Raw genomic sequence first — 118,314 nt, forward strand, 5'->3', positions numbered from 1 at the left:
ATATAATTTATATATAATATATTATACATATTATATATAATATGTATCTTATATTATATTATATATTATTATATATATATTCTTTTTTCCTATGTGTTATTGTCTTTCATCCTTGTGTTAAAAATCTCCTTAAGACTAAAGTAAGTTTTATATCAGAGAACAGACGAGACTATCTACAATCAAAAGACACAGATATCTATTTTAATATTGCCCAGAACCTAGCTCATGATAGACACTCTTGAATAACTAAGAGTGAGCATAGTAATCAACGAACCACATTAGTGCTTGGACCTATGTAAAACCTGCTTTGCTATTCATTTGTTCTTCTGCAGTTGCATATTTTCCCTGAAACACATATAAAAGGTATTAAATTATACTGGTCCTAGTAATTCCTGGAAAATGTCCTTGTCTTTGTTTGCAGCTGCCAACAAAGTTACCAAAGCCAGATTTTCTTACCAACAATTTCAGTCATTCCTGACAACTGGTTGAAAACCCAGGACCTTTTTCAAAAGATCAAAAGATGTGGCGATTTAAGAATTGCCATGCTAATGGAAGCTCAGTCGGGGTCAACAGTGACATATCCCACTTAGCTTTCTCAGACTGGATGAAACAAGATTTTACAGCTTTTTATTAACGCCTGCCTTTCCAGCCTTGTATTTGTCTATCAACAGATAATTGAACTTCCAACGATTGGAGACAAACTATCTTTTCTTCTTTCCAAATGAGAATTTGTAGGGGTTTTCTGGTCCCATTTGCCACCAAGTGCACATCAGAAGATGAATATCCTAGCAGGAGGTCAATGATAGCTGAAGAAGAGAGAGACCCACGGCCCGCCCAATGACAGAGCCAGCAGAAGGGCCTTCCCCAATTCGAGTTGCCATGGCAAACCGTCTAATGAAAAATGCTTCAATCTGAATTCATCACTAGAGGGTGATTAGAATGTAAATAATGGTGAGATATGTAGGCAATAGCATTTTTCTATTAAAAGAAACGCGATGAAAAGCACATCCTAGTTGGATAGTCACTTGCTCTATGTGTGGCTTCTGTTTGTCACACATGAAAGCCCTGAAGCTTTTTACGAAACCTACTGTTTTCCATTGGATCTTTCTGTAAACTTCCATTATATTGCATAAAAAATGGAGCAACAATTAAGACTATTTAAAATTTAAATGTATCTTGGGCAAGTAGGGTGAAGTCTGTCATTTTTCTTGCTATAGGGTATGTGTAGTGTGTGGGTTAGCATCTGTTCTCAGTAATTCCTCTAGTTCGGCTACAACACATTTGGAGACTACAGAGATATACAAGGCATTATTTGAACCACAGTTTTATTTATCTATTTATTGAAGCTAAAATTCAAGATGTAAATTCCTAACTAAAAGTGGGAATTTAACATTTTTCATTCCCATCTATAAAATGCCCCCAACATTGAAAACCAGATGATTCCTTGCTGTAACATAACTTACGTTATACAACTTTTGCATCTTGGACTACCCAGAGCCCCTACCACAGGGACCTGTATCTCCCACATTAGGAAAAGTGATACTCCAGTGTTTGGGAATTAGGTAAGCAGAACAGATAGAGGGATCAGCACATTTAATATTCCAAAGAGAAAAAGATTGGGATTTTTTCAGCACTCATTTACGTCTTTGTGCATGTGTTCACTCAGTCTGTATTGACCGAGAACCTTCTGTCAATGCCATCTCTACACAGACTAGAACTGGGTATGTCAATGAAGCCTTATGTGCATGGCACAAAGACAGGAGGTTACTTTCTTGAAGTCTGTCACCATTGTCTTTGTCCCAGATCTCACAACAGACAATAAGTCTCATTATGTAACTCTGCCTAAGCACCACAGTTAACACTCAAAATAACTTCAGTTCCATGATCTAATTATCCCAAGATTGTAGCAGTGAGTCACTGCTACCTATTAGGTCACATTTGTGAGAATTACAAAATGACACCTTGTGAGTAAATAAATTACAAAAGCAACCCCTTTCTTGGGATTTTAGCCCCCACCTGCACCCTCTACTAGGCTTCTTTGAGTGTGTGCTGTCTGCGCATCACAAGGAGATGTTCCTCCTCCCGGTGTCATCCACTAGTCCAGACCTGGCCCCACCTCACCCAGTGGGAGCCAATTCTGCATATCCTGTATCTCTGCAGACAGATGCTATGTTGAAGCATGCTACCCCCAGACAGGCTGAGCTAATCCCTAACTACTTATGGCTGCCACACTCCCTTCCTCTTTGATCCAGAAATTTTCTGAAAGGTATCCTGGTTGAGCCTTAATACTTTCCTCAGTGGATTTTTCCTCCTTGTTCAGAGATGCTCTATACTCCAAGATGCCTTGGGGTCTAATAATGCAAGTGACCTTAATTCTCTACACAGCTTTCAGGATGTCTACCTCACCCCCAATCCTATATGTCTCCTAACTCCATTGGTAGAAGGTAGAGCACACCATCTCCACAACTGACAGAAGGCCTGATGCAAAACATTCTCACAGAAATTCTCCTATCAGAACATCATGTTTATTATGCTAAAAGCTTGGGTTTGAGAAACTTGGGGAAAGATGGTGGTTTGATCTCCTCTCTGCCTTAACACTCTGGAGCAGAAACACCAGTAAAGCTGGGAGAGTCTGGAGGTGCATTGAGGCCATGGTTTCTCCCATCATCTCTGAAAGAGAAGGCAGTATGGATGATCTTCTTGTCAGTATCCAGGGAGACCTTGGCTAGGAAGGACTGTCATTGACCTCACACTCAGGGAGACGTGGCAATGTTCCAGTTTATTCACTGTGGGCTCACCAGCTTGACACTGTTCGATCACAAGGTGTCATTTTGTAATTCTCACAAAGTTAGAAGGTTAAAAATACATAAACTTAGGGGCACCTGGGTGGCTCAGTCGTTTAAGTGTCTGCTTTCAGCTGGAACATTATCTCAGATCCTGGGATCAAGCTCTGCCTTGGGTTCTCTGCTCAGCAGCAAGTCTGCTTCTCCCTCTCCCTCTGTGATCTCTCTCACTTTCTCTCTCTCTTTTTTCTCTCTTTCTCAAATAAAATCTTAAAATAATACACACACACACACACACACACACACACCACACACACTTGTATTTAAAAGGACTCAGTAGCCTGGAAGAGAAAGAGAAACAGGGAGGAATGCCAGGTCATGGAATGTCTGGCCTTCCAATGGGGGGATCCCATTGGGGGAGAACCAAGGGAATACCTGAAGGATACATTTTAACACATGACTAATAAGAACACCCAAGAAGATTTAAGTAGAATACCTAAATCGTGTTCTGGAAGTTGAAGAAAGAAAGAAAAAACTTTGGTGCTATGGACAGAATTGCTTACCTTTCCCCCACCCTCAATTCGTATGTTGAAGCCCTAAACCCTGAGTTATGGTATTTGGAGATGAGGTCTTTAGGAGATAATTGAGTTAAGATAATGTTGTGAGGATGGGGCCCAGGCTATAGGATTAGTGCCCTTATAATACACACCAGAGAGCTTGTTCTTTCTCTCTCTGCCCCATCTGTGTGTGTGTGTGTGTGTGTGTGTGTGTGTGTGTGTGTGTCTACCACATGAAGACACAGAGAAGACAGACATCTACAAGCCAGGAAGAGAGCTCTCACCAGAAACTAACAATGCTGACACCCTGATCTTGGACTTTAAGCATCCTGAAAAGTGAGAAAACAAATTCCTATTGCTTAAGCTACCTAGTCTATGGTATTTAGTTGTGGCAGCCTGGAATGACTAAGATATATGATATCTTTATTTAAATATCCTATGTATGAACTGAAAAAGAAGATGATCACGGCTGAGAACCAATTTAATGGTTCAAAAGATTAAGAGCTCATAGCCCAAAGCAAAAACACAATTGTATGGAAATCTCAAGGGGAAAGAAAAGAGGTTTAGAAGAGCAATCAGGCCAACAATTCCCTCAGCAATAAGGGCAGGGTTTTTTTTTGTTTTTTGTTTTTTTATATACCTGCAAGGATTCAGGATATATATATACTGTCAATGTTCCCTAGCTGAAGAAAATAGAAAGATTTAAGCAAATGCCAACTGACTGAGATCAGACACCCCAAAAGAAGAAAAGATGAGGGGGAGAGAACACAATGATCCTTTCAATCTATTGCTACACTAAATGGATAGAAGGGTGTCAGGGAATCTAGAATATGAATGTTATAAAAGAAACTTGAAATAGAAGACATACACTTAATGGAACATTTTAAAAATTATAATAAGATTATAATATACATCTTTCAGAATTTGACAGATAAAAAACAGAAAACATCATACATCACATCAACAAGAGAAAGGATAAAAACCATATGATCATTTCAATAGATGCAGGAAAAGCATTTAACAAAGTACAACATTCATTCATGATTAAAAACCCTTAACAAAGGAGGTTTAAAGGAAACATACCTCAAAACAATAAAGGTCATATGTGAAAAACCCATAGTGAATATCATACTCAATGGTAAAAAACTGAGTTTTTCCCCTAAGATCAGGAACACAACAAGGTTGTCCACTCCCACCATTTTTATTCAAAACAGTACTGGAAGTCCTAGCCATAAAAATCAGATTGACAAAGAAAAAATAAATAAATAAAGAGCATACAAACTGGTAAGGAAGTTAAAACCTTCACTTTCTGCACATGACATGATACTATCTACGGAAAGTCTTAAAGACTCCACCAAAAAGCTATTAGAACTGATAAACAGATTCAGTAAGGTTGCAGATACAAACTCAATATACAGAAACCCATTGCATTTCTATACACTGTTAATGAAGTAGCAGAAAGAGAAATTAAGAAAATAATCCCATTTATAACTGCACCAAAAATAATATAATAGTTATGAATAAACTTAAACTTAACCGAGGAGGTGAAAAACCTATACTCTGAAAACTATTAAACATTTATGAAAGAAATTGAAGATGACACAAACAAATGGAAGATATTCCATGTTCAGGAATTGGAAGAACAAATACTGTTAAAAATGTCCATACTACCCAAAGCAATCTACAGATTTAATGCACTCCCTATCAAAATACCAACAACATTTGGGGCACCTGGGTGGCTCAGTGGGTTAAAGCCTCTGCCTTGGGCTCAGGTCATGATCTCAGGGTCCTGGGATCGAGCCCCGTATCAGGCTCTCTGCTTCCCCCTCTCTCTCTGCCTGCCTCTCTGCCTACTTGTGATCTCTGTCTGTCAAATAAATAAATAAAGTATTAAAATATATATATATTTTTAAAGTACCAACAGGGGGTGCCTGGGGGGCTCAGTGGGTTAAAGTCTTTGCCTTCAGCTCAGGTCATGATCCCAGGGTCCTGGGATCAAGCCCCGTATCAGGCTCTCTGCTCAGCAGGGAGCCTGCTTCCTCCTCTCTCTCTGCCTGCCTTTCTGCCTACTTGTGATCTCTGTCTGTCAAAGAGCCTGCTTCCTCCTCTCTCTCTGCCTGCCTTTCTGCCTACTTGTGATCTCTGTCTGTCAAATAAATAAATAAAACCTTTATAAAATATATACCAACAGCATTCTTCACAGAGCTAGAACAAATAATCTAAAATTTGTATGGAACCACAGAAGACCCTGAATAGCCAATGTGATCTTGAAAAAGAAGAAAACCAGAGATACCACAACCATAGGTTTCAAGAAATACTACAAACCTGTAGTAATCAGAACAGTATGATACTGGCACAAAAATAGACACACAGACCAAAGAAACAGGATAGAAAGCCCAGCAACAAACCCACAGTTATATGGTCAATTAATCTTTGAAAAAGAGACAAGACTATACAATGAGATAAAGCGAATAGTGCTGGAAAAACTGGACAGCCACATACAAAATAAAGGAAGAAAGAATCCAGGCCACTTTTTACACCATGTGCAAAAATAAATTCAAAATGGATTAAGGACTTAAATGAAAGATTTAAACCCATAAAAATCCTAGAAGAGAGCTCAGGCAATAATTTCTCTGACATCAGCCATAGCAACATTTTTCTAGATATGTCTCCTGAGGCAAGGGAAATAAAAGCAAAAGTAAGCTATTGGAACTACATCAAAATAAAAATCTCCTTTAAGAGCAAACGAAACAATCAACAAAACTAAAAGGCAACCTACTAAATGGGAGAACATATTTGCAAATGACATATCCAATACAGTGTTAGTATCCAAAATATATATAGAACTTGTACAACTCAACGTACAAAAAGCAATCCAATTTAAAAATGGGCAGAAGATATAAACAGGCCTTTTTCCAAAAACATACAGATAGCCAACAGACACATGAAAAGATGCTCAACATCATTAATCATCAGGAAATGCAAATCAAAACCACAGTGAGTTATTACCTGATACCTGACGGAATGACTAAAATAAAAAACACAGGAAGTGTTGATGAGAAAGTACAGAAAAAGGAGCCCTCGTGTCCTATTGTTGGGAATGCAAACTGGTACAGCCACTGTGGAAAGCAGTATGGAAGTTCCTCAAAAAATTGAAAATAAAATTACCATATAATCCAATAATTCCACTACTGGGTATTTACCAAAGAAAACAAAAATACTAATTCAAAAAGATGTATGCACCTCTATGTTTATTGCAGCATTATTTATAATAGCCAAATTATGGAAGCAGCCCACTTGTCCATCAATAGATAAATGGATTAAAAAAATAGTGTGTGTGTATATGTGTCTATATATATGTGCATGTGTATGTATATACATACATATATGTATATATACATACACACACACAATGGACTATTAGCCATTATAAAGTAATGAAATCTTGCCATTTGCAGTGATGTGGATGGAACTAGAGGGTATTATGCTAAGTGAAATAAGTCAGACAGAAAAACAAATACCACATGATTTCACTCATATTAGGAATTTAAGAAACAAGACCAACAAAGAGAAAAGAGATGAACCAAAAAGCAGACTCTTCACTATAAAGAACAAACTGATGATTATCTGAAGGGATATGGGTGGGGGATGGGTGAAATAGGTGAACAGGATTAAGAATATGCTTATTAAGATAAGCACTGAGTAATGTACAGAATTGTTGGATCATGATATTGTATACCCAAAACTAATATAACACTGTCTTTAACTACTGGAATCAAAATAATAATAATAATATCACCTTAGCTCTTACTATTTAAAAGGGTACATTTTGTTCTTTCTAAATATTTCTAAATATTTCTTTCTAAATATTTATATCAAGTAGATACTATGTACCAGCAGTTTCCTAAGAACTTACATATATTAACTCATTTAATCTTCACAGCAGCCCATTTTACAGGTAAGAAAACTTAGGCATAGAGAGTTAAATTAACTTATCCAAGGTCACGAAGCTAGTAAGTGGCAAAACCAAACTTTGAACCAAAATAGCTAGGGTTCAGTTCATGAACTTAATCACTACATTAGACTTCCCCTAAGTTTTTCAGTTTAAGGAAACAATAAAATTTGCCAAAAATAAAGGTAGAAAATTGATTTTAAAAGATAAAAGCTGAAAACAATTGAATAGAAGAGATAAAAATCATGGAAAGAATGATAAAAACCAACACTTGTTATTTGAAAAGATTCCTAAAACAAAAAATCCTGCAAAAACATCCCCCCAAAAAAGAGAAAGCTAATATATAATTCATGCAAATGAATAAATAGATTTTACTATAGGTATGAAGTATATTAAGTTTCAAAAATACTAGATGCACTTTATAATAATACATTTGAATATCTAAAATCAAATTAGTATTACAAAAAGCAATCTAAGAAGTAGAACACCTCAAGAGACCAATACCAAGAGATGAGATTGGAATATTAACAAGCTGGTGTTTAAAAAGGCCCTTGGTCCGTTTGGTGTTATTGCTGCCTCCAAACTTTTGGATAAGAGAAGTTTCTTATTTCCTAGACTTTTCTAGGCCTTAGAAAAAAAGTGGAAGACATATTTAGTATGACCTTAATATGAATTACAGAAAACAACGCAAATGTGTTCCCTTTTTATAAAGTAAACAAAAATTTAAGCCTTACATTTGTGTATGGGTTGTTCAAGGATAAAAGGAGTTGTGAAAGGTTAAAAACCAGGTTGCTGGTGTTACTTATTTCAAGAGATTGAAATTGGGAGGGATGGCAATTTAAAAATGGGCTTTGAGTCAAACAAAGCCAAGTTTGGGTCCCAACTCTCCCATCTCCTCCTTTTGTGACCTTGGGATTCTTAGGATACCTCTGTCTTCATATGGGGTTGTGATAACAGTGCATTTAAAACGTCTGGTGGTAGAGAAACGCGGACTCTGGGAACTAGGATTCCCTTTTCCTCCCAAAGCGCTTTTTGTAGTAATGAGAAATGAGTGTGTGTATGTCCCTCCGGTTGACGTCTCTCAATGTCAGCTGTGTCCTAAAATTCCTATTCTGCATGTTTCATAGGCTTTCTGAATTCTCCTACGTGGTATCATTAACTCACAAATTTCCAAACTGTGTCATTAAAAAAGTCAGTTGCAAAGGCCTGGGGGAGGCTTTTCAACAAAGTCTAAATACAACTTAGGAAGGAGGGTTATCTTCAAACAGAATATGCCTGTTGCCAGTTTTGCAAAAATTCAAGAATCCTTCCCCCACAAAGGTGCAAAGAGAAAATATCTAGTTAACTGCCACTTCCCACTGGTCTTAGAGATGTGGGCACAAGCCGTGACCACCACAATCACTGGCTCACTGCTATCGGAGAGACCCAGGGTAGGAATGGGAACACTAAAAGCGGTCCTGCTGTATCTGGAGGTGAGAGTTGTTACTGGGCGTGGCCTGTCTCCTAGCAACGATTATACAAAATTAGCCCAGAGACTTGACCTCTCTGATGTCTCAGTCAGTTGTGCTCCTCTCCAGGCTGACAGGAAATTACTCAGTAACTCACCCTTTACCAAAGAGTAGCAGGACTCAGCCTAAACCTTCCCAGCCCGAAGATGAAAATGTTGTTATGGAAAGGTGCACACACTTCGTTCTGTTCAGCCCTTCTGTCTCTTGTGGAAAAGAATTCATCTACCTACACAAGGCCAGCCTGATTGTTCTGTCTCACCTTTTGCTTTTCTGTGTGATCACAAATTGCTTGAGGGGTGACACATCCTAGTCACATCCAGGTACAGCAGGTAAAGGGAGCTGCTCGGTAAGTACTGAACTCGTCCTTTGTCCTTTGAAAAGATGTGTCCTCCTGTTGTGTAGAGGGATCTTCCCGCTCTTACCATGGATTATCATGGTTAGTGTCTTTTATAATTAAACCCATCCCTTCCTTTAGATGAATTTTTTTGTTCTGGAAGAATAAACCCCCTGATCATGTTGGCCAAAGGGGCTATAAACTAGAACACGTACAACGACAGATCAATGACCACTTGGAGAGTAAATGCACTGTGCAAACCTAAGTGCTCATGGTGTGTGTTTGTGTTCAGTGCGACCAACACATTTATTGAGGTTTTACAAGATTCCTGATATATTAACCATAGAGAAAACTGTCCTTCTGCCATAACATCCCCAGAACTGTTTAAACTCAAGCCAGTGAGAAAAACATATTTCTGGTTCTAACAGTGGGTGTGAAATTGTGAAATTCACACACAAAAAAAGACAGGTGTCTTTTGAGGACCAGTATGGTGCGATTGGGACCAACATCTAGCTGTTGGGGGGCTGCCAGAGGGAAGAGAAAGAAAAGCTTTGGTTGTGGCTCTCATCCTCAGGGAAGGGGGAGATTGGGAATGATGATTCCTACCCTCTTGTTGTGTACATGACTGCAGACTTCAAGCAACTCTGTTTCTAACCTAATAACATGGTCGTGAGCTCTATTTAGATATAATTCATCACCTGTAAAAAAAGACTGAATGTTGTGCCCCTCCCCCTGCAAAAAAATCACATGTTGAAATTCTGCCCTCGAGGGGTCAGATTGTTTTAGGAGGTGGGGGCCTTCTGGAGGTGATTAGGTCATGAGGGCAGAGCCCCCATGATGGGATTAGTGTCCTTTTTAAAAGGGATCTCGGAGAGTTCTCTCATTCCTTCCAACATGTGAGGCTACAAAGAAAAGAAAAGTGTCCAGGAAGCAGACATCGAATATGCCAGTGGCTTCATCATGGACTTCTTATCCTGCAGAACTGTGAGAGATAAATGTTTGTTCTTTATAAGGTGCTGTCTGTGGGTTTCTGTTATAGCATCCCCGACAGACTAAGACACCTGCCAAAGATGAGGCTTACATGCCATCCAGATACCAAAGGCTAACATCAAGCCTTTACAAACTGGACTTCCACAGTTCTCACTGAGAAACAAACAAACACAAAGCACAGTTTAATTTTTGGTAGGACACAAAAGCCCGGCTGAGTCCATATTTCTCGCATACAATATATCGGAGCCGAGAAGGGTAAAGGAACTAGAGAGAGTAGGGGACAAGCTAAAGCCATATGTTTTAGGGGAAGTGCCTCTAGAAAGTGTTTTGTTCTGGAAATATGGCCCATATCTCCAAGTGCCAAATTAACTGAGGGGATTAGAGCTATAATTCAAGGTTTCCAATTACTTGCACTAGAAAGAAATATCCTGCTGATTGTACAAAAAGGTTTTCTGCGACTTGAGTAATGTGGGTAATTGCCTCAATTCTCGATTACATTTTGACTCTATCAACGCCATCTAGTCAGCAATGTGTGAACTAACTAAAGCTGTAAGTATGTTGGCAAGGTAAAGGTTGTCTTCTTCCCACATGAGTCAACTCCACATTCTTCACAATTAGCTCATCTCCTGCCGCCGAGCACCCTGCAGTACTGGAGAACTGCCAGCAGCTGTCATGGATGCACCAGTGGCTTGTGGTTCTCACTGCAGTGCATGACCCACAGGCCCCCTAACTTTGGAGACATGCCATTCACCCCAGCACTGGCTTTCTGGGGCAGGGTCTTCACCAGCACTGCTCTCTGGGCAGGGGTTTAGATGATACAATTCTGCAGATACTCATCTTTTACTTGAGGGCATATCGTCTTGTTAAACGAGGAAGCCAGACGACCTTTGGGGTTCCCTAGGTCTCCAGGGCAGAGAAACACATGACAGCTTGGCCTGGCCTTCCGACAGCTGCCATCCAACAGCAAGAACAGCCTGAACGCCTGGCAACCCCTGGTACCAGTGGGTGCAGATCTCGTTGCCCCCGACCACCCCCCTCAACCCAGTGAAAGGTGTGGTGACCTCTCCAGCTCGAGACCACCAGCAAAGGCAGCAAAGAGGTAAACACCCAGTGAGGGGGCAAAGGGTACAGCACTGAGGTTCAGCTCCACCGAGAAAAATGAAAAACGACGTTTCAGTGACCTTGGTCCAACCCTCTGTCCCTGTCTTGGAGAAATTCCAAGCTTTTCGCCTTCAGAGCAACCTCTGGCAGAAGGCTAGTATGCGTGGATGCTTCAGAAATTCATGAAAGTCTTTCTCTCCTTGTGGCCCCAGGGCCCCTGGAGAAGGGTGGGAGCCAGGGGCGGCACCAGGATGATGGGTGGGGGGGTCCAGGTGGGGGAGTGAAAGGGAAAAGCGGAACAGCAGTGTGAGCACCTACATTAAATTGTGGGGCCCCAAAAGGCTGAAGGCTAAATTATAAGAAGGAGCTAGCCGGCAAAGGAAGGAGGAAGAGGGGTCCTGGAAGACGGCACAGCTTGAACAAAGGCCCGGAGGTAGGAAAGAGATTGTGTATTTGGGAACTGAAAGGAAGGAACAGTGGAAGGAGACAGAAGCTAGAGGTAAATAGAGGCCAGATCATAGCAGGACTTTCCGTCATGGGACCAGTTTTAGATTTTGAAAATAGTAGCTTTACAGTGAAAAAACCTAACGGGACGCCTGGGTGGCTCAGTAGGTTAATGCCTCTGCCTTTGGCTCAGGTCATGATCCCAGGGTCCTGGGATCGAGCCCTGCATCGGGCTCTCTGCTCAAGCAGGGAGCCTGCTTCCCCCTTTCTCTCTGTCTGCCTCTCTGCCTACTTGTGATCTCTGTCTGTCAAATAAATATATAAACTCTTAAAAAAACAAACAAATAAACCTGACAGACATCACGTTAACCAACTCAACCAAACTTAACAGGTGTAATGGCGTGTGATAATCACCATCATATGCCTCCTGATAGGAACCCCTGGGAAGGACGCATCATCATTTCTCTGGTATTCTTGCCTATTACGGCATCATCAGAATTAATCATGAAAAAATAATCAGACAAGCTCAAAGTGAGCATTTTACAAAACAAGTGGCCCACAATTTTCAAAAACATTAAGGTCTTGAAAGACAAAACTTGAGGAACTCTTCCAGATGAAAGACTTGAAGAGAAAAGACAACCAAACGTGTGGTCTGGTCCCAAAACATGACATTATTGGGACAGTCGGGGGACATTCAACCAAGGTCTGCATATTGGAGAAGACTATTGCATCACTATTAATTTCCTGAATTTGATGGCTGGACTGCAGTTTTGTAAAATGTTATCATTTGGGGAAGCCAGGTGGAAAACCTACAGGAATTACCTGTACTGCTTAAGTTTCAGATTTCATAGGTATAATAATGGCAAGCCCTTAATGGGTTTTGACAAATGGACTGTCTTGCTCTAGTTTAGGTCTTTACATGTCACTCTGACCGCTATGTGGGTAATGGTTCGAAGCAGGACCCGCGGGAGGACATCCCGGTGGCAGGAGACTAGAGCGAATGGCTTCATTTCTCTGGGACGATCTTCCCGGCTGTCCGATGAGAAGACGGAACTGTCTGTATTTACCAAGGCAGGTTCATGACTTCCCTGCACTGTAATCACCTGGGGAACCTCAAATATCCGGGTCCCTGGGTCCCACCCCCTCCTGCCAGTCTGTAAGATGTCCCAGTCAGCTCGGGCTGCCACAATCCAACGCCAGAGACTGGAAGGCTTAAATAACACTCTGTCTCATGGTTCGGAAGCTGGTAGGTCCCAGTGAAGGTGCCAGCCCGTTAGGTTCCTGGTGAGAGCCTTCTTCCTGGCTCGCAGATCGCTGCCTTCTCGCTGTGTCCTCAGGAGAGGGAAAGAAAGGGAGGCGGGGGCAGGAGTAAATATCTCAGATCAGTGCGTGAGCCTTTTACCCGGTGCACGTGTCTCCCATTACAGTGGGTTTCAGGGACCATGCCTTCATGTCTTGCTTCTAAGACATAGTCCCTTCCTTGATTTTCTTTGTCCCCCAGCACCAGCAAAGAGCCTGCTCCCGCACTCACAAATGCTTGAATGGATGATTGCAGAGCTGTGACTGCGTGTGACAGCGAGGGGAGAAACGCGGGGAGGGTTCAGGTGGAAACGAGAAAGCCACCCAGACAGACGTCCTTGGGCAGTCAGGGCTCACTGGGACCTCTGAGATGGGGCTTCTTGTATACTGGATGATACAGCAGATGCCTCCTGTGCCCACCTCACCTTGAACTCCAGCTGCAGGTGTAGACAGAAGCCCCAAAGAGCTTTCACTCAGTCTATTGTCTGCCCGAGGACCTTACCTTCACCCCGCACCTCTCAGAGACCTGGCAAGGAGCCTCCCCTGCACCGTCCACTTCTATGCAGAGCTTGGGAGTTCCGGGAGCAGTTACTATACTCAGGGCAACCCAGAGTGATAGACACAGGACAGATGCTCCTCCAAGGTCTTGAACGGACAGTTCTGCTCCAGCAGCTCTGAAGGGCTGAGGACACTGGTCCCGTTGCCTCCAGCAGTGACCAGCCAAGCATCCCTCCCTTCTACTGGCTTCTCTGCCTTGCTTCTTTCACCCTCCCTGGCCCTCACTTCTAGCCTTTGACTTTGAAAAATGAGGACGATTAAGGAGACAGAGAGAAGAGAGCAGAAAGTCGAGTGGAGGCAAAAAGGAAGGGAGGTTAGAAAGCCAAAAGGAGGAGAGAGATCACTGTTTGGGGCGGTTACATGCACGACGTGTGTGATTCAGGGAAGGAGCTTGGAACTGGAACGAGTGGACAGATCCTGGATGAATGAATGCCGGTCCCGGACCCACACTGGTTATCAAATGCTGTAAATGTGGCAGGAGTTGCTGGGAACAGGGACGGTACTAAACAGCCGGAGCACATACACGGAGCAGCACCAGCCCCAGTCACCCACCCACGCGGCCGACTCCTGTTTAATCATGTGAATCAGGGGACGCCTGGGGGCTCAGTCGGTTAAGCGTCTGCCTTGAGCTTGGGTCATGATCCCAGGGTCCTCGAACTGAGTCCCACACCCAGCTCCCTGTTCAGCAGGAAGCCTGCTTCTCCCGCTGCCTGCTGCTCCCCCTGCTTGTGCTCTCTCTCTGACAAACAAATAAATAAAATCTTAAAAAGAAATAACTGAAGCGGCATTGCCAGAGCCATCCATCGCAAAGCCCTGTGTCTCTAGCTTTCCAATCAGCTTCAATGGCCTGATGAGTCCTCAATAAGAGAACCACTGTGCCACCTTCATGATGCATGTGCCAAGGACGTAAATATGTAAGCAGTTCCGTATTAACATTAATTAGCAGCAGTAGCCTGGAAATGTTTTGCATAACCCCGGGAAGCACTAATGGAATTGTGTATCTTTTCCTCCAGTATGAGCAGTCGAGAATCATGCATAATGGAAAAGCAGAGAGTGCAGCTGGCGGCGGCAGGCCAGATCACAGGAGATGATTTCCACTTGTTTTTACGATCGTGAAGAACTACCTTCCAGTCAAGCCCTGAAAGCAAATACCATCCTACAGCCCCGGGGGCGTGGAGGCTGGCAGAGTCATCCTACATAACAGTAAATAACAATCCCGCTTAGAGGCCCCGACGCTGGGCCCTTTATTGATGTTTGATCTACGAGCAGAGTGTCTCGGGGAGTGCGTGCCGCGGTGACAGAAAGCAGGTGCCACCTGACGTGTAGGAGGCTGGAGGAGACGCACGAGTTGAGCCCCTCTCCACCGGGGCAGGCGGCTGGTCCGTCTAGGAAGCAGCGCCCGGACGGTGTTGCCTTCTAGTCTTGAAATTGTTCCATAGTCTCTGCTGTCCCCCTGCTCCCGGAGCCTCCGCCGTGGGTTAGAAGGCAGAAGCAAACCAAGGAAAACCCCAGAAGGCTCCTTACTTTCGCCCTCTCTCCCTCGCCCTCTATCTCTCAACCACTGTGGGTTTGGGGAGGTTTTGTTTTTAACAGCTTTATTGACATATAATTCACATACCATAACTCACCCACTTAAAGTGTATAATTCAATAGATTTGGTATATTACATTATTCGTTTTTTTTTAAGCTTTTATTCATTCATCAGAAAGACAGCATGAGCACAAGCCGGGGGGAATGGCAAGCAGAGGCAGAAGGAGAATGAGACTCCCCACTGAACAGGGGGCCCAATGCAGAGCAGTCCCAGGGCCCTGGGATCATGACCTTGACCGAAGGCAAACACTTAACCATCGGAGCCACCAGGCGTCCCACATTATTCTTTTTTTTTAAGTTGTGAAATATGTATAACATAAAACCTTTCATTTAAACCATTTGGGGTAAGATCATTTTTATTATTATAAAATATATATAACATAAAATTTGCTGCTTTAACAATGTTTAAGAATATTTTATTTATGCATTTGACAGAGATAGCAAGAGAGCACAAGCAGGAGGAGTGGCAGGCAGAGGGAGACAGAGAAGCAGACTCCCGGCTGAACAGGGAGCCTGATGTAGGGCTCCATCCCAGGACCCTGGGATCGTGACCGGAGCCGAAGGCAGAGGCTTAATGGACTGAGCCACCGAGGCACCCCAGTTTTAACCATTTTTAAGTGCGCAGTTCTGGACCATTAAGTATTTCGCACTGTGCCACCATCACCAATATCCATCTCCAAAACTCTTCATCTCCCCAAATATAAACTCTCCGTTCATGAAGCGATAATAATAATAATAATTCCCCATCCTTCCCGTCTCCTCTCACCACCCGCCCTCCACCCCTACCATCTCCAGATGAGCGCTAACCAATTTTCTGTCCCTCTGAATTTGCCTGTTCTAGATATTTCATGTCAGTGGAATCATAAAACGTTTATCATTTAGTGTTTGGCTTACTTGACTCAGCGTAATATCCTCAAGGTTCATCCGTGTTGCGATGTGTGTTCAAACTTAATTCCTTTTTATGGCTGATGAATATACCATGGTATGTATGCACGAATTTTGTCTGTCCATTCATTTACTGGTGTGTACTTCAGTTGCTCTTGCCTATTTGCCGCTTGTGAATAACGCTGCAGTAAACACCGGCCCCCAAGTATCTATTTGAATTTCTTATCAGTTCTTTGGTATACATACCTAAAAGTGGGATTGCTAGCTCATATGTTCAGTTAGCTTTTTGAGGACCCGCCGAACTGTTTACCACAGCTGCACCCACTTGCAGCCCCATCAGCAATGTGGAAGGGTTCCAATACACTTCTTATTTTCTATTTGGAGTTGTTGTTTTTGTTTTTGTTTTTTTTTAGATTTTTTTAAATTATTTATTTGACAGATCACAAGTAGGCAGAGAGGCAGTCAGAGAAAGAGAGGAGGAAGCAGACTTCCCACTGAGCAGAGAGTCCGATGCGGGGCTCGATCCCAGGACCCTGAGATCATGACCTGAGCTGAAGGCAGAGACTTTAACTCACTGAGCCACCTAGGTGCCCCTGGAGTTGTTTTTTAGTTATAGCCACTGTAGTAGGTGTGAAATGGTGTCTCATGGTTTTGACTTGCAATGTGCTGTTGACTAGTAATATTCAGCATCATTTCATGCGCTCATTGGTTATTTGTAGATCTTCTTTGGAAGATGGAGAAGTGTAGTAGTTTGCTAGAACTGCCATAACAGTACCACAGACTAGGTGGCTTAAGCAAGAGAAATTTATTTTCTCGCAGTTCTGAAAGCTGGAAGTCTAAGTTCAAAGTGTTGGCAAATTTGCTTTCCTCTGAGGTCTCTCTGCATAGTTTGTAGAGGGCTGTCCTCTCGCCATGCCTTCATGGGGTCTTTTTTCTGTGCCTACCTGTGTCCTAATCTCTCTTTGTAAGGACACCGGTCCTACTGTATTACTGGCCACCCCAGTAACCTTATTTACTCTTAATTACTTTTTTAAAGACCTTATCTAAATATTGTCACATTTTGAGTTACTAGGGTTAGCAGGTCAACATATTCATTTGGAGGGAGGGGACACAATTCAACCCATAACAAATGTCTATTTAAATCCTTTGTCCATTTTTTTTTTCGATTGGGTGGTAACCACTGTGAGTTTTTATGTTGACTGTGTGGTCTTATCTTTTATAGAGGCAAAGGTAGGGATAGAATAGGAGAGAGTGAGGTTATTACTAGGTTTTAAACCTTGAGATGTTTCATTTGATTGGATGTTAGCACACTCAACACCGTCCCAAAGAGCATTTTCCCACTTTTCCGTATGGAGTTCCAACCATACTATCTCTCACTAGAATAATGCAATAATATCCATCAGCAGCAAGCAAGAAATCACCATATTATGCCTGAATCATAGCAAATCAGTTTTCAAATGCCTGCTGACCTGTAACTTACTTAAAGGCAAGTAAGTTACTTGCGTGACTTGTGTGACATGTGATAAACACAATAACCTATGCCATAGCTCTTACTGTCCCCACTACACAGATGAGGAAACAGAGGCTCAGAGGGATGGAGGGGCTTGCCCAAGATTACACAGGAAGTAGCGGAGGGAAAGTACAGACCTGGATCTAGCCAACTCCTTCCATCCACTGCAATTCCTTTCTCCATAAAGGCAGAAATGGAGTATGAGGGCACAGTAAGCAAACAGTATTGAATCCACTGAGATTTCTGAGTGAGCCGAGCTCATCTCCAAGGGATGAATGCTTACCATTGTCTGTCTTCACAATAGCTTTTTTTTTTCCTTTCCATACTTCCTAACTTCTTATTTTAAGTCTTGCTAAAATCAAGGGAGATTGCATCTCTTAGGCTCTGCCTACCAAAAGCTTTAACAAAAGAATGGGTTCTGAATGAAACTGTGCAATGTATTAAACTGTCTCCTGTCTCCAGTGGTGAGTAACAGAGCTATGTAATCAGGTCAGTCTCTGCGCTGCACTTCAGTTTTACACATTCACTGATGAGAATCGTCATGGTATTGTTACAATGAGCTACAATTATTCTTTGAAGTAAGGTTTTCTAATGTCAACATAAAGGAATAATATTTTAATTTCTCATGTACAAATCAATTAAGCAGATATTATAATAACAGACAGGAACTCAAGTGCAGTCAATATGCTACAGTCATGGTAATTGTAATAGAGACAGAGGATTTTTTTTTATATAAAAAATAATGGGAGCACCTGGGTGTCTCAGTTGGTTAAGTGTCTGCCTTTGGCTCAGTTCGTGATCCCAGGGTCCTGGGCTAGAGTCTTGCGTTGGGCTCCCTATTCAGTGGGGAGTCTGCTTCTCCCTCTGCCCCTCCCCCCTCTCATGCTCTCTCTCTTTCTCTCTCTCTGAAATAAATAAATAAAATCTAAAAAATAAAAATTAAAAAATAACGAAATGAGGAAAAAGGTTACAGATGACAGTTTCAATACCCCAAAATACTGAAAACAGTCAAAAATTATTATACTTTTTTCTTAAGATTTTATTTATTTATTTGATACAGAGAGAGCATGAGCAGGGCTAGCAGCAGAGGGAGAAGGACAAGCAGACTCTCCACTGAGCAGGGAGCCCAACATGGGACTCGATCCCAGGACCCTGAGACCTGAGCTGAAGGCAGACGCTTAACTGACTGAGCCACCCGGGTACCCCGATTATTATTCTTTTTTTTTTTAAAAATCATCAATCTAAGACAATGATAACAACAAGCACAAATTATCCATACAGATTTTTAGCCCTCTCCTGGTGAGATGAATTTTTCTTTTTTCTTTTTTTTTCTTTTCCTTTTTCTTTCTTTTTTTTTTCTTTTTTTTCTTTCTTTTTTTTTTTTTTTTTTTTCTTTGTTTTTTTTTTTTAGTTTTTGTTTTGTTTTTTTTTCTTTTTCTTTTTCCCCAAATATCCAGGTAGGCCTGGACTCGTCTTGTTAATGGACAAAGAAGGTTTTGTAGACAAGTCATGGCCCAACTCTATGGCACTCTCAACCAGCTGCTTCACAAGGAGAAGGTGCCTTACTTACCCTTAATTGCTCCCATGCTAGTAACCTGGGTCATGGTGAATCCAGTCATCGCTCTCTTAACGCATTTGATAAGGTTTAATGGGCAGTTTTTCTCCAGTGGCACCATTGAGCAGCAGTCACCAAACTTGTTGGGTAAAGAAGAATTCATTTTTCTAAGGGATTTTGCAAATATTACATGTTCTTCCCTTGCTGACTTATTTCCCCTTTGAGGAAGGGCCTACAGAACCTCCTGGTGACTTGTTGAATAATTAGAACTTGGGGGGCGCCTGGGTGGTGCGGTCCGTTAAGCCTCAGGTTTAATCTCAGAGTCTTGAGACCAAGCCCTGTGTGGGGCTCTGGTCTCAGCCAGGAGCCTGCTTGAGATCCTCTCTCCCACTCCCTCTGCCCCTCCTGCTCATGCTCTCTCTCTCTCTCTCTCTAGAACAATAAATAAATAAATCTTTTAAAAAAATAGTAAGAATTAGAATTTGTTCATTCCAGATTTTTTTCCACAAGGGGAACAAGTAAAATCACATGTGTAGAATGTGTGGGTGACGTCCTTGGTTTGTAAAGGAGCATTTCACCAAGGAAGTCCCATAACAACTTTTCATATTTGTATGTGTTTCCCTTTTGTGTTCAGTTTTACTTTATGTTCTCCACATGCTAATGGCTCAGTAGGGCTTAGGCTATCAGCATGGGGTGAGGTATGTTAGGAAGACACATTACAATTGGGTGGCAGAATGACCTCTGTAAGGGCCTACGTAGCCAGAGCGACTCCATCTCGGTTAAACAGCCATTTTGTTATTTGTGCAGTAAAACTTAAACTGACCCTGCCCCCCCCACCCCAGAGGAACTTACTTAAAAGCAAGTCCAGAAAACCAGTAAAATATGGTTGGCCAGTTCCTAATAATAGAGCCTGGAATACAAGTATGAGTCAGGCCAGGTGGAACATCCAATCAGTAAAAAGCACACATACTATCTCCCTAACCACCAAAAAATGTAAACCCCGCCTTTTGGGCGCCAAACTTGGACGCCAATTCTGACCAGAGTGATAGGCTAGTTCGAACAGCTACTATAGGGTAAATTGTAATTCAATTGGCCACCCGCATGTGACCTAACATGACTGTGCAACTTTCTCTGTGTGTTAGAATCTCACTGGCTCGTTGCTCTCTCTGTAAGAGACGGCCCCGACCAGTCTGTTTGATTCTTGATACTGGCGCAAAATAAAGCTTTGCTTGACCTTTGCTTTGTATCAGTCTTGTTCCTTTGATAACAGACCCCATCACCTCTTAATAGCATGTTCTCAACTTTCAATGACGATGGTCATATAACTCAGGACCATTTTATAGTCTAAATCACACATGTTGTATCAAAATCATGTGGCCCATAGTTTTTGTAGTTCTCCTGATGAGGGACTTTGTGGGTTTTGTAACCAGTGGGATCGGATTAACTTTTCCGATCAGGTTGCACAGTTGCTCCCAATGCTAGATTCAAAGTCTGGCTGCATATGTGGGCTTCCAAGAACAGGGATTCCTACATAATGTTCGGGGTTGGGCAGCCAAGCTGTTCCTCTTTCTCTTACTCATTTTCTGACTCTATTTCCCCCTTGATCTCATTCAACCAGTGGTCTATCCAAAAAACTTATAAAAATATACGTACAAAAATTTATTGCCATTTTTAAAATTTATCTTTTAAAGGATGATTTTCACACAGTTTGCCAGTGATCAAGTATACGATAGTCTTCCTTGTAAATTTTAGTCAGTTGATTCTCAGAGAATACTTCTCTAGATCTTCTGCCAAACTTTTGTGTCTACATCAACCGTGGTGGCAACTGATAAGCAAATGTAATTTTGACAAGAATATTAGTTGATGCTCCTATTTACATTAACAAGGAAGGTGACACAGTGAAGACATTCAGACTTTCACTTGGTCATCATTGACATTATTGACTTCCTTGTTGAATCAGATCCTTTTCTAGTGCAGGAAGACTATTTCCTCAAAATTTTGTGCTGTTCACCATGTAATGGCTACAGATGTGACAATCTTAAAATTTAATCTGCATTATTACTATTTTCTCCATCCCTTTTTATGTCTAGACAGTCATTAAACCAATAAATCAAACCTGAACTTGTAGCAATTGTCAACTCCCGTGTTATAAATATTCCCACCATTGCAGACTTCGAGCTACCAAAGTGACATTGAATGTGAACTTGGGGAGAGAGGCACAGTAGCACACCATTATATAGTATTCATATCATACAAATACAGTAGATGCTAAAACCTCAAAAAGTTAGACAGTAAACAGGAAGTGATGAGTTTGGTTTTTTTACTATAACTGATTTAATTATAATGTATACAGTTTAATTTTTAATAATGGCTGTGTTTAACAACTGGTTCTCAAAATGTCTGGATTTAGGCGTAAGTTCTTACAGGCTGGTAGGAGCCAGCTTTAGCACGCAACTGCACCAACCCACAAAAGATTACATTACACGGCCAATGTTAGCAGGGAATGCTTTAAACTACAGGTAATAGTATCTGGTTAAGAAAGGCTAGATTTAGCTCCAGGGGGTCAAGGATCTTTGTTCATCAAGATTTGTTAAAGTGCCTCAAACAGCTCCAAACACATTAGACACGCTTGGTAAACTTTGCTGAGTTGCATTTGTTGAAATAACAGAGGAATTTAGTTAGCACACACAGTGAGAAGTCTCGATGCAGGTGTTTCCAAAGCTGATCTGTCCAGGGCACGGGATCAACCACTCTGTGAGGTTCTAGCCTTCTCCTTATGGCTGGCAAGGTGGCTGCCACAGCCCAGCTCAGACCCTCACGGCGTGACATCAGGAGGAGGAAACAGTGATAACCATGCTATAAGCGACATGTCCTCAAGTGCTTTCTGGTTTTCTCAAGCAGGTCCAACACCATCAGTTGCAAGGAGGCTGAGATAGCAGAAGCCCCCTTTTTGGACCCTGTGATGGGAAATATGTGAAGAAAAGGAAAAATAATTTCCTTGGTTTCCTACTAGGCCAATTCAATGCTAGGAATCAAGTAGTACAAATTATTTATTTTGGTTCACGTGTCATCTGAATGTAATCATTGCTCTGTAATTTTCTATTTTTATTGAGCTCCCTGAAGTATTGTTTTAAAATAAAATGTGAGGGGCGCCTGGGTGGCTCAGTGGGTTAAGCCTCTGCCTTCGGCTCAGGTCATGATCTCAGGGTCCTGAGAGTGAGCCCCACACTGGGCTCTCTGCTCAACAGGGAGTCTGCTTCCCCCTCTCTCTCTGCCTGCTGCTCTGCCTGCTTGTGATCTCTCTCTGTCTCTGTCAAATAAATAAATAAAATCTTTTTTAAAAAATAAAATAAAATATGTAGGGGCACCTAGGTGGCTCCGTCGGTTAAGTGTCTGCCTTCGGGTCCCAGGGGCCTGGAATCGAGCCCCACAACGGGGCTCCCTGCTCACTGGGGAGTCTAGTTCTCCCTCTGCCCCTCCCCCCCACTCAAGCTTTCTCTCTCTTTCTCTCTCTCTCTCTCTGGCTCTGCACTCTCTCTCAAATAAATAAATATAATCTTTAAAAAGGAAATGTGTAATAAATCAGGAAGAATCATTACACATTTTATTTACTTTTTAAAAAATTATAATTCACCTTTTGAAGGAAATCTAGAAGAGATAATTGCTGATGTACAATTTGACTAAAGAAGGTCTGTGGGGCACCTGGGCGGCTCAGTGGATTAAGCCTCTGCCTTCGGCTCAGGTCATGGTGTCAGGGTCCTGGGATGGAGCCCTGCATCTGGCTCTCTGCTCAGCAGGGAGCCTGCTCCCCACCCCCCCCACGCCCCCACCCCCACGCCCACCTCTCTGCCTCCTGGTGATCTCTCTTTCTCTCTTTGTGTCAAATAAATAAATAAAATCTTAAATAAATAAAATTAAAAAATAAAGAAGGTCTGTATCAGATTATCACAAATCAGTTTTCTGACATAATAACATAACTACAAAGAAAAAAAATCCCTTGTAAAAACGCTCTAGCCCATAAAACATTCAAATAAAATAACATACAATAACAAATACAGTGACATTCTACAGAGAATTTGAGCAGTTTTTAGAAGTATATTCTCCTGGATTTGGGTCCACATTAGTATTACTAACAAAGAGAACAATTGGAAAGTATTCCCACTCAAAATCTGTATTCAAGCAGCCCTCAAATATTTTGAGGCGTCGCCTTCCATCCAGCGCTCAGGGAGCCCAAGGGAAGAAATGCAGCTTCCTTGGGGTTCCCAAGGCTGGCGGCACAGATTCTGGTCACTGAAGAAGGTTCTTTCCCATCTGTCATGGTCCAGACACATCTGTGTCAGAAAGAATCCCTGAGTTCAGGAAAAGGCAGCAAATAAATGTCAGAATTAATACTGTCCGGGGTTTACTCTTTTCAGACTCAGAAAACAATCATGGGACTTAGAACTACAACAGACTCTAGAGGTTATCTTCTTCGCTTACATTCGAAACTGTGTTCTCCTTGCTGAGGTCATTCTAGAAAATGGTTTTATACAGAAGAAAAAAGGTGTTTTGCTCTACACTTCTCTTGTGTGCTGTAAATCTGAAAACAAAACAACCATAAGACCTACCTTCTCCAAACATGATATAACCATGAGAAGCCCCCCGCTTTAATTTTGAAATGGAGCACATATCTTTTTATTTTTTTTACATGATGGTAAAAGACATATAAGAAGCACCCTGGTTTCGATCAGATTATATGTTTTCTTAGGGACCTTTCTGGGGTTGCTGGTAGCTTTGTCTTTTTTCCAATGTCCTGAAGACATTTCTAATATTTCTAGTATCTGCAAGATGCTTACCATTTTTACTTGGGTGGCCTGTTTGTTTGGGGCGGGTTTCCAGAGGAAGCTTGTCACTTACATCCTAGGCAGATCCTCTGCTACTCAAACCACCCCCTCATTATGCTGTGAAAGACCTGACAGCAGGGTTCTTGCGGAAGGGAGGGGATATATTCTACATGTGGAAGGCACATGAATTGTTGGGACCAAAAGGTGTCCTCAGCCAGATTGCGTTTTCCAAACATTGCCACCACAACAGGTCCTGACCCACGTGCTCTTCTCGCAGTGTGACCGTGGTGAGAGGGTCTCTCCCTCCTTCCCGTGAGTCTGGGCGGGACATTGACTGCTTTGCCAGTATAGTGAGTAGAACTGACTCTTTGTGACTTCCAAGGCTTAATAATGCCACACACACCTGCCTTGGGAAGCTGGTGCTCAGAACACAGCCAGGATGCTGTCAGGAAGCCCAGACTAGCCCATGTGGACAGATGCTGTGGAAGGCCACATATAGATGATTCTAGCCCCTGGCCTTGGGTTACGCTATAGCTTCCAGTCTTCCCAGCTGAGGATCTAGACATCATGGAGAAAAGACAAGCCAGCCCCATTTCTCTGTCCAAACTCCTGATTCACAGACTCTGTGAACATAATGGAAGGGTTATTTTATACTCCTGAATTCTGTGGCAGGTTATGAGATAATAGTAATAGAAATGAGTAGGAATAGGAGCTATGTGTTTTATTTGCTGGATTTTTCTTTGCCCGTTCCAGGAACTCTTTTGTGCTTCCTTTCCTTAAGAGTAGACTTTTCTGGAAACTTATCGCTCTCCTGAAGAGTACATCCCAAAGATGGAGAGGCGGAAAATGAGTGTGTGAGAGAGGGTGGGAGGAAAGAAAGAAAACTCTGGGTCAATCAGGAACTCTAAAGAATCTCTTAAAATTACAAAGTAGGCAAGAGTAGATTAAAGAGAAAAAAACTGCAGCCCGGGATAAAGGTGGGGGGATTTTGCTAAAACCCTCAGAGGCACACCAGACCAACTGGGAGGGAATCCAGGAGGAGGCAGCCGCGGAGAGCCACCAAGGCGAGAACAGGAGGGCAGCCCCCGAGCATCCCCCTCCTCCCCAGGCATGGCAGCAGGCAGCCATGGTGCACATTCTCACTTTCCATAAAGCAGTGGGCCCAGGACCTCCAGGAGCAAGAGACAGAGGGCAGGGTCCTGGTATGCCTTAGGGACCAGCTGTGAGAGAGCCTGTCTTGACACATGCCAGAAGCTACTGCCACGCTCACTGAAAACAGTGCAGTTCCTACTCCCCCTCAACCAGTCTGCATAAATTGTTACAACAGATCTGTAACAGGGAATCTTAACATAAAGATACCTAAGCAAGAATCAAATATTTGGGGAGAGCCAACACCATAACATAGAGGGGAGTGGGAAAATGAACAGAAAAAGAAAAACATATGACTGAAGAAACAGATTGAATAGTGCAATCATAGAAGTTTTTTTTTTTTCTGAAGACTTGTAACTATACCAAAGGCTTAAAGAAACAGCACAATCAAAAGAATAGATAGAACTAATAAAAGCTGTTGAGCATTAAAATCATACTTGTTGATATTGAAAACTTAATATGATGCCTTGAGAAGCAAAATGGGCACAGCTGAGGAGCAAATCAATTGGAAAATGAAGTCATAGAATTTGCTCAAAAGACACAAAATTAAGAGACTTCGTAGAATAAATCTAATCCCAGCATCCATTACAAAAAGGAATTACAAAAGAGCCTCGAGGAAATGAAAACAAAATGTAAAGAAATAATTGATTAGAAATTTACAGAACTGAAGTAAAACACAAGGCCTCTAGGAGAACTCATTACCCAGTAAGATCATTTTTTTAAAAAAATCATTCAGACACTATTGATACTAGAGAACAGTCGTGTCCTCCTAGCTTAGCTCTTGGGATCAAGAACCAAGACCACCTGTTTCAACATGACTTATTTGTTCCAGGAAATCCTTGCCCAGAAAGATAAGGCTGTAAATCAATAAATACTTGCTGTTTACCTCCGGAAACTCCTGAAAACCAATTTGTCTGGGCAAAGGGTGTGTACATCTGGGCAAACAGTTTTCCTCTCAGAACAATAGTGTTTACACCTGAGCAAACAGCTCATTTATCAACAACAGTTTATACATCAATATTTGCTTTGAGCTCCGCTGTGTCCACCAAACCTAAACTATTCGTTAGGAATTTTGCCCAATCCTAATTCCAATCAGTTCCCTGCCCCGGCTCCAGAACCCTATAAATATCTTCCCCCTGACTTTCCCCTTCCGAGACACTGCTAAGAACCTCTCACGGTGATGGTCTCCCTTCCTACAGTAGGTTTAATAAACTCAGCTTGGCTTTATCAAAAACTTACTTTCAATAGACTTTTTGGGGAGTGGGCTATTGAAAACCCATGGAGAAACTTCACTGAAATACAAATAACACCCTAAAACCTTCTAGAGAGAGGTAGAATCTGATTATCTACAAAGGAAGAAGAATCTGGTTGATGTCAGCCTTCATAGCTACAGCCATGAATACATACGGACACTGAAGCTATTATCTTTAGTATCTAAAGGAGAACAACTTTGGGCCTAAAAATCTATACCAAGACAAACTATCCTTTAAAACATATGTCAGCAAAGTATGGTCAATGGCCAGCCACCTGTTTTTATAAGTGAAAGTTTCTTGGGTCACAGAGTGCCCATTCACTTAACCTGTTGCCTTTATATACAGAGTCCGTGGCTGCTTGCACTCCAATGGCAGAGTTGAGTGGCTGTAACCAAGACCATGTGGCCTGCAAGCCTAAAACACTTATTATTTGTAACATTTAAAGAACTTTCCTAAGTGTTCATCATCATTAGCCATTAGGGAGATTCAAATCAAAACCACACTGAGATATCACCTTACACAAGTCAGAATGGCTAAAATTAACAAGACAGTAAACAACGTGTGTTGGAGAGGATGTGGAGAAAGGGGAACCCCCTCTTACACCATTGGTGGGAATGCAAGTTGGTGCAGCCACTTTAGAAAACAGTCTGGAGATTCCTTAAGAAATTAAATCTAAAGCTTCCCTATGACCTGCAATTGCATTATTGGGTATTTACCCAACGATACAGATGGAGGGAAAAGAAGGGCCATCTGTACCCCAATGTTCACAGCAGCAATGGCCACAATTGCCAAACTGTGGAAAGAGTCAAGATGCCCTTCAATGGACGAATGGATAAAGAAAATGTGGTCCATATATACAATGGAGTATTCTGCCTCCCTCAGAAAGGATGAATAACCAACTTTTGTATCAACATGGACGGGACTGGAAGAGATTATGCTGAGTGAAATAAGTCAAGCAGAGTCAATTGTCATATAGTTTCACTTACTTGTGGAGCATAAGGAATAACATGGGGGACATTGGGAGAAGGAGAGGAGAAGTCAGTTGGGGGAAATTGGAGGGGGAGATGAACCTTGAGAGACTGTGGACTCTGAGAAACAAACTGAGGTTTTTGGAGGGGAGGGGGGTAGGAGGTTGGGTGAGCCTGGTGGTGGGTATTACAGAGGGCACATATTGCATGGAGCACGGGGTGTGGTGCATAAACAATGAGTCTTGGAACACTGAAATAATATTAATTAATTAATTAATTAATTAAAATAAAAAAATTTTCTGGGGGCACCTGGCTGGCTCAGTCAGTAAAACATGTGACTCTTGTTCTCAAGGTCCTGAGTTCAAGTCCCACGCTAGGCGTAGAGCTTACATAAAAAAAAAAAAAGTTTCCTGACATCTGCTTTAACCTAAAGACACCTACAGACATAAGTTTTTCTAAAGTTTACTATTCAGTCACCCTTCCTGAAATGTCACAATGAAAATGATGAGGATAGGGAGAGAGGAGTTTCAGGATGAGGAGGGGAGATTTATCAAGGAACAAGTTACAATCATGGTGGTAAAATTAATTGTTACATTAAAATAAGTATTAAATGTTTAAGTTTCAAGGACGACATCCCATGCAGCGTGGCCTTTGAAGGAGACAAGTGAGATTGTGAGTAGGTAGGGGAACTCAAAAGGCAATAAAATTTACCTTTTTGTTGGGAGTGTGGAGAAGAGAAGATAAAACTAATTCCAGGCAAAGTTTATTATTTCTGTGCTATTTCTAGATAATTATGCATTCTAGCCAATGTTCAGCATTTCAGGGGAAGCATTCCAAGTTTACATATAAGATGTGTACATTTCCAAACCTACAGAAGGGAAAAGCAGAAAACAAACAATACCAGTTAATCCAGTTAAAGCAACTTGAAAGTGTAATTAAGACAATGCAAATAAGACAGCAGGCATAAATCCAAACATGTCTATGAATTTCAGGTACTTTTAGTTCAACCTCGTGTTCATCACATGCTTCCTTCATGACTGGCATTATTATAGGCACTGGAGACAACAATGAACAGAAGCTCACATTCCAATTGGTATGGAACATAATCTCACATAGGGGTGCTATTTAAGAGCCAAATAAAGCAAAGGAAAAGGCTGGCGAGTGATGTAACTTGGTCACCTTGGAGGCTACTGAGTCAGTCCAAACAGTATGTGATGGGGGCTCAGATGAGGGTGGTTTTGTGGAAGTAATGCCAGTGATAACATCTTGGGGAGATTTTAAAGAAAAAAATGACAGGATTTGCAGACGGAGTCTCTGAGAGGTAGGGGTCAGGTTACACAGGATACATTGGCGCATTACCAGGGACACTGAGTTCTGTGTTAAAACATCCAGACAAGCACACCATCAGCCATATTACTTGTAATATTTGAAATTGCTAGCCATCCCTGGGTCGCAGGGTTCTTGTCTCACCGACTCTAATGATGAATCTCACGGACAATAAGGTGAAGTGAAAGGAACGTCTATCAAGGGACGGTGAGAACAAAAAGGAAAGTTCTCTAGAGTGAGAGTGGTCCTGAGAATGGGTCGCCGTTGAGGACCTCTGTGGCCAGTCTTTTATAGAAAACTGACCAGGGAACTTGGGAAATATCTCATCTATAACATTGAAGAAAAGAAGGTGGATTTGTCAATATCATGAAAATATCTCATCTCTACTTAGAACAAAGGAGGTGGATTTGTTGCGCTCCCTTCTCGCTGGCTCAGAGCTCCTCTATAACATCTCTCCACATCTGGGATTTCTGTGAGCCTGGATCCGTAGTCCCCAGCGCAAGCCTAGTCACATCGCCCCTTTCTGTCTTTCCCTACCTTGCCTCATCTTCCCTTACTCACATGGACAATGCAGACTTCCATATGCCTGTAAACTCTTGAACATGGCATCTCACATCCCACAGATGGCTCAGACCTGCAAAGGAAGAAATACTCCTCCAGGATAAGGCAAGAGTTCTCAGAAGCTGTTCTAAGGACCGCCGCTGTTGGGCACTCCAGAGCGATTTCCTGTTCTAATTAATAGATGAGCTCTTAAGAGGTCACAACCTGCTTTCTGTGCAGGTGGGACTGATGAAAAGCTACCCGGTTGCTTGGGGAACACAGTGATTTATTTATTCAACCTTTGAGATGGAAGAAGTGGCCTCCGCAGCTGCCTTGCGGTCACTGGGAAGCAGGAAAGACTCTTCTGGTGCTGTATGCGAAGCGAGGCATTTGGTCCATCGTAGCCACCAGCAGTCCTTAAGGTCCTTCCACTGGCTTTCCATCAAGCAGCCACTTGTAATTACAAAGAGACCTTCGAGTCTTAAATATTTCAAAGTGACATCACTTCAAAGAAATAGTGGAAGTGATTTTAGGCTTTATCTTTCTGTTGTTGCAACTTTCTAATAGATAAAAACAATATAAATCGTGATTCTTCTGTTTTTCTGAAGAGCTTTTGCAGCAGTTTTCCCATGGGATATAGAAGAGACATCTCTTATCCTCCACAATGCTGTAGCAAGGAAAGTGGCTGATGGCTGGAAAAACCCTTTCCTTCTCAACCTGATGTCTTGTTTTTCCAACCAGTTTCCTGGGAAAGTGTTAACAGATTGCAAGAGAATTAAACATAGGACAGTTAGGCTTGAGAATGAAGAACAACCAAAATGTAACTGATTCTTGCGCCATCGGGTACAAATGCTATTTCCATGAGCTTGATTAACCTGTCACCTACCCGGATCAAGTCAGCTGAGTTAAAAAGTCCCTAAGGCAGAGAATTCTGCCTTACTGGGTTATGGTCCTCTCCTGCTCTTTTTTGGTATCTCTGTCTTCTGGTACTGGGACCACGGATGTCCCTTCCCAAAGATTCAGTCTGACACCACAGAATTACCCAAGCCACCTCCACCATCAAGCTGGACTGGATCCATCACTCTGTGCTATGGACGGAAGTTGTTCCCCGCAAAGTTCTTGCGTTGAAGCCTAAATCCCCTGCTGACAGTATTTGGAGGGGGGTCCCTCAGGAGGTCATTAGGTCTTGAGGATGGGCCCAGTGTTGGGATGAACACCAACAAGGAGAGGAAGCGACCCAAGCTTGCTCTCTCTGCCACATGAGAACGCAGCAGCAAGAGCCATCTGCAAACCAAAAGAGGATTTTCGCTGGAACCCAACCATGCTAGCACGCTGATCTCAAACGGCCACACTCCAGAGCTGTGAGAAATAAATTCCTGTTGCTTAAATCCCCCGCCCCCACCTGTGGTATTTTTTGTTATTGTAGCCAGAATGTTCTAAAAAGCCCAGTCCCTTCTTACTCTGTATTCATCTTCTATTGCTCCTGTAACCAATTACTGCAAACTTAGCGGCTTAAAACAATACAAAAACGCATATTCGCTCTTGGAATTCTGGGTGGGCTCAGCTGTTTCTGCTGGGGTCTCGTAGGCAAAAATCAAGATGCTGGCCTGCCCGGGCTCTCTCGCATCGGGAGGCCCTGGGGGAAATCTGCTTCCAAGCTCCTTGAGGTTGTTGGCAGAATTCACAGCCTTGCAGCTAGAGGACCAAAGTCTGTTTCTGGAAACGTGTCTGAACTCCCGAAGGCCACCTGCATTCCTCCTGATTCTCCCTCTATCTTCAACCCGGCAATGACCCATGGAATTCTGCTCGCACTTGGAGCACCCTCTGACTTCTTCCGCCCTTTCTCTTTGGACTCCAATCAGAGAACGAGTTCTGCTTGAAGGACTCATGACCACGTAGGTCCCCTCTCCTTCCCCCACTTGATCCAGGATAGTCCCCCTATCTTCATGTCAGCTGGGTACTCATTAGAAATCTGTAAAATCTTTTCTGCCATGTCATGTAACATGTTCACAGGTTCAGGAATTAGGGTGTGGACATCTTTGGGGGACTGCTCTGTCTACCAGCCCCCGCCCCCCACGTTTCCTTTCCTGTCAAGCAGATGCAGAATCTGCTGTGCTGAGAGCAAGTCCTCAACACACAGGAAAACCTCTGGGTGCTGCACCAGCCTTGCAACCGACCTACCACCTTGATTCCTTAATCGGACCCATTGTCCTGCCAGGAACTCAGGTCTCCTTGGCTCATGAGCAACCATTTGAGAAACTGGTCCTCTTCCCTCCCCAGGAGCTCGCCCACAGGCTGGTGTTGTGCTACAGTTGTGCAGTATTTCAGGAACTGCCTGACACCTCCAAATATCTTTTATCCAACATGCTCTGCCCCAGGATCCAGTACCAGGTCCGATAATTGCCAGAATCCGCCTGCATTCTCTTCCCACCGCGGCCACCAAAAAGATTCTCCTCGCTATAGCTGGCGGCAGGAGAGCAGGAACAATAACAGGTTGCAAAGTCATGGATTGCCTGTATAAACCATAAATCAGGACCAGTTCACTTTTCTGTTGGAAAGCCAGTCAATATTTTTAATGAAACTACATTTTGTAATCTCTAGAAGTAGGTGATGGATTCCTCCTAAATCTTGCTTGTTTTGAAAAATTTCTCCCCTAAAAGAAATACATCCCAGCTCTCTTTTCTCTAAACCCAGGTAATACAAACACACCAAGAATTGATATAAAAAAGATTTGATATTTCCTAACTTCCTTATTTCTACTCTGCTTTCAACTCCTACTCAGTGTATTTCCCTAAGGGAGTCTAACTTCTTACCCGGTTCACAGAGAAAATCCTGACACAAAGAACAGCCCCAAAATCTGTACTAAGGGAAAGAAAGGAAGGACAAAAGGTCTGCATGGAAATGTAAGAAAACGTCCTCCCGGACAGCAGCCAGTGGTAACTGGCTAGATAACTGACCTACCTCTCCTACTCAGTCTTCCATCCTCCTAAGTCTTAAGTGTTTCCATATACACAGTCCATCCTGTGACCTTGAACACACGCCCTGTGATAGAAGTTGTAAGTATTTATTCCGTGGTCCTTGTATTGGTGTTAATTTCATGTAAGTATCCATCACTCACAGTCCAGAAACTCAGGTGCAAGAACCCTCCCATCTCTTTATTTACATAAATCAATCTGATTTCTGATTCAATTCCAATAAAGCAAGTCCTTGGTAGAAAATGTAACCTCGATCACTTTCAGAGTTTCTTGATGGTTCCTTGGAGAGTCCTCAAGGTTATGGAGGTGTGTCACAGTTCTGTGATCGGTCCTCTGGACAAAGGTGATCAGGTTCTCACTTCTCTTGGCATGGCCCAGCATGTGGGAGCCCAACTGCCTAAACAAGCTAAGGGTTGCCCCTCCCATTTCTCCCATGAGCCCAAGTACTTCTGGGAAGCCATAACCAAGACACCTTCCTCCAAGACTCTCAGATTTCCCTTACTTTTAATCTAAATTCTTTCTAATCGTGGCAGAGAGAGGCTCAGATGGAGAAGGGAAAGCTCCATCATACCTTTCATCCCTCTTCTCCACATCATCAGATCTCCAAGTGGAACAGTCTTAGTGGGGGTTCCTTACCAGGGACCCACGGTCTTATTTCTTCAAAGGTTTGGGTTTAGAAACAAATCGGTCAGCCCCAACCCTTCTCTGAACAAGGAACATCAGCGTCCACTCTCTGTTGGAATAAGGAGAATAATGGGAGAAAATTGGGCTGAAATACAAATATCTCAAAATGCTACTTACCTAATAATAATGAAATACACAGCCTTTCTCACTCAAAACAGTTGATGCTCATGTTTTTTTTTTCTTTAAATATTTTACTTATTTATTTGACAGACAGAGATCACAAGTAGGCAGAGAGGCAGGCAAAGAGAGAGGGAGAAGCAGGCTCCCTGCCAAGCAAAGAGCCTGAATGCAGGGCTTGATCCCAGGACCCTGGGATCATGACCTGAGCTGAAGGCAGAGGCGTTAACCCACTGAGCCACCCAGGCACCCTGATGTTCATGTTTGAAAGAGAATGCCTAAAAGTCTAGAGGAGCCCCTGCCAGGTTCAGTGATTCAAGTTTTTCTTCGAGTCCTAAGCTAGGAGGGGAGATCTAAGCCATAGCCGCCAAAACTGCTCTTTCCCCTTGAAGGTCAAACAGCATCTCTCCTTTTGTCAAAAGCACTATGTACAAAAATTTAAAAGAGAAATTATTTAGGAAAGCAACATCTGTGGGTGTTTTTCAGCTAGTAGCTGCAAGTTTGCATTCCCAACCTTCCCTGACAGAACCGATTCCTCTTTCTTTTATTCCCACGCAGTGTGAAATTTGTAGGTATTTTTAGCGCTTACTTTATTCTGCCTTCTCTATGTGGCAATACATGAAGACCACCCAAGTAAGAACAGGAAAAAGCTAGGTTTTTTTTTTTTTAAGAACTTATTTTATTTATTTGAGTGAGAGAGAGAGAGCACATGAGCAAGGACAAAAGGAATGGAAACAGACTGCCCTTCTAAGCAGGGAGCCTGACAGGTTGCTGGATCCCAAGACCCTGAGATATGACCTGAGCTGAAGGCAGATGCTTAACCAACTGAGCCACCAGAGCGCCCTAGGAAAAGGCCATTTACTTAGAGCTGGCTGTGACAAGGGAGTCAGCCACCACCACTCGCATTCACAGAGATGGCAAGAAGGCAGCAGATTGGAAGCATTTTATAATGGAAGAAGGGAAGGCTCTAGGGGTGCCCTGATTGGAAGCTGGAGGCCTAGGGAAGCTAGAGTTAGGTCAGCACGAGCAGGGAATCCTGAGCAATTGGTTTAGGGAGCCTGTTTGGCTTATTCTGATTGCTACTAAGGTGGAAGCAGAGACAAAAAAAAATTAAGGAACTGTCAGATATTAATTAAATCCTAGCCACTTGGGGCCAATCATTACAGGGTTATTCTTTGGCTTCCTGGACTGTTTGCCAAAAATAGTGGTCTGACCACCTACAGGCCTAACTTACAGACAGTAGTCTGCCTTTCTGAGCTGGTTATTGTAGATAGAGGGCTGGTTTCCTGAGCGGGTTGCCGCAGATCTGAGGTCAGAATTTTATTTTTACAGATTAATATTTTACCAGAGGTCTGGCCATTGCCATTTTCTATCCAGTCTCTCATCTATTCGAGTTGGCTCTTTATGTTCATGATTTTAAGCTCTTGGAGAACAGAGATCAAATCTTTGTGTTTGTGTTTCCAAGGGCCAGAGTCTAAGACAATTACTTTGAAAATTAAATTGAATCAATTTCACATATATGTCTTTGGACGTAAATTGACTATATTTCATTTTCCCTATTACTGTCATGGGGTTTAATCTTCTTTCCCTTTCTCACAAAATTCTAAGTGTGCAGTACTGTGCCATCCTCCATTTGAAGCAAGACATTTGAAGCAAGCTCCCTCTGCTAACCACTCTCCAGACTCTACTTGTGGCCAATTTGACCTCAATTACACAACTGCCCTCTCCCCAGCTTTGTATATCTCCCCTTGCCTAGATTCTGTGGAAATTAAGGTGACAGGTCACCAATGAAATGCAGAATACCATTTGACTGGGTTCATGAATCAGTGCCTTATTGTTATGAAACAGAACTGCACCTATCTTTCCCAGGTTGGCTCAAACACAAGATGCATTTGTATTGAACCAAGGTTTCCTTGTATAGTTTCCTTCCAGAGCATGTTTTCATCGAACTATACATTTTCACAGCTTTGTTTTGATGGCCTGTGTGGGACTAACATAACCCACTCTAAGTAAAACAAGATAGGTAGTTTCAGGGATCTAAGAGATGGTTTCCTGATTTTAAAAAATGGTTCTTTTTTTCTTTTTTCCACGTAGATATTCATGCCCCAAACCTGGATGTAATCCTAACCTCTCGCCCCTCTGCCATTGCCCACATCCAGGCATCGTAATGCCACTATTACCTAAATATTTCAAACACCTCTCTCCTCTTTCTTCGCATTGCCACCACTTTGGTGCGGTGGGCACCCCTCACTCCCATCCTGGACAGCTACGAGGCCATCTTGCCTGGTGTCCTGGCTCCAGTCAACCCCCCACACTGGCCAAGAGGACTTTTCCATGCTGAACATCTAGACCCATCGCTACTCTACTTATATCCTCTTGGGGTTCCTCACTACCTGGCAAATAAGCCAAAATTGTGACCATGGTTTTGGTGGTCTAACAGCCTTCTAACCACTTCTTGGTCTCCACTCTGCCCCTCTAGAATCACCAAGCTTCATCACATGGGATTAGGGGCCAGGATCCAACAGGATGCAGATTCTCTTGCTCACTCACTTTTGCACATAACTTCATTCTACTTCATGATTCAGATTAGCGGCTAGACCTTCCTTCCCCAAGACTGAGTTCTATTTGGTTTTTGTTTCTAATGCTTTAGCAAAGTACCCGAAGGCAGAACAGGGAGTCACCACCTACTTCTTTGATAACATAAACAGATGCACAATTCACATCACACTCATGTCATCTCTTAAACCAGGAACTCATTGCACAACTTCCCTCTAGGTCTCCTAAATTCCTGCTTCCCACCCAGTCACACCTCGGAAAGTGCAGCTGTCAGGGGTTTCCCTCCAAGCAATGGTGTGGGGATCTTTGTTTGGTAACTGGTTCTCCCACAGGGCAAAGCCCTGATTTGTTGCATTTGCCAATTTCTGCAATGTAAACTCTCCCACGCGGGACCAGCTACATAATTTATGGGGCCCGCTGCACAACATGTAGGGTTGATTGTTAAAAATTATTCAGAATGTGGGTGCTTGGGTGGCTGAGTGGGTTAAAGCCTCTGCCTTCGGCTCAGGTCATTATCTAGGGGTCCTGGTATGGAGCCCCGCATCGGGCTCTCTGCTCAGCAGGGAGTCTGCTTCCTCCTCCCTCTCTCTGTCTCTCTCTCTCTTTGCCTGCCTCTCTGCCTATTTGTGATCTCTGTCTGTCAAATAAATAAATTAAATATTTTTTAAAAAAATTATTCAGAATATCAAGACAGCCATAAGAAAGTATTAAACCAAATATGAGTTCTTGTGCAAAGACAAAGACTTCACACACCTAAGGAGCATTTGCTTTGGCCAGTGAACTCCAAGTTGGGAATTTGCACCATTAGCTAGTGCACAGGCAAGCCACTTGCAGGATACCACTGCCTCCAGTCAGTACCCAGAGTACTCAGCATCACACAGAAGGCCTTCCCTTTTCACCTTGAGAGCCCCATCTTCCAGTCCCTGTCTTACCTTCCCCTACAGTGAGAATGACCCATTTGCATTCCTCCAAATACAGCACGTTTTTCATGCTATGCTTTTTTGTTCATGCTATTTCTTCTGACTGCGGTTCCTTCTTCCCGCTTCTCCTTCCCAAAGTCTTCACTAAATGGCTCTGGTCCACCCTTCAATGCTCTGAGCACTCAGACAGGAACTTTCTCCTGTGAACACTTCGTCTGAAATCCCATTGGCCCAGAGATTCTTCTCGAATTGAAGGGAGGGTAAAGAATGGAGAACAAGAGGTCAGCCTGTTAACACATTTCTCTCCTTGCAAAAGGAACAGTAAGAATCAGAATCCCTTTGTTTCTATTTCAAAGACTGAGTATATTTTGATGTAAAACGTGTTGAACCAAAGGTAACTTTAAAGAGGTCCTTTTCTCCCCTGTTAATAGCTTTCCCAGGTGAGAGAATTCAAACTGCCTAATTGCTGTCCCTGTAGCTTTGGTCTGAACACAAATAACTAGGTCTCTCCTCTCTGACTCTCTTCTCTCTCTGTCTCTAATTGAGAGAAAATACACATACATAAAATCCGCCCCTGTGAAATGTACAATTCAGTCACATGAGGATATACACGATGTTGTGCGGTAACACCTTTATCTAGTTCCAAGACATTTGCATTACGTGAAAGGAAACTCCATGCCTATCCCCTTTCCTGCTCCCCCTCGTCCCAGGCAACCACAGATCTGTGTCCTGTCTCTGGATTTATCCCTTCTGGATATTTCTGATAAATGGAACCATGCAATAGATGCTCCTTCATGTCTGGCTTCTTTCACTTGGCATAATGTTTTCAAGATTCATCCACTCATCTATGTAGCGTGTGTCGGAAATTCATTATTTTTTACAGTTGTATAATATTCTCTTGTATGGATAGAACATATTGTGCCCATTCATTCATCAGGTGATGGACTTCTGAGTTGTGCCCACCCCGTGGCTATTGTGAATGACGCGGCAACACGTTTCTATGCAGACACCTTTTCATTTCTCTTGTCTCTCTAGTGTCTACCTAGGAGTGGAACTGCTGGATCAAAATTCTATATTTAACTTTTTTGAGGAGTCCTCTCGCTTTCTAAAGTGCCAGCTACGAGGAGCTTTCAACCCATTTAAAACAGGTGGGGATGGAGACCTGGCGTGGGCTTTCTGTGACCCCCCGCAGTGTCCCCTCCTCTCTGCTGCATGCTAAGACCTCCATGTACCACACCACACTGCGCTGAAGTGATCCATTCCCGATTTCAGTACTCCTGACCAGCCTGCAAGTCTTCGTACAGCAGGAGTCGGTGTTGGGTTTCTTTGGGTTAATGTGTGCCTCCCACACTGTAGGTGTTCAAAAATGTTGCTGAGTCTAAATCAACTCATGAACGATTAAATTAATTCAGGTAGCATCGTTCAGTGTTTCGGTCCTTGTTTGCTAATACAACATTTCTCCTCAGGATCCCCCACAGAGAGCCGCTGAGAGGGCACGGCACCGTCATTCAACATGAGGGACATGTAAATTTGGAAAGCAATAAACCCCAGATACAGCAGTAACAAGGACGACATCCCTGCTCCCGGACGGTGCATTGAACTCATGTTTAAATTAAAAGTGAAGCGCCTTTACGTATTCCTCAGTTCTCAGTCTGTGGGCTCATTTTCTTACGCAAAATACAATCTTCAGTAACATTGACAGGACAGCTCCGTGTTGTGTCTGCGAGAAAAATGAGGTCAGTGATACACTGGTTATGTCTGTGTCGTTCGGAACGTTTGGCCTGCGAGTCCGCCCACTCTGCTTCTGCAGGAGAAGGAGTAGGTCGGGGCATCACGAAGCAGGACCAGTTCATTTTTTAAGTGCGCAGTAAACTCAGCCGTACAGTGAAATGGAACAGTTTCGCAGCCCGGTTCTCCCAGCCAGTGCTTGGCGGCGTGACGTGTTGTCTACATGCAACGCACGCCGTTCAGGAAGCTGTGCGGGAGGGCAACAGGAGCTCTGAGAAGCTCCCCGCCACTGCACCGAGGAGGCCTCCCTCTCCCCGCTGTAAGCGCTGCCGGGATGTGGAAACGCTGAGGCCGAGAAGGATCCAGCAGCAATGAAGCCACCGCGGTCGAAGTTATGCAAGATGACCAGTAGGCAAGGACGGTCTGCTCCTGAGAGATGAATCGTGAGGCATGTAAGGAGAAGAAATACTCATTCTGGGCTAAAACGGGTGATTGCAGGGTGGCGGGCCCTATGCGGAGATCAAGTTCACGGTTGCCTGGTTACCTTCTAAACCCTCCCTTCTTTCTGTGTCTGTGCTCCCCTCGCCCCATTGCGGAGACTCAGGACCAGGCATCAGCTTGGGACCTTCTCTTCTCGTCCTCAGTGTTAGCTTCCTCACGGCGCCCACATAGCCCCCAGAGTCCCCCTCACGCGTGTGTCCCAGCCTCCCCTGCCCGCAGCCACATCCTACAAACATGGTAAGCCCGCGGTAACTGGGTTATTGAAATAGCCTTCCAGCATCCAGATTCCCTGCACTCTGGCTTATTGATTAATCCCCCTCACACAGAGGCTAATTCATATTGAGAAAGTGCTAAGGACAGCCCACTCCCTCCAGAATAAGGCACGGATGGCTGGCTGGGTGTCCCAAACCTCCGCAACTTGGCCGCGACTTACCTTTCCTCACGGCAGTTGAAGTGAGCTATTTCCGATCCCCGCACACCTTCTCACTCTCTTCAGTGGGGTTCCCCAGAGTCCCCGACACGAGGATTAGAGTACAGCTGACTTCCGGAGGAAGCTAGACACAGGAGGGGAAGATGCCTCCCTCCAAAAGATGGGGCGTAATTTCCCACGGAGGGGAGCTATGGGAGCGGAAGCCTGATCGAGCAGAGGAAGTCTGCAGCTTTCTAGTAAGCCCCAGGAGCCAAGTTTACTGACCTTTCTACTCCTGCACCAGCAAGTCCTTGACTAGGGACTGGGTGGGCCGGGGCAGGGAAGGTGAGGTATAAACTCTAGACGTTTCTCGATCTCTGTGCAAGGAGGCAAAAGTGGTCCAGGTGGCCCGGGGAAGCCCTCAAAGGGTCAAGGGTGCAGACTTTTTGACCCAGGGGCCCAGGCGGGTGGGGTTGGAAGATGAAGGGAGGTAAAGGGACCTGGCAGATTCGGATGGAGTAGCAACAGCATCTTCCACACCTGCGGGGTCCTACTCCTGTACTAGGAGGGAGCTTTTCATGCCCACTTCCCCAAAGCCTGGCCAGTTTCACAGCCTAGCTCCAGAATGTCAACATATCTTCCCTAACCAACACACAGTCACACTCACACACACACTCACACTTACACACACCAAACGTCTATGAACAGATGAATGAATTTAAAAAAAAGTGATATAGCCATACAGTGGAATATTATTCAACCTTAAAAAGGAACAAAATTGGGTGCCTGGGTGGCTCAGTTGGTTAAGTGTCTGCTTTTGGCTCAGGTCATGATCCGAAGTCCTGGGATCAAGTCCTGCGTCAGGCTCCCTGCTCAGCAGGGAGTCTGCTTCTCGCTCTGCATGCTGCTCTCTCTCTCTCTCTCTCTCTCTCTGTCTCTTTCTCTTTCTGACAAATAAATAAATAAAATCTTCTTTAAAAAGGGGGGAGGACAAAATTCCAGTACATGTTTCCACATGAAACTTCAGAATGTCATGCTAAGGTACTAAAAGTCAGACACAGAAGGGAAACCATACAATTCCACTTGTATGAGGTAGATGGAACAGGAAATCCATAGAAGCAGAAGGTAAAATCCCAGTTGCCAGGGGCTGGGGTGGAGGACAGGTTGTTGTTTAGTGGGTAGAGTTTCAGACAGGGATGATGAAAAGGTTCTGAAGATCACAATAATTTTTTTTTTAAGTGCAACAGGAACTTTTAAAAAATGCTCCTAATGAATATAGGTGAGGGCTCTAAGAATTTTACCACATCCATATATGACATCTCAAAAAAATCCAAGTTTCAACCCATTCTTCGTTCTGAAGGTGGATGCTCTCATAGACCAGAACCCCGTCAGGAGTCCCTCAGGCTCCTCCAACAGTGCCCCCCTGGTAAGAGTTCAATGAATATGTGTGGAATGACTTTTCTCAATTCGAAGGAAGGCCCAGAACCCAGTCTGGGATCGGGATAGAGACCTTGATTGCTACATGTAATTCAGTCACATAAATTTTTTAGTCTTGCCCGGGGAGTTGGAGGAAAAAATTTGGAGTGGATGTTAGAACAGAGGAGAAGCTTGGGAAGTAATTTAAAGGAGAGAGACAGAGCGAGAGAGGCGGCCAAGCAACATGGAGGAAAGCCAACCTTCATGAAAAAGTTGGCAAGTGAGCTATTCTCTGTGCTGAGTTTAGGCAAAGAACTTCAAGATGGAGATAATTAACACTGGGATATGGAACCAGGGATGAGCGCGGGACCGGAAACTCCAAGGTTCTCCTTGAAGTTTGTAGGTACCGTGCTTCATACTCTATTATACATGAAAAGTGTGCATACACGTACTATGTACACACACATAAATACATACGTGCCTTTGTTTTTAGATGTTTGTGTGCACAAAAATACACACACCAGGATATACCTATTCAAACATGGGTACATAGATTGATAATGCTGTATGTGTAGATAAATGTATAAAATCTCACTGGTTTTAGAAAGGATGTCTAGAATAATTATGCTCTGATTTTACTATGAAGAGCCACATGATAACATAAAATTCTCATGCTGAACACACACTTGTGGCACTTTCACATTAGCTACAATAATTTATAATCACAACTCTTTGTTAAATGCTTCAGTAATGGTCCATCCATATTGGTCACAACATCAGTACGATAGCACGGGCTATGCACAGTTTATCCACATCAGCTTGTGCACGCTCTCTCTCTCTCTCTCTGCGACCTCTAATCGAATAGCATGTCGGTATATTAAAAAAAAAATTAGCGAACAATTGTTGGTTTTGTAAAGTCAGTTATCACCAACTGACAGTGACACAGGCACCGCAGAGTTCAGTGTTCCTTAGAATGACTTGGGCAGTCTTCCTAGGTACCACCCCTCAGCCGTTCATATTTATAATACTCTGGACGGTGAGGGTAAAGACAGGAAGAAGGAAATAGAGCCACGTTAAGGATCGTATACTGCTGCCAGAACCAACCAGTCTTGGCAAGCTCAGCTATTATGGACTGAATTATGTCTCTCCCAAACTCATCAATTGAAGCTCTGACCCCCCCGTACCTCAGAATGTGACTATCTTTCATTCTTTAAATAGGGTCTTGAAAGAGGAGATAAAGCTAAAATGAAACCCTCAGGGTGGGCTTTAATCCAATCATGCTGGTGTCCTTATAAGACAAAGAAATCTGGACACAAAAGGAGACACCAGGGGTGCACACAGAGAAAAGATCGCAGGAGGAAGCAGCGAGAAGGTGGCCATCTGCAAGCCAGTGAGAGAGGTCTCAGAAGAAACCAAATTAACTGACACATCAGTCTCAGACTTTAAGCTTCCAGAATTGTGAGAAAATACATATCTGTTGTCCAGGCCACATGGTCTGTGGTATTTTGTTATGACAGCCCGAGCAAACTAATAAACCAGCCCTTCTTACCTGTCTCAGAGCTGGCTCACCGCCTGTAGGAGTTGGTTTGAAATGTGTCACCACAATATGGTTCTCTTCATTTTCCCACCTGGGATGCCAGAAATCAGGGCAGTGAAGGCCATTAATGTCCCTGTATGTGGGAAGAAGACACTGGAAAATTACTCATCAACAATTGAGTAATACACTTGTGTCCCTTAAGGTCTGACCACAAGCCCTCACTCTCGTGTGATTGAGTGAAGAGAGCGGGCTCCAGAGGCACCAACTTCTCAATACCAGAAGCTGGCTCAGCTTGATACGATGTGTTCCTCAGCATTTCCGTGAACCAGTGTTTTGGTTGATCTGATTGAAATCACTCAAGTCTCAGGCACCAATGACATGCTGTCCAATTGCAAAACCCACTTGTCAGCAAAGGCAGGACCCACTGGAGAAAAGAGAAAATGGGTGAGACGGAGTTGATGGGTTTATTAAAAGTTTTATTGCTGAAGTTAAGAGCTGTAATCCTTTCCTACTTATTTAGAAGTCTACTGCTGTACTTCATCAAAATCTGACACCATTCTGGCAGGTATTATGAAAGTGGTTGAATAATACTTGCTTAATTAGATTAATTGCCGGCTATAATTATCTGGAGAACTTCTTCATCCTTATCGCCTTGCTTTTTTCTCAGCTCTTTCCTCCCATGGTGTTTACCAGTGGGTGCTTTGTTCAAGATGGCAGGACACTGAGAGAGTAGGAGAGAGAACGGAATTGCTGAGACCTTTGTCTCTCGAAAGACATTCCCTCCTTTAGTCACCTCTGGGCCTCTAGGATCCACCTCCAGGGGAGGGAGCATCACCGCTGGGAGACGTAGGGTTTAGTTTACAGCTGGAAATGAAGAGGAGGTTGATCTGCGTGGAGGTGCATAAGAATGGAGGGTACAGATGGAGAAAGGGGACAAGAGATTTTGAATTGTGTCCTCTGCCAGAAAATAGGTCGGAGTTATTATACTCCCATACCTGTGAATATGACCATTTTTGGATGTAAGGTCTCTGAAGAATTACTCAAGTTAAGAGGCCATATGAATCCAACATGATTGGTGTCCTCATAAGAAGAGGAACATTTGGATACAGACACAGGGGGAAGACAGCCATCTGAGGACAGAGGCGGAGACTGGATGGACGCTGCCACAAGCCAAGGAACACCTGGAGCCCCCGGAGGCTGGAGGAGGCAAGGAAGGGAGGCATCCTCCCCTAGAGCCTTCAGAGGGAAAATGATCTTGCCAACACATTGATTTCAGACTTCTGGTCTCCATCACTATTGTTTGTGGTACTCTCTTACAGAAGCCCTAGGAAACGGGTACAGGGAGACAGTGTAAGGAGCTAAAGGAACCATCTTTAAAGCTCATACCTCTATTGTTCCTGAGACATTGGGAGTGCTCAATAAACATGTTTAAATTAGTAGACTAGAATGAGAGTCACTGCCATGTACATGAGATGCACAGAACGAAAATGGGAGAAGAAAGAATGTGTGAACCAATGTCATATAATCTTTGTTTTCTTCCTTATTGGTTAGCTCGGTACTTTACAGAGAACAGGTGCTTAATGAATATGTTGATTAACTAATTCATTTCCATCATCATCTAACACTTGTTGATGGACTCTGGGTATGCAATTCTTGTTTTTTGGAATTGGAACAATGATTGCTCTGAAAAAGCAACTGGGCATCCCATCATTTGCAGTTTTACCTCCTCTTGGTGTGCAGAGGAATGAGGGTGAGGAGGACGAGGGGGCTTGACAAGAGGAAGAAGAAGAGAAGGAAAGAGAAGAGGATGGGATGAAAAAGGGAAGGAAGAGCAGTTGCTCAGCTTTGAATGTGTGGGAAGCAGTGAGTTTCACTAATCCCTAATTCATCTGCAGAGAAAATTTCACTCCCTCAATCCTCCTTTGGGAGAGAACTGACATTACATGAAAGAATTTAAGTGCCTGCCTCTGTAAGTTCTGGCTCACTGAAGCTCCTGGACCAGCAGGCTTAAAGGATCCAGAGTGGGGGAAAATAATTTCAATGAGACCAGAAGCATAATGGAAGAGAAGTGATGGTGGGACTGGCAGGAAGACTAGAGATCGGGAGGAGCCTGCCCAAAAGGGCAGTATTGGAGTGAGATGAGAGATAGAGCCCAGGGATGGGCAGCTGCCTCAGTGATGCCTCTCTGTTACACAGTCTATCCTAAATCTGGACTCACCTGTAGGCTTCTTTCACCCCACATGATGTGAGCTGGGTTTGAATGTCATCTGGGAGCTCGAATGACATCTGCTAAGCCAAATCTGTAAAGTTCATTAGGATATAGTTTCCATTTCCATAGTATCCCAGGAAGCTGGAGCTGCAAACATCTAGAGACCCAACCAGACTGGAATGTCCAAGACAACTCACTCACAGGGCCGGCAGTGGGTGCAGGCAGTTGGCAGGCAGCTTGGGTGAGCATGTTGTACAGAGCTTCTCACAACATGGCAGCCAGGTTTGCAGGACAAGCTTTTGAAGAGAGAGGAAGCAGAGGCTTCCAGTCCTCAAAGTGACCCTGGTTAACTTCCACAGCATTATTTTGGTTAAGTGGTCACCAGGATGGCCCAGATTCAAAGGGACGGGAAATAAACTCCATCTTCTAGAGGGGAGAATGACCAAGAACTGGCCGCCATCTTTAATGAAGTATAGACACCTAATAGAGCTTTTAAAAATGGGAGTATCTTCTGTGCCCATTAAAATTACTTGCTTTGCTTCAGTATAATCTTATCTCCAATCTCTGTGGAGAATGTGTATTGTTTATAAATGCTCTGTGTAAGTGGATTTTGGGTGTTTTGGAAAATCCAAACAAATATTGACTTTTACCTTCCAGAAAGCTTCCTTATACGTTCCATCTCAGTGCCAAGAATTCAAAGTTCAGTTGCCCACCCCCTAGGCCCAGGCAGAAGAAAATCTGAGTTTCGCAGATCAAGCTCAGCACCATCTCTCTGGGGCTGCCACCATGCCTGATAGATGCCCAGTTGGTATCCAATGGCTTCTCAGTTTCCAACACAGTTGTGTTCTACACCTGGACCTTGAGGTAGGTAATATCATCTTTAGTTCAACCACATGCTCAGCCATTTTTTTCCCAGCATGACACTCTGCTAGAACAGATTTAGGAAGACCACAAATAGTTAAGCCTTGTGTTGAGCCTAATTGACCAACCCAGATACATCCCCACCCAAATAGATAGATTACGTAAGTAGGTAGGTAGGTAGGTAGGTAGGTGAATGGATAGATAAATGAGTTCCCATTTGAGTCCTAGGTGATTTTTCCAATCAACTGACTTTAGCTGTGTCAGAGCCATCTTGATTCATCAGAAAAAGCCTCAAGAACATGGACTTTCAGCAGTGAAAGGATAGCAGATGAACCTCACTCCCTTTACTCCCAAATCTACCCACCTGCTAATTCAGTAACTGTCTCCAGCAGCCAGGGTTCTCCAGTACAAGGTCTAACCAAAAAGTCTCCTGGTAAATGACCAGAGGAATGGATCCCTACTCAAATTACATTTGTATGACTGAGGGCCCCTTGAGGTAACTCCTTTCTCCAGCCTCCCAAAAATCTACTCTAAAGACACTTGTTACAGAGGCTAACCCAGATAAGTGCTGGTTGCTCCTCTGTTACAAAATCCTAAATCCTTCCTAACCAGATATCCTATTAAAAAGCTTTCATTTAAACAAACAAACAAAGAAACAAACAACAACAAAAAAAGAGGGCAGGGAAGAAGCTTATATACTTAAAACTTCCTCCTCTTTTCTTAATGTGTGTCAAGACCTACTTTCCTGAGTCACCCGTAATAATTCCAGGGGCACGTTAGATACCCAAACATCTCGTGACAATGACTTCTCCCCAAATGGTAACCAAGTGACCGGAGACCTGCACTGTTATTATTATTAAAGCCTTTTGTATGATTATATTCAAGCATCCCTATGTGGTCTAGACCTTACTCTTTTATTAGACATGTACTTAGTATCTTTCCTTTGTATCATATCAGTACACATAGAGCCGGCCTCAGCAGGATGTCTCTGGCTGAAACGCATGAGACATCAGTGGAGAGACGAGGAAAGTGACTGCTGCTGTTAAGAAAAAGTGTTTAAAACTTGGAAATAAGGACAAAAATAAAGGAAAGGGAAAAAAAAGTAGATGTCATGTCCCTTTACTCTCTTACTAGATATATTAGGTTGAATACACAACACACACACACACACACACAGTGAATTCGTGTCCTTCCCAGAACCTCAGAATGTGACCTTATTTGGAAATAGGGATAGTGCAGATGTAATGAGTTAAGATGAGGTCATACCAGAGGAGGGTGCACCCTAAATCCCATATGTCTGGTGTCCTTCAAAGAGAAGAAAGGGAGAAACAGACACACAGGGAAGAAATGCCCTATGATGGCAGAGGCAGAGATTGGAGTGTCGTGTCTACAGGCTAAGGAACCCCGAGGATTGCCAGCAACCAGAAGAAGAGAGAACCAGAAGAAGAGAGAAGAATAGGACAGATACTCCCTCACGGCCACCAGAAGGAACAAGCACGGGAGATACCCTGATCTCAGATGTCTGTCCTCTTGAACAGTGACAGGATACATTTCTGGTGTCTTGAGCACCCCAGTTTGTGTTCATTTGTTACAGCAGCTCTGGGAAGTTAATACACTGGGACAGTGTTTAACAGATTCATCCAAGTATTATTAAATTCTTAGGAGATTGTTGCTTTATTTGCTTTTTCAACTTCTTATTAGATAAATCGCCATCTCTATGTATTTATTGTGTACCTGTAAACCTTGTCTAGTAGAGAGTCAAATAACTTCCACCTAGTAAAAAGGATAATCCTAAAGGTTATGATGCTATTGCCCTGTAGACATTAGTCATTTTTATCTTACACTTAGCAAACTTGTATCAGAATGTCTTTCCTGGTGAAGGTAATTCCTACCTGTAATTCTTACTGGACTGGTTTTACTGCTTCTCTAGTTCTCTCATTAGAAAGCTGAGTGACATCTTTAACATTTTTTTCATTTCTTTCATTCATTCTTTTGAAAATTAGACCTTAACAGCACCAGAATCATCCACTCGAAATATCCTTTTGAGGTCATCTGATTCAGTGTCCCTTTAAATGCTGGAAAGAATTCTTTCCTCTGAACATTTGCCTTACGTCTGTTCAGCCTATGCTTGGAGATGTTACTTCACAGGGAACTCGTGGTTGTTGTTCAGGTAATCTGTTGTTCAGGTAATCTCGTGGTTGTTGTTCAGGTAATTCTGGATATTTATTCTTTGAAAGTGATTTCTCAAACTGAGATACATTCTCTTTCCAAATCTTACCCATTGGTTTTAAGAGCAAGACTTATTCAATCCAAAGAAAGGGGAGCCTAGGGGAAAGATTCTAGTATTTTGGAAGAGAAAAGCAAAAATTTGAAGAAACAGTAACCACTGTTTCTTCAGGAAGCAATCTTGTGAAATGATTTTAAAAAATGGGATCTGGCACCATGTTGCCCAATGCAAATCCCAGCTCTGCTCCTGGCTTTCTGCATGACCTTGAACAAGCTACCTAACATCTCTAAGATCGACTCCCGCATCTATAAAATGGGGGAAATTAGCACACTCCAAGGGTTATCAGGTTCATAGAAAATCATCTGTGAACACATGTATCATATGTATGTGTCTGACACATACTAAGTTATCAGTAAAGATTAACCATTATTGTTGTTAATTATCCCATGACTGTAATATTTATTTTAAATAGAGATTTAACATAAGACAGCTGGACAGAAGGAGACAGGGAGAAGGAAAAGAGAATAGGTTGCTGAGCAAAGGAATATTAAAGATCAGGCAAAGGAAGATTGAAAAGAAGAAAGGAGGAGCACCCGGATGCCTCAGCTGGTTAAGCACCTGCCTTCAGCTCAGGTCATAATCCCAGGGTCCTGGGATGGAGCCCCGCATGGGCCTTGCCGCTCAGCAGGAGTCTGCTTCTCCCTCTCCCTCTGAACTTCCTCCCTGCTCGTATTCTCACTCTCAAAAGAAGAAATTTTAAAAATCTTAGAGAAAAAGAAGGTGGAGAAGGAGGAAGAGGGGGAGAGGAGGAAGAAAGGCCAAAGAGAGAAAAATGCAAGTTTTGAGAAGGAGTTAGTATAATTCTTGATGTGCCCCCCAGGCCATGTAGGGGTGAAAGAGAGAACAGGTTAAATCCTGACTCTTTCCTGGCCAGGCCACCTGGCCCTGAGTCCTGGCTCTACCCTTACAGCTGTTACTTAGCTTCTCTGTGCCTCAGTGTCCACGTCTATAAAACGGGACAATAATAGGTCTACTTTTTAAGGTGCTGCCTGGACCAAATGAATTAATACACGTAACATGCCCAGGACGGTCCTGCACAGAGTAAACCCTTTTTTATTCCCTGCTCTGACATCAGACTGTTTTCTCCAGTTACTTTAGGGCTTAAAAATGGAGATTCAAATATAACTACCTTGGCTAAATAAGCTTGTTTGCTTAAAGTATTTTTACACGCCTAGTGTAGAAAATCCACATTAAAAATGAAAATGTATGGAAATACTATGTGAAATATAATGCTTTGAGATTAAGCAAATAAAACCATTTAGCATTTCTCTCCTAAGCATTCTTAGTGTTTATACCAAAAAATATCTACACTTGGCAAATATTGATTGGCCTACAGAAGTTCTTAACCAACTCTCAAAGAGTTTGGGAATTTTAAAAACAGATGATCATGGGCCTCTTGAAAAGACGAAAATTTAGAAATAATGAAAGAGAGCAAGTAGTCAATTTAAGAATAGGGCAGACAGCCAACTTGTTGAACTTGGGTAAGCAGGTGAAAATATGTTTCCCCCAAATTAGACAACATATGAGTGGGAGATTTGTATTATTTAGCATCACTAAATATTCTTTAGCTTAAGAGGAAAAAGGTATCTATTCCAATCTATACCCTGCATTCGATTTTCTTCTTAGCTCCTCAGAGACCATGGTTCATATAATTTTTTTCTTCCTTTATCTTCAATCTCTCCCTCTCTTCTGGTTCTTCTTAATATAAAAACCAATTAAAATCTTTCATGTATTAATAGTAAAATTCTCCCTTGACACTCTATCCCCTTCCAGATGCCATCTGGTAAACACATCCTAATGGCTACCTCTCCAACATCCATTGCTCCCAACAGAAACTCCAAATTGCCAACCCACTAAATGTCCCCCATACCCTGTGATTTAGCGAAAGAAGACTGCATTATAGTTAAGCCCTGATCAGACGACGCTGGTTCTCTTCCCATGATGGTAGATGACCTAAGGATGTCCATGTGGCCAAGATCTCAGGTTGGGAGTTTCTAGGAAAGATCTCCATCCTCCTAGGAGTCAGACATCAAAAGAGAAGGTTCCTTCCTGCTTGTAGATCTTTCCATTCCAAATAAGATTCCAGGAACTGAGAGAACCATTTTATACCATGAGGGGAACTGAAATGAGTACCCAGCAAGGATGGCAGAGCAAGGAAATGGAAAGAACCTGGCTCCTTGATGTGTGAGCCAACCCTGGAGCAAACAACCTCTGCCTACCTTGACAGTGGCAAGAGTGTAAGTGTACAGGGACTCTGGTTCCCTGCTTGCTTGCCACCCACTCCACTTAGAAGTGCCACCAAGGAACCCAGATACACTCAATAGTAGTGCCAGCCCTCAAGGTGTCCCCGTCAGAAGCAAAAGTGTGGCACTGGGCAGGGCTCCACACCACCTGTCTTCAAACAATTATGTAGTTTCCCTCCAAAAGGCTCAAATGGTTCATCTCCTTTGAACAACTTTTTTTTCAAAAAGATTTTATTTATTTGAGACAGAGAGAGAGAGAGAGAGAGAATACAAGCGGTGGGGGAGGGGAGAGGAAGAGGGAGAAGCTGACTGACTCCCCGCTGAGCAGGGAGCCTGACTTGAACCTTGATCCCAGGACCCCAAGATCATGACCTGAGCTGCAGGCAGATGCTTAACCAACTGAGCCACCCAGGCACCCCTCCCTCCAACTTTTGACACCTGCTACTAAGAAGAGAGAAAGAGAAAACATATGGGGCGGGGGGAAATGGGAAGACAATGCTTACCATCTTCTCAGTTTTAGTTCTTTCCAGCCCTAGATACCAACCTTGTTAGGGGTTTCCAGGGTTCTTTAAATCCCCAGCTACATCCCTCAGTTGTGCACCCAGTCTTGGCTCCACTAAGAAACGCTCTGGCTAAATTTACAATGATATGGATGGAACTAGAAGGTATTATGCTTAGTGAAGTAAGTCAGAGAAAGACAAGTACCAAATGATTTCACTCATATGTGGAATTTAAGAAACAAAACAGATGAACATAGGGAAAGGGAAGGAAAAATAAAATAAGATGAAAATTGAGAGGGAGGCAAACCATAAGAGACGCTGAACTCTAGGAACCAAACCGAGGGTCGCTGGGGGAGGGGCCGTGGGGAGAAAGGTAACTGGTGATGGGCATTAAGAAAGGCATGTGATATAATGAGCACTGGGTGTTATATACAACTGATGAATCACTGAATTTTTCCTCTGAAACTAATAGAAAGAAAGCAAGCAAGCAAGCAAGAAAGGCAGGCATGCACTGGCTTTTAAAAAAGAAAATAAAAAAAGCAATGCACTGGCTATTTGACTCGGGACCTCTGTGCTCCTTTTTCCTCATAGGAAATCCTCATAGAATTAGGATAATGATAATCACTCGTTAGAGCTTTTGTGAGAACTTTTTAAAATAACTGTTTAGCACAGTGCCTGGCACACACTAAGCACTCAACCAACCTGTTTTCTGCGTGTGATGGTGACCCTGACCAAAGGATGGGGGTCAGTGTATGAACACACAGCAGTGAGGTATTCTCTGCATCTCGTACTTTTTAAAAAAAATATATTTATTTTAGAAAGAGTGAGAGAGACTGTGAGTGAGGGGAGGGTCAGAGGAAGTGGGAGAGAGAGAATCCTTGAGCAGACTCCCCAGTGGGTGTGGAGGCCAGTGAGGAGGAGTGTGATCCCAGGACCCTGAGATCCTGATCTGAGATGAAATCAAGAGTTGGCTGGTTGGCTGCTTGACTGACTCAACCGCCCAGACACCCCTGCACCTCATACTTCTTAATAAACTGTAAGACTGGGGTGCAGGTGGCTCAGTCGGTTAAACATCTGCTTTTGGCTCAGGTCATGATCCCAGGGACCCAGGATCAAGCCCCAGATCAGGCTCCTTGCTCAGCAGGGAACCTGTCTCTCCCTCCCCCTCTGCTGCTCCCCCTATTTGTGCTCTCTTGTTCTGTCAGGTATATAAATAAAATCTTCAAAAAAATAATAAACCATAAGACTGTGAAAGGTGGAATCAGCACCATGTTCACCTTAATATTCACAGAGCCTGCCCTTCCTTGGCATGTAGTAAGATGGTATTTTGATCACAGCTGGCTCAGCAATTTATGGAATAGAATTCCGCTGGATTAAGCCAGGAGATTCCAATTCTAGTTCCAGCATCACCAATATCAAGCATGACTTTCAGAAATCTTGTTTGTTTGTTTGTTTGTTTGTTTTTAAGATTTTTATTTATTTGGCAGAGAGAGACACAGCGAGAGAGGGAACACAAGCAGGAGGAGTAGGAGAGGGAGAAGCAGGCTTCCCGCTGAGCAGGGAGCTGAATGCGGGGCTCGATCCAAGGACCCTGGGATCACGACCCGAGCCGAAGGCAGCTGCCTAACTGACTGCCTAACTAACAGAAATGTACTTCTTTTTGGAGAGACATTGTTGACCACCTGCTCTGTGGGAGGCACAGCAGCTATAAGGGTATAGTTCTTAAAATGCCCATAGCCCTTACCTTCACGGAATTCACAGTCTAATGTTGGAGATAGACTTCATACAATGATCACATGGTTAGTTAGTTACACTTCTGATAAGAACAATGAGAGCATGTACAAAAGGACCCAAGGGTATCTGGGGAGATAATTCAGGGAAGGCTCTTCTGAGAAATTGACACTTGAGCAGGGAACTGAAAGATGAATTAATGTTAGCCAAGGGTCACGAGGAGAGCAGGGGAAAAGGCTGCTGGGTATGTGAACAGCCCAAGATGGAAAGTAGCATAGCACACTCTAGGACTATAAAAGGCCAAGGTGGCTGAGTTCAAGAAACACAGGTGACAGGCGCATGATACCATTTAGGAGCAGTAGGCAAAGGGGCCTGCCTGGTCATGCAGCATCATGAAAGCTTGTATCTGTATCCAACCAAAACTTGTAACTCAACCATTATTTCCCTAAAGGATTATGTCTCAATCTACTCTTTTCCCAATAAACTGATTGTCACTAAATCTGATCTGCAATCTGCTAAACTATTTTTACCCTCTATAAATAAACCCATTAAACTAAAATCTCCTAGCTTTAGCACTAAGCACAACACATTTTCAAGTTTAATCTGTATTAGTTAATTAATTAAGAAAGTCTAGAGACAATCAACGAGACAACAAATTGAGCCCTGATTCATAGCATTGGCCAATTTCTATGGTGTAAATACCCTAGCAATGACCAATCTGCCAATGTGACATCACTGCATGTGGGTTACAGCTGTGTGTCAGCACAGCAGCATGACATTTTTATATGTGGCAGTGGAAATGGAAAGAAGTGGGCAGAATTGATCGACATTGAGCAAGTACAATCTTGGTGATTTGTTAGATGCCGAGGGTTAGGAAAATACTGGGCAGGTGGCAGCAGCATCACTATTACAGGGAGCCCTGAGGAGGCGAAAGCAGTGTAAGCATGTATTCTATTCCCTTCCATCCCAGGTGCCAGTGACACAATCAGGCGGAAGCCGCAGAAAAGGGTTTGAAGCTTAAATAAATAAGGACTGGTGTTGTAAATCTGAGATATATTGATTGAAACGCTGGCAGTGGATTAAATCATAAAGGGGAAAATTGTAGCACGAAAGGGCTGAGACCTTAAAAATATGTCCTTTGGAAGTCATCGAGCAGCCGATGAGCACAGTAAGGCGACTGGGGTATAACAGGAGAGTAGCACATGACTACCACCAAAAGAAGTGTGTCTGAGGAAGAATTTTGCTGAGAGATCGGGTAAAATGAGAAAGGAGAGCACCCTTTGGATTTGGATTGGATTATGGGTGACCATAGGAAAGGCAATTTCAGCGCAATGTGGAAACCAAGAAGTGACTGGGAATTGAAGTACCAGAGAAGGGAGGGGGCCGTGGGGACCGGCGGCTCTTTTAACTTCAGTTATGGGGAGTAGGAGAGGGGATCCAGTGGCCGCTGGAAGGGTGGGGTGAGGGGCAGAGGAACTCTTGGGGCTGATTAAAGGCTGATGATTGGGATCCCGTCAAGAGGGAGGGACTGATCTCAGAGTGGACTCTGTGATACTGGGGGTGGTGGGGATGGAGGGTGGAATCAGGGCTTTAGGGGAGTTTGAGTGTTTCGGAGGCGGAAAGTGGAAAAGGATTTCTCTCTTTTTGTAGAGGCAGCAAAGTCATCTCCGGACACGGGCATTACTGGCGGCTGCAGAGACAATCCGACTGGGAGTGAAAGTTTCGGACAAAGTGACTACCGGTGTGATGGCCGCCTGAATGTCGCCTGGCCCGGTGTAGGGCGCCGGCGGGGTTCGTGCGTCCGCAGGGGAAGGAAGACCCGAGCCGAGGAAGAGGACCGGTTGGTAACAGGCGGCAGGGCCGCGGCTGGAGGGACGCAGCTTCCGCTCCGTTCCGAGAGGCACCGAGGGGACTGGAGACAACTCCTCCCAGACAGGAAGAAGTCAGGCAGGCGGCCTGGATCAGGCACCCAGATCCAGCACAACCCCTCCCGGGGCGGAAGAGTCGGGAAGGTTCTCCTCCCGCTCCCGCTCCCGCTCCCGCGGCGACGCGCAGCCCCTCCGCGGAGCGCCGCCGACCGCGCGAGGAGCGCAAGGCAGAGCCCGGGGCAGGGTCCAGCGCCCGCCGACCGCAGGAGGCCGGCCGCCTGGCCCGCAGCCCGCCCTCCGCCCCGGGGGCCACGCTGGGGCCGCCCCTTCCCGCCGGGCCTGGCCCGGCCTCCGCGCCCAGAAGTCGCTTCCTGCACTCCCGCCGCCGCCGTCTGTCCCTGCGCTTCTCTCGCCGCCGACTAGCGCCCTCTGGCCCGACGTCACCGGCGCGTCCGCCAATGAGCTGAAGAGGAACGGGCTGCGGCGCGAAAGTGACCGCAGGAGCAGCCAATGGCCGCGAGGAGAGGGCGGGCGCAGGCGGGAGAGAGATCGGGGGCGCCCGCGCGCGTGGGGAGCTGCGGGCGGTGCGGGCGGCGCGCGGCGCAGGAGGGAGGGGGCGCGGCGGGGGGGGCGGGGGCGCGGCGCGGGCGGCCCCTCCCCCTGCCCAGCTCCGGGCGGGCGCCGAGAGCGGCCGGAGTTTCCGCGCCCGGGAGGGAGATGCGGCCGCCGCTCGGGCTCCTTGCAGGTAACGCGCGGGGCGGCCCCTGCAGGGCCGAGCGGCAGAGCGTGCGGCGAGGCGAGCGGAGTTGAGCGCGGAGCGGTCGCGGGGGTCCCCGCTCTTGCCGCGCCCCGAGCCCCGCGGGCCGGCTGGGGCCCGGCGGCGGTGCTGCCGGGAGTTGGCTCCAGGACCTGGGCTGCGGCCGGGGCCGGGGTCACGGGGGACACGAGCCTCGAGCGCCGTGCGCCCCGGTGTAAGCTGCACGCGGGACAATGGGCGCGGCGTGGAGGGTGCGCGCTCCGCCCGCCCGGACCCCAGACCCCTGCGCCCCTTGCGCCCCTTCCGCCCCGGGCGGTGGTCACCGCCGCCACCCCTGTCTGCCCCCACTGCGCGGGCGCTCCGTCGCCCCGGGGCGCACCAGGCGCCTGCGGCGCGTCCCCGGAGCGGCCACCTGGCCGCGGGGCCCCGCGCCTGGCCGCCAGCTGGCCGCGGCGCCGGCGATGGCTGGGCACAGCCGGGCCTCTTGGCCGCCTGCCCTGGGTTAAAGGCGGGTCCCCTGCAGCGCCGCCAGCGCCAGCTCCTCCGCGCTGCCTGCCGAGCGCGGCGGCGGGAGAGCCGCGTGCCACCGGCCGGGGTGCCCGGGGCCGCCGAGCTGTCACTTCCCCGCGCGGGTCTGGAGTTTAGGGAAGCCGAGCAGGTGGCGCAGCCGCCGCCTCACCTCCTGCGAACTCCGCGGGGCTTCTGGTCTTGTTGATGTTTTGACTGTGGGCTGTGTGTGTGTGTGTGTGTGTGTGTGTTTGTGTTTCTTTTTCTTTCTTTCTTTCCTTTTTTTAAACCACACACAAAAGAAGGGAGGAGTTAGGGAAAAAAAACAATCAAGCCAGCGCGCTGTGAATCATCACTGTTATCTCTGGAAGAGAAGATGGATGGGAGAATTCCTTGAGGAACGATTACAGTAACGACTGACTGGATCCCCTCCCTGTCCCCTCTCCCCGTAGTCCTGACCATGCCTGGCACACCCCCAGATGGACGTGGGGTGAAGTGATGCCGGCTGACTTCGATGGGAAAATGGCTACACGCTAGCAAGCTGGAAACTTTCTGGGACAGTGTAACTGGGAATGTCGAACCACACGCAGTCATTCTTGCTGTAAACCGGCGTGGCTCTCTCCTGGTAGTGAATTAAAAAGAAATACTTCGAGTAGCCTTTTTTCCCCCAGATCTGCCTGGCAGAGGAGGGCGGTGGAGAGGACAGGCTCGCATACCTTGAGGGCCCCAAGAGAGAAGGGGCCAGTTCAAGCACCCAAGATGCTGGGTCAGAAATGATGAGTGTACTTTACTCAGATTTCCAGAAGCACTGTCTCATCTCAGCCTGGCAGAGGGCAGCTTGCATTTGGAGGGATTGTTACTGATGAGGTAGAAAGGTGGGCCAGAGGCCAGCAGGCACTTCCACGCGTGTGGAGGAATAGTCTGTAGGAGGTCGCTGGTGCTCATGTTTCTGGGTGAACCTTTTAGCTTTAGTCGTACCTTTCTTGCCTGCAATCCAAGGCGGCTGTGTCACCTGTCACTGGGTCCCCAGGGTTCATAGCTCTGTTTGACTTTTGTTTTGGGAGTAGGGTCCTCGTTTGAGGTCTTTTTAACCATTGATGATGGTTTGATTTGTTTTAACCCTGACAGTAGAGGCTTCATATTAGAAGTTTTGCAAAACTGAGAATAAAGAGCCTTTTGCTTTGTTCCAAATTCAATTACTTCGAGGGCCAGTTAGTTCTGAACGGTCCAAAATGAGCACAGGACTCAGGGGTCAGAGCGACGGCTCTATGCCTGGTCAGACCCACTGTGGACGGAGCCTGGGGTCTCAGTGAGGCTCCCTTCTTTTCACTTCCTATGGTGAATTTACCATCAAGCCATGCGCCAGAGCCAGGGCTCCCTGGCAGTACTCCTGGAGGACAGGAAGGGGACAGTGCAGTCCAGGACCCGTCAAGAGAAAAAGAGAATGTGTGCCTTCCTCTTTCATGGCCTGCTCACCAAAGAGGTGGAGGGGCGGTCCATCTGTCTCCACTACTTCATTTTAGCAGAGCTTCTCTTGAGCACCAAACCCGGCTAGAAGCATCCCAGAACGAGGCCAGTTCACATTGGAGGAAGTGAGGTTGGGAGCACGGTCCCTGTTTTACACTGGATATACACCAGCCAAGTACACAGTGCTCTGGGCCCAACCAAAGAAGGGCACCCTTTTCTCAGTGATACCAGGACACCGGATGGGCTACTGCTGGCCTGGGTTGGGAACCCCATCCGCAGGAATAAAGAATTGATGGCCCCATCGGCATTCCCCAGATGAGAGATCAGGACCAGGCACTGGAAACCGGTTTCTCCAAAATAGTAACAATAATGGGAACTAAATGTTTTCATACATTCTGTCCTGTAATCCTTATGACAACCTCCCGAAGTATGCGGTGGTACCCTGTTGTGCCGATGAGGAACCGATCCTCAAGTTATCAAAGGTAGCAAGTCCAAGTCTGCCTGCCTTCAGAGCCCATGCTCTTAACCCCTGGGTGACATCCTGAGAGCTTTGCATAGGTTCTTAGCACTTTGGAGCTTTTATTGCATTTGCTAATCCACAGTATTTTCTGAACTATCCCAGTGTATACATTAGTCATCATAGCTTCAATGAAAAGGGCATTTTTTAGTATTTTACGGTACAGCAAAGTGGGGAGAACCTCGGTGACTTGAGAGAGAAGCTACATTAGGAGCGAGGAGGCCAGGAGAAAAGATTAAGGTAGAGGGTGAGGAATGGGGCAGACTTAAGGTTCCCTGATGTCCCTGCAATAAAAAGGGAGATCATTCTGCAATTGACTCAGCCATCCTGGTGATGCTCCAGGAGTCTGGGCCCAGCGCACCAGGGCACTGCCGATGTTCGGGTCCGCAGTCTGCTTTCCGTACATCTTGGCTGTCACTGGAGTACCAAAATGATTCACCTGTATTACAAATACTCCGAAATGAAAAGTGGGCCAGGACAGTGCATTTAAGAGCACAGGTTCTCTCTTGTTTCGGTATTCTTTTGTGAATAATATTCAACTATGTGGGCCTAAGACAGGTAACATCAAGACCAGCTCTGTGACCTTTCATCGGCTCCCAGCTCTTGTGCATTTAAAAGTGATGTGTTTTAGGGCACCTGGGTGGCTCAGGCAGTTAAGCGTCCAACTCATGACACAGCTCTAGGTCCTGATCTCAGGGTTATGAGTTCAAGCCCTGCCATTGGAGCTCGATAGACCCTTACTTAAAACAACAACAAGAACTGATGTATTTTCCTCTACATTAATTTTCCAAATCTAAGCACACTTTTATTTTCTCTGTGTTAAGTCGTGGTATCTTTCTAAACGGCATGGTCTTTGTGATTTTTCTTTTTTCACATTTTTGTTTGTGTTGCTTTGCTTTTTTAATAGCAGTTCCTTTAGCTGAAATGTAGACACCCTGGTAGGGGCCTGCATGGTGACCTGTGTTGAATTCGCCACTGTCACTTGGGTATCACCAGTGGTCTGTCCTTCTAGTGGAAGAGAGAAAGGCAGCAGATAGTCGCTGGACTGTTTCCCCCCAGCATTTGCTGAGAGTGTGGGTTACGTTAGGTAGGAGAAGCTCGAGAGACCCGCAGTGAGAGAGATGCAGAGCCTTACCGGGTTGTAACCTGGACCTCTTTCTGGCACCGGGAAAGGGCAATGTTGTCAGAGGATGATGTGTCCCATCGACTGTTGGATCTTTCTCCACATTCGCTCAGACGAAAGCCTATAGAAAAGATGCCTGTGACCTCGGGTGGCCTGTTTGGCTGACTTCTTATTGATTCCATCATCTGGGTATTCCCTTGGAGGCCTGGAAACAAATACATCTAATCTGCCTTCCCAGCCAAGGGCTCTGGGATTCTCTTCCATGTTAGCATGAAAGGACTGGGGAGCCAGGTCCCTTCCTAGTGCAGACAATAAGCCAAAATACTAAAGGGGATTTTAAGAAATGGTTCTGTGCCTGTGCTTTTTCCCTTTTTAAAGAAAGTGCTTATAATCATAGCTACCTCCCCTGAGCATTCATTAAAGCCAAGCAGCAGTTCTAAGCACTTTAGATGGGTATTTTGTTTAATGGCCACCACGTAAGGGAGAACAGTTTTCCCCATTGTAGAGGTTAGGAAACTGAGGCCAGAGAGGTTAAGTAATTTTTCCAAAGTAACACAGGATTGGAACCTGAGCAGTCTGAGCCAAACAGAATACTGGTAAATACAAACAAAGCACCTGCTGAGGGTGTAGGGGGATAGGGACAGATCAAATGTGACTTGCAGGGTAGTTTGAAATTCAGGCAAGTTCCAAGGCAGGAAGCTCTCAGGCAGCTCTCACCACTGGGAAGTTCTTATGCTTTGCTGAGTGGCACAGGAAGTGGACTCCAAAAGTCTAAGGACAGGTGACAAGCACAAGACCATAGAACTAATAAATGGCAAGACGGAGAGACAGCCCTTTCTGACTTAAACATTTTGTCTGTTTGGGAAAAAAGTTAAAACATAAGAGTGTGTTCTTAACTTGACTCTCTCATCAACATTGAAGGTCATAGCCTTACCTGGACTAGCTTCCCCCCTTCTCCTTTAAGACTCAGTTCAGCGCTTTCTGGACTAAGGTATTGTCCTTAAGTGTTCTCTCCTTCCTGTCTGTATGTGAACCTCTCACCTGGCCTTCAATCCTGGGCCTGCCTCGTCATCTGTGTTAAAACTCCTCTCTCTGAATTTTCACCTGACATCAATGTCTGTAACTTGAGAGACTGTAAGCTCTTTCAGAATAGCACCATGTTTGGGACACCTGGGTGGCTCAGTGGGTTAAGCCTCCGCCTTCAGCTCAGGTCATGATTTCAGGGTCCTGGGATCGAGTCCCACATCGGGTTCTGTGCTCAGTGAGGAGCCTGCTTCCCCTCTCTCTCTGCCCGTCTCTCTGCCTACTTGTGATTTCTCTCTCTCTGTCAAATAAATAAAAATCTTTAAAAAAAAAAAAAGAATAGGAGCATGTTTATACCCTAACACATGCACGTGCACGCACACACACACAAACACACAATGCACTAAGACCCAACAAGGAGTATTTATTGATTTCTCTTGATTGGAAGAAGCAACATGGCAACTTTTTTTTTTTTAAACTGGTTCAAGGACTATAAAAACAATTTGCCTTATGGGGTTGATATATACAGGATTCCCCCAAATCAGTGTTTTTTTCCTCAAGATAATCCAATATCAGAAACCCAAGGGCTTCTAGTCTCATAAATTGCAGATGGGCCCAGGAGAGTTTACATGTGTCCCAGGTGACTCTACTGCCCACAGAAAACCACAACTTGAAGTTTCCAACGATTGCATCCTATAAACTCGCAGCATCGATGGCCATGTAGTTCTTAGTCACTTAAGGGGCATGTGTCCACTGTGCGAACATTCCTAACAGTGTGTTTATGAGTATTTGTGTCTTGTCATTTTTCTTGTAGATTTCTAACCAGCATAATGCTGGAGGGAGAGGCTGGCAGCCGGCAGCTTGCACAATGGCCGAGCTGGACGCGGATTTGGACCACATCCTTCCATCTTCGGTTCTTCCGCCTTTCTGGGCTAAGTTAGTGGTGGGATTTGTTTCCGTCGTGTGTTTCGCGCGTAGCTACGATGGAGATTTTGTCTTTGATGATTCAGAAGCTATTGTTAACAATAAGGTTTGTATCATAACTCCTTTTGGGGAAACTTACGTTAATTAACCATTTGCCTGTTTCTCATTAATAATCAAAGTTTGCGTTGAGTAATTCTGTGTTAAACTTTGCTTCCGTGTTGGCCGGGGCCCCAGTAGAGTTCTAGATTTCTCACCTGCCTGGTCACATCTCCCCAATTTAGGGTCTCTTTTATTGTAGGAAGCAGGGTCTCCAACCTCTGTCGGACCTCAAGCTGTACCTTCCCCACGTGCCCTGTCCAGGGCCCCGGTCTACACGTGTATCAGAGCGACCATTTCTCTCAGATTACAAGGCAAGGAAGGGTGTTGCAAGGCATTGCAGACTAAGTGTTTGAGGTTTTATGACAGATTTGCAGAATTCTAGGCCACAGCTGTTCTCCCCGCCCCGCTAACCCCAATATGCATTGGCTGCCGTGATGGGCAAGTCTGCTCACCTGCAATGAGGTGTGTCCTTAGCAGCAGGCAGCGAGTTGGCGCCTTCTTTGTCCTTCGCAGGCAGCCGCTGGAGGAGGAGTGTGCCGTCCGCGGAAGCTGCGGTTCCTGCTCATTTCTCACTGGGAGACTCAGATTTGCTGACTTTGCAAAAACCCAGCTAGTTTTGCTCACCAGTGGGTGCTGTATCAGTGCAGGAAAAATGATCCGGTCTTTCACTAGCTAGAGATAGGGAAGATGAAGTAGGTTGGGGGGAAAAGAAGAAAAAGATTCAAGGGAACTCAAAGAAAATCAGACTGAGAAACTTGGACGTAGGGAGAGCCCAGAGGAGAAAGAATGCAGACAGGACACCGATTAGAGTCTCTCTGACAGCGCAGTCACTCAGCCGATGCTTTCTGTGTGAGCTTTAAGCAGGGAAGAGAACCTGGAGGGATATACTGATCTCTTTCTCTCGGGTGGATGCAACTGTCCCAGCTCTTCGCAACACTGTGGTTGAATGCTCTTAAAATTGCTCTTAAAAAAGAATCCAGGGATGCCTGGGAGGCCCAGTCAGTTAGGCGGCTGCCCCTGGCTCAGGTCATGACCCCAGCCTCCTGGGATCGAGTCCCGCACCGGGCTCCTCGTTCAGGGGGAGCCTGCTTCTCCCCCTGCCTGCTCTGCCTGCTGCTCCTCTCCCGCTCCCCCTGCTTGCGTTCGTCTCTCAGCTGTGTCTCTCGGTCAAATAAATAAAGATTTTTTTTAAAAAATCCATCAAGTCATGGATGCTTCCAAATGAGAAAAAGAAAGTCATTTTCATATTGAAAATGTTGAGAACAATTCTCTGTGGCCAACACGTGTTCTGTGGGGCGAGGGCAGGATAGGACTGGGGGCGACTCGGGCAGGTTTTGTGTTTGTAACATACCGTCTCTACTTGATTTTCTCTCTTGATGACACGGACTACAGCGTCCTTGATGTTTGCTTTTAATCCAGGATCTTCCCTGGTCATTTCCCTCCGGTTCACCCCGAAGTCACCGCAGCGTTCCCTTTGTTTTGAAACTGTGCTTAAAGGCAAGAGTAGCGACGTCTGTAGCTCTCAGCGACCATGTCACATCGGTGGCTTCGTCGGTCCTTGGCCTTTTCTAACAAGAATATGAGAATATGACTGAATTTTAACGCCCATTCTTCATTTCGTTGAGAGTTTCTTGACTTCTACTTTGACAAAGTGGGGGCTGTCCAGTGTCCCCTGAGGCCATATGTCAAAGAGCCCTGACGGACAAGGAGGGGCAAGGCGCGGGCTCGGTTGCGCGGGGACGCCGGGGCTGCGGTCATCATTCTTCTTCCTGCCTGGGCTAAGGCGGACGAAGCCGTTCCGTGGCTCCGCGGCACATCGTCCTGGCCGTGTTCTCTACAGCATCACGCTGCGCCCCTTTGTTAGCTCGCGAGCCCTCCTTTCTCCCTCTCCTCTCTAACCAGAGGCTCCGCTCTGCTCGTTGGCACGGTGCCCGCAGTCATGGGAAACAGGCTGTTCCGGGTTGTCGTGGTGTTAAACCGCTTTCCAGATGCTTCCTTGTAGTGTGGCGTCGCCCCGTTTTCCTCGAGATGAGGGTTTTCTTTGAGACAGTGGCGCGAGCAGGAATTTCAGGCACACGTCTTTTCCGTAAATCATTGGAGGAAAACCTGACCTTTCTTTCCCTAAGTGCCTGCTGTGTGGAGGCTCCACCTAATCAAATATTTAGAGCTTTGCTGGTGTTCGTTTTCTGCTCGAATAGAGGGAAAGAGCCTCCGCCCAGCTCCTTCACAAGGGAGCGGGTCCTTCTGGACCGTGCAAAAGAAGGTGGGCTTCCAGCTTCGGAACCGAGCCCACCGAGTGAGCGGGCAGTTCCAAGATCGTCGTGAAATACCCAACCGACCCTCGGAAGAGGGGACAGTATGCTCAAGGGCTCTGAAGCTGACACACAAGGGAGGGAAAATTCACCCTCAGAGTAGGTATCAGGTGACCAGCTTTGCCTCTGTCACCCAACCGCAAGCCTGGCCCTTGGAGTCAGTAGGCGCTGAGGTCGCGAATCTTTCCCGAGCTCCCCCACGGGCTGCAGACACCGGCTGCTCTTTCAGGCCGGCCAGGTTGGATGTATTTCTTTTTTTTTTTTTAAGATTTTATTTATTTATTTGACAGAGAGAGATCACAAGCAGGCAGAGAGGCAGGAAGGGAAGCAGGCTCCCCACTGAGCAGAGAGAGCCCGATGCAGGGCTCGATCCCAGGACCCTGAGATCATGACCTGAGCCGACAGCAGAGGCTTTAACCCACTGAGCCACCCGGGCGCCCCCGGTTGGATGTATTTCTGCCTGAGGTTTTCCCCACCTTGGGTGTCAGAAGCTGCAGGGACTGTCCGGGCTGGATGCGGACCCCGCTGTGGGACTCGGGGGCTAGTCCTGCAAAGAGGGGTGGGCAGGCTCTGCAGGGCGTCCAGCGGTGTGATTTGTGGGTGTGCTTCTGGCCACAGCACCCCAAACCCGGGAGCCCCCTGGGAGTCTGGGAGTCTCGCCCTCTTCTTTAAAGCATTCCTTTTTTTTTTTTTTTTTTTTTGCTTATGTTAATCAGAGTTGATTCTGGTTCATGCAACGGAGAGCCTTGATGGAAACGCTGTACTTAGCATGTCATAATTGCTAGTCCCTAAAATATTCCTGTTTAATTATGCTTTTAAAGAGAATATTAACCTTCACTTTTGTTGCTTACTCTATAGTGCGTGTCTGCCCCTTCTTGTTAGACACAGTTTAAGCAATTTCATTTTACATCTATTGTTTTGGAGATTTTATTTATTTATTTATTTGAGAGAAAGGGAGAGAGCATGAGTCGGGGGAGGAGCAGAGGGAGAAGAACAGCAGACTCCACGCTGAGCCCGGAGCCAGACGCGGGGCTCGATCTCACAACCCTGAGATCAGGACCTGAGCCGAAATCAAGAGTTGGACTCTTAGCTGACTGAGCCACCCAGGCACCCCTAGTTTTACATTTAAATGCTTCTTTAAAAGATGCATTTTTAAACATCTATAGTATAGGACCAAATTAAATTACCTTAATAGTAAGGTAGCTGTCGTTTTTTAATATTTAGTGATTTTTATCTTGAAAAATTACATGGAAGTTGTTTTATCTTTAACTTTCCTGTTTGGCTCATGATCAAAAATAATGTATGCTCGTCCACTCATGTTTTCACTGGGCTAATTTAGAGAAATTATCATATGAATATGAAAGGACTATGCACATTCAACATAGATTAAGCACCTCTGTATACTCCCCACCTACGGGATGTGGCCCGGGCCTCCTTGACCGTCAGTCCGGTGGGGCAGTGTGCCAGGCACTGTAAGGCCAGGGGCGAGATGCCTAGAGACCTCTGGAAGGGGAACAGTGTCAGCTGAGGAAGGTCACAGCTGGTTAAGATATGAAGGATTAAGGTTAAGATGTGAAGGTTAGGGTGGGAGGAACTGGGCTGTGAAGAGCTGAGGGGTAACTGGTGGACACCTGCGCGTGCCCAGCCTTTGGGATGGGCCGCAGCAGGTGCTGAGCACCCTGGGCTGGGGCACCCACATCCAGGGAGGGCGGCAGCTACCGTAGTGCTTGAAGCAGGATAGGGCAGGTGACCCAGTTTGCGTCTGGGAGGGATCAGCCTGGGAAGTGTGTCCCAGGGCGCAGTGGACCCGCGGGGAGGCCTGGCGGTGTGGTAGGTGAGAGATCATGGCGGTTGGGGCCAGGACGGGTGGGGGAGATGGAGCTCCCGGGAAGAGCTCACGGTGAGGGCTTAGACACGGGCTGGGGGAGGGGCCGGGACGCCTTCGTTGAGGACGCCTTCTGCTGCGTTCCCGCAGGACCTCCGGGCCGAGACGCCCCTCGGGGACCTGTGGCATCATGACTTCTGGGGCAGCAGGCTGAGCAGCAACACCAGCCACAAGTCCTACCGTCCCCTGACCGTCCTGACTTTCAGGTGAGGCGTGACCGCGCGGGCGGGGCGGGCCGCTGGGCCGGGCTCCGTGGGCTGAGCCTCCGGGTGGCGGGAGGAGCGCCAGTGGATCCTGGGGGACAACATGGTCTCACTCCTACGGGCTCCGAGAAGAACGTGCTAATCCCAGCTGTTAGGAATAGGTCCCGGGAAGGTGGAGAGAATGCGGGTGAGGACACCTGACTCCAGGGCTGGCTTTGGCCAGTGCGGATCCTGGGAGTGGAAGGATACGGAGGAGACGGGCGAAGGCCCCTGTGCGAGGATGGCGAGCCACCTCGGGCAGCGTTCCGTATTTTGCACATTCCGTGGAGGTGGGGCCTTTGCTGGGCAACACTGGAGAAACAACGTGAGTCAAGGCAGCTCGTGGCGTCTATTGCCATTGTGGGGGTTTTCCACTACGAAATAATAAGGTAAAAACCTTCCTACTGTTTCCGACTGTTACCAAGTCAGTGTGCGGAAACAAAATCAAGCTAAAAACGCTCTCACCCCCCTCCCCATTTGCGGGGAGGTAGATGTATTCAGCTCACCAAACCTCCCATTCCGAGCTGTTTCTCGGGAGCAGGAGGCACGTGGGAACGGGCCTCTGGGAAGCAGAGAAATGATCAATGGAGCTGCTGGCCGGTGGGCAGCAGGCAGGAGTAAGAGTCCCCGAGCACGGGCATGTGTTTTGTTGGGTGGGAGGCTGATGGAGGAAGGATCAAGGAGCGCCTGTGTTTTTGGACAAGCAGGTTTCGGGACTATCTTAAACCCGGGTCCCTGGGGGGAGCCAGGAGGAATGTGTGCTATGTGACCTCGTCTTGGCCTGCCGTCTTGCCTTTTAGCGCTTAAAAAATCCGTCCAGCTTTCCTTTTGCTTTTCCTCTCCATGTCTCCTGCTCCTCTGAGATGCTCTCGGCCTCCACTTTTCCCCCTGCAGTTAATTATGCTCTCACCTTTTCTTCAACCTTCTTCACTTGATAGGCATTTTTTATCTTGCTTTCAACAAACTTCCTCTTCTCCCTGGAATACTGTTACTCACCAGCCTTCTTCTTCAGGTGGTTTGTGTTTTCTCTGGCATGCTTCCACACATCTGGTGTGAACCCCCTTCACTTACAGGATCAACTACTATCTGTCTGGAGGCTTCCACCCCATGAGTTTCCACGTGACCAACATCCTCCTGCACGGGGGCATCTCCGTCCTCATGCTGGATGTCTTCTCTGTGCTGCTCGGCGGCCTGCAGTACACCAGTAGAGGCCGGCGGTTGAACCTGGCCCCCAGGTCGTCCCTGCTGGCCGCTCTGCTCTTCGCCACGCATCCGGTGCACACGGAGTGTGTAAGTAGTGTCCGTCCGTCTGGGGTATCTGTCCTTGGGTGAGGACGAGGAGCCTGTCACATGTTGGCTCATTCCCGCAAACAAGCTTCCTTTGAAGAGTCTCATTGCAGTAGAAAGGATACGAGGCTACACCCTGCCCCACACTTGAAACGATTATTTGCGGACCCAACAGGTCTCTCTCAAGAAAAATGCCGAGTCCCAAAGGGGTGGGAGGGGGGGCGTTGAGGACTTCATCATCACCATATGACGTGAACTCTGGTGATGCTTCCCGTCTCCCCTGTATGACCATCCTGGAAAGCGTAAATGGTGACTATTGCCCGGTTTGGGGTCTAAAGGCCAAAGCAAGGTCTTCAGCAGAGTGTCGGACTTAATTTCCCTACCTTCGCATGAGTTGTCTAGGAATAGAACTGACAATCTCACACCGAGGAGAGGCCCGCACACTTTGAGTTGCGCTGGGAAGGTGTGGGTCCCACCCCGCGCTGGGTGGTGGTCAGGAGCTCTCCCAACTTGCTTCCTCTCTTCTTTGCCGCCTGCATTCCTCTCTTCCCCTTGGAAGATTTGGCCCAAGAAGCCCAGGTTGCCCAGCAGATGGGGCACAGGGTCTAACCTGCTGTCCTGCGGGCTACGTCTTTATTCCACGGAGCTGCCGCTAAATGTATTTGGTGCATATTGTACTGGATCGCACTAAATCTGTGGGCATTTCAAATGAAAGTCTGCATGTTTGCTAAGTAAAAGATTCAATTTTAGCCATTCATTCTGTGAACATGAGGTACCCAGAATAAAATACTACATATTTCTTATTTCTTCTTTGCAACAGATTTCTGGATTTCATGTGTATTTAAATCCCCCCCCCATTTAACCAAATGTATTGAGCATCTTGATGTGAATTTCAAAATATTGAACAGAATTCCTGCCTTTAGCGTCTGCTTTTATTAAACTCTGTTTTTCGGTATTAAGGGGATTGTGCAGAGTTGTTATCACAACCTTCTCCGAGCATCTTCTCACTTGAAACCTTTTAAAAAAAAATTCTCATGTTTTACTTTCGCAAATTCAGAGGACTGACAATCTGGAAACTGCTGTAAAAGATTGATTGTAGACTATTTATATATGACTGTGACCAAATTAGAATTTGTTTCCACGTGAGTCCTCTTTATGGCTTAAGTATTTGTTGGGACCCAGAAATAGTGCACACGATCAGAAAAAAGGAATTTCTGGCAAAAGTACTGATTTACAGTTTTGGTCCTCATCTGATTTAGTGTGATCTTAAAGCAAAATGAAATAGTTGGATTATTAACCAAAGAAATGTTTCTAAAATTCTGATTTATTTTTCTAAGTCAGTTTTGTTGTTTTGGATTTTTTTTTAATTTAAATTTTATTTAATTATTTATTTATTTATTTATTTTTAGTGTTCCAAAATTCATTGTTTATGCTCTACACCCAGTGCTCCATGCAATACCTGCCCTCCATAATACCTACCATCAGGGTCACCCAACCCCCCACCCCCCCTCCCTTCCAAACGGTTCAGCTTGTTTCTCAGAGTCTACAGTCTCTCATGGTTCGTCTCCCCCTCCAATTTTCCCCAACTCCCTTCTCTCCATCTCCCCATGTCCTCTGTGTTATTCCTTATGCTCCACAAGTAAGTGAAACCATATGATAATTGACTCTCTCTGCTTGACTTATTTCACTCAGCATAATCTCCTCCAGTCCCGTCCATGTTGATACAAAAATTGGGCATTCATCCTTTCTGATGGATTTAAATGTCGAGAAGTTAGTTTCTAGAAAAGTTTGAAATGCCAGCAAGTATAACTAGATGTGTGCACACACACCCATGCCCCAGTTAATGCAGTCTGGGAACATATGAACCCTAAAATTCTACATTTGAAATATTTAAAAAGAAGCCAAGGAAATTCTCACTGTAGGAGAGAAGGGGAAACTTGAGAGAAATCTCTTCATGTCATGTACCCTTCTATTCCATCAGTCATTGAAACTCAAATTGTAAGAAAAAATTATGGGTGATTAAAAATCAGCATTCTTTTTTTTTTTGAGATTTTAATTATTTGAGAGAGAGCGAGCGCACGAGCAGGGGGAGAGGGAGAAGCAGACTCCCCTCTGAGTGGGGAGCCCAACACAGGGCTCAGTCCTAGGACCCTGAAACCATGACCTGAGCAAGGTCAGAGCTTAACTGATTGAGCCACCCAAGTACCCCCAAGTTAGCATTCTTAAAACAAATAATTTGCATGTTCACCATTCATTGTTCTGGCAAAGAGGGAGTGTTCAGTTTCCTCCTAGCTCACCCCCCTGTAATGCCCCATTCTCCACGTAACCCAGCTTTAGAAATAAGCAAAAAGCAGGACCCACGGAGTTAGGTGGAAGGAGCGAGCCCTCTGAAGGCCCCCCAGCCCCGCGGAGGGGGAGGAGCCCTGGGCGGCGGACTCTGGACCAGGGCTCCCCATGCCGCCCCCACACTGAACGGTGATCTAAGATGGGGACTGGGGTTGGATGGTTATTGTGCTTCTCTTTACGTTTATTAACGGAGAGCCGTGGCAGCGGGGGCCTGTCCAGGTTTTAGTAATATAAATTTCTTTGTATTAAATTCATGTGTCTTGTGTCTTTACACCTTCTTGATATTAGCATTGAGAATGTTTTCGTCCACTGCATATAAGAACCTGAATTTCCCAGTCTTCTAGGGTGTCTAGCCCCCCACCCTGCCCATTATTAAGGGGGTCCCGGGATTTGGGACTTGCCACTTTAAAACTGGGACAGTCCCAGGCAAACCGTGGTGCGTTGGTCAGTCTTCCCAACTCCCGGTCCCCAGTGGGTGATGAAATATTTATAATTAGTGTTTTTTGCTTTTCAACTGACATGAATGTCTCTCATTTTCAAGTATACCACCCCAAATCACTCTGGGGTATTTGTAGGCCTATAAGCCTAGGCATTAGGGGAGCAAGGAGAGCTAAGGGAGGGGTTGCCTGGCCCTTTGTCTGCGGCCATCAGGATGGAGACCCCAAGGACACCAATGCCACCGTAGGTTTTCCTTCTCCTCAGAGTATTGGTAGGGATTTCAGGTTGCCTGGATTTGGTATCAAAGAGGGAAATGCAGGCCTCCTTAGGGGTTCCGTCTGTGCACAAACCCAGAGTTCACACTGAAGGCATCAGCTGGGGAAGCACCCCCCCTTTCCCTCTCATTCCTTCTTGACACCCGGATGCAGTTTGTTCCTAGGCGGAACACCACTACCTGCTCTATGGCTTTGAGGGAATTGCGGCGATTTCTCTAGAACACCCGAATATGAGCATTAACGGTTACCTCTGTAGGGGCGGAAACATTTTCCCTTCTTCCCTCCTAGGTTCTTTGTCTGGCCTCGTAATTAAATTGACATAAGACAGGTTAACAGGAGAAAAAATTAATTTCTGGAGCCCCATAAAAATTGAGATTCAAAGAAGTGTCCAAAGCCAGGCACGTTTTCTAATGTGCAAAGAATTGTCAGGACAAGGGTTTGGGCTTGGGGTAGTGAATTAGTGAAGTAACAAGGGTTGTTTATATGGCTTTCTCAGGCCCTAAACTCCCTGCTTCTGGGGATGAGGCTACCTTCTACCCTTCTGATGGAGAGAGGCTGCTTGTCGTGGGAGAGATTTGTTTCCTGCTTTCAGGGGGACAAAGGATGGTCAGATCATCCTTCTGAGAAACTGACTGTTTTCTCAAGTACTTCTAATTCAAAATAATCAATATGCAAAGTGGCATATCTGAGGATGGCAGAGTCTGCTCCCTTTCATTTGTAAAAAAAAAAAAAAAAAATAGCCTACAAAGGCTACTGTAAAGACCTCTGCCTAGAAATACATACTAGGCAAATATCAGAAAAGAAAATAAAGTCTCTGTGTAGTCTTGCCCATTCCCCAAACAAGTGGACTCAGTACTTCCTTGGACAGCCCTTAAAAATGTTTTTTGGTTTTTTTTTCCGTGAAGTCACTTTTTAATCATGATGTCGAAAATTCTTTGTAAGGGCTAAAAACTCTTTTTGCTTTAAAACATTTGCCATACTTCTAAAAATTTGTTTCTCTTTATGTCCAATAATGTCGCATACATTGCATAAGGACTTGGAAGTATTTTCACCAATTAGCCAAAGAACATTTGTTTAGAAATAAGCTTATTCTGGCGGCACCTGGGTGACTCAGCCGAGTGTCTGACTCTTGGTTTCGGCTCCGGTTGTGATCTCAGGGTCCCTGCGATCGAGCCCAACATCGGGCTCTGCGCTCAGTGTGGAGTCTGCTTGAGATTCTCTCTCCCTCCCCCTTTGATCCACACCCCTGCCACACACCACACCTGCACACACATGCATGCTCTCTCTCCCTCTAAAATAAATAAATATAAATCTTTTTAAAAAAAATAAGTTTATCATGTTTGACATTCATTTTAGTACCGGTCTTTAAATATATTCTAGCTGCCTAGGTAACAGGTGGTTTAGGCTGGTGGTTTTGGCCCCATCCCTGATATTTACCCAAACACTTCCCTCCCCTCACTCATTTCAGTAAACCTTGTTCTCTGACCCCTCACCACCCCCCCCCTGCTTCTCCTGAGCCCCTGGCTTGAGGGACCCCTTTGGATGAGCTTCTCTGCCTGGGTTCGGATTACTCTGTGTTCTGCGAGGGTTTGAGATTCAAGGTCATCCTCGGGCCCTGTAGCTAGGCTCAGATGCAAGATGTCCTAGCTGGGGAGCCCAGGGGACCAGCCGTTCCCTGTGTCACTCACCGCAGTGCTCCGGAGCCCATACCCGCGTCTGGCCCTGAGCTCCTGTGCTGTTCCTTTCTGCTCCCAGTGCTCGAGGAAGCGCGGTCAGGATTCCCGCAGGGAACTCACAGTGAGCCCATGCCTGCTGCGTGCCAGGGGCCCCTCCTGAGTGCCAGGCGCTGCTCACTTTACCTGCAGCCCCGTTTTCCCGGGTGCCTGACTGAGTGAGCCGTGGGCCACAGTGTTCAGGGACTCTCATCGCGTGTTCATTGCACTCACGGAGTCATGGTACGTTTACCCCTCCGGCATACTGGCATGCTTAGTTCAGATCTGTGGAACCTTTGTCTGTCCCTAGCTTCCTTCTTCGGAGGTTTTTTCCCCGTGGGTGGCATTCACAGGCTGGATTCATCAGCTCCTTCAATCTTAACAGTCATGGGACACCTTGCATGGTCACACGCACTGCTGTCAGAAATGAGCGATCAGAATGAATAATCACCTCCAGCGTTTTACAGCTAGCCAGGGTAGCGGGAAATCGTCGCTCAAAGGCATTCTCTTTAGCCACTGCTTGTCCACAACAGTTGGGAATCGAATATAAATATAGAAATTTTCATGTGAACTGTATTATTCTGTTACCTCCATTATAGCTTAGTCTTTATTCTGTCCCACATTTCATGTCCTTTAAGAAAAGATCAACTTGGGGCACCTGGGTGGCTCAGAGGGTTAAGCCTCTGCTTTCAGCTCAGGTCATGATCTCGGGGTCCTGGGATCGATCCCCGCATCGGGCTCTCTGCTCAGCAGGGAGCCCAACTTCCCACCCTACCTCTGCTGCCTCTGCCTACTTGTGATCTCTCTCTCTCTCTGTTAAAAAAATAAAAAAATCTTAAAAAAAAAAAAAAAAAGATAAACTTACCAGCCATTGGAGTAATACCTACAGAATCCCAGGAACACAGGACGTTGCACGTGTCACATCCAAGTGCTGGTTAGCAGAGTGTGCCACGTAAGCCAGACCCACACTCCTGAATGGGATTCTCAGTCTTTCTCTGCCAGGAGATGTTTGGAGAACAGTTACCAGATGTGACGTGAGACACAGATTTTACATTGCTTTGTTATCACTAAGGTAAAGAAGTTATCACTAAGGTAAAGAAGAATTAAAGTAAAAAAGTTATCACTAAGGTAAAAAAGGAAAGGGCAGACGTGGCAGAAAGAAATGGGAGACACTTTATTCTATCTTCATCTTCCTTCTCAGTCATGTGTGAAGCGTTCTGCTTTCCAGGTTAAGCCCCCCACAAATCGGTTTTGGTCTTGAAAGGAGCAACAGTGACAGGGGTGGCTCTGCATGGTTGAACCTGTACCTTTTTCTCTTTGCCTGGTGACTTTTCACATTTCTTTCCCAGCTTTCCTGCATGTTTCCGGTCAAATTTTCTTTGCTCAATATTCTGCCCTTCAAGCTTCTAGCATTTTCTGTTGAAATCCACTTGGGGGACATCAGCACCAGTGTCTGGGCTCTAGGGTGCAGGGTGCTGTGGTGGGGCTCCTGCTCCCAGAACAGGCAGCAGTACAGTCATGTTCATCCCACTCTCTCGGAAGCAGCTAACCCAAATCTCAGTCCAAAGAGGAAAAAGAAAAACCAATTGGAAGATAAGACCACAGGACTGTTGCACAGTTATTTTAATAGATGGCAGAAGCTAGTATGGTTTTTGCCTTTCGTTTCTAAGAAATTTGTTATGTTTCCTAAGTTTAGGATTTTTTAAATTTTTTTTTTCATGAAAATCTTTTTTTCTTCTCTTTCTTTCAAGGTTGCTGGTGTTGTCGGCCGTGCAGACCTCCTGGGGGCCCTGTTCTTTCTGTTATCTTTCCTGGGCTACTGTAAAGCGTTTAGAGAAAGTAAGCATGATGTTTACCTTCTTAATTTTGAGATGGGAAATTATCTATGTATATAATTTTATCATTTTAAGAGAATGTTGGCCAAAAGGTTTCTCTTCAGATACGTGTTTACTCTGTTGCGTTTTTGATAATACAAAGTTCATACATTAGCATTCACACGGGAGCCTTCTAGGGTGGTGAGACCAGGAGTTTTTGCGGTTTCCTAAAGCAGCTGTGATCAATTTTTGTCATTATATTTGCAGGGGGAGAAACACTTTTGTTTACTATTCTTTATTAAAACCTCTCCGTGAGGGAAATAGAAAAAAGTCTAAAATGAACGAATAGCGATGGGTATGGACCTGGATTATGAAATTCTTGATTTTGTCATTGGTGCGGTATTAATCCGTACAAAGAAAGTCCTCGTTGCTGGAGTTGCAACGGCTCATTGAGTGTGTGTGTCGGGGCGTGGGGTGTGGAGGAATGGCCCAGAGCGACCCAGCAGGTGCGTTGAGGGAGATGCAGCAGAATCCCCGTGGGACTCTGCTCGGTGCATGGATTCCAGTCAGCCCCAACTCAAGTCAGACCTTCCAGTCGCTTTATCGTAGACACCAGATGCGAGGAATTCAGCGTACGTACCTGTCATGCCTGCGAGCTCCTGCAGAAGTTCTACATTCAGTTTCTGTTATCTGAGGAATCAGAAGCGAATGGACTGCAGAGCTGTCCTCATACTTCGCAGTCAGTGATTTCCGTCTGGGGGAGAGGCAAGTGGGGTGACTTCTTCTGGAATGTTGGAGTGGAGCCTTTTAAACAGGAGTGCCTGGACCTTGGCCTGCTTGAGGCTTTTCTAGAGTTTCTCAAAGCTCAGGTGTGCTCTAGGCTGCCAGGCCTTTCATAGGATTGTCATATACTAATATATGTACTTCGGTTTTTTCCATAAATAATCTCTTATTGATACTGAAGAGCAGACCGCTCATTCCGAATTCTCTGCTGGGGTCGATGAAGCGGAAATCTCAGGGTTAGTAAACAGAGGGACCCAGGGTCCAAGTCCAACCCGCTACCCCTTCACATGTGGCCTGCAAGCTAAGAATGAGTTGTTTTTTCCAAATACGCATTGAGCCATTACTACCTAATTTAATGACCACTACAGCAATTTTTAATAATGATTTTTACATGTTTTTTTACCGTTATAAAAACGGGGCAGTTTCTTTTTCTCCCATAATTCAATTTCCACAATACCTCGCAACCCTGAGTATTATAAAAGAAAGTAAGAAAAAAAAAATCACATTTTATAGATCTTAAATTCATCTTCAGCATTTAGCTCAACGGTTTCACCCTCCTCAGGAAATGGTTCTCCTACTAAACTCCTCCGCTAAAAGTTCTATCCCAGGGGTGGGAAGACCGTCTTCGCTAGCCCATGGTCATTCTTTTCTCGCTTTCCCTAGCCAGTCAGGGTTGAGCGGCCTCCAGCGGAAGGCTCAGACTGGGCAGCGTCTCATCTTCCCCAGCACGAGAGGACCCCTGAAGTCTGATGGGGGACCCGACCTGGAGAGCCTTGAGGGAAGGGTCCGGGCTCTGGATTCGGTCAGAGTCTGCGCTGGAAGAGCAGGAGGGGGAACGCGGGCCACTCTCGTGGCACTTGTGTGTCTTTTTGTGAGCTTTCTTCATTTTCTTCCCCATCTTCTTGTCTGTCACCATTCCTGGTCCTCCTGTGCCGTGTGCCGAGGGATTCACAGGAGGCAGTCCAGGAGCAGAGCGGGGGTGAGGACCGCGGGGTTGGCATCCTGGATACCCTAGTTGTGGCACCAGAACGGGAGCCACAGTGGGAGCTGCAAAGAGGCGCGGGTGGGCAGGGTGGGAGCCCCCGGGGCTGGGCCGCGGCCACCGAGCGTGGGGATTCCGCACACTACACTGTTTCCCCGGCCTGCGCTTGACTCGTCCTCAGCTCCCTGGTTTTCCACACTTTTAAATGGTTGGGAAATAAAAAACGATAATTACATTTTGTGACATACAAAAACTTACATGAAGTTCAGATCCCAGGGTCTGTCCATGAAGTGTTGTGAAACAGGCACACCCGTTTCTTGCCACGTTGTCTGGGCCGCTGCGCCCTGCCACGGCGGAGTTTCGCAGCGTCCACACGGGCCCGCTGGCTTCAAAGCCCGAGACGCTTCCTGCCGTGTCCTTTGCAAGGTTCGCCAGGCTCTGAGACAGGTGATTCCCAGGGTAGTTGTCACCGTCTGAGGGGTTCCAGAACTTTTTTCTGGATTGACTGTTAGGGGTTTCCAGCAGTTTTTACTTAGGAACGTAGAAGATTTTGCTATTAATGTAATAGCTGCCATTTCTTGAGCATCTACTGGCATACGGGTACGCAGGTGTCTCTATTTTTTCTCATTTAATTATGGAACAATCTCTAAAGTAGGTGGATTTACTTTCCCATTTTCCCGATGTAGGACTCGCAGTTGCAGTAACTTTGGGGGGCTCACATAGTTGTTTATAGCAGAACTGGGTTCACCCTGGAGTCTAACTCTCTGGATTCTAATTCATTTCAAAGCCAAGGCCGGCCGCCTTGTGCTGTTCTCCTTCCTTGTCCTCATTGGTCCGATGAGGCAAAGCTTTTCAAAACCGTCATTACCAGTAACCAGGAGGGGGGCACCTGTGTGGCTCGTCGGGTGGGCATCCGACTCTTGCTTTCATCTCGGGTCGCGATCTCAAGGTCGTGAGATGGAGCCTCGTGTGGGGAGTCTTCGGGGAGTCTCGCTCCCTCGCCTCCCGCCACCTCCCCCCGCATGCGCTCGCTCGCTCTCTCTCTCTCTCTCTCTCTCTCTCAAATAAATAAATAAACAAACCAGGAGACACACTCAATTCTGTTAACAAGTTGTTAAAAGATTAGGCATGATAATGTCATCACAGGTGTATTTTAAAAACAATCCTTTTCTCTTAGAGACACGGGCTGAAGTAGTTACAGATGAAATGGAATAACTTCTGGGATTTGCTTCCGAGGAATCTGAAGAGGAGGCAGGAAGCATGTTGCCAGACTTGCCAGAAGTCAGTAATTATTTAAGCTAAGTTAGGCGACATAAAAGTCACTATAGCGGCATTTCCCCCTTATTTTTATTGTGGTAAAATATACTGAACATAAAAGTGCCCATTTTAACCGTTTTGCAGTGTACCAGTTGAGCGCACTAAACACATCCCCCTCGTTCTGTAGCCGTCACCTCTGTCCACGTCCAGAACCTGTTCATCTTGAAAAACTGAAACTCTGTACCCATGAAACAGTGACTCCCCATCTCCCCTCCCCTAGCCCCTGGCGACAGCCAGTCTGCTTTCTGTCCAGAATGTAACTGTTCTAGGTACCTCCTGTAAGTGGAATCACACAGAGGTTGTCCTTTTCTGTCTGGTTTATTTCACCGAGCGCAACAGCCTCAAGGTTCTCGATGCCGTAGCGTGTGTCAGAATTTCTGTCAAGGCTGAATAATTCTACTACCGCATCTCATTTTTCTGTTTATCTGTCGGTGGGCTTGTGGGTTGTTGCGGCTACTTTTGGCTACTGTGACTAATGCTGCTTTGAACATCGGTGTACCCAATAGGCTTCCTTTTAACCCTTAGTTTTTCCCTACGAAAAGATTCAGGCAGGGTTGTAAACTCTTCTAGCACAGACTGTGTTGTTTGGATGTTCTAGGTATTTATAGTTATCTACCTTGAACGGCCATCTAGAAACTGTCCATAGTTTCCGGGGGTGGACTGGGGAGGGCCTATGAGGTTTTTCATTCACGGTGCCCCTCCCTCCCATCCTGCACAGGCTGGACATGGGGCAGATTGTCTTGGAGCACCTGTGCTCTCAAACCAACGGCTCTGCTAAGACACATACCAAGGGTGACCCCAGTGGCCCCAGAAGATACCAGACTCCCTCAGAAGTTGGTTACACCCAGCCACACCCTGCACCCCCTTTTGTTACCATTATTTTTTCATACTGAGATGAAACCATCAATTTCCTTCTGACTCCCCGTGTTTCTGATACAGCAGAGAGGTTGGGGACAGCTCAATAGAACAGCTTCCAGGACAGAGAATTTTGGTGGTGACTTTTCTTCCTGGAGACTGAAAGCAAACTTAGCAAGTGGGCCTGTCCACCTCTTCCTGGGTTGAGACCTCCCTACCTGTCATGATCATAAAATTCCTGAGGACACATGGCCCCAGGGATCTGGTGGGGGAGGAGGGGGGATGGAGGCGTGCACCTGTCCTAGCCTCGTAGCACATTCGGCACCATCAAGTGGCTCTTCCGTGAGACTGGATCTGAATGGGAGCGCGAGAAGGGGTTGGGGGTCCATTACTACTCACTGTTGTTTTGGGTTTTTTTTTTTTAATTTTATTTATTTGAGAGAGAAAGAGAAAGAGCAGCAGGGAGGGGGAGAGAGAAAATCAGGTTCCCCGCTAAGCAGGGACAACCCCCAGCCCCGCCGATGCGGGACTCGATACCAGCACCCTGGGATCATGACCTGAGCTGAAGGCAGGTGATTAACCCACTGAGCCAGCCAGGCGCCCCTACTAATCACTCTTTTGCTCGTTACAGATGGTGCTACCTCATGTTCTTCAATGGGCAGATCTGAATTTGCAATTACAGAGGATAATAGTTTATCAGTTCTATTTTTCTGAAAGAAAATTAGAAATTAAATCCGTTGGCCTTTCCCCAAGACAACTCTGAAGTTTCATGAAGAATCATTTTATTAATTTTAACACATCCCTCCCTTAAAGAATCTATTCCTTGTTCTGAATGCATGTCGAAGACATCAGAAGTATTTTCTGAAGAAAATCCTCCATGTTGATAGATTTAACATGTGGGACATATAATTTAGGAGATAGAGTAAAACTTCTCACTACTTCTAAAGATTACTTTGGTGAAATAATGAAAAAATATCAGGAGACTAAAAGTTCTTCTGTCCAATGAATGGATACATTTATTAGCCTCTGTTAATGTGGAGTATTCCTGCAGAATGGCATAAAACTAAAGATGCCGTATAGTCTTTGCTTGGTTCCTTTAGCATTGACCTTCTTTTTTTTTTTTTAAGCTGTATGTTTGAGAGAGAGAGCATGAGCACAAGCGCTCACGGGGAGGGGTACAGGGAGAGGAAGAAGCAGGCTCCCCACTGAGCAGAGAGCCCCATGCGGGGCTCGAACCCAGAACCCCAGGATCTTGACCTGAGCTGAAGGCAGATGCTTAACCAACTGAGCATATTTTGATATGCTTTTGAATTCATTTGTAAATTACAAAATTATTTCCAAGAGCCATCTTTACAGAAGATACATTTTTTAAATAAAGCCTTTGGGAGCTAATATCGAAGGTGAAGGTGCTCTAATATGTGATGGCTTTTCAATGAGTACATTGATGCTTGAGAAACTGGTGCGGTATATTCCCGTCCTGATGGAACTATGTTAACTGTAGTAGCAGGGTGACCTTTCTTCTTCGGTCTGGTAGCATTCTTTTGACATTTATATGTTTGCTTTAAAACTGGAAGGAGATTGTTGGGCCTTTAATGTGATGTGTGTAAATGTTTTCAAGAAAGTTAACCGGGAAATATTTAATGTTTGCACACAGCTAGCAGTAGCAGACATAGCTTCTACGGAGAGCCTTTTAAGAATATGAATAGATTTTCATTAGGTTGAAGTTACTTAGAACAGAAGACAAATGGACCAATTAGGAGGTCTTCAAAGAAGTGCTGACCTCTTGCCTACAGCACCCCGAACACACACACCTTTCCAGGATCTGTTTCCCTCTTCACTTGAACCCCGCTTCAGGAAAGGGAAGGAATAGATGAAAATGAAGCCTGTGGTCCTGATTCCAGACTGGAATGGTGTTTTGTAGTCCCTGTCAGCTTACTTAGTCATTGGAAAATGTAAAGCTAGGAGGTTGCTCCCCTCCACACGTCCAGCCTTGGGTCTCACCCGTGAGAGTGCTTATTGGTCTGTTGTGTCCTCTCTCTCCTCTGTATCACCTGCCCAGGTAGGCTTTGAGTTACAGCGCAGGATCATTTTTATTCCTTGTGAGTTTAAAGTAGGTGGTTGAAAACACCCACCCCTCAGTCAGCACTCTCCATCATTCTGAGTTGGTTTGCACTACTCTTTTCGGTTCCCACGTATTGTTTTCACACCACAGAGTATGGAGGGCAGGATTGAATTCTGCCTCCGAAGTTCCTTGCAGGTCTGGAGGCACAGAGCAGCACGGATTTGAAAAAGAAGCTTACATTGAGTTATTAGCTTGCTTGGGGGAAGCCCGCATCGGAAACAGACGGCAGTTCGTGAGTCCCTTCTCCCCACGTGGCTCTGCGCCCTGAGCCCACCTGCTGGACTGGGGAGCAGGCAGAGCAAAACGGGACACGGTGACCGGATGGCACCCTCCTTCACCCCCACCCCACCCCATGTTCTGCTCACATCAGACAGTCCCCTTTGCTCTGCCAGTCCCCCCTCCCCTCCTGTCTCCCAAATGCCCATTTGCTTCATTATCCACACCCCCCACTCCAGGACTGGTGCCCACAAGGTCTGCTAGAGCCTTTCCTAGTCTCTGTTGACCGAGACACTATGGTTTCAGCCACTTTTCTGCATTTCAGATTTTCCATACTGCTCATTAAACATAATAGAATAGAAAGTACTTCTTTGTTTGTGGAGAACAACTCTCTGGAATAATCCTTACACATCATGTTAAAGTTCAACTTCATGCCTGCGGTGGCTAAGAGTCTTTTTAGAGAGGAGCGTATTTTCATACGCTAATAATAACATCACAGAGAAGAAACAGGCAGAGCCCTGGATGCAAAAGTATTTCTGGTAGGGCATCCATGATAACACTTTTTCTGATTCTGTTCCAAGCTAACATCAGTTTTGGTCATTCATTCTTTCACCAGTAATTAACCAAACATTGAGGGTGTCCTTTGTAAAGCTCCTTTTATTTCCCCTGAGTTGGGGATATAAAAACTAGAACAGTCTGGGCCTCAAAGAGCTTGCGGTCTAGTATATGTTGATTAAAATAAAGCTGTCAGTATTCACAAGGCTCAAGAAGCAGAATGTTCTGGTTTTCCATACTTCCTTGTTCACTTTTTCCTTCCTGTCCACACCTCACAGCGGGCACTCAGTAAGTACTCCCTCCGTGTCAGAGCGCATTTATGCAGAATTGATGGCTGTGGCCTTTATACTGTTCATTTTTTTTTCTGTTTCTCTTGGAATGTGCATTTTTTTCTTTTCTTTAATTGAGATATAATTGACATCTCACATTTTATTGGTTTTATGTATACAAAATAGTGATTCAGTGTTTGCATTTATTGTGAAACGATCACAATAAATGTGGTTGGCATCCATCACCATATATAGTTAACACATTTCTTGTGATGAGAATTTTAAAATCAACTCTCTTAGCAACTTTCAAATATGCAACAGTGTTGTTACCTCTGGATACCATGCTGTGCATTTCATCCCCAGGACTTGTGGCTTTTTGGAGTTTTGACCTTTTAGCTGCGCACCGTCATCCTCCTCTGGCAAACACCGGTCTGTTCTATCTATGAGTTTGGGTTTTATTCTGTGTCTAAGTGAGATCACACAGTATTTGTTTTTCTCTATCTGACTTACTTAACTTAGCACAATGCCCTCAGGGTCCAAACATGTTGCAAATGGAAGGATTTCCTTCTTTTTTATATCTGAATAATATTCCATTCTGTTTATACTGTGCACATATACCTATATGTATACACAGTATATATTTTATATGTATGTACTATATATTTCATAGTACAGTGATTTATACTCTATATCTTATAGTATAATACTATACTGTGGTATTATATACTGTAGTGTAATATGCTATATGATGGTATTACATGGTATATAGTAATATGCCATGTTATATAGTATAACATGTATATATACATATATAGTATATAGTAATATGCCACAATATTAGATAGTATATATGCTGCATATTTTATAGCATATATATATAGCATATAGTATTTTATAGAGAGAGAATGTGTTTCCATTGGATAAATACCCAGAATTGGAATTATTGGATCATATGGTAGTTTTGTTTATGCTACTAATTTCTTTCATCTCTGTTAAATTTCCTTCAGTCCAACAGAGCAGAGAGCTTGATACTAATGGACATTCAGGAATATATTTTTTCATTTGGACTTTGAGCTATATTAAGAAATAGTCACTCATTTTTTGTTTTCCCCTGTCTAGTCAGTGTGGATTTTACAAAAAGCCGAGTGGTAAACATGTGCCAAACACATTGTCACGGCCATGATGGTTCCTAGTGCCAGTTGCTCCACATGTTTGTAAGTGTTCCACTGAGAACCAGAGCTCCTCTGTGGTAGAAGTTCAGTCTAGTATTTATTGGACACAAATAATAATGCTATTTATTGTTTAAACTTAAGGTGTAAACTTTATTGTTTAACTTAAACATTTTTATTTGTTTGTTTATTGTTTAAACTTAAAGTTTAAACTTTAAAGTGACCTGGTCTTTGTTCTTTTTGGATCTGAAGATAAATTCAAAGAAAGGTCTAGCATCAGCTACACAGAAACTTATAGTTCAAGAAAGGTTTTTAATATTTTTATAAGGGGGGCGCCTGGGTGGCTCAGTGGGTTAAAGCCTCTGCCTTTGGCTCAGGTTGTGATCCCAGGGTCCCGGGATCAAGCCCCGTATCAGGCTCTGCTCAGTGGGGAGTCTGCTTGCTCCTCTCTCTCTGCCTGCCTCTCTGCCTACTTGTGACCTCTGTCTGTCAAATAAATAAAATCTTTAAAAATATATATATATATATATTTTTTTATAAGGGAACAAAACATTGAGTACTCTGAAATTTGTGGTTTTAACTAGTTAAAAAGCTCTTTCAAGGGATACATTTCTTTTTGATGACCTCATTAGTTTTCTTTATAGATTCAGTGTCTGTATTATAAAGCTCAGGACAATTTTAACTGCTAGTTTATTAACAAGCAATTCTGTGCTAACCTCTAGAATCCCTGCCTTTTCAGAAAATGGGGAAGAAAGCTACTCACGTAACATTTCTGTCTGCTTTGTGTGTGTGTGTGTGTGTGTGTGTGTGTGAGAGAGAGAGAGAGAGAGAGAGATATGGTGCTTAGAATATCTTCATGCAAGATCTTTTGCAACAGAATCCTTTTTTTAAAAAAGTAAATGTCCTTATAAGGGAAACCATACCTTTTTTTTTTTAAGATTTTATTTATTCACTTGAGAGTCAGAGAGAGAGAGAGAGCATGTGTGCAGTGGCAGAGGGAGAGGGAGAAGCAGGCTCCCTTGTTGAGCAGGGAGTCCGATGTGGGGTCATGACCTGAGCAGAAGGCAGGCCCTTGACTGACTGAGCCACCCAAGCACCCCGGAAAACCATACGTTTTCCTCAAAAAAGAAGAACACAAAGTCAGATAAAGTTGATGGTGCACTGGTCATCATTTCTGAATGCCCCAAACAAAAAGTGTTATTCTTATGATGAGACATCTTGTCAACACTGACATCTCTTTTAAAGCCTAGTATTTTGGACTGGAAACAGATCATCTCTCTGCACAGTAAACATGGTAGACTAGCCAAAACCATTTTTTTTTTCAAGATTTTATTTATTTACTTATTTGAGAGATTGAGACAGAGCAACAGGGAGCATAAGCAGGAAAGAGAGGGAGAAGCAGGCTCCCCGCCGAGCAGGGAGCCTGATGCAAGGCTCTATCCCAGGACCCAGATCCCAGGACCCAGGGATCATGATCTGAGCCAAAAGCAGATGCTTGACCGACTGAGCCACCCAGGTGCCCACGATTTCTCTTTTAAACAAATAACTTAAAATACTTGTTTCAGGGAAGCTGAAATGAACAAGAGAAATTTAATTAGTTCATTTATGCTGGGCAGGAGAGAACCTTTTTAAGAGAGGAATGAATCTGTTACATATCCAGAACAACTATTTTAAATTCTAAACTATTATGAAAGACAAGATCCCAAAGATTGGTTGTTGCAAGCCCTTAAACTCTGTCTGCTGTATTGCTGTCTCTACGTAGGTCAGGCAGCTAAAGTAAGATAACTCTTAATCTTGGGGTATCATGTCCTCACATTTTCATTTTCATTCTGACTTAAGACTTTGGTTTTTTTGTTTGTTTCGTTTTGTTTTTTTGACTTAGAATCATGCAGCTCTAAAAAAAAAAAATAGGTGACTGTGTAAATCATGTAGCACAAGAGTCTTGCTTTTAGATTTGGGGTTATTGCCAACTGAACTCTGACGATGGTGTTCCTGTGTATTTTCTATTCTCTGCCTTCATATTTCATTGGTTCCTATGTTGCTTGATTTCCCCACAAACGGGCTGGTACTTCAGAATGGCCGCGGCTGACTTTTCATTCAGCGGGTGGAGGCACTGCCTGGTTGGCTCCGACTTTTGGAATGGGAGTGGGATGCTCATTGTGTCGCTCTGGCAGAGGGAGTCAGGGCCACCTGTCGGGGTGGCGTGGTTCCCACACACAACACGGCGTGCCAGGTTCAAGGCAGTGGAGATGCCAGGCATTGAGCGGTGAAGAGGGTAGCTCGTACAATGTGGTGCTTTTTCTGAAAGAGGATCTCCCCCCCAGAAAGTAGTGCCAAATCCAAGGCACATGCTTCATTAAATTGATCACATCTGTTGGCACTTGTGGGTGTTAGCAGTGACAAGTGTGTTTCTGTTCTTCATTTTGGGGTGGGTTTTTTATTCCCCCTCGGCTCCCTGCACTTCATTAGCCTTTGTCTCCATTTATCTAAGTGGTTGTATTCTCTTAGCTGTGGCAGGCCTATACGAAAACAAGGAAAACATTTTCTAGGCCAGTTTACTAAGTTCTGGATCATAAACTGTTGATGTTTGCTAATGCTGCATAATTATCCTGGAGCAGGTGGTCTTCTTACGTGCTGAGAAATGTCACGTGGCGTAGGAATGGTTCTTTTCTTCTTCCCCTGGGTCACTGGTGATTACAAGTCAGTGGACTGGATGGAAATGAGACAGAGAACTCTGGGTACACACAACATCCTGAGATGCTGGCATCTAGTTATGTACTAGTTAGAATTCCCTACTCGGGGACGATTTTTTTGAATAAAAATATTCATAAATGCAACTGCACTGGCAGTGACATCTGGCTCTCAGGATTTATTATTACTGTTTTTAACAGCTCTAAATTTAAAATTAATACGATCAGTTTTTGCTTGGCCTTTTTATTATTCCTTATGTAATTTTTTAAAAATTTAATTCCAATATAGTTGAGATACAGTGTTATGTTAGGGTTATGTAATTTTTTTCAAAATATTTTTTTAAATAGATTTTTTTCGTCTCATAATGGAGATTTTTCCATTGTGAGGCGATTTAAAGACATTAAATTAATGTCAAATGAAGAGATGTGACTTCTGGCTGTGCTTCCTCACAGGGAGTACATTATAACTTTTTGATATTAAATTACATATCATAATTGCAAAAGAAGTGTGGTAATATAATAAGACTTCTGGTAGACATAGAAATGAAACTGTTGATTCCCCAAATCTTTGTTGAGTGCCAGCTGTATTGGAGGTGTCATCTCTGTTTCATCTGTCCTGTTAAAATGCTCAAACTTAGAAATGGAAGAATGGCTTGCATTAGTTACTAAACAAGAGCATACTCACATAAATGCAAAGTCCAAATTCATCTAGATGTGCTGTATCTTGACAGCAATTAGCATTGGTCACCTTGACAAATTAAGACTCAAAAAAATTTTAGGGCATGTGGGTGGCTCAGTCGGTTAAGCATCTGCCTTTGGCTCAGGTCGTGATTCCAAGGTCCTGGGATCAAGTCCCGCATTGGGCTCCCTGCTCAGTGGGCAGCCTGCCTGCTTCTCCTTCTGTGTTCCTCTCTCTCTCTCTCTCATGAATAAATAAATAAAGTCTTTAAAAAAAAAATTTTAATCTTGGGAATTACATGGGTAAAAACTTTGCTAACATGGGTCGTGTTACCAGAAGTCCACTAGACTGGGCTCAAAACCAGTTTCCCAGCTGAGTATTTAATCTTTATAAGCCCTTTCTCAACCACCCTCATACTGGAAACACTGTCAGTGCTTTTGTACTTGGCCTTGGCGTATCATGCACGTGCCTACCACACATTTGTAAAGACTTCGATTTATAGGAAATCATGGAGAAACATTAGTTAAATTAAGCTTTCCTATTTGAACTCTGGAAAAAACTGAAGTCTTGGTACGTGGTTAGCTTTATGACTCCTGATAATATCAAATGGCCAATCCTGTAAGAGTTTCAGGAGAAAGAGATTTAAAGAGGCAGACTCACTTCATGTTCTCCGAGTTTTCAAAGGCAGACTTGGAATACAAACAAGGCCACGTGCAGATCGTTTCACCTGTAAACTGGGTCTCTGAGCACGTGGGACAGACAGTAAGAAATACAGGATGAGCCATGCATGTAATTTCCAAGTGGCTAGTAACCACATTATAAAAAGACCCCCGTTAGATGAATTTTAACTACACTTTTAGCCAAATATATAAAAAACATGACAATTTCACTATATAATAATCAATATAAAATTATGAAATATTTTATAGTCCTTTTTATTTCATAGCAAGTCTTCCAAATCAGGTGTGTGACTTATACTTGTGATACATCTTGCTAGGGACTGGTAAGTTTCAGGTGCTCATTGGCTATGATGCCTTCTCTGGACAGTGGAAATCTCGAGTTCGGTTTTCCGAATATGAATCCCTCACTGGGTTTGTAACTAACTACTGAAATTTTGCCTTTGATCAGAAATTACCACTGTTGAGAAGTGGCCATATATTTAATCATCACCGTAACTAAAGAAATTTCTTTAGCAAAGAAACATTGTCTCTCACACGTCTTTTACCAGACCTGTCTGCACCAAATCAAAAGTATAAGAGGGAATTACAGGGTAGGACTCTTCCAAAAGAATTACCATAGAGGATTCGAGTGGTGTGGGGTGTCCATGTCCCTTGCAGAAACTTGGGGTTTGAGAAGCGTGGTGAAATGATGGAATGAGATTCAGAAGAAGGTTATCTGTTTTCTATAGAAGCTTTTTTTTCTGTATTTGGTGAAATCTGATTTAGCCATCTAAGGAGAAAACCATTTTAAATTCCAGACAAGTGGAACAGGAGCCCATTACTTCCCCATCTCTATACTAATTTAACTTGTGTTAATGGAGTGCTTCAAGAGCTGTCCTTTGGGTGTTTTAATGGAGGAACTGGGATTCTTTTTCCTATTCAAAGCCACTGGTCCATGGTCTGGGGAGGGGAGGAATTCATCCAGGTTACAGTCGTGTCAAATACAAGCCAGTTCAGTTTTTCTAGGAAGGAAGGTAAAATGGTCAAGGGATCTTCTTTCTTAATTTTTTTTTTTTTTTAAGTAATCTCTGCACCCAACATGGAGCTTGAACTCACAACCTCAAGAGCAAGAGTTTCATGCTCCTACTGAGCCAGCCACGTGCCCCCAATGGACCGTCTTTAAATGTTAAAAACAGGGAGCCTTATATTGGGAAGTCCGGTTGTGTTTCATGAAGAGTTCCAAACACAGATTGTGAGAATGAGAAAGCTTAGAAAACCCTAATCCAGGCAGTGGGGGGTGAGGTCCATTTGGTTCCTAAAGTGGATGTGGAAGCAGCAGGCAGAGGCTGGGGGCCCACGGGGCATCTCCATACTGGCCTGGAGCAGGTCCTGTTGTGAGGGGCTTTCCTGAGGGGCATGGGAGCTGGACTGGGGAGTCATTTACTCCGTTATCTGTGGAAGAGACCCCCCTCCCAGTAATACATGAGTTCATTTATAATTGAAGGTGCCTATTTACCTACCAGCTGCTAATATGGGAAAATCCCAAGTGTGGTTTGATGTAGACTCAAGGAGATGTGCGATGGGAGAAACGCTCAATGGACCATGTGTTCATTGGCTTGGAGAGGACAAGCCTTAAGGTTGGCATCTGCCATCCTCCGTCATGTCGGAAGGCGTGGTGTGTCGTGAGCTGTGATCACCTCCATTCTGCCAGCGGGACCCCGGGGCTTGTTGCCGGAATTTGTGAGGCCTTTCCTAAAACCATCATTCGAAAGGAACTAGCCAGGGTTAGCTTTACGGTTATTTTGACCTTGATTTTATGTAAACGCTTTGGTGTCTAGGATGACGTGTGCTTTGATGTTGTCTGCTGATGATCACTAGCAAATCCCTCCCCAAAATAGTAAGTTCCGTAAAAATGTAAACACTCAAATATAGTCATTCATTTAATGGGGTTTGTTCTTCTGACTCATACTGTGGTCGTTCAGTTTCACATCATGGAATGTCATTAATTTCTATAGGTGAGGTGACCCTCAGCTGGCTTGATGGGTCTCTCTGCGCTGATCTAGAATGGTTGTTGGGTAATGAGAAGTTGGCTTCCAGGTAACTTATGAACAACTGGAAACTTCTGAACAATTGTGCCTCCTGAACAATTGGAAAGGCGATAGAGCAGAGCAGAGCCAAAACCTGATGTCGAGGGAGACAGGTGTGGGCTCACCCTAACAAAGAATATTCCAATGACCCACAGTTTACAATCGAAATGGGCGCTTGCAGAAAGTTAATCCCCATCCTAGAAGGTCTCGAAGTCAAGACCTCATGGCCCCTGCTGGAAGCATCTTGGAAAGGGTCCCGGCACTTCAACACTCCCGCCACTTGTGCAAGGGAGCTGGTCTGCACAGCCTGTAAGAGGGACTGCTCCTGTTCCCACGTGGTGGCTCTAGCATTTGTTTCTGGTGGACCGCGGACAGCAATTTCATTCACCAAACGAGTGTTGCCTTTCCAGAGTCAGTCAGGTGTCGTGGATTCCGAGAGCAGAAGTCTGAGTTGCTCCCATGAGCCACACATGGCATCAGGGATGTGGCTGGGAGCAAGCTTCCTCTCTAGGGTGATGCTCTCCAACCTTTCACGGGCATCAGGAGCCCCTGGAAGCCTGGTTAAAAGGCCAGACGCTGGGCCCCACCCTCGTCTTTCTGATGGCGCAGGTGTGGGTGGGGCCTGAGGCCCCACATGATGACCAGGATCCAAGGGCAGGTGCACAGACCCGCCCATCAGTACCAGCAGTTCAGGGCAGTGGTCCCCACTACAATCGATTTCCCCTCCTCCCAGGAATGTTGCAAAGCTGTGACATTTTTGGTTGTCACCACTAGCACTGGGAGTGCTGCCAGTATCAGGGCTAGAAGCTAGAGATGCTACCACACGTGCACATAGTTGAAAATATATATATAACGACTACAAAAGGGCTTTACAGTGCAAAGTAAGACTTTTCCCCTCTGCTGCCCCAGATTTTCTTCTTAGAACTGTTCAGAAACTACTGTGATTGGTTCTTGTATGCTTTCCAGATATGATTTACATTGGCAAGAATGTTTATGTAATGTTTAACACAAATGGCCACGTAGTTCTAGATAACTTTCCCGTCTCAGATATACCGGTAGGTAGGTAACATCGTTCGCATTTTATAGATGAGGTTATTGAGACTGTGAATATAAGTAATTTCCTCAAGGTCACATAGTAAGCAGCAGAGCTGGAATTTGGAATTCAGTTTTCATCAGAACTTATCGAAGATGCAGAGGCAGCCCAGGCAAGTGAACAGTTTGGCTCTCCAAGCAGGTTCACTTTGCCCTACTTCAGACCTATGTCTTTTTTAAATGTTTAAGGAGGTGAGAACCTTACAAAGAAAGAACAGAGATGGGCACCACATGTGACCTTCCCTTTCCTTTCAAGCAGTTCAGCTCTGGCCCCCAAATTGCAAACATCTCCCACCAAACACTTTGGAGCCAGACCCTCCCTTTCCAGAAGGCAGTTCAGGGACTTTTAGTGATGGCTCGAGCGTAGTCTTACCCCAGGCTTCATACAACAGAGCTGACATTCGTAGGGATGTTTTGGCTTGAGTCCGCATGCGGGTTGGCAGCCCAGCCCGGCCTGTGCCTTTCCCTGGACTCCTCTGTGGGCAGCTATCGGGCTTCTCGGGGCCACTCAGATACTGCCATCACCCCTGTGCTGGGAGCAGCAGTCACTGTTGAGGTTAGCCTGTGACCAGATGCAGTGCTTATCCTCGAGGGGGATTTCTTAACACAGCTTGTCAGAGTGGCCCGTTAGGTGCCGGCAGGTTAGGAAAAAGGAACTTGCCCCATTGGGATCCTGCAATGAGATATCTCTGTGCCCAGGGCTTTACTGAAATGCTTCCCAAAGGCAGTGGGTGCCTGCTAGGGTGCACCTTGAGACCGGGTGTGTAGATCATTTAGAGGGTACTGTCTAAACAGAAATGCATAACGTAGGACACTTGCCCATGGAAAAGCGCTATCAGGAGACCAAACTCTCTTTCAACTGTGGCTATTTTCAAGTGCATGCTTAGAGTCGTAGCTCTGGTGCTAGGAAGGCTGAGCTTGCATGACTTATGTTTGTCATTTCTCTGAATCAGCAGGTAACAAAGAGGGAACACATTCTACATTCTGGGTCCTGCTGAGTATCCTTCTGGGAGCCGTAGCCATGCTGTGCAAAGAGCAAGGGATCACTGTGCTAGTAAGTCCCCGGATGCGGTCACGCCTGACCTTTCTTCCCCTGCAGGGGAGACTTCCTGGGCTGGCCTGGCCTCTTATTTCTCAACCCCATTGCCGGCCCGTCATAGACCTTTCCGCCAGTTACTCATGGTTTCGGTGGATCTGATATTGCCTGGAAATGGGCTGTCTCCATTGATGATCATTAGCAACCAGTGGGAAACTCCTGTGTGGAATGTAAGAAGTTGTACAGAGGATCATGGGGAAGGAAGGGAGAACCAAATGGGAAGAAATCAAAGAGGAAGATAAAGTGTGAGAGATTCTTGACTCTGAGAAACAAACCGAGGGTTGTGGAAGGGAGGTGTGTAGGGGGATGGGGCAACTGGGTGATGGGCGTTAAGGGGGCACGTGATGTGACAGGCGCTGGGTGTTGTACACAACTGATAATTATTGAACAGTACATCTAAAATTAATGATGTATTATATATTGGCTAATTGAATTGAAAAAAAAAAAAAAGATAATGATTAACTCCTGGGGCACCTGGGTAGCACAGTCAGTTAAGCTCCCAGGGCTGTGAGCCTTATGTCAGGCTCTGAGCGTGAACGCGCACTCTCTCTCTCTCTCTCTCCCTCTGTTCCTCCTGCTCTCTTGCTCTCTCTCTCTCTCTCTGGGATAAATAAATTTAAAAAAAAAAAAGGGGGGGGGAGCATTTAGCTCTCATGGAAAGGTGCCGTAGAAAAAGAGGAAAGAACAGTTTCGGTTTTCTGGAGTGCTCTCCTATTTCGGCAGTTCCAAATCCACCAGTGGGCCGAGCCCATCCATGCTTCTGGTCCTGGAGAGAGAAGCACCAAGTGTGTGTTGTGCTCAGCTTGGACTGGAAATGTCAAAGAGGAAGGGAGGAGTCTCTGAAGAGTACAGATGTTCACCTCCTATGTCTGGTCAGAACTGAAGCCCCAGGGAGGGAGAGGCATTGAAATCCACTTTCCTTTTTCACTATTCTAACTAATTTTATGCTGGACATTAGGAAAATTTAGAAATTAAGGATATGATCAGCGTGGAGAAATGGAAAAACAAAGATCTGGGATTTGAATGGGCCATGTAGGAATAGCTTGGAAAAGAAAGCAGATGAAGTTATATGAGATTTGATGTAGTCAAAGCAAAGATCCATGGTTTTATTGGGCTCAGTCTATAAGATTAAGGTTAGATAGCTAAAAATGGCATAAAAATAATTACTCTGCAAAGATACTTGAAGTTTGTTCAAAGCCCATGTTTTTCAACCTTGACATTATTGACATTTTGGGCTCGATCATTCTTTCTCATGGGAGGGCTCTCCTGTGCATCACAGCATATTAGGCAACATCCCTGGCCTCTACCTCCTAAATGCCAGTAGGACTCCCTTGGTTGTGACAACTTAAAATGTCTCTGGATATCGCCAGGCATCCCCCAGTGGCAAAACCAGCCACTGCTCTAAACCCTTGCCTCTCAAAGACCAGCGGCATCAACACCATCTGGGAGCTTATTAGAAATTTAGGATCTCCAACCGCCCCCCCAAGTCCTGCTGGGTCAAAATCTCCATTTAACAAGGCCCAAGGTGACTCCCATTAATATTTGAAAAGCACTAAAGAATTAGGTTGAATTTATGTAACTAAAGATATGGTAAAATTTAGCAATTTCCAAAAGTGTGATTAGAATGTGGACATTTTGATGATGCATTTAAATGGGAAGTTGGAGAGTGCCAACCAGAAGGGATGACAAGATTCCCTCGCCCCTTGGTGACTGTCTTATAGCTCCTAGGGAGAAAAACAAATGGTGTAAGACAGCGGCTGCTCAACAGGGAGCTTCTGCCTTCTAGAAAGTGGTTTACAGCCAGGCAGAAGTGGTCCGCTGTGACCCACTAAAATCCTGTATCGCATGAGTGGATGAAATCAGAATTCTCTGACATGATTAACCCAGCACTGGCCTGTGTATTGGATAATTAATGGCTTCCAGCATTTATGGGAAAGGGCTGAGTAGGGATGTCATCCTTGCTCTGGAAGCTACAAATTACCACTGGCTTCTGAAGATTTATCATCTTTTTCACCACAAAACCTCGTATTAAAAAGGCCAGAGTCATACGTAGGGATCTTTAACCATATAGGCCATATGTACTGTGACCACCTCATCCAGACTGGACAGGGAGTTCCGCGAGAGGACAGTGCCCGCGGCAAGAGGGGACTCCAGGCTCATCTAGCGTCCGGTCCGTGTCTGGGGATAGCAGTTGCAAAAGCAGCTCTCACCCAGGAGAAAGAGGCTATTTTGGTGCTCCTGGAAGCTGTCAGCAGAGGCGGAGCTGCTACATCACCTCCCCAAATCCAGTGTCTTCACACAGTAGAGGTTACTTATCATTCGTCCAGTGGCCGTGGGCAGAGGTGGCTGTCGTCCACACAGCGGACCCACGCTGGCAGAGGTGCCGCTATCTTGGGAGTGTAGTTTCCATAGCTGACCCGATGGCGTCCACCCCAGCCAGCTGGAAGACCAATCAAGGGGCAGACAGCACCCAGTTAGAAGCTGACCTCCAAAATGGCGCATTATCGCTCGCCCCGCCTTCCGGAGGCGGGCGCTCAGTCACGTGAGGTTGTGACAGCAGGGCCTGCTGGGAGGCGCGGTGTGGCTCTATGCCTGCAAGGGCTGACAGCCAGCGGACCGCGAGGAGGCTGAACCCGAGCCACCTCCGAAGCCCCCTGAGATGATTTCGCGTGTTGCGCGCCTGCTGTTACTGCACTGGTTGAGATCACCACCCCTTGGCCTTCTGGAGGTGCGATTAATTGCTTCCGTGGCTGGGTTGTCAAGGTTGGTGGCTGCCTTTATCTTCTGAGGCATAATTACTGCGCGGGTAACCGCTCGGTTGGATCAACTAAGAGACTTGTTTTATAGTCAAGGAAAAACAAGGGAAGAGGGACATCTGCAGAACTTCTCCTGGGAACCCCAAATGTCCTGCTATCCTGAATCTTAAAATATTCTTATGGGAAGACTATGAAATTATGACCAAGGGGAACTTACTAGATAATAAATTTGATCTATTACCAGGAGCTGATTTTATAGGAACAATAGTGGGGCGTCTGCTTTAGAGCTGAAGACTCCTTCGGTGATGGTCTTATCCACTGCGATTCATGTCAAGACTCAGTAATAAAATCATGGTGTAATTGCTGCCTAATCAGAGCGAGGCTCTCCCATCACTGATTGCCTTGCCTTGCTTCCTCAGGGTTTGAATGCCATCTTTGACATCTTGGTGATAGGCAAATTAAATGTTCTGGAAATGGTCCAGAAGGTACTACATAAAGACAAATCATTAGAGGTAAGTACGTCCTTTTTGTCTCCAGCCCAGACGTGGAAAATGTCAAGTACCAGCTGATTTAAAATGCCATTTTCAAAATATTTCTTGCAGTTTTGAATCTTAAAATAGCTGCCCCTTTCAAGGGCTGCGGTGTCAGCGTAGCTCAGGCATTGTTGCACGTTCGTACCTAGCTTCGCTGCACTTCTCTTTGAAAATCTGTGCCATCAGGGGCTTGACGTTGTCCTTTCAGAACATTCGCATGCTCAGGAACGGGGGCCTCCTCTTCAGAATGACCCTTTTGGCCTTGGGGGGCGCAGGGGTGCTCTACGTGCGCTGGAAAATCATGGGCACGGGCCCGCCCGCCTTCACCGAGGTGGACAACCCCGCCTCCTTCGCGGACAGCGTGTTGGTCAGGGTGAGTGCTGAGCCTCTCCCCCGCTGGGTTGTCTCCTCTGCCCACCAGGTCCCTGCACCTTTGTCCTCCTCTTCGTGCTCCTCAACACGCCCACAGAATCCCTCCTCGGTTGAACACCTCCACATAGGTTTGCTCTCACGAAGGATGTTCTAGGATGAAACCCAAGTTTTATTAGGGGATGGGGAGGGCGTAAGCCCTTTGTATTTCCATTCAAAACAAAATTAAAAGAGCAACGGTTCTTTCAAATATCAGGTTCCCTGCCAGCCTCAGTAAAGTGTCCCCTGACCCCATTACTTTTGTTGTAAAGAAAATTGATACAGCGGGATTAAGACAAAATATGACCACATCGGTTACATATCTTTAAATGTCCAGCAGTATGAGGACTCTCTTTATTGTAAAGGTTTGCTTGTTCTGAAGGCAAGCGTGTCAAGCCACAAATTCTTAGCTGTGCATTTCATAGAGATAGAAATCAAAAGAAGGAAAAACCCTGTTCTTATATTGCCAGACACATAGATGACCCCTGGGCCTCAGATTTCCTGGGTCACAGACTTTGGGCATCCCTCAATAAAGGGGACATACTTTGACCAGAAATATAACATGTACAGCAGAGTCTGCTGGCTTTGCTGTATTTTTGTCTATTACAATTGGAACGCATTTCATAAGCTGCAAACTATGGCCTCGTGTCCAATATAGAAATTGGCAATATTTTATTTTCTGCAACTGCTCTCCTTGAATAGAAGCCTATGAATGCCTCAAAAATACAGTTTCATGTGTGTGTATGTGTGTGTGTGTGTGTGTGTGTGTGTGTGTACATGTAGAAGTTCTGTATCAAGTAAATGTTTGTTTTCCTTTTGACTGACAGGCCATAAACTATAACTACTACTATTCACTGAACGCCTGGCTGCTGCTGTGCCCGTGGTGGCTCTGTTTTGATTGGTCGATGGGCTGCATCCCCCTCATTAAGTCAGCCGGCGACTGGCGGGTAACCGCGCCAGCAGCTCTCTGGTTGTGCCTAATTGGCCTCATATGCCGAGCCCTGTGCTCTGCAGACAGGCACAGCAGAAGGTAAGAGGCTGAATTTTAGCTTGCACACAGGGTTGAGTCAGAGCCTTTTGCTCCTTCCAGCACTGTCCGTTTTAACAGTTTTGTGGAGGTCATGTCCAAGGACAGTTATTTCCCAGACATACCTCCGTCCCTTTGGAGTCCATTGCCAGCTTCAGCCGGTGGGGCATGGCCTTGGAGGAGGGGCATGGATGACGGCTCTCTCTCCTCCTCCCGTGGTCCCCTCAAAGTAGCCTCTTGAGATCCTTCCCATGGCAGGTGGTAAAGAGTGACTTATGGTCAGAACAGACAGTGTAATTGAGGCGGGCCCTGCCGTTCGTTCACAGTTCTCCTTCAGAAAGCCCTGGTGGGTTCTAGCCAGTCCTTCTGGTGTGGTTTTGTAGAAAATAAACTGCGGCCCCAAAGACACTATTCCTTTTTGCGGGGGTGGGGGGGTGGGGAGAAGTTAAGATTATTAGGGAAATAACTGGGAGAAAAATAAATGTGTTTCATGAGAAAGAAAACTGTTTAAGGTTGTTGAGTCCCTTCTTAGTATTCTCAAAATAAAGTTTTAAGTTTATCTTTTAAATTGGTTCATAAATTCTAAAGGACAACTACCTTTAGTCTCAGTTCACTTATACACATACTGTAGTATTTTTTTAAAGATTTTATTTATTTGTTGAAGAGAGAGAGAGCGCTTGCAAGAGAGAGAGAATGAGCGTACTAGCAGGGAGCCCGATGCGGGGCTCCATCCCAGCACCTGGGATCACAACCTGAGGTGAAGGCAGATGCTTCACCGACAGGGAGCTACCAAATTTGACCTGGCTTCTTAATTGTTCTTGTGTCCCATTTGGAACACTGAACATGGCGCCTCTTTTTAGATGTGCTTTGTTGCTCAGCTTCCTTTTTCTTGACTGATAATTATGGTGATGTAACACCCAAAAATGATTTCGTTTATTTCAGATTTAATGAAGTTTAAACTAGTCAAGTATTATTCCTGGTAAGGTTTGTTAAGTAAGGGCAGACTTATTTCCCACGAAAACTGTATTGGACTCTTTGGGATCAATATACCCACTGATCTATTCAACGCTACATGGTTTGAGGTGGGGTTAAGAGGAGGTGAATCAGGGGCGCCTGGGTGGCTCAGTCATTAAGCATCTGCCTTCGGCTCAGATTGTGATCCTGGGGTCCTGGGATCAAGCCCTGCTTTGGGCTCCCTGCTCAGTGGGGCGCCTGCTTCTCCCTCTCCCACTCCCCATGCTTGTGTTCCCTCTTTTGCTATCTCTCTCTGTAAAATAATAAAATAAAATAAAAGGTGAATTAATAAGGCCTTATAAAATGTAATCATTCTAATCTTATTCATATGGATTGGACAACTTACAAGGCTTATCCCTGCGTTTGGTGCAGTGCATTGGTGAGATTTTATGACTTACCCTAATACTGCCAGACTAAACCCTAGGCCCTACTGATGACATTTCTCTGCTACTCCTGATGCGTTTCCTCAGTTGATGACACGAAAAAAAGGGAGCCCTTATCACTATTTTAATGTTGAGTAGGAATTTTTTTTTAGCAGGTCTGAAAATAGCCATTTCAGTGACATCTCATTTTTCAGGATCCTTACGCTGAGCCTGGGATTTCTCATTATTCCATTTCTTCCTGCAAGTAACTTGTTCTTCCGAGTGGGCTTTGTGGTTGCAGAGCGAGTCCTCTACCTCCCCAGTGCCGGGTACTGCATGCTGCTGACTTTTGGATTCGGAGCTCTCAGCAAACACACTAAGAAAAAGGTATTGGCCCAGAGCGGTGCTGTTCGTAACCAAGATGGTCGGGTGGCTCCTGCTCACGACATTTACTGTTCTCTCTCTCTTCCTAAGAAATGGATTGCTGCTGTCGTCCTGGGAATTTTATTCATAAACGTGCTGAGGTGCGTGATTCGCAGTGGTGAGTGGCGGAATGAAGAACAGCTCTTCAGAAGCGCCCTGTCCGTGTGTCCGCTCAATGCCAAGGTATGTTGGCCGCCATGTTTCTTTAGAAAGACTACAGTGCGGCAGCTGAGTAAGAGAAACGTTTACCCTCACACAGAATCTAGCATAAGGCCAAGACCAAACACTTGGTTCTTTTCTTGGGTTTTGTTAATGATCTTGATAAAACTTACTACAATTCCATGGGGCCAAAATAATTCCAAAGAAACCATTACAACCAGATAATGCCAGTGAAACCACAGATTACTTGGATGAAGTTTTGTTTGTCTTCCAGTTGGTCTGCACAATCGCCCTCTGAAATGATGGCAGGGAGGTAACCGCACACATCCAGACGGCATCTGGGGGAGGGGCAGAGTCAGTCCCTTCAGAGCACACCTCAGAGCCTGTGCTCAGCCCACAGCATTGAGTCCTCCTCCAATCTGTAACTTGAACATGAAACTCCAGTGAATGGGCAGTGCTTCGGTTCAGGAAGTTTAAATTACGCTATCTGGTGTATCATAGTACACATTTCTGTTGCCTGTGGTTTCTCTGCTTGCGATTCCTTTCATCAGATTAGGTAAAAATAAATGTGTAGACTTTAGAATTGGCAGTGTTTTCGTTGAAGCCGTCTGGTAGGAATTCGTTTCACTTCTATTCTTGATGAATCCAGTCTTTTCATTTAACCAGCTGTGCCCTTTTGGGCAAAATTAAACTGTTTAGAATGTTCAATGTCCTTATCTGTAAGAGGAGAAGAAATGTCTGTCTCTTGGGTTTCTTGTGAGGCCTTAAAGAAAGATGGCGTCCAAAGAGCTGTAATGTGGTAGTTAGAACATAGTAGGTGCTCAAGAAATATTCGCTTTCTGGGGCTCATTTTAGTTTTGGTTGTCTTGTTAAATGGCAAGAGGAGAATGCTACTTGCTCAAGATAGGAGGCCAGAGTGTTTGGTTAGAAGAGTTATCTATTGGTATAGATTGTTATTAAAATTATGGTATGTTCTCTCTCAGCTCTTCAGAATATGAGTTCCTAGGATGCTTCAGTGTAATCCTCTAGGGGGAGAGGAAGAGCTCTCTGGAGTTCTCTCTCATTTCCATATTCTATATTTAAGAGAAAGCAGTGATTTCAGGCAAAATTACATGAATAAATCTAAAGAACGGTTGGCATCTTATTGTGATCCTGAAATAAAGAATCGTATAAAAGGTGCTAACTCCTTGTTTGTCTTTTTCTTGGATTCAAGAAAAAAAAAGATTTTCCTCATGTTTTATAGTTAAGAGACCCTGATAAAAGAGTGCATTTCTTCAAGCTTTGATCCTTAATTTGATTTGCTGCCTATCCATTTATTTTTATGCTACTAAAAATAAATTGCCTATGATTTAATTTCATAAATGCTAATAGATGTGCTTTATTTTTGCTTTACTGTTTGAATAGCGGTAATTATCCCTTCTATTTATATAGTTCTTTTCCACAAGGAACTCCAATTTCTTTGTAGAGGCTCTATAATTAATCTCCATTATCCTCCCTCTAAAGTTTTGAGAGAGAGAGAGAGGGTTTTCTTTTCTTTATTTTTCCAAACGGGAGAAACTGAGGCATAGAAGGATGAAACTGATATTATCTAGATGAGTAATTTTGGTGGTAGTTAGAGACCTGGTCTCATGTGCTGCCCAGGTTATGCCAGTAAGTGGGAGGGAGGGGTGACATATGTGATGTTTGATCTTATAGGTCTGTCCTAGGAACTGATTTCTTATGTTATAGGATAGAAAACACTCGGGGTGTACACATGGACACACACACAATCATATGTCTGCATGACTAGTTTTCTTTTTTAAATTTAAGGCATACATGGGACTCCTGGGTGGCTTAGTTGGCTAAGCGTCCAACTCTTGGTTTTGATTCAGGTCATGATCTTGTGGTCCTGGAATGGAACCCCGCGTCGGGCTCTGTGTGCGGTGGGGAGTCTGCTGCAGATTCTCTCTCCCTCTCCCTCCCACTCACTCTCTCTCTCAAATAAATGAATAAAATAAAACATACATACAAGACCTCATCTTCGAATGGACCCAGTGGAGACACTCCTTTCTAAGAAAGTTTTTCAATGTTACCATTCAGTATGAGCAAGATAAGAGTCTTGGGGTTTTGGGGGTTTTTTGGTTTTTGTTTGTTTTCCTTTCCAATATAAATTGTGGTATAATTAAATTATCTTTACCTCCTTTTTCTTTTTTTTTTTTTTTTTCTTTTTGGAAAAAAGCAAGACTCATTTCAGGGAAGAAACCTCATTTAGGAAACATTGGTTTCATTCAGCTCTGTTGTAGGAAATACATTCTCTGTATTGGTTTCCACTTTATAGTCATTGAATATTAAGTAAGTACTTGACACCTGACTGTAGATTAGGCTCAGATTTACCACTGAGACTCATCTTTTCCAGAAGATTATAGTGCCAGTGCCTGGTCAGCGTCAGATTACCCACACTGCCTTGCAGATGGTGGGCACTCAGTATTAGTGACGGAACTGAGCGGCATGGGAATTAAAGTTCCTTAGTCTACAATGGATGTGTCACCAAGTATTGAATTATATTTACAGTCACTTTTTGTTTTTAAGGCTTAAAAGTATGTGCCACTTTGTATCAACTCTGAGGTACAATTCTAAATTCTTTTAACAAGGAAAAGGATCATATACCCTGACGAGGTAGTTCTTTAAGGATGAGTCAGCATGGTTTATAAGTTTTGTTTTGTTTTTTTTTGTTTTTTTTTTTGCTTAAAACATTTTAACATCAAATGGGAACAGAAAATTTGAAGCAAACTGGCCTTAGCTCTGGTGTTAACACACCTTCCATTGTTGACTTCCATATCATGGGCCTGCAGTGGTTTTTTTTTTCATCTGCAGTTTCTGTGCTGGTTTGATGTCTAGCATATGAATCACAAAGGCTAGAGGGAAAGTTCAAGAATAAACAGGGTTTTTCAGTCTTTTCCAGAATATGGAAGCAAAAATCCTTCATTCTTTAAACACTGTCATGAGGGAACTGTTTATGAGGGTTTGGGGATTGGTTGGTTTGTTTATAGTGGGCGACCCAGACAGCTGTTTTCCATTCACATACTTTCCTCCCTGTAGCCCATAGGATGAGGCTGGCCTCTGGGTGAGCCTGTTTATGTCAGTTCTTAATTATGGACAGCTTGCCTTCTGGGGCTGTGTCTGGTTTGTAACGAATGCCGTGGAAATTTCTGGAGTTTACTGTCCTTTTCTCTTGATCTGGTGACTGGCATTCGGGGTGTCTAACAGAACACCGTGTCTACTGCAGAGGGCAGTTGAACTCTTTGTCTGAGCATTTTATTGAGAAAACAGAGTTTGCCCATAACAAAGGAAAGCAGCAGGAGCTCAGGGGCAAAGAGGCGGGAGTCGTGTGTGGAAGTCTGAGTAGAAGCTGAATTTGTATGCTGAGGACCACAAGGGTCTTGCTCACCCGTTGGATTCTCCAGATTTTTTTTTTTCAGAAGTTTGTACCTTTTTTTTTTTAAGTTTATTTGTTTATTTGACAGAGAGATCACAAGTAGGCAGAAAGGCAGGCAGAGAGAGAGAGAGAGGGAAGCAGGCTCCCCGCTGAGCAGAGAGCCCGATGTGGGACTCGATCCCAGGACCCTGCGATCGTGACCTGAGCCAAAGGCAGCAGCTTAACCCACTGAGCCACCCAGGTGCCCCAGATTTGGTTCTTTTGTCACCCACAGAAGGTGAGGCAGCACACCCAGGCTGGGGCTGGGGAGGCACGAAATGAAACCATTTAGAGCACACTTTGCAAAGCACGCCCTATAGCCACAGCATTAGCTCTCATTTGAAGAGGCGACTACCTACAAACGGACAATAATATGGTTCGGGGAATTTAAATTATACGGTGGGCTGCACAGTCATACTATACATTTCTATCACCTGTGATTTCCCTGTTTGTGATTCCTTTTGTCCGATTAGATAAAAATAAATGTATAGACTTTAAAATCGGCAGTTAAAAAACAAACATCTGGTACCTACGTGCTTAAAAGAATGTCGCCCTATTCCATACCCTTCCAGAAATACTAGTGTTTTGAAGACAAGCTGTAACTGTCAGTTAAGATTGATAAGGCAGGAGGTGGTTATATTTTCAGAAGGGTTTTTGAAGTACTCGATGGAACACTGCTTGAAACATGCTCAAACCATTACCATAGTTCATGAGGTATTAACTGGGGGCTTAAAGGAGAGACATTTGTTTTCTCAGTTCTGGAGGCCGGAAGTCCAACATCAAGGTGCCAGCAGGGTTGGCTTCTCCCGAGGCCTGTCGGCAATGACCTCCTCACCTGGTCTGTCCTCGGTGCACATGCAACCTTGGTGTCTCTCTCGGTGTCCAAACCTCCTCTTCTTAGGAGGACACCAGGCAGATTGGATTAGGACCCACCCCGATGGCCTCAGGTCACCTTGATTTCCTCTTCAAGGGTCCTGTCTCCACATACAGTCACGTTCTGAGGTGCTGGGGGTCAGGACATCAGCAAATGAATTTCGGGGGTGGTGGGTACACTCCAGCCGTTGGCATGCAACAAGGAGCGTTATTTACTTGAAGAAAAACAGCAGACGGCATGAGTGAGTGTGTCTAGAAATCACCTCAAGCAGCTGGCCCCATTCTCACCCAGCAGCCTCAGAGATGGCTGTGATACACTGCGAAAAACACAGGTCTTGGAGCCGGGCTTCAAATGCCGCAATTCCCTGAGCCCTGGAGGGTGACAATAGTGGCCACGTGACGGGGCTGCCATGTAGAGAAGCTACATAGGCATATGGTGCCAGCCCCACACTGGACTCCTGGCGACCCTCAGCACGTGTAGGCTGCCAGGATCACCCCTGTCAGTACCTAGGCTGAACACACCTGATTTGAATACATTTCCGGGGCATCATCTCCTCTGAAATTGTGATGAGCCTATGTGTAAAGCCTCTAAAAGGTGTGTCCGTAAATACTTCTAATAATAGTCCTTGTGAGTCTACAGTTCTGCTGTCCTGGGTCATTCTGGGTCTCTGCCCCTTCCCTTGTAACTTCTTCTTGAGCCCATGTACACTTGAGAAAATGCCCGTAGATGGACCTCCCTGGTGCCCTCGTGTGAAGCTGACCTGAGAACTTTTGGTGGCTTTACAACTGGGAGTCCTATTTTTTCCGGCCAACTTTACCACCCTCTTCAATCACTAAAAATTCTCTCCTCATTCTCTCTTCTTCTCTTCTTGACATGGAGGCAAAATTCTCATAACAGAAAGTTAACCATTTTAGGTCTTAAAAAAATTAAACATATAATTACCGTATGATGTAGCAACTCCACTTCTGGAGACATACCCCCAAGAATTGAAAGCAGGACTTCAAAAAGATGCGTGAACACTCATGGTCACAGTAGCCAAACTGTGGAAGCAGCCCAAGCGTCTGTCCATCGACAGATGAACAGATGAAGGAAAGGTGGTATATGCCTGCTGTGGAATATTACTCAGCCTTGAAAAGGAAGGGGATTCTGACACCGCTGCAGTGGGGATGAACCTGGAGTACATTGCACTAGGTAAAACAAGCCAGTCACAAAAAGGCAAATACTGCATGCTCACGCTCCTGTAAGGTACCTAGCGTCATCAAATTTATCAAAACAGAAAGTAGAACAACGGCTGCCAGGTGCTGGGGAGAGGGGCAAAGGAAGAGTTCCTGTGTCATGGGTACAGACTTTCAGATATGCAAGCGGAGGAGAGTTCTGGAGGTAGGTTGCACAGCAGTGTGAGTGCACTCAACCCTGCTGAACTACACACTTAAAAATGGTTAATCACCCAAAACTAATGAGACATCGTGTGCCAACTGTACTCAAATAAAAACAGTGTTTTTAATGGTTAAGATGGTGAATTCTAAGTTTATTTTACTATAACTAAAGAATGATTTTCAGAATCAAAGGATTATTATTAAATACCTTTTTAAATTAACTATTTTGAGGACACTAGTCAGTGACATGTAGAGCATTCACAATGTGGCCAGACCCTCACTTCTCTCCAGTTCTGGAACATTTCATCACCTGCTTCTCTTTCTGTGGCTACATTATCCCCAGGCGGTATCTCCAGCTGGTAGTTGGATTAGAGAGGTTGAAACAGGAAGGTCTTATGGGATCTTTTCCTGCCCTGGCTGGCTTGCTCTGTGTGGCCCCAGGACCGGTGGCTGCACGGTCTCGGCCTCCCGACACGCTGGCGTCCCCAGCCTGCTCCTCTCCTGAGCTCAGGGGTCCACCTTGGTCTCTCTACTTGGGTTCTCCAAGGATTTCAAAATCAGCCTGATGGCCCAGCCCCCCAAGCAAGCCCAGTCAACCTGTCGTATCTCCCCGCAAAGCCATCACATCCATTCCGTTCTGAAAGTTAGAAACGCGAGTTCCTTCTTGGCGTGCTTCCCCACTCTTGTCAGTCCGGCAGCCGTGTGCGTGCTCGTCGCTTCCACAGTGTCCTTCCAGGTCCTCTGCTCGTTCCCCACCACCTCGTTCAATCTGGTGCCCTCCCTGCCCCTGTGCCTCAGGCTGTCCCCGGACCCTGGCATCCGCTTCTTCCCCGCTCACATTTCCCGCAATGTCACTAACTTGTTATAACTCTGATAGGACCTTCTGCCACCGTCCTACGCCTGGCTTTTGTTGTGGGTTGGTTTGTGCCCCCAAAAAGGACACGTTCAAATCCTCACTCTGGTACCTATGAGTGGAGGCCTTGCGGATGTCATCAAGATACAAGTTAAAATGAGCTCACAGTGTACAGGGTGGGCCCTTAATCCAATACGACTGGTGTCCTTGTAAAGAGAGACCCAGACACACAGGGAGGCGGCCTTGTGGAGACAGGGAGAGACTGGAGCCACACAGCTACAAGCCAAGGCATACCAGCGACCGTCAAAGGACAGGAGAGACACTTTCTCCCTCAGAACCTCCAGTAGAAACCAGCCTTGCTGCCCCTTAATCTTTGCCTCCAGAACTATGAGGGAATATATTTCTGTTGTCTTAGCCACCCTTCAACACCCCCCGCACACCTCCCAACCCAACCCCTACCACCCCCCCCCCCAACAGCCTGTGGTATTTTGTTATGGCGGCGCAGGGAAACACACACACTTACAGACCTTGTGCTGGTCCTTACTGCTTCTGGACAAAGACTAAATCAGACCAGTCATGGCTTGGGGTTCCCTGAGCAGCCTGCTCCCCATGCCCTCTGGCCTGACCCCCTGCCCTCCACACTCCAGCAACACTGGGCATCCTGGAGCCTGCTTGTTGTCTGCTCTGGCCGGCAGGCTTACTCCAGCCCTTCACCTAGTGACCCCATGCAGATTTCCAGAGGAGGGAGGGTTCTTCCTCAGGGAGGCCCTCCTCCGGCCCAGACCAGGTGCCGCCCTGGGGACCCACCGTCCTCCACAACCCCAGCTGCCTTCTAGTGACACACTTTACAACAGGATGGACCCACAGCCAGGCCTCCAGGAGCCAGGGGTCCGACGGGTTTGCTGGCCCAGTGTCTAGCGGCCAGCGCCGCCTGGGCTGAAAGAATGAGGGAGAATCCATCAGTGTAAACTAGAATGTCTGCAGTGCTGCAGCAGAAAGCTGTCCTACAGGAAAGGGCTGTAGTTGTTGAAATGCAGAATCCTCGTTTCTCCCTCTCACAACCACGTGTGGGTAGATTTTATGCCTCAGCCCCAAAGGGGGACGATGGGTGTATGGGTAGAGGGGGCAGGGGGTTGGGGTTTTTAGTAATAAGCCTGCTTTGTGGGGCGCCTGGGTGGCTCAGTGGGTTCAGCCTCTGCCTTGGGCTCAGGTCATGATCTCGGGGTCCTGGGATCGAGCTCTGAATCGGACTCTCTGCTCGGCGGGGAGCCTGCTTCCTCCTCTCCCTCTCTGCTTGCTTGTGATCTCTGTCTGCCAAATAAATAAAATCTTAAAAAAATAATAAAAATAAAAAACCCCTGCTTTGTAATTTTCGAGGTTTCTTTACTTAAATGTCCCTCTGTCATCCCTGCGCGACCTCATCTGCTTGTGGCGCCCTGTCCTTCCCGCCTTTTCTTACAGGATGGGGAGTGAAGTGTGACCCTGGCCTGCCCTCCGTCGGGTTTTAGCCAAAGTTCTGGCGGGGTGGGGTTTTTGTTTTGTCTGTCTGTCTTCCCTTTGGCTTTGGTTGTCGGTGAGAAGCTGCGATAGGTATCCCAGCTCTGAACCAAGAAGCCTGTCCACTGACGGCCAAGTTTGTGTCTGTATTTCCAGGTTCACTACAACGTTGGCAAGAACCTGGCCGACAGAGGCAATCAGACAGCCGCCATCAGATACTACCGGGAAGCCGTGAGGTACAGCAAGCTTCTTGTCTCTTTCACATCCGTGTCTGGTCTTAACTGTCGGGGATTCAGAAAAGACCCCGACTTTCAGATATCCGTGCCCGTTCCTGACAGTTCCGCGAAGACCACTGAGCGCTAACAGCTCGGTTTCTCTCTCCGCTTCCAGACTAAATCCCAAGTACGTTCATGCCATGAATAATCTTGGAAACATCTTAAAGGAGAGGAACGAGCTGCGGGAAGCAGAAGAGCTGCTCTCCTTAGCCGTGCAGATACAGTAAGCGCGGGTTTGTGGGATCCCAGCGGCAGAGAGAGGCGCGCCTGCGTTCCGGGCTCGGGGCCTTTCTTTTCCTTGTTTCTCTTTTGAAAAAATGCTCTTCCAGGCCGGACTTCGCGGCCGCGTGGATGAATTTAGGCATCGTTCAGAACAGCCTGAAACGCTTCGAAGCCGCCGAGCAGAGTTACCGGACGGCGATCAAACACAGGAGGAAGTACCCCGATTGTTACTACAACCTCGGGCGGCTGGTAAGTGTCAGGTGTCCCAGGGCTGCGGAAGAAAAGCTTGGTTTTTCCCTTTATATAATAAAATGGCAGAAGCGCCACTCGTGCCAGCTCGCGACGCCCTGTAAAGTTCTTTCGCATGCTCGTCCCATGAAGGTAGCTGTTTGAGGTCCTTGTCTGTGACTCTTTAAGCTGGAGTAGAGAGCAGTTCGACTAAAATTAGGCAAGTGTTCAATTATCTCCAAGGCCACAGGTTAAACCAAGGAATAAATTAGAATTTTTTTAAGTCCCTCGTGCCCTATAAAACAGTACTCCAAAGGTCACTTCCTGATAAACATCAGTTTCTCTGTTTCAAAAACATGAATAAAAGCTGAGATTAACAAAGCAAAGCCGTAACCCGGCTGCTGAGTTTCCATCTTCTTCCTCCAGGGACAGCCCCCGCGGTCCTGGGCGCCCGCACTAGCTGTTCTTCCTGTAACAGAAAGCCCCGGGGGGATTTATTTGAAACCGCTTCGAGACTATCCAATGGAAATAGGAAAGCGTGTGCTCCAGAGTGAATTTCTCTTCTTAGTTACTGACTCAAGAGCTGATTGTTGGTGATTTTCTTTCCCCATACTTTCTTTCTTTTTTTTTTTTAATATTTTATTTATTTATTTATTTGACAGAGAGAGACACAGTGAGAAAGGGAACACAAGCAGGGGGAGTGGGAGAGAAGCAGGCTTCCTGCTGAGCAGGGAGCCTGATGTGAGGTTTGATCCCAGAACCCTGGGATCATGACCTGAGCCGAAGGCAGCCGCTTAAGGACTGAGCCACCCAGGCACCCCATGCTTTATTTTTTTATTCAAGTAAATATTGCAGCAGTAGCTAATACAATAAGTTCAGTAACCTTAAAATCTGAAAGCATGTATTAGAAAATGATAGTGACATGGATTCTGTCATTGCTTCTGAGAAACCTCCATTGGGATGCACAGCTCAGTCCTTAAAGCTCTGGATTTTCTTAATGAAGACGAGAGCCGGACACATAACGATGTGAAATGATGGAGGTGGTGTAACTAACCTTTTTGGGATCATATATACATGGGCGTCACATTGTCATGTTGTACACTTTAAACTTATATAGGTTCTATGCCAGTTATACCTCTGTAAGACTGGAGGGAATAAGACATACCCACCGACAGTGTAAGTCTTTAAATAAGAATTATATTCTTCCTTCAGTTGGGCTTCAAGAAACTCACACATATGTTCCTAATATATTCAGTTTGGTTAAATGAGATTGTTAAGAGAAAGGGGTTTTATTCATTTTAGCCAAACTGGAATACACAAATAGTGATGTGATTTTTTTTTTTAAGAAGTTTAGATATAATTTCCCAGATTCCATCCAGCCTAGCCTCACAGGTAGGAGGACATCAAAGTTGGTTTTTAAAGAGATGCCTGTTTCTCCTCACTTGAAGGGTCTAGAAACTTCTTGGTTTTATGGGATCCTTACGTTATCAAGACCAGTGGTCCCCAAAACTGGTTGAATATCCAGGTCCTCCCACCGCATCTCAGATTTATGGAATCAGAGGCTCCACAGATAATATAAACATAGGTTTGTATTTACAAAACAAACCAACAAAATTCTCCAGTCATCCCAATACCCTGTGTTTAGGAAGCAGATATATCCAAGGACTGAGAAGACAGACTGACCAACTCAGAGCAGAAGAGACTGTTCGGGGAGCACAGCCTAGGAAACATGAGTCGCTTTAAGGATTATCAAAAATCCAGGCTTCTGTTCTTAGCCTCATGGGTATGTGTTTTGGCCCAAACTGCTTTGTTTCTGGATTGGTTAGCAATGATTTTGCATGTTGTGGAGATAGAATTTTATGAATGGAGGAAACTAAGTGACCAGAATGTGTGGCTAATGATGGTAGAGTTTCACTTCTTCCACTATGCATACACCCATTTAAATGAGCAGGTACTGCATGTGTTATAAATTTTCAAGTGAAGTGGCTTGAGTGTTTATTATTCAAAAAATAGAAAACGTGTTTCATTTGTGATGTATCTGGGGAAGATACCATCTTTTTTTACATACTGTAGTGTGGAAAAGAGGAGTTGTTTCTTCCTGGGCTTGGAAGAAGGTGGAATCAGTGTAACAGCAAGATGTTTAAACAAGGAAAATTGATAGCAGGCAATTCCTGTTGTCCCACATAACTTTCTCCAGAGCCACTTGGCCTTTTCCCACATTTTTGTTTCCTTTTACATATTAAAATTCTGTGCTAGTTACAAACTAGATCTAGTTACAAACACAGTTGTAGATATAGCTTTCTCTATGAAACCTGAAGATTCAAGGAGAGCTGAAATTATTCTAGTGAGAAGTTGTTGAAAGCAGATTAAAAAAAAAAAAAAAGCTTTCCTCTGCCCTCTTAGGTTCTGCCTTTGGGGCCCTGCAATTAGACTGACTACAGACAGATTAACAAGAAAGAAAAACAGTTTATCCACATATGCATTGTGGATACACCTGGGGAAAAACTCAGTGATGAGTGACTCAAAGGGGTGGTTAGAACTTGGGCTCGTATAGCACCTGAACAAAGAACAGTAAATTTATAGAGAAGTGACAAGGGAAAGGAAGGGGGTTTAGGCTTCTGAGGGCGGCAAACCGTCAGAAGGTAAATACAGGTGGAAACTAATGAAGGTTTGTGTAGGTCCTTCTTCAAGGCCATACAACGTCCCCAGGAGAGGGGATTTACGGCAGTCCTTATGTCTCTTGTTTCTGCTTTTAGTCACATAAGGGAAGCTCCAGGAATGCTTCTTTCTGCATCTGTTGAATCTCAAGTGTCTTTAGTACAGTAATCCTTACATCCAGGTGATATATTTGGGATAGTATATTTTGATCCTCCATATTGTTCTCTCTGGGGAGGAGAGTAGGAAGACAGGAAAACCTCGCCATAATGATACAAGTAGAGACCAAAAACTTCAATCACATAAGGCAGGTGGATCCTTGCGAGGTCAGTGAAGTAAGAATGGAGGATGGGAGCAAATTGGGTGTTAGCCGAGTACTTGCAGGGATGACTGTTTTTGTTTACTGTGGCTACTGCACTAGGACTTGCACGACATTATATATGACGTCCATATGAATTCTCCCACTTTTTTTCTTCTGTTCCGGAGGTAGCTTTTTAAGTTCCTGTTTGCAGAGTGTATTTCCTTCCCCTAGTAACTGCCTGTCGCTGCAGTTACTTGGGGTTTGAGAAATAGAGAATTTATGCTAATAAGCCCTCTGTAAGAGGTCCAAAGAAAAGAAAACAGATTATGAAAGTCAGGATTTGGGACACCTGGGTGGCTCAGTTGGTTAAGCAGCTGCCTTCGGCTCAGGTCATGATCCCAGCGTCCTGGGATCGAGTCCCACATTGGGCTCCTTGCTCAGCAGGGAGCCTGCTTCTCCCTCTGCCTCTGCCTGCCTCTCTGTCTGCCTGTGCTCGCTCTCTTCCCCTCTCTCTCTCTGATAAATAAATAAAATTTAAAAAAAAAAGAAAGAAAGAAAGAAAGTTAGGATTTTATCCATGTGCCCCAGTCCTTGGAATTCATTACCACTTCCGTGTAGAGGCTCATCGGTAGTATTAAGTATATTAGACTTCGTAGTACTCTCTGTGTATGTTGTTTACCAATTATGCTACCGTGAAATGATCTTCCTGTGTTCCCTTCTGCCAACTGTTCTTGCTTATTTAAAGATTTTGCTCTCCATTGTTGTTTAATTATCCAGCTTTTGCCTGCTTGACAGCTTAAAAGCATTAAGAGCTTAATCTTTAACAGCTCAACTGACACGTTTATATATTGGTGAATAAGATGAAGCTAATAACTTAAATTTTTCTTTTTAAAAATCCTCCTTAGTCAATCTTTAGTAATGAGAGACGGAAATGTGTTTTGATTTCTGCACCCATATAAGAAGGGAATATAATGCGGTTTCCTTGTGAAATAGAAAATTGGGGAAAGCTGGATTGTTTGCGACGTGTTACTATTAGAGAATTTCAGTAATAGTGACCGGAGATATTAACTAGAGATGATTCATTGTACAAGCCTGATTGTATGTCAGGAGCCAGTCAGGAAAACAGAAACAATACTAATTATTATATTGTATCATATTTAGTTTATTTTTTTTAGCAATCTCTATACCCAACATGGGGTTCAAACTTACAACCCCAAGATCAGGGGTCACATGCTCTTTGGACGGCGCCATCCAGGTGCCCCTGTGCTAAGTGTTTTAAATAGAGAAGAGTCAGTGTTGGGACTTGGTTAGGTAACTGCTGGAAGACTGGGTGACAGGAGGAAAGGAGGACGTTACCTTGGAGAGTATAAGGGAAACTGTAGGGTTGGGGGGAGCCAGCAGGAGGAAATGGCACGGCCAGAAATAAGGGCTCAGAGAAGGGGCTACCATCTCCGAGGCCCCCATAATCTCAAGAGCTGAAATCATGGAGGGGGACTGCAGCTTCCAGCCTGGCACTGTGGAGGGAGAGACAAAGCCCCTTCAGATGCCCGTCAAGGAGAAGGAGGGAGAGCGTGAGAGAGGAGGAAAGAGCCCCCTCCCCGCCATGTGATGTCAACCGCGACTCCTGGCAGAAACCTAGCAAGGAACCAAGTGGCAAAGGACCCCGAGAAATGTGTTTTATGGAGTACAGAAGGATGAGCGTAGGGCTCGTAGGTCAATAATGTGGGCATTACCTGCCCCCTTTTTGGGCTGGTAGTTCTGGCCAAATCCCCGTTTTTCTCTGCTTCCCTTCAAGTGTTTGTTCTCTTCATGCAAGATGCTAAAAGAAAGGGAACGTTGAGACAAACTAAAAGGATGGTTAATGTTACCTAATTCCGTCTGTTGTTATTCTTGAGGAAATAGTAAGAAGAAGAAGAAATAATAAAATACGTGAAGAATTTTGTTTTTGTGTAATTGAAGTTTTGTTGGTTCGCCTGTGTATTAAGAGGGTCACCACGGAGGTTGTCCCGCTGACTCAAAGGCGTGTCACTTGTTAGAGAGAACGGACCGAGAAACCCGTGGAAACTCCAATACAAGCAATGAAATGCTGGCGTAATTAACACCCTTAACTATTTTACTTTTTGAACTTTTCACATCATTTCCTTACTCACAGGGTGAGATACTGTGACTTGAGTTTCTGAGTCTCATGGGAAATCTGACAGCATCATCAGCAAATAGATATTCATAGGGTCTCCCTAATTAAACCTTTCTTTCCCTTACTTAATATGCCACCTGTGTGCTGTGCGGGTCATAGAGAAAGTGAGAATGTTTTTGTTGTCTAAGAAAAAGACTTGCCAGTGAGGAAGCAAATTACCTTAAACTTGGATAAATTGTTATCATTCGTAGTTTTTGCAGAGGTAAAGGAACGAAGTTCATTCAGGTGAGATGGGTATTTGAGCTTAGCGGAAGAGGGCAAGAGGTTCACTGGCCAGAATACATCCATCACTTTCTCCCTGGGAATACTCTTCCGAACTACCCACTGTACCCACACAAAGCTACTCACTGTGTGTTGTTACCAGTGCTAAACAACATGCCCTCTCAAAAGAAAGCCACAGAAAATTCCATCCTTCCTACAGGAGGCAAACAGGCTTCATATTGCCAAAGCAAGGTGCCTGGCTGGCTTGGTCCATACAGCAGGTGACCCTTGATCTCGGGGTTGTGAGTTCGAGCCCCATGTTAGGTGTAGAGATTACTTAAAAATATAATCTTTTTAAAAAATTGCCAAGGGCTTTCATATTCTACTTGAGACTTTTCCAGGGAGTTTACTAAGTATGTCTGATGCACTCATCGTTTTGTACGTAAAGAGGAAGACCCTGCTAGAGGGTCCTCCCCAAGGTGAATTTAACATATGTAGCTGTTAATCGCATTAAATATTTTTTTTCTTCTGTTTTTTATTTATTTTTTATTTATTTTTTTAATTTTTTCAATTTATTTATTTTCAGAAAAACAGTATTCATTATTTTTTCACCACACCCAGTGCTCCACGCATTAAATATTTCATTTACCACTTTAAATAATACCTTACCAAAGACAGACTATGTGAAGCCTTTCTAGAAGACTAACAATTAGGTTTTTCATTTGTGTCTTTCCAGGAGTCTCAAATATTATTTGACCCCTGGAATTGCTAAATTACAAATTACAGTCAGGCAGTTGTAGGCTCGGAAACTAGACCATCGGTGCTCATTCTGGCTTTACCACTTCTAGACCCATAACTGTGGGCAGCGTGTAACTTGGAGAAGTTAACTTCAGTTTCTCTGTGCCTCCGTTGTTGCATCTGTACAATGGGGAGGGTTATCTACTTCAGTGAGCTCTTTTGAGGGTCAGTTGAGTTACTGTGAAAACTTAGGAGCTCAGTAAGCACAAGCTAGGCTTTGCCAAGTTTGGGGTTTGGTTTTGGATGTATCTCAGAGAGAGGAAACAGCGACGTTGGAATATTGATTTCTCGGGGCCGGGCTTTATTTTCAGTATGCGGATCTTAACCGCCACGTGGATGCCCTGAACGCATGGAGGAACGCGACTGTGCTGAAGCCGGAGCACAGTCTGGCTTGGAACAACATGATCATACTGCTCGACAACACAGGTACAGGAAGGCGCCTCGCATAGATCAGGGGACACTATGCCCCAGTGCCACGCCATTGGCTTGGTCAGTTTGCTTCCCGGAGAAGTCGCCTGAACAGATTCTATGTGCTTTGTTTCTCTAGTGTGGATGAGTTGAAAAAAATTAACAGAGGCTAATAGTTAACATGCCAAAAATTATTCTTCTAGAAAACAGTTTCCTTTGACATATTGAAAATATGTATGTCTGGAGAAAATGGCACTTGACTTAGAATTAGTGCTGAGCCATGGGGGAAGATGGGCAGGAAGCTCTCATTTCTGGAGACTGTGATCTAGCATTGCCCATCATCTCGGATGCTGGAGGCACCCAAAAGTGAACAATAATGGCTTTGGGGTTAATAAATGCGAGGTCCGTGCTCTCAAGTTCATGGACTCTTCTTAAAAGAGATGCCCTCAAACCTACACTCAGAGCCATGGATTCTTAGTCTAGATATAATGCTAACAGACTTGATGTGGTTTCTGAGCCGGGATCTTAGCTCTAGCAGCTGGAGTTACTCTGCTCCCCTACTTTTGAAAAAATCCAAGCATCCCATAAGAAATGATAGTTTTAATTGGGCAGAATTTCAAGCCAGTGAGCTGTCTAAGCAGTGTGGAGAAGAGATACACACTTGCCTCTAATGAAGGTATAAAATGTGTACTTCGATATGATAAATATTCAGTTATTAAAGTGTTACTATGGATACTGTTATTCTCCAGACTGCCTTTCTCCAGTTTAGGTGTAACTGGAATCTGGGGAGAAATGAAAATCAGGTTTTATGTGCTTTTACAGAATTTAATCAAAGGCTGTTTATATATTATGTCAGAATTGTGCTGGATGCATTGGTTTTGCAACGGATTGTATTGTGTGTGTGTGTATCTGTGCATATGCTTATATAAGTGTATTGTGCATCTATGTGTGTTGTGTGTCATCGGTGTGTTGTGTGTGTGGTGTGTGCACATGTCTATTGTGTATCTGCTGTGTGTGTGCATGTGTGTTATGCTTTCTTCATTTTCTTCATTCATTCTTCATTCATCACCATTGTGTACAATGCACGTAAGCACTGTTAGACAGAATAAAACACCAGTACAATGTTAACATGTTTTTCTAAATGTTGCTGTGTTCTCCGCGTAGGTAATCTAGCCCAAGCCGAAGCAGTTGGAAGAGAGGCCCTGGAATTAATACCTAATGATCATTCTCTGATGTTCTCGTTGGCAAACGTGCTGGGCAAGTCCCAGAAATACAAGGTGTGTAAACCGCAGGCCGTGATTTCTGGCGGTTAATGCCAGCATCTGACAGAAGCCATAAGTGTTACTTCTGCCCAGTTAAACTCAGAATTAAGCCAAAAGAGTGAGAGCCGGGCACCAGTGCAGCTCGGTCCGTTTGCTTCCTGGAGAAGGCGCCTGAAAGATGGGTTCACAGGGTCAGATTTCATGTCCGTCCTCATCAGAGTTCATTACCTTGTTCGCAGGTGGGGAGGGAGGAGCAGCCCAGGAGGAGGCGGTGACAGCTCCTCCTCGCCGAGGCCCAGCCCTCGCTGAGGCACGAAGCTGTCCAGTGCCGTCCCCTGCCATCGGATGGGAGCTCTGGGTTGTTTGCTGGGGCCGCCTTCTGCCCTAAAGGAGTGACAGCCCGTGGGGAATGCGGGAGGGGCGCCTGCGGCCTCCAGCCACACGTGGGGTTGTCGTAGGCTGTCCGCAAGGCCCTGGCAGCAGCTGACCAACGGAACCACAAGATACGAGATCCGCGCTCTCTCCGACCCAGCTCCCAGGACTGGCCAGGAGTGAGCCACACATCAAAAGGGGCACAGCACGACACCCAATGTCCCTGAGGGGACTCCGTGTGCCTAACACCCGTGACCTCAAACTTTAAATTGATGTATCAGAACGAAGGGGGGAGTGTGTGAGATGCAGTCGGCCCAGATCCCTCCGCACAAGAGGTCTGTCTCCGTCATCATAAAGTCAGGCACGGGGCACTTGTAGCACGGGGCACTGGGTTTCTAACACAGATGTTACAGAAAACACACTTCCAGAAACAGCGCCTTAATCCTTCATGAGAGAAGGGTTTTCGTTTGGGATCCGGAGCTATGTTGATTTTGATCACACGAGGCCAAAGGAGGTGATCAGTTTCTGCTCGTTCCACGTTCTTTACTTCTCTTCTGCTCACCAGGATGTCATCACCTGCATAGTTTTCCACGATACCGCAGTAAGCCATTTCATACATGTCTCTCATTTTTAAATATCAGGGAGTTTAATAGCTTCAGCACACATTTCAACATTTCTAGATTTTGCTCCAGACATGCTTTTTAAAGGGGTGAATTTTTATGTTTCGTGGGTTTACCCGTGTAGAGCTGGGGGAGGAAGGTAAGGTTTGTGGTTTTCCCATCTAGGTTCCTCTCCAGCCTTCTCCGTCAGCCGGGACGTCCAGCGGCCACCAGCAACAGCCGCTCATTTTCAGAAGACAGTCTCTGTAACCACTGTTTTGATTTTTCCATCATCCCATAGTCTATAAGCTAGAATTCTTTTTTTTTTTAAAGATTTTATTTATTTATTTGACAGAGAAAGAGATCACAAGTAGGCAGAGAGGCAGGCAGAGAGAGAGAGAAGAGGAAGCAGGCTCCCTGATAAGCAGAGAGCCCAATGCAGGGCTCAATCCCGGGACCCTGAGATCATGACCCGAGCTGAAGGCAGAGGCTTAACCCACTAAGCCACCCAGGCGCTCCATAAACTAGAATTCTATTAAGGGGACAGAACCCACGGTCCATTCGACTTCCAGCTGACATCGTTCCAGATAGAGTAGAAAATACTCCATAGAGCAGAACGGAGAAATGGGCTTCCTATTTTTCTAGATATTTTGCTTCCTAATTGTCTAGGCCAGGGCGCTGAGCCTAAGATAAGGAAAGAGAAGAAGTTTTAAAAGTCGATTTAGAGTCTCTGGCCTTCCTATTTCTCAGAATTTAGGCTAAATGATAAGGTTTGAAAGTTGTCAGAAAGCATAACTACTTAGAGCGTAGCTACAAATCTCTACAATGCATCTGATTTTTTTTTTTTTCCCAATGTACCTAACATGGCAGGAGAACCTTACACTACCATGAAAGAGTTTCAGCTGCTCTACCTTGGAATGTAGATGCTGAGTTCTGGAAGTGATGTTTGCTGACATCTTGTATGTTATCCTGATGTCTTCATTCAGTCCTTTTTGGATGACATTTCCAAAATACAAAATTTTCTCTGCCCGCTCTCTCACAAAGCTTGTGGTTCCAGAGATGTTTGCCCAAATGCCCCGCCTGCTTCTCAGGAGTACCACAGGCCATCTCGGGACAAAGAAATCTGCCTTCCTCTACTTTCTAAAATCCATGATCCTAGATGTGGGAAGCCCCCTTGGAAAACTCGGAGATCATGCAGCTAGAAGGAGCAAGCCCATCCCCGAACCAACAACTTGAGTTGTTTCAGCTTAGTGTTTGATACTCACTAGCACTTGCGTGTCCCTTCCGGGAACACAGATGTAGACGGTGCGAAGAGCTACCCCAGCAGGTGTCCACAGAGAAGAGTCAGGCATCTTTATTTGCTGGTATTATGGTCGAACGGAACCATCCAGGCAGCCATGGTCCCATAAAGATAGGGAAAGAAGACACTTGGCCGTGCCTCACCGCAAACCGATTGGAAGCGAGCCCTATCTGGAGGAAGTGCAAGTCTATACAAGAATCCGTCCACGCGCCTCAGGAGCCTTTGGTCATGGTCATGTACAGTACTGTGACCGCTTAGATGACAGATGGCCGTCCCTCCCTCATTCTCTCCACTTATTTTTTCCAGCTCAATGGGCTGCTTATGGGTTGCTGAGAGGGCCGAGAGTTCTTGTGGGAGGTTAAATTGGCCGCAGCTCCTACCTTGAGAATATTAGAAGTGAGTTCATTGAGGCTGACTGAAAATGACGCCTTTGTGGGTATCCTCAACCACCCAGCCTCTTCCTGGCCACTTGACTTTGAAAGCTCATTCTCCGCGGAAACCTGAATGGAGCTACTTCCTTCAAGTTGCAAAATTCCATCCCCTTGTGGGAGGCAGAGCTCATTAGCGGATCCGTGCTCTCTCTGCAGCCAACCGCCGTCTTCCCTCCCTGCGGCCCTGTCACCTCGCCCCGTGGCGCCCTTCCCTGATTGCCCTTCCGAACCTCTTAGCAGGGTGTGGTCCCCCCCGCCTTCCCAGATTTTGCTGTGGGAAGGATCCAGTGGTACAAAACGAGGACATTACAAGTGTGAAAACCATAAGCAACAAAACTGTGTGGCTTTTGTGTCGTGCAATACCTTGTTTTTTATACCATTTTCTAGGAATCTGAAGCTTTATTCCTCAAAGCAATTAAAGCTCATCCAAATGCTGCAAGTTACCATGGCAATTTGGGTAAGGAAATATTTTAGTTTGGATTCTATCGAAATTCTGTAAGTTGAAAGAAATGGGTACCTTTCTGTAAAATCAAAGTTGGGAGAATGTGTTTTTTTCCAATCTAACATGTATTGGCCTTTATAATCTGGTTCTAAGATGTGTTAAGTTTTTTTTTTTTTAAGGAATTCTCACATTAAAAAGGTAGCTATGTAATAATCATATTTACAAATCATAATGATATGACCAGACCAACCCCAATAACCCCCTCTCAGTTTATCCCTTTCTTATGATCTGCTTTGATTTTCTTCTTTTGTATGAAAGATCCTAGAATGTTAAACTGAGAAGTACTTTGGAAGTGTCTGGTCTCACGTCCTTCCCCATTATAGCCCAGTCTCCTCTGTGTTCTTACGTTCTCTCGTGTCTTGGCTAATCATGCGTCTACAATGATTTATCCCTTAGAATTCCTTTCGCCCATTTTCACATCTCAATAATTAAGATTTTTAGAGCATAACAGTGTGGATGTTGAGAATGCTCCATGTGTTAATGTGTTTTTTTTTTAAGATTTTTATTTATTTATTTGACAGAGAGAAATCACAAGTAGATGGAGAGGCAGGCAGAGAGAGAGAGAGGGAAGCAGGCTCCCTGCTGAGTAGAGAGCCTGATGTGGGACTCGATTCCAGGACCCTGAGATCATGACCTGAGCCGAAGGCAGCGGCTTAACCCACTGAGCCACCCAGGCACCCCGTGTTAATGTGTTTTTAACCAAACCTGTTCCCTACAGACTCTAGCTTCTTCTTGGGAAAGTCACAAGGCAGCAACCATTCCTCCCCTGCCCATGTAAAAAGTTACTTTTACTTAGAAAATCACAATAATAATCAGACGCTTTACCATTCTAATAATTAGATTTTAGATGCCATTTTTTTCTGGTCAGATCTTAATGTTAGCGCCCTTATTTCCAGTGAGGAACAAACAAGCTGTTACTTTGCCAAAAAGAGGTGGGGCGTCATTATTCAGATGCTGGACTGCTGCAGGGCTCTGAGCAGCGATGGAGCCCAGCTCGATGCAGCCTGACTTCCTGGAAATTTCCTGGCAAATTTAGCGTACTCTTCCTTTTTTTTTTTCTTCTTTTTTTTTTTAAGATTTTATTTATTTATTTGACAGGCAGAGATCACAAATAGGGAGAAAGGCAGGCAGAGAGAGATGGGGAAGCAGGCTCCCCGCTGAGCAGAGAGCCCGATGCGGGGCTCTATCCCAGGACCCTGTGATCGTCACCTGAGCTGAAGGCAGAGGCTTTAACCCACTGAGCCACCCAGGCACCCCTTCCTTTTACTTCTTTATGTAATAATGTTGTTGTAGGGAGAAGACTCATGTCTAGTGATACACAGAACTCCAGGAGTGACCGGAGGTGGTTAAACGGACACTTACCAGGGAGTGTGGTTATAATAAATAATGCTTGTGGTACAAACAATATTATTTTAAACAAGGATTTTTGAGAACTGTTTGCAGAGGTGCTGTAATTTTTTTTTTCTTTTTCTGCAAGCGGTTGGGAACACTGTGAGGTATTCAGAAGCATTTCCAATGAAACCCATCTCTTGCTGTTTCAGCTGTGCTCTATCATCGTTGGGGACATCTCGACCTGGCCAAAAAGCACTACGAAATCTCTCTGCAGCTTGACCCCACTGCATCAGGAACCAAGGAGAATTACGGTCTGTTAAGAAAAAAGCTGGAACAAATGCAAAAGAAAGACGTCTGAGCCTCTCGTCTGCATTTTTGTTGGTTTGCGCGCATGAAGCCTATCATTAATATTACGTGGTTATGTTTAACCATTTAAAAGTCTTACATGTTGTTTATTTTATTCTGTTTTTTTTTCTGTGAAAACAAAGACATGCAAAAAGATTACAGCACCAGCAATATACTCTCGAAAGCTCGATGTGGTTTTTGCATTGAAATTGTATTTTTTCAGACGACTCCAATGTAAATTCTCAAATTCCAAGAGTGAAATCTTTTTTAATTAAAAAGAAAAAAGGAAAAAAAATTACCTGGAGTGATGTGCAGTAGAATGAAACCTGCACGGGGGGTGTGAGCCTTGAATAGAGACTAGCGCTATTATAGGTCGGTCGTGAGCAAGGAATGACAAACTGACTCCAATTTATATAAATATTGAATGTGTCTGTATATTTGAATTTTTATTTAATGACAAGAAAGAATAAATTAAGATTTTTGGTTTTTTAATTTTTTTTTTAGCAGTGTACTTCTCTTGTAAGGAAATATATTTATTTGTATTTTTATGTTTTGAACAGGGCAAAAAATTGAATGAAGAATGAAAATTTTAACATCTAGTATATTTATATACTTTTTTCCCCATCAGAAGACACTCACTCCTGTAATAATCTTTGGATTCTCCTAATTTCAGCTTCGTAACATAGGAAATTATGTAGTGTCCGTATTCTATATAAGCTGTTACTATTAATAGAAATCCAAGCCATGCTTTAGGCAAAAGCAGGCAGCCTGATGTCTTTGTTTTTGTTGTATCCAGTACTAAGAGGGCTACATATCTATGTAAGTTGCTTTTTTATGTTTTTAGCTGTAAAGCAGTTTTCCATTTGGCTTAATGGAACTGTAGTCATTACTATATCCAGAAAATGCAAGAGGTAAATTTTCTCTTAAAAGGAGCCGCATTTGGGGTATTTGTGGTACTTTTCAAAATTGAAATTTTTCTTGTCTTATTTGATCACAATTACCATGTCTGCTTTATTCTATTCTTCTGTATATGCTGTTGAGCTAATGATTTATGCAATCTCTCTAATTTCTTATGCAGTAAAATTATTACACAAACTGGTACTGTGTGATGTCGCATTGCCCTCTTAATAGATGATTTTCAAGTTAGTGAACTTTGTGTTCCTTTCCCTTTAAAATGAAATCAACGT

General features: G+C 45.0%; 1 protein-coding gene and 1 long non-coding RNA gene across 5 annotated transcripts; both read left to right on the forward strand.

Annotated features, from left to right (window-relative positions):
• Positions 1 to 38,402: 38,402 nt before the first annotated feature.
• Positions 38,403 to 41,988, forward strand: LOC116573955. Of its 2 annotated transcripts, none has more exons than XR_004279077.1 (3): positions 38,403 to 38,557; positions 38,710 to 38,843; positions 41,650 to 41,988. It is a non-coding gene; the product is annotated as an uncharacterized LOC116573955 (long non-coding RNA). The 2 variants fall into 2 exon arrangements; XR_004279078.1 differs by having other exon boundaries at positions 38,750 to 38,843.
• A 12,301-nt stretch (positions 41,989 to 54,289) lies between these two features.
• TMTC4 (transmembrane O-mannosyltransferase targeting cadherins 4) lies at positions 54,290 to 117,594 on the forward strand. Of its 3 annotated transcripts, none has more exons than XM_032314391.1 (18): positions 54,290 to 54,412; positions 59,876 to 60,091; positions 64,372 to 64,487; positions 65,597 to 65,813; positions 72,333 to 72,420; positions 88,824 to 88,924; positions 92,142 to 92,234; positions 92,464 to 92,628; positions 93,491 to 93,693; positions 95,282 to 95,453; positions 95,541 to 95,672; positions 103,859 to 103,938; positions 104,093 to 104,200; positions 104,307 to 104,448; positions 110,888 to 111,002; positions 112,149 to 112,261; positions 115,336 to 115,405; positions 116,992 to 117,594. In XM_032314391.1, exons 2-18 carry the CDS (start codon positions 59,930 to 59,932, stop codon positions 117,138 to 117,140), a joined length of 2,226 nt encoding a protein of 741 aa, XP_032170282.1. In that variant the 5' UTR covers positions 54,290 to 54,412; positions 59,876 to 59,929; the 3' UTR covers positions 117,141 to 117,594. The 3 variants fall into 3 exon arrangements, with proteins under 3 accessions (XP_032170282.1, XP_032170283.1, XP_032170281.1); XM_032314392.1 differs by having other exon boundaries at positions 88,827 to 88,924; XM_032314390.1 differs by having other exon boundaries at positions 54,324 to 54,412; positions 116,928 to 117,176.
• Positions 117,595 to 118,314: the final 720 nt, after the last annotated feature.

This window comes from Mustela erminea, chromosome 15 (genome assembly GCF_009829155.1).
Source record: "Mustela erminea isolate mMusErm1 chromosome 15, mMusErm1.Pri, whole genome shotgun sequence".
NCBI classification, from domain to species: Eukaryota; Metazoa; Chordata; class Mammalia; order Carnivora; family Mustelidae; genus Mustela; species Mustela erminea.

Excerpts from the sequence above, each read along its gene's own strand:
- TMTC4 (XM_032314391.1), top strand. The coding sequence starts at position 59,930 with ATGGCCGAGCTGGACGCGGATTTGGACCACATCCTTCCATCTTCGGTT. Across the intron at positions 92,629-93,490 it reads CGGACAGCGTGTTGGTCAGG|GCCATAAACTATAACTACTA; the intron begins GTGAGTGCTGAG and ends TTTGACTGACAG. Across the intron at positions 115,406-116,991 it reads AAGTTACCATGGCAATTTGG|CTGTGCTCTATCATCGTTGG; the intron begins GTAAGGAAATAT and ends TTGCTGTTTCAG.